The 125834-nt window shown below is 41.4% G+C and overlaps 8 protein-coding genes across 18 annotated transcripts in view; 2 read left to right on the top strand and 6 right to left on the bottom strand.

Moving 5' to 3' along the window:
• Positions 1-11398: 11398 nt before the first annotated feature.
• Positions 11399-22849, bottom strand: rapgefl1 (Rap guanine nucleotide exchange factor (GEF)-like 1). Its single transcript, XM_054759360.1, has 16 exons — positions 22495-22849; positions 22126-22355; positions 17745-17823; positions 17442-17625; positions 17235-17332; positions 17044-17156; positions 16797-16964; positions 16550-16647; positions 16228-16350; positions 15961-16139; positions 13882-13972; positions 13525-13575; positions 13353-13440; positions 13195-13259; positions 13064-13118; positions 11399-12979 (listed from the first exon to the last, which is right to left on the bottom strand). Exons 1-16 carry the CDS (start codon positions 22680-22682, stop codon positions 12855-12857), a joined length of 1935 nt encoding a protein of 644 aa, XP_054615335.1. The 5' UTR covers positions 22683-22849; the 3' UTR covers positions 11399-12854.
• Positions 22850-23435: 586 nt separating this feature from the next.
• casc3 (casc3 exon junction complex subunit) lies at positions 23436-35335 on the bottom strand. Of its 4 annotated transcripts, none has more exons than XM_054759356.1 (12): positions 35042-35333; positions 32534-32558; positions 28857-28912; positions 28599-28790; positions 27153-27301; positions 26866-27060; positions 25313-26127; positions 24932-25102; positions 24668-24766; positions 24403-24569; positions 24106-24304; positions 23436-24036 (listed from the first exon to the last, which is right to left on the bottom strand). In XM_054759356.1, the coding sequence occupies exons 1-11, from the start codon at positions 35225-35227 to the stop codon at positions 24158-24160; spliced, it is 2202 nt and encodes a 733-aa protein (XP_054615331.1). In that variant the 5' UTR covers positions 35228-35333; the 3' UTR covers positions 23436-24036; positions 24106-24157. The 4 variants fall into 4 exon arrangements, with proteins under 4 accessions (XP_054615331.1, XP_054615333.1, XP_054615332.1 ...); XM_054759358.1 differs by having other exon boundaries at positions 26866-27057; XM_054759359.1 differs by having other exon boundaries at positions 23437-24036; positions 26866-27039; positions 35042-35327.
• Positions 35336-43705: 8370 nt separating this feature from the next.
• On the bottom strand, positions 43706-51390 carry LOC129170753 (histone-arginine methyltransferase METTL23-like). 2 transcript variants are annotated; one of them, XM_054758706.1, is made up of 6 exons: positions 51353-51390; positions 51150-51259; positions 48407-48511; positions 47885-48122; positions 45302-45386; positions 43706-44667 (listed from the first exon to the last, which is right to left on the bottom strand). In XM_054758706.1, exons 3-6 carry the CDS (start codon positions 48488-48490, stop codon positions 44499-44501), a joined length of 576 nt encoding a protein of 191 aa, XP_054614681.1. In that variant the 5' UTR covers positions 48491-48511; positions 51150-51259; positions 51353-51390; the 3' UTR covers positions 43706-44498. The 2 variants fall into 2 exon arrangements, with proteins under 2 accessions (XP_054614681.1, XP_054614680.1); XM_054758705.1 differs by lacking the exons at positions 51150-51259; positions 51353-51390 and adding an exon at positions 49811-50694.
• On the top strand, positions 50232-53302 carry jmjd6 (jumonji domain containing 6, arginine demethylase and lysine hydroxylase). The gene is made up of 6 exons (XM_054758700.1): positions 50232-50627; positions 51122-51510; positions 52074-52360; positions 52630-52765; positions 52939-53074; positions 53153-53302. Exons 1-6 carry the CDS (start codon positions 50499-50501, stop codon positions 53282-53284), a joined length of 1209 nt encoding a protein of 402 aa, XP_054614675.1. The 5' UTR covers positions 50232-50498; the 3' UTR covers positions 53285-53302.
• cdc27 (cell division cycle 27) lies at positions 51421-80981 on the bottom strand. 4 transcript variants are annotated; one of them, XR_008566671.1, is made up of 22 exons: positions 80824-80981; positions 79293-79368; positions 79066-79213; positions 78869-78994; positions 78698-78795; positions 77858-78003; positions 76799-77019; positions 76616-76715; positions 76429-76538; positions 76255-76354; positions 75991-76171; positions 73273-73445; positions 73053-73205; positions 72891-72971; positions 72703-72830; positions 72510-72627; positions 67958-68086; positions 67722-67796; positions 67482-67611; positions 56488-56673; positions 52044-56380; positions 51421-51565 (listed from the first exon to the last, which is right to left on the bottom strand). XR_008566671.1 is itself a non-coding variant. In XM_054758697.1 (21 exons), the coding sequence occupies exons 1-21, from the start codon at positions 80848-80850 to the stop codon at positions 56298-56300; spliced, it is 2589 nt and encodes an 862-aa protein (XP_054614672.1). In that variant the 5' UTR covers positions 80851-80981; the 3' UTR covers positions 51424-56297. The 4 variants fall into 4 exon arrangements, 3 of the variants coding, with proteins under 3 accessions (XP_054614672.1, XP_054614673.1, XP_054614674.1); XM_054758697.1 differs by having other exon boundaries at positions 51424-56380; XM_054758698.1 differs by lacking the exons at positions 51421-51565; positions 52044-56380; positions 56488-56673 and adding an exon at positions 61675-61959 and having other exon boundaries at positions 80824-80980.
• On the top strand, positions 53790-63380 carry LOC129170752 (protein TsetseEP-like). 3 transcript variants are annotated; one of them, XM_054758702.1, is made up of 4 exons: positions 53790-53973; positions 55166-55976; positions 57278-57377; positions 60160-63380. In XM_054758702.1, the coding sequence occupies exons 1-4, from the start codon at positions 53800-53802 to the stop codon at positions 60272-60274; spliced, it is 1200 nt and encodes a 399-aa protein (XP_054614677.1). In that variant the 5' UTR covers positions 53790-53799; the 3' UTR covers positions 60275-63380. The 3 variants fall into 3 exon arrangements, with proteins under 3 accessions (XP_054614677.1, XP_054614678.1, XP_054614679.1); XM_054758703.1 differs by having other exon boundaries at positions 53790-53919; positions 60160-63377; XM_054758704.1 differs by lacking the exon at positions 60160-63380 and adding an exon at positions 58417-60149.
• A 3902-nt stretch (positions 80982-84883) lies between the features above and the next one.
• gh1 (growth hormone 1) lies at positions 84884-87719 on the bottom strand. Its single transcript, XM_054759068.1, has 6 exons — positions 87417-87719; positions 86626-86762; positions 86444-86560; positions 85986-86129; positions 85242-85388; positions 84884-85150 (listed from the first exon to the last, which is right to left on the bottom strand). Exons 1-6 carry the CDS (start codon positions 87424-87426, stop codon positions 85088-85090), a joined length of 618 nt encoding a protein of 205 aa, XP_054615043.1. The 5' UTR covers positions 87427-87719; the 3' UTR covers positions 84884-85087.
• Positions 87720-107226: 19507 nt separating this feature from the next.
• The window catches only part of LOC129170794 (sodium channel protein type 4 subunit alpha B-like), a 31779-nt gene continuing 13171 nt past the window's right edge, over positions 107227-125834 (bottom strand). For both annotated transcript variants that reach the window (XM_054758794.1, XM_054758795.1), the window contains exons 16-32: positions 125646-125834; positions 124529-124706; positions 124380-124456; positions 119450-119519; positions 119255-119382; positions 118189-118362; positions 117678-117782; positions 117314-117598; positions 116832-116885; positions 116072-116207; positions 115886-115992; positions 115544-115814; positions 114484-115105; positions 109301-109445; positions 109164-109241; positions 108864-109058; positions 107227-108791 (exon numbers count right to left, since the gene is read on the bottom strand). The exon at positions 125646-125834 is cut by the window's right edge and continues 168 nt beyond it. In XM_054758794.1, coding sequence (XP_054614769.1) covers positions 108879-109058; positions 109164-109241; positions 109301-109445; positions 114484-115105; positions 115544-115814; positions 115886-115992; positions 116072-116207; positions 116832-116885; positions 117314-117598; positions 117678-117782; positions 118189-118362; positions 119255-119382; positions 119450-119519; positions 124380-124456; positions 124529-124706; positions 125646-125834 — 2799 coding nt within the window. In that variant the 3' untranslated portion in view covers positions 107227-108791; positions 108864-108878. The remainder of the gene's footprint in view (positions 108792-108863; positions 109059-109163; positions 109242-109300; positions 109446-114483; positions 115106-115543; positions 115815-115885; positions 115993-116071; positions 116208-116831; positions 116886-117313; positions 117599-117677; positions 117783-118188; positions 118363-119254; positions 119383-119449; positions 119520-124379; positions 124457-124528; positions 124707-125645) is intronic.

Below are 125834 nucleotides of genomic sequence, written 5' to 3'. Positions count from 1 at the left end.
AGACACACACATATGCACTGTAAATACAGCAGTATCTAGATTAATATAATTATTCTTAAAAAGTCAGACAAAAACAAACATGAAAACAAATGCAATATTTCCAATCGGAAATACAGTAATTCTAATTAATTTATTCTAAACACCTGAAAATATATATTTTTAATTACATTTTTATAAAGAGAATAAATAGTTTTACACGCAGAAAACCAATGTGAAATAATTATAAATGAGGACTGCATAGAAGTTATTGTTCATGCGGATTTCCCATACATCCTGGCCAGATGGAATTCCATCATGTTCCCTCACCTTCTTTATCACATTGCTGCCACTCACAATGGTGGGTTATTTAGCAATCAATCAATAAAAATTGCACAGACAGTGAGTCAGCAACATGTATAGCGCTTTGCTTGGGCACCACATTTCATGGGATGATACAGTACTGGACACACAGACTAGTTTGCTACATGAAATATCTTACAAAAACTGAATCACATGAAAACCTTTCTCTAATTGAACTTTTTAAGTTAACTGCCACGACAGTCAAGCAACCGTCAATAAGTTACATATTAAGAAAGGCATGAGTTTGTTTCATATAAAAAAAAACTATCAGACCATCAAAAAAAAACTGTCAGACCGTGACACTAAAGTATCAAAGCCACCTGAATCATGATTTTTTAAATTTTCTTAATTATTGCATCCCAAGCAATATATACAGACCCTTTCCAAAAAATTTGAATGTCATGGAAAAGTTGTCATAATTCCATTTAAAAAGTTAAACTTTCATAGATTATAGATTCAGGGCCCACAATTTAAACGATTTCAAGTGTTTTTTTTATTTTTACGTAATTTGGGCTTCCAGCTCATAAAACCCACGAAAACAGGAATTCAAAAAATTAGAATACTGTGAAGAAATCACCATTTACTTCTCAGTTTTTGCAGGAAAAAAAGAAAGAAATTAGGATCACATCAAATCAATCAAAATATGGTACTTTCAAAACGATATGTCAATCTTCAATACTTGGTTGGGAATCCCTTTGCCTTAATCACTGCCTCGATGCCACGTGGCATTGAAGCAATCAGCCTGTGGCATTGCCTGGGAGTTATGGAAGCCCAGATTTCCTTGATGCTTGCTGTCAGCTCTTCTTTGTTGTTGGGTCTGGTGCCCCTCATTTTCCTCTTGAGAATACCCCATAGATTCTCAATGGGGTTTAGGTCCGGTGAGTTGGCTGGCCAGTCAAGCACTGTGATGGCATGGGCATCAAACCAGGTTTTGGTGCTTCTGGCGGTATGGGCAGGGGCCAGGTCCTGCTAGAAGATGAAATCTGCATCTCCATACAGATCCTCAGCAGAAGGAATCATGAAGTCCTCTAAAACATTCTGGTAGACCTTGGATTTAAGAAAGCACAGTTTACCAACACCTGCACCGGACATTGCACCCCAAATCATGACGGACTGTGGATATTTCACACTGGACCTCAGGCAGCTTGGGTTCTGTTCCTCACCCGTCTTCCTCCAAACCCTTGGACCTTGATTCCCAAATGAAAGGCACACTTTACTTTCATCGGAAAAGAGGACCTTGGACCACTGGCCAACAGTCCAGTCCTCCTTCTCCTTGGCCCAGTGGAGACGCTTCCTACGTTGGCTCAGGTTCAGAAGTGGCTTGACCCGAGGAACCCGACAGTTGTAGCCCATCTCCCGGATGCGTCTGAATGTGGTGGTTTTTGAAGCTGTGACTCCCGCCTCATTCCACTCTTTCTGGATCTCTGCCAGATTCTTGAATCTTCCCTGTTTGATAATCCGTTGAAGCCCACGGTCATCTCTTTTGCTGGTGCATATTCTCCTGCCACATTTTGCCCTTCCTCTAGACTTTCCATTGATATGCTTGGACACAGCACTCTGTGAACAACCAAGCCTCCTTAGCTATGAACTTTTGTTTTTCATGTCTGCAGTCTTCCCCATATTGAACCGAACTGAGACAGTTGAACCAAACTGAAGCAATTTAATGACACCTGGGGAAGCCTGTGCAGGTGATTTGAGTTTAGTAGATGATTAGTGTGTGACACTCAGTTTAAAACATTCATGCCCTGCAAAATTTGGGCTGATTTCTTCACAGTATTCTAATTTTTTGAATTCCTGTTTTCGTGGGTTTAATGAGCTAGAAACTCAAATTATGTAAAAATAAACAAATAAATACCCTGAATCTATAATCTATGAAAGTTTAACTTTTTGAATGGAATTATGGAAATTAAACAACTTTTCCATGACATTCTATTTTTTTGGAAAGGGTCTGTATATAGTAACCTCTTGTTTATGGCAGTTCATTGGATCCAGACCCGACGTGATAAGTGAATTTCTGCCAAGCATGGTTTCTTATTTATAAAAGGAATATTTTTCTAGTTACAACATACAATACCCGTTTACCACCTTCTAAATACATTTTCTAACATTAGAGCCCTTCCAACATGAAGTAACACCACATAGTCTCCGTTACACTCAACACTTTGTGTGTTGTTCATCAGGTGTGACGCTTGTGTGCCTCACCTAACATTACAGTAACACTACTGACACCTGGTGACCAGTGTACAACACTACATATCAAAGTCGTGCATTTTTTTAGTAATAGGTCAGTCAGCCACGAAACAGTATGATTAATATTTTTAAAAACTATAATAGTGAGGTCGCAACAATTGAACCGCGGTGTCATGAGCGACGTCTGTATACTGTAAATACAAAATTTACCATAATGCTGCCTTTCAGTTAAAGTGGGGTGGTTATTTTGCGACACCTACTAACCGCAATAATTCATTGAGTTAGGCTCACAAATTGAATGATACAGAGCACACTGAACAATTTTTGTTATGGGATCAGGGTTTCCGCTACATGTAACTGATAGTGGCGGCCCACCACTACAAAAGAAAAGCTGCCACACAATTTTTTTTTTTTAACTTGAAAACAATGTTAACATATTGTATGAATGTATAAACTGCAAATGCTATATAGATACATACAGTATATAGCTTATTACTTACCCACATATTGACCACTATTATTGTAGTGTGAAAACAATTTCAAATACAAAAATGTTTCACTGCACGTTGTTTTGATAAACATGCACCGGAATCGCCTGTCTGCACTTGCTCATGTCGAGGCACTCGCGTCTTGTGTTGACATTCACTGCGTTCCTTACTATCGTGCAAATAAAAAATAGGCTGTAAAATGTGTAGTCAATTGAAGACGGCTTGTCACATGTGAAGTCCATCTACACCAGTGTGTGTGATTGCTCATGTGACGCTTAAGGCACAATCTGGCAACGAATGAGTCTTACAAGGTGAGTAAGTAGTTGCAGGTGTGCACCGGGGGCTCCGCCTCTGCAGAACAGCAGTGCACTGCAACAAAATGGCAGACAGGCGGCAGCAGAGGGACACTATGTATGTGATACAAATCCAGGCATCAATGCTTGTGTATGTGGTTCACATACACAAGCTATTAAAACAAACCACCCACTTCCTGTATGTGGCCGTTGTGTCCGAGCGCCTTGGTGGCCTTCATGATTGTCACTATAGCAACTTGTAAATACATTTTGCGGGCCTCATCTACAGCACTCTAAGTCTGCTCCATTTCCTACACAGAGGGAAAAAAAAGGAGATGATATTTAAAAAGGTGCACAGTTTACAACAGTGGCTACAGCAGATAGTAACAGGTATAGAGCGTACTCACACTAAGCCACTGGTACCGTGTCAGACTTCAGTGCTCAATAAGGGGAAGACAGAGGTTATCCTGTTTAATTACGCAGTCACCCTTTTGAAATTGGGCCCCCTCAAAAACCATGTAAGTACAACAGTTAAAGTGTGGAATGAAGAAACTGATCTGGTACTACAGGACTGCTTTGGCTGCACAAACTGGGATGTGTTTAGAACTGCAGTGGGGAGGGAAGATTGTACTGTTGATTTGGATGAATATGCTTCTGCTGTTACTGGCTATATTAGCACATGCATAGAGACTGTTACCACCACCAAGTATTACAGAAAATACCCTCATCAAAAACCCTGGATGGTCTGTGATGTAAGGGCTAAGCTACATGCTCGTTCATCTGCATTTGTCATGGGCACAGTTGAGGACTACAAAAACGCCAGATATGACCTGAGGAGAACCATAAGAGAGGCCAAAAGACAGTACAGACAGAAGCTGGAGGGCTACTATTCCACCTCAGACCCTCTGCGCATGTGGGCGGGGCTTCAGCACATCAGAGTATCGACAGAGGAGTAGCATAGCCACATCCAGCCAAACCACACTTCCAGACGAGCTGAAGGAGTTCTACGCCCGCTTTGAAACCCAAACTCCTGATGAGCAGAGAGGGTGGCTGGGCTTGGGGAGCACACAGGACTCACCTCTCATGGTGACATCAGCAGATGTGCGCAGAGAGAATCCGGGCACTTTTCAAAATAAAACATCAAAGAAAAATGAAATTATGGAAATTATTTCTTTCTGTGCGGCCCGGTACCAAATGACCCACGGCGCGGTACCAGGCCGCGGCCCGGAAGTTGCTGCTTTATGCTATGAGATAAAATATAATAGTTTTTAAAATTTACCAGACACATTAGATGAATGTTCACAAAGTATCAGTATCGGATCGGTACCGCCCATACCAGCCGGAATTTTACTCAGTATCGGATAAGAGACAAAATCAGTGGTATGCACATTACTAATAGACGTCTCGAAATGGTGGCGTCCCGCACAACCTAGTGGAGCGCCTCACTTACTTGGCGTTGGGGAATTAACAGTCCTTAGAAAGAACAACAACGAAGTAGCTCCCGCTCTGGAAGCAGTCCTTAGTGAACGTGGTCCGGCTCTACTTCTCCGCAAGAAAAGTCCTGCATTTCGTTTCCAAAGTCCAAGGAAATGTCCAATAAAGCTAAAGTAGCTTCGTCTAGTTAGCTTAGCAAGGTACAGCTGGGAGGCCCCTGGACCGCCGCTGGCAGAAGAGCGCGAAGGTTCGAGGAAGCACTACTTCTAACCTCTGACTCCTGCCCCACAATCAATCACAGCCAATCAACTTTGACATTGTCCTTGACTGACCAGTGAGGAGGAAGTGACAAAATCGATGCATTTACTGACAGTAGTAAATAATCTATTTCAGCGACAATTACAAGATGCAGCACTGTTTTACGATTAGATGACGCAATTAAACACCTCATTGTATAAGACTAGTACTGTGTGTAAAGCCAAAAATGTTTACTTGTAAAACACAAGTAATAAGGGTTAGGTAAGTGTAACAAGAATAGTATTACCGGTAAGACTACAATGCATTGTATTTAATTAAACTCTTGTGTAAGGTATGTATGAAAGTACGGAGCCCCGGAGGGGACATGGAGAAAAAAATTATGATGGGTAAAAAATTTTTTAAAAAGACCGAACTTTTGCGTTCCCTCGCAAAACTTTTGCGAGGGAACGCAAAAGTTTTGCGTTATCTTGCAAAAGTTTTGCGAGGGAACGCAAAACAGTATTGCGTTATCTCGCAAAAGTTTTGCGAGGGAACGCAAAAGTTTTGCGTTATCTCGCAAAAGTTTTGCAAGATAAGGCAAAAGTTCGGTCTTTTTTTTTAATTTTTTACCCATCATATTTTTTTTCTCCATGTCCCCTCCGGGGCTCCGTATGAAAGGGTTATCTGCGGGCACATTAAAGTAACCCGAGGTTACATGACATTTTTTTATGTTATATGGTAAAACAATCAAAAACTACTATTTAAAAAACCAACAACGTTCTACAAAAAATAAAAAATATAACAAAAAAGGCTAGTCTGTGATAAAGTATTTACAGTTGTAAGTTTATGTAAAGATATTTACATATTTACAAGTTTTGAAATCGCTTACACTATTTACAAGAACTTAATTCATGTAAACTAGTTACAAATACCTAAGTTATAAATACATACTTAAGGTTTACAAGTACTGTAAGCTATTTACAAATATTCAGTTAATGTAAAGTCTTGTAATTCATGTGAAGAGTTCATGGAGATTTTTGACTGGAAGTTCATGTAGGCTATTTACGAGACTTAATTGATGTACAATCAAACCTGTGTTAGCGGCCACCTTTATAGAACGGCCACCTGCCTATAGCGGCCACTGACAAATCCCCATTCAGCAAATTTACATGGTATAGACTCTGTGTATAGCAGTCACCTGTCCAACGCGGCCAGCGGCCACCCATTTTGTCTCCCTTGGTCAATATCTGACCGCATATAGCGGCCAAATTACCGACTCAAGTAGAAGCTTCATGCACAAAAAAAGTTTGTTTTTCAATCAATGAAGCCGTCGTGTGTAGACTTTAATTACTGAGTCCTAGCTCAGTCACAATCATTCACAAGATCCACACAAACTGTCAGTTGTTCCACATAAAAAGCAGTCTTCTTTTGAGCTTGCAATTTCCTGGTCAAACATGTAACTTTAAGAGCATTTGCACCAAAACATTACCGCAAAGTAGGCTGGGAACAGGACGTGCTCCCAGCGACGCTACAATAAAAAAAAACATACGCTAGCATGCATGCGGCAGCGGGAGCAAACCTGAGTTCGGTTGTACTTAATTGAAGTATTTTAGAATGTACTCACGTTATTTTTGATCAATCCTCATCCACAAATCCATCAAAGACCCCATCTTCTGTATTCGACAAAAAAAAGCCGTCTTCTTTTCCGTTCGCTACTAGTCTGTTAACTTGTCAGTGTTATTCCGAAGCAAAGAAGGAAACTTCTCCTGTTGCTTCTGCCAACTTTATTTATTGAACGCGGCCACCAGACAGCAGCTCAGAACACACACACATCTCTCAGCATCGTCTCTCCTTCCTGCTTGCCCACAAGGCAAAGGTTAGACAAGCCCCACTACATAGCTGTCCAGGCAATGCCTGTAACAAGTGACACCGTTTATTTCCTGATGTGAGACAATGTGCACAATGTGTGTCAATACTGTAATGCCGCTTGCTGTGGGGAAGGAGAGACTCACGTCGCCGATGCACTTTAATGGCTTTATTAACAGCGGAGAACACTGCAGGACTTTACATCCACGCCAACATAAACACACTTCCCAACTCTCTCGAAAGTCACAGCTAGCACTGAGCCTAGCTCTCCTGCTCGGGACGCCCACCGTCACTTCCCGATGAACTAAAGCTGTAATGACACTCTGCCGTATAAAAAGTAAAATATTAAAAACAAGTGTAAGACATTACTAGCACAGCTTTGTTCTGTGGGTCGTGGATAATAACAAGCCTAGTAGTGTTGTACAACTTTTATCCGCAGTCCCACAGTGCCCTCTACTGGTCAACATTATTCCCCCCCACACTTTTTTTTCCTCTACTGGTCAACATTCAAACTGGACGCCAACCTGTTTATAGAGGCCACCTGTCTATAGCGACCACTTTTGCAGTCTCCCTCTAGTGGCCGCTATAGACAAGTTTGACTATATAGAGATATTCACTTACAAACAAAGATATTACAAACTACATACAGAGCTTCACAAAAAATACAAGTGGTGATTCAAAAGAAAGGAGCGGACAGAGCTGAGAAGACATGGCAGCCAGCAATAATGCCTGGCCTGTGGTCACGTATTGCAAAAGTAAACCAAATGAACATGTTACAAACAGCAAACATGACAAGTGGGGGCTGGGAAGGTTTGCCCCAACCCACCGAAATGGCCAGTGAGTAAGGGGGTACACTCCCTTACTCATTTTGAAGTTCCTAATACTGGGGGGTTTACAAATTATGGTGGTTTTGGGTACCTAACCCTACCTAACTTTAATTTGGAGTCTAGCACATCATGTGAAGCCAGGTGTGGTGACACAATGGAAGCACACAATGTTGCCATCATAAGGTTTATTTTAGCAGCTGCAGGAAACATCATGATGCATTTTTCAAAATAGGAATGTCATCTTAAAGTGCAGAAACATTACAAAGAATAAAGTTTGAAAAATATTGGTGGTTGTCATGATACTTTCAAAAGCGTATAAATTCATGGTTACATTTCTGAGAACAAAGTTACTACAAGTTCACAACTTAAATCACAACTGATCGTATCAAAGTCGCACATCAAATGAATCAAAGAAAAGCATGGACACCTTTTGCTAGCATGCTACCTTGCTACAGCATTGCCAGCTGATGTAGCTTGCTCCTCGTCCCATTGATAAATACCATCGTCATGCTGACGTAGATCTTTAGGCGTCTGCTCCAAACATGGCTCACGTTTTGGCACAATGTAAACAACACACATGAAAAAAAATCTAATCTCTACATGAAACGTAAACATCTTTAAAATAGATTCTCCTTTCATTTTGAACTATTTTATACACTCGCACTATGTACATGTTTCAAGGTCAGCCACTCAGTAGACGACTTTGCGCCCCCGAAACTGACACGCCTGAGTTTTAGAGCGAAGACCAGCTATTCATATCTACTTTGAATGTTTGTGAATTGTCCAGCGGGAGGCGCCAACACCCAGCAAGTTTCCTGAGACGACCCATGATGCTAACACGTCAAAGTCCAGCTTCAAACTCAATTTGGGACTGAAAACAAAAGGAAACCGAAACCCTAACCCTGACCCTGAATCTAGTTTCAATATGACAACGCTAAGTGGTTAACACTGAGCATACAGGAGGCGCTCTTACTCAATAGCAGAGGAAGCCAACAGCCCAGTTTAGAGCTATCAAATATTTTAGTAATCAAGTAATGTACTGATTAATTCCTTTGATTAAAGGAGTGATCAGATAAAACACACTATATGCCCTCAATGTGTATTTTACAGAAAAACATTTAAATAGAGATCCTTCTGCTTGCCATAACCTTTATTCTTTTTTCTTTTAAGTCCAAATCAATTAATGACATACACATTTAAAAAAGGTATTCATTTGAGAAGCGATGTTTAATATTTCGAAAACTCATGACCATTAACATACACGCTATAGATACGCTAACACAGGGGTGTTCAAAGCGTTGTAATGTAATTACAAAGCTGTACTTTTACAAGAATACCGATGTAATATAATGAGGAAAAATAATGTCATTTTAGTAGAATAAGGTTGAGATACTAAAGAAAAGAGACTTTTTTCTTTTATTTTAAAAATGTCATAATATGAGAAACAATGCAACAAATAAAGTTGTAATTTTGGGGGAAATTGGGTTACAAAAAAGTTATAACGTTACAAAAATAGTCAAAATAATATGGGTCTATAGTCATAATTATGAGAAGAAAATTTACAAGAAAGTTGAAATAATTAGAAAAAGTAGTAAAAAAAAAAGTAGTAGAAAAAACAGCAGAAATGAAAGGAGACTGTAATTTTACAAGAATAAAGTAAAACTGGGAAAAAAGTCATTCTAAGAAGAAAAAAAACCCATAACATTCGTATTATGAGGAAAAATAATGTCATTTTAGTAACAGAGTTGAAATAATAAAGAAAAAGACTTAACTCATGTAATACATATTACATCATAAATGATACTATATACTGTATATATATATATAGTATCATTTATGATGTAATACACACACACACACACACACATATATATATACACACACACACACACACACACACACACACATACATAGATACGTCCAGTATATATACATATATATATATATATATATATATATATATATATATATATATATATATATATATAGGTTATTTGTCTATATGTGCCCTGCGATTGGCTGGCGACCAGTCCAGGGTGTACCCCGCCTGTCGCCCGAAGTCAGCTGGGATAGGCTCCAGCATGCCCCCGTGACCCTAATGAGGATGAAGCGGTATAGAAAATGGATGGATGGATGGATATATATATATATACTGCTCAAAAAAATTAGAGGAACACTTCAAAAACACAGATCTAAATTGGAGGAAAAATTATCTTGAATATCTTTCCTGATAATAATTGGGTGATGTATTAGTCACAAAATGATGCCACATAATTTGATAGAAATGAAAATGATCACCCCATAGAGGGGAGAAAATCAAAGAAACCCCAAAAATGAAAGTGAAAAAATGATGTAGCAGACTGGTCCATTTTGCCAAAATGTCATTGTAGCAACTCAAAATGATTCTCAGTAGTTTGTGTGGCCCCCACGTTCTGGTACGCATGCCTGACAACGTCGGGGCATGCTCCTAATGAGACTACGGATGGTGTCCTGGGGGATCTCCTCCCAGATCTGGACCAGGGCATCAATGAGCTCCTGGGCAGTCTGAGGAGCAACTTGGCGGCGTCGGATGGACCTAAACATAATGTCCCAGAGGTGTTCTATTGGGTTTAGATCAGGTGAACGTGGGGGCCAGTCAATGGTATCAATTCCTTCATCCTCCAGGAACTGCCTGCATACACTAGCCACATGAGGTCGAGCATTGTCTTGGACCAGGAGGAACCCAGGTCCCACTGCACCAGCGTAGGTTCTGACAATGGGTCCAAGGATTTCATCCCGATACCTAATAGCAGTCACGGTGCCGTTATCTAACCTGTAGAGGTCTGTGCGTCCTTCCAGGGATATGCCTCCCCAGACCATCACTGACCCACCACCAAACCGGTCATGCTGAATGATGTTGCAGGCAGCATAACGTTCTCCACAGCATCTCCAGACCTTTCACGTCTGTCGCATGTGCTCAGGTTGAATTTGCTCTCATCAGTGATGAGCACAGGGCACCAGTGGTGTAGTTGCCAATTCTGGTGGTCTATGGCAAATGCCAGTCGAGCTCTGCGGTGCTGGGCAGTGAGCACAGGGCCCACTACAGGATGTCGAGCCCTCAGGCCACCCTCATGGAGCCTGTTTCTGATTGTTTGGTCAGAAACATTCACACCAGTGGCCTGCTGGAGGTCATTTTGTAGGGCTCTGGCAGTGCTCATCCTGTTCCTCCTTGCACAAAGGAGCAGATACTACCTATGAGTAACTACCTGTCTCCTGGAATCTCCTCCATGCGTCCAGGTACCGCAGTGATGCCCTGGTCCAGATCTGGGAGGAGATGCCCCAGGACACCATCCGTAGTCTCAACCCTAACCCTATGCCCCAACGTTGTCAGGCATGCGTACAAGCACGTGGGGGCCACACAAACTATTGAGAATCATTTTGAGTTGCCAATGACATTTTAGCAAAATGGACCAGTCTGCTGCATCATTTTTTCACGTTCATTTTTGGGGTGTCTTTGATTTCCCCCCTCTATAGGGTGATCATTTTCATTTCTATCAAATTATGTGGCATCATTTTGTGACTAATACATCACCCACTTACATACACATACTGTATATACATACTGTATATACATACATATATACATAAATGTATATATATGTATATATGTATATATATATATATACACACATATATATATGTATATATATATATATATACACACATATATATATATATATATATATATATATATATATATATATACATACACATATATATACATACATATATACACACACATACATATATATATATATACATACATACATATACTGTATATATGTATATATACATATAATATATATACATATAGTATAACTCTAACCCTTGTAGTAAAAAAAAACAAACAGCAGAAATGGGGAAAAAAAGACAAAACTGAAGTTGATACTAATAATTTTTTCAACTAAGGTGAGATGCAGTTTTTTCTTGGAATTTATCGAACTTCTGAGCATATCTACTGTACATGTGTTGTCTTACAAAATATCAAAGTGGCAAAGTTGCATCCTTTCATTTTTCAATATGCGGCCCTCGCTGGAAAAAGTTTGGACACCCCTGCACTAACATGTTCTCACAAGCTCCCATGTGTTGTGTTTGAGTTATGGGAGTCAAGCATATAAAATGGCGTTAGCTGTCAAAGCAGACTTTTACCTTGTTTCGGGTTGTTTGCTCGGGTGCTTTCTGGTAATGTGCTGCAGTATGGATATAGTACTGTTGTGGAATACTATCTCCGTTTGACATTGCAACACGTCTGTCTTTTTGAGTTTGAAATGATCCCAAGCTCTTGACAGCTTCTGTCGTTTCCTTTGAGCCATCTCTCTCCATCGCCACACAGACCACGGAACCCACGCCACTGCTCTCATGTGAGCTCTACTGGAGAAACAATTTCCATGTTTTTTTAAGTTCCGCACTGTCCGGATTTGATCTTTTTTTTTTTTAATTAGTTACACTCATAAAACAAATCATTGAAGCAACAGAATAGAAATCCAAGCTTTTTCGAATCAAATGAATCAATTTAATCCAGGACTGGTTGCAGCACTAGCGCTGTCAGGTCCCAGCTAGCTGACATCATTTAGTGTTGCAATTAGACAATTTTATGTTGTTTGTCAAAAATATTCCTTTGTCTTTGTTGGCTGAAATGATCCAAAGACAACAACAACGATAACAATAGCAATAGTAGGAATACTAGTCTTAATAATCGTCACACAACAACATGTAAACAAAACCTCGGAGCCCTGAGCGTCGTCAAAGTGCTTTGTTGACGCCAGACGAGCGTTGCCTCCTGTTATTTCCGAGGCTCCGCCCACAGAGTCTCACAGTTCACTTTCCAAGACCGAAATGACTAAACGTTTGGTTCCTTGGTAGAGGCCTTCTCGGCTGTTTGCTCATTCATGAACAGGAAAGACGCGTCCCTGAGGTCAGAGGTCAACCTACTGACGTGACCTTTGAAACGATAAGAAATCATCCATGACAAGGCTCACCTCATCAGCTGGGTGGAGGTCAAACTGCCTACATGTCGTCTGTCAGCAAGAAGGAGACAAGATGGCTGCCGAGCTTCACCTGATTGGCTGCGAGTGAAGAAGCTTTTCACGTGTTGATTGACAAAGAGGGAGGAAGAGCAGGTGGGACACGTCCTGGCATCTCTACGTGTCTCTGGGCTCCAGTTTGCAGGACAGGTCGAAAAGAAGGTTCTGGTTGTCGATCACCTGCAGCTGTCGCACGTACGCTTTGGTCTGCAGGTGGGATGGCGACGTCTCCGTATCCACAGCTACCAGGAGTGTCAGCGTTGTTAGATTCATTAGGATTACAGTGTGTGTTTGTGTGTGTGTGTGTGTGTGTGTGTGTGTGTTACCCAGCTGTCCGCTGCGGTATCTTCGTATGTTTCGCACCATGTCGGCCACTTTGTGCTGAATAAAAGAAAGGACAAAGGTCAGTGGCATAATGTGCCACCAACTGCAAAGCAAACGTTTTTTTTCTTTTTACCATCTTGTCAAAATTGACCAGCTGGCCATGAAAAGATTTACAACTCTCATGAAGAAAAGTCAAATCTGATGGGAAACAAAGAAACAAACAAATGTTGGTACTCGACACCTGAGTGCGCACGTGTGTGTGTGTGTGTGTGTGTGTGTGTGTGTGTATACCTTTAAGCAGCAGAGGAGTAAAGGGGATCAGTGGAGGTCTCAGACTGGTGATCAGGTCTCTGTAGGACTTGTGGTTTCTGGAAGGATCCTGAGGTTTTTCAAAATAAAAGAAAACATCAGACGGGGAAACAAAACAGAAAACTTTTGTTTGAAGGAAGTAAAATAACCTCACAGCAATGCTTTCAAACTGTTGAAACTGTTTCCGGAACTTTCCTGGAAGACCCTGATGTGCGCACGCACATACGTACACACGTACACACACAAAACAACATCAGGTTTGTTAAATTGTACAATAAAATAAATGTTTATTGAATAAATAAATCAACTTGTTCTCATTGGTGTCATGTGACATACATTATGTCATGTGATCAGCAGGTCTTTGTTTTTGCTTGGCTCTGACCTTGCTGTGTAGGCTGCTATGGTAATGGCGTGGACACGCTGGCATCGTGATCACATTTGGATAAGTGTTGGCAGTGTGAACACGACCTAAGAGTGTTGTGTGATCTTGCACGGTGTGATGCAACATTACCTCCCAGGTGAGCCGCAGTCTGCTGAGGGCGGGGTTGTCGAGGCCAAGCAGCACAGCGAGAAAGGACAGAAGGTCCTGCTGTTGTTTACAGCTGAAACACACGTTGATGATGGCTTGATCACATCACATTGATTCTGACAACACGACTGTTGTCACACAGACAACGAGGCTCACATGCACATTTATGAGGCAAGGCAACAAGAAAAATAAAACAACAGCAAAAATACAAAAATCAGCCGTCATTTTACAAGAATAGAGTCAAAAATAAAGTCATAATTATATGAAGAAAATTTAGAAGAAAACATTTTTTTACAAGTCAGCTGAAATTGTTGGACAATTTAAAACTAACAGCAGCAATGGAAAACAAATATGTACTTTTATGAGAATAATTCAAAATATTAAGAGAAAAAAGTCTTATTCAAACAAGAAATTCAAAATTTTACAAGAATATTACAAGGAAATATGTCATTTTACAAGCATAGAGTTGAAATATTAAAAAAAAAGACAAAGAAACAAACGTAATAAAATGAAGCTGTAATTTGGGGAAATTTAGGATGGGGAAAAAGTTACAATATTATGGGAATAAAGACAAAATATTATGGGGAAAATAATTGTAATACAGTGTTCCTCGTTTATCGCGGGGAATAGGTTCCCAAAATAGCCCGTAATAAGTGAAATCCGCCAAGTAGTTTGTTTGTTTGCAATGATTATGATTGTTTTAAGGCTTTAGAACCCCTCACCATGCACTTTCATACACTTTTCTCAGACAGGTATTAACATTTTTTCACATTTCTCTTTTGTTTAAATACTCTCAAAATTCAAATTTCATTGAATTTTAATGCTCAATCTCTTGGACACAAAAAATGATTAAGTGACTCATCGTATTCACTTCTCTGATGTGCCTTGTCCCGGTGCCGTTCGGCTGTAGCGTTTTTTGTATCCTTGTTAAAACATATTGCTCCTGTTGTCCTATTTTACTCCTCGTAGTCTTCCATGAACCGAAGATTCATTTACAACGCTAGCAAACAGTTAACGCAGCAGTGCTGCACAAAGGAGATAGATTGACAATGGTCTACAGCCAATCAGAACGCATAACACAATGGGTGGGTCCTCCCTTAGCCAATCAGGACTGTTGTGGCTCTATATTTAGCCGGCTGACAGGTGGAGGGATCACATCTTTACTCCAGCGGCACATGTCTTCAACTCTCACATCAACACCCTCTACTGGTAGCAGTAGTATATACAATAACAGACAACATGCAACAGAGCACCGATAGATTGCTCTAAGACACCACAAGGACACACAAGACAATGCATGTCCATACGTTGTTAAAAAAATGCAAAATTGCACTTTAAGAAAACGCAAAACAGCAAAAGGCGAGCAGCGATGTAGCGACGGAACACTGTATAACAAAAAGAAAATTAGCAACAAGTTTTTAAGAATAAATTTGAAATATTGGGAAATTTAAAAAATAAATAAATAAAATGACATGTCATTTTATGAGAATAAAGTCAAACTATAAAAAAGTCATTTTCTAACAATAAAAAGTTAATTTTAAGATAATAAACTTGTAATATTATGAGGAAAAATAATGTCATTTTCGTACAACAGGGTTGAAATATTAAAGAAAAAAGATGTTTTTTAAGTCGCAATATGAGAAACTAACAACGTATCAGAGCTGTACTTTTTGGAAAATTAGGTTGGGGAAAAAGTTCTAATATGAGAATAAAGACAAAATATCATGGGAATAAAGTCGCCTATTATGAGAAGAACATTTACGAAAATGATTTATGATGAAAGTTGAAATATTTGTTAAAATATTTTTACGAAGGTTATGTAAGAAAAAAAACATTTGTAAAATTTTTAAAAAAGCAAAAATAGCTATATGACAAAGCTGAGATGAAATCTGGTTAGCATCTCTACATGTGTTGCTTTACTAAATATCCAAGTGGCAAAGTTGCATCCTTTCATTTTTCACTACGTGGCCCTCACCGGAAAACTAACTGCGGTAGAGCATATGCTGCACCAAAGTGCGATGATCTTCCAGCAGATGATGACATTAGGTTTGTGGGACTCACAGCGCTGCAATCTTGATGAATTTGCGGAGCAGTTGAACTCGTTTGGGCAAGGAGTGACACTGAAGGATCTCGGTGGCAACCCAGTGTTGGACCTCACTGCAGCGCTGCAGTACCAGCTCTAGGTTGAGGGGGCGCCAGCGGGACTGCTCTCCATGAAACACGTAACACACAAACTCCACCTACAGCGAGTGCCAACAAGTATTGTTCATTGTGCTAGTCAAGTGGTGTGTGGACCATGCATGTGCACATGTGACTTGTTGCTCTGACCTCGTGCACGCAACTGAAGAGCTCCCAGTCAAATGCCACCAGCTGGTTGGCCACTTCCTCTGCTGACATGTCATGAAGTTTGCTGTCTCCAGGCGTCCAGTGGATCTCCTCAGGAAGAGGAAGCTGATGGAACAGGAAGTGACATCATACACACAAAGCCTGCCACTTTCTGACAACAACCTAGATGTAATGAAGACCCCTAGCCTGCAGGGGTCTCCTTGTTTTTAGATAAATGCTGAGCTTCATGCTAAGAGGTGCCAATAAAGGGCTAAACTGAAAGAAGCAGGAAATTTGCAGTGGCTAAGCAGGACTCACGACTCACCAGTGACTCCAGCTCAGAGGGTTCGCAGGTGAACAGGTGAGTGTTGACACCCAATGTGGTGAAGACGGCCTCGTCACTGGGCCGAAACACCGCCTTTTCTGCACATGCACACGCAAGAACGCTGGTAAGCATAGCGATGTCCGCCAACATCAGATGATATTTAGGAAAAGTGACATAGAACTAGAACAATTAGAAGACGTCACAGTCAAACAAGCCAATGGTGAAATGGCAGCTTGTGTCAGCTGACCTCCGGCTGATGTGACCGCCACCAGGATGAGGTTTCCAGGAAGAAGCGGCTGCTCATCGCTGTACTGCAGCTTTTCTCGGACCAGAGCCAGGATGTCTCCCACACGGCAGGACAGGCGACTGCGGATGGTGACGTAGGAGTGATCAGGAGTGTAGACCCTGCAGAAAACTGGTAACGTAAATGCAGAGCGTTAGCTTAGCATACGACTGTGCTCCGTGAAACAGGTCTGGACATAGAAATGCCGCACTTTCGTCGGAGCCCCTGAACGCCTCCCTGGGCTGCAGACAGGCATCAATTCGTCGAAAGTGTCTGAAGAGAGGTCGCACCTGCTTCCTTCTGCTCTCCTTCTCCTCATCACAACTGACAACACACACACGTGCAAGTTCAGATAAAGGTGTGTGTGTGTGTGTGTGTTTGCGTGTGCGCGCATACACGTACGGGCAGTGTAAAATTTCGGTCCAGCGTTGCAGTTTGACCACATCATCCACCAGCTCAGGATGACGACTCAGCTCCTGAAGTGCACACACGTACAACTCCTCCACACACGCACGCACGCACGCACGCACGCACACACACACACACACACAGAGTAATGATGTGTGTATAGACACCTGTGTGTAGTTGTGTAGTGTGTGTGTGTATCACCCTGGGAAACTTGTCACCCTCCTCCTGCAGGAGTTCTCGGTACATGTCGAGGTATCGAAAGGCTACGCTCAGTACTGCTCGCTTCCTGTGCACGGCATCCAGCACGGCCTCCGCCTCTCCGTCCAGCCCCCCCCCTCCTCCGTCCTCATTTTCACCACTTGGCCCCTTCCCATGCACACAAAATCTGAGAGTGGCGGTCAAAGAAGAAGTTTGCCCTCAGTTTGGTCTGCCAGGCTCGGAGCAAAAACATCACAGGCCACGTGTTTGTGCGCATGCATGTGTGGGCGTGCACGCGGAGGATACTGCTGCAGTAGAACTTGCTGGAAGGTGTCTGCCGTCAGGAAGATGGGATGGGTCAACATGAAGTCATCCAACAACGTCTCTAAAAGACGGACACACACACAGTTTAGAAAAAACATACACACACACATTTCCAAACACATTTTTCTACTTAAGTGTGTCACTGTGTGTGTGTGTGCGTGCGTGCGGCTGTGTAGGTAGGTGTGTGTGTGTGTGTGTGTGTGTGTGTGTGTGTGTGTGTGTGTGAGAGCGAGAGACATAGATCCTAACTGCAGTGGGCGTGCAGTGGGCCTGCCTTGCTGCAGAAGGTTGCCATGGAGACAGCAAGAGGATGCAGTGGGAAGTGAGATAGATTAACAGTGTGCATGAGTGTGTACACGTGTACCAAAGACAACATGGGAGAAGAAGCGTGTGCATTTGGACAAGGAAGTCAAATGTGGAGCCTACCAAGAAGGGGTGGAGCTATGCCAGTCACATGACTGTGATGTTTCCTTCTTTCAGCTAGGGTCAAGTGAGGTCAAAAGGTCAATGTTTGGAGCAACAACCTCGCTCTCTCTCTCACATGTGACATGGTTATATAACATTCTGTATATGTTGATGAGCAATGCACACATCTCAAATAAAATGATAAAAATAACATTAGTGGTAATATTGTTAGTATTACTTAATAGTAGTACCGTTAACCCTCACAACTTTGCGCTTCTCTATTTATATTCTACAACTTAATAACAATAATATTAAGAATAACATTGGTTTTCATAACAAATTGCTAGCTAAACAGTAATCGGTGTCACTTGTCTTCCAGCCTATGTTGCAGTCCATCTGTCAGTTTCAGTGAGTTAATCCATTTTTTTTTACTAGTCCTGTTTGCTGTGTCCATAGAGCTGTGGTAGTGTCAATCACTACTAGTCCAACAAAATGCTTGGTGTGGCCCATTTTCTGTGTTATATTGTACTCATTGCAACGCAATATCAGTGAATGCTATTGTTGTGAATATTTCTCTTTCTTTGCTTTGTTGTGCGCTCATTGCTGTATTTGTTTGACTCTGGTTGCTGGAAAGTGTTCCTGATGTGACGTCACAGCCAAGGGGGTGTTTGACCCCTTACCCTAACCTCATTCCATTCATATTTTATACTTGTTTACTGGTGGATGAAAGCGGTATGACAAAAACATATTATTAAGTGAGTACTTTCTTTTTTTTTATTGTTTTTGGTTTCATGAGATCTTTAAGGCAAATGTATGTATTTTTGCCCTAAATCAGTGCTTCTCAAATAGTGGGGGGGCAGCGTGGTGAACTGTCAGGGAGATGTGAGAGGCAGGGCGTACTCTCAGTGTTACTGCAGACCTGCCAACATGTGCCAATTTATGGTACTCAGCATGCAATTTTGTTGAGTTTTTCTGGTTGCAGTTTCAACTTCAGTCTGTACAGTACAGTTAAATAAATACATACACTGTATTATCAGTTTCTCAATTGTATTTCAAATGGGGGGGCGTGAAAACATTTCTGGGCGTATCTTCTGCGAGTAGTCACCCCTATGTAGTCAATATTCCCAAGTCCAACACCTGACGTCATCTTTCTTCCTACAGCACAGTCAGGTTTTGGAACTCCCTCCAAACAACCAGAGACTCTGAACATCAACATCAACAATATAAATATTGAATGAAATACAAATTGTCTTTTTCTAATGTGGATATTTATGTATTACATTTAAGGGCCACTTTTCATCTATTTGATGGCACCACCAGGCCTAAAATCTGCTCATAAAAAAAAAGTTGAACTTAAAATACAATTATAAGGCATTCAAAGATGTGATGATATGTAGTATTCTACAATAGTCAATTGATGAGACAATAGCCACTGCAACGACAAGGAACTCTCCCAGTGCTAACGTGTGCACATATTATGCCTTTACAACACAGTAACAGCCTGGAGATCGGGAAGACCTGGGTTCGATTCTCCCTTGGGCATTTCTGTGTGGAATTTGCATGTTCTCCCCGTGTGTGTGTGTGTGGGTTTTCTCCGGGTACTCCGGCTTCCTCCCACATTCCAAAAACGTGCAGGTGAGGTTAATTGGTGACTCTAAATTGCCCATAGGTATGAATGTGAGTGTGAATGATTGTTTGTCTATATGTGCCCTGCGATTGGCTGGCGACCAGTCCAGGGTGTACCCCGCCTGTTGCCCGAAGTCAGCTGGGATAGGCTCCAGCATGCCCCCGCGACCCTAATGAGGAGAAGCGGTATAGAAAATGGATGGATGGATGTCTACTACATTTGGTAATAGGAGTGTAAAAGTGACTATAGGGTTCATGTCTAGAGGGCATTATAATAGCCCTCTAAACATGAAATAAGAAATCACTGACACCTCGTGACCAGTAAGTAATAATATTTTTAGTAATAGTAATATTAGTTGTAGTAATAGTATAATAATACTATCATTAGTTATATTGCTACTACTGTGAGTAATATTGCACAGAGTGTATGAATTTCAGTGAGCAGGAAAAGAGTTGTGTATCAGGAGCAAACTGCTGCAGTTGTGTGTTTTTGTTGGTGCCTGTTGACACACACACACACACACACACAGTCCTGTACAAACACGCAGGAACACACTAGAAGAGTAATAAGCAGTCTGAAAGAGGACAGCAGGGATTATGTAACACCACACTCACGCACACGCCTCAACTCGTCTGCCTTTGTACTTCATTAGGGTGACCATATTTTGATTAGCAAAAACCAGGACACTTGGGCCGGCAATGAGATATTAAAATGATACTCAAAGATGCCTATCATTTCAGTACATTTAAAGTATGCCTCCTCTGTATGGATACAAAATTGCTGAATTACAAAGTACTATCCATAACCACACAGAAGCTACTCAAGATGTTTTATTATGGCTAAAACCATATCTCTTTGATAAGGTTAAATGCTGCAAAGTAGCTGCAAAATCTTTGGAATGAAATAATAGAAATAATGTCTCTTTATATTACAAAAAAATAATAATACCCTAACCCTAACCCTAACCCTAACCCTAACCCTTTTCAAGTCTTACTGGACAAATAACTAAAATTATGAAATAATATTAGCTATATGAGCAGTTTAATGGCCCAATGAAAAACAATGAATATTTTCATGACTTTCTTGAAAAAATAAAAATATATATATATATATCAACATATATATATATATATATATATATATATATATACACACACACACACACACACACACACACACACACACACACACACTGCTAGAACAGGATATCTTCTGGGAAAACAGGACGTTTGGTCGCTCTAATTTGATTCATTCTTTTAAAAAATGGAATAGCGTATTTAGTATGTTTAGTCATCAATTATGGAATCACAGGAGTGCCAAAATTAAAAGGCAATACGTGTGGAAATACAAAGAGAATCAATAATAAAAAAATATACAAATGTAGTCATATTTTTTTACTATTTTGTCTTTGTTTTTTCTGTATCGTCTTTGTTTTTTCCAATTTGCCATTGTTTTTCCTGTTTTGTATTTGTCTTTTCCACCTGCGTTTTGTCATTGTATTTTGTCATTGCATTTGGTAATATCATGCAAATGCAGAAGAATGTGGGCGGGTCATTCTGCCAGGATGATGACTACTCCATACGTGATTACACATTTCTGCTTGCAGTGGCTATGTAGTTAAGGAAACTCGAGAGCCCGGAAATAATGTCACGGACAGAAAGTAGACGCAAATACATGTTTATCAAAAGTAAACGGGGAAATTTAAATATAGTAGATGTGGACGAATTGAGAAGAGGTGTTCAAGAAGAATTATGAGCAATTGCTCGGTTGGTGGAAAATGTCATGGAAAGTTTTGAATAAAAAAAGTCTTTAAAGGCTATATCTGCGTTGATGAATGCAGATATGGATGAAGTTGTGTGGCTCAATCTTTCAGAGGTAAATGCTTTATTTGATCTTATTTAAATTTCCCCCGTTTACGTTTGAATCACCCGCCCACAGCCTTTGCTGTCCGCATTTGCATGGTATTATCAAATGCAATGAAAAAATGCAATGACAAAACGCAAGTGGAAAAGACAAATACAAAACAGGAAAAACAACGGCAAATTGGAAAAAAAAACAAAGACAATACAGAAAAAACAAAAACAATATAGTAAAAAATATGACTACATTTGTATATATTTTTTTTAATTATTGATTCTCTTTGTAGTTCCACATTTGTATATTTTTGTATTATTGATTCTCTTTGTATTTCCGCACGTATTCCCTTTTAATTTTGGCACTCCTGTGATTCCATAATCAATGTGATTTGTTTAGTAACAGTAGAAATTCTCCATTAACACGAACGCTAACTAGCGTTAGCATTGGTGCTAACTGCTCGGTCACATGACTTACCCGTGCAGTGTCCGTAGCGTCTTCCGGTCACGCTGTCCAGCAGGGCTAGGGTGAGATTTTCGGGCGTGTCTGCGTGAAGCGTGACCCCGCCCCCGATGACGTCGGCGACCAGGCTGGCCTCGGAACTCTGCTCGTCGCTGGACAGAGACGGACTGCGGACGTCTCCGCAAGCCGAGCCGTTGACCGGAGCGGCAGCGGAGGGCCAGGGGGGAGGGTCTTCACTGTCGGGACTGCAGAAGTCAAAGGGCAAAGGTCAGACGAGACGTTGACGTGAAAATCATTAACGAGGCTACAGGCTGCTTGTGACGTCATCGTACTCTGTGTGTTGCGTAACGACGGCAGCGCACCCGCGGCCCTCCGCCCTCCTACCTGAACACCTCCCGGGCTTGCCCCCCCTCTGGAGACGGCTCCCTGAAGAACGGAACCACCCGTGACAGACTGGCCCTTCGCCGCGATGCCGCGCTCCCCCCGCTGGCCTTGTCCAATCCACCGGCGCGGCTCAGCGCACTGGTCTGCTTCTTAAGGAACTTCTCCAGCGGTTTCATCCCCGCCGGCATGGTGGGGGGTGCGGATCGGAAGGGGGCAGCTGGTCTACATCACACCGACTCGTCAGATCTGCGGAACCGTCGACGAGACGCCTGGCGCGTGCACCTCGTCGACGCTTGTAGTCAGTCGGATGCCGCAGCCTCCCCCCGCACCCCCTCCCCTCTGCCAAATGAGCGTACAACTCCAGCCCCGCCCCCACCTGATCTGCTGCAGTTGCGCGTGCCCGACTCGCAAGCCGTGCGCGCCGGAAAAAACGTCAGTGATTTCAAGCGCCGCACTTCACGCGTTGAATGTTACGTAAGGCGGGACTGGCGCTCACAGATACAAAACAGGAAGTGACATTGTTATTGCTCGACGTTTTGATATTCCTTTTGTGGTGAGCTGCTAGTTGTACAATTGGCTGGAATGATAGAGACCCTATTGTAATACCGCATCATCACCATGGCCACTAGCGGGAGTAGGAGAGGCTACCGCTCACCTTGTTTTCTGTTTTTATTTTTGAAAACAATCGTCATGACGCCTCCTAAGTTTTACCCAAAACTTCAAAATAGGCACCTTCCTTAGAAAACAGGCACTAAACGACGAAACCACTTAAAAAGGTCGTCACCTGTGGAATGCTGACCAGACATGTTTATGGATAGTGGGGACAGGTCTCTGCCCCTGTGTAGACAAACTGAAGCATTTGATCACAATTATAAAACATGTCATGCCTGCTGACGATGAGAAGCACTCTTTACTGGCGATGTACGACAGAACAAAATGGAGCAACAGGACACACACAAAGGTCAAAAAGGAAATTTTATTGCCGAGATCATCACTTGTCAGTTTGAACAGAAAACACAACAAACAAAAAATCCAGGACATTTCAAAAAGGAAAATACAAAAGAAAAGCAGGACAATTTCTCTAAAATAAATCTTTCCAGGTCATTGTAAAATAATGCATATTAGAATGTATCTATGCACACTGTTAATTCTCTCATTAACACAAATCTTATGCAACTACGTTTCCCATCATGCCGTATGTCTTCAACTGCAACTGAGATTCCACAAACTATCGAAGTCAAACTATATTCCATCTTCATTTTTTGTTTTAAATATCACGAGTGGAAGGAGCTTACGAAAATCAGGTGTGTTTCTTGCCATATGGTGTCATGCGACTTCACAGGAACATGACAAGTCTGGGAACGGTTGACAACGCAAAGATTAGATTTTTTCCAAACATTCACGTGTTGCTGAACATCTACTGTGGTCAACGCCAACATGGTGACAAGACAAAGTCTGAATCCAGCAGAGGTGCTGAGGGTTACGGGACTTGCTCCTCCATGTTTGCCTGTGGTTCTGCGTTGTCTCCACGCTGTCTCCTGACTAACGCCAACAACAGACTCTAAGCACGTTGCCAATCGCTCAGCAGAACAAGACAGACTGAAGACTCACCTGTGGTCCTCTGCCCCAGTGTCACTGAGTCAGGGAGGAGGGAGGGGCAGGGTCACTCTGAGGCAAAGGGCACTTCTGGAGGGGGGGGCTTGACAGTAACAGGTTGGGACGTGCGGCGGGGGGGGGAAGGTTTAGGCTGAGCCTGCTGCTGCACTGTGTCATAATATGTCACGCCTCCATAGGTCACCTGGGATTGACCCTAAAGAAAGCAGGAAGTAGTGCTGTGGTGACACGGAATTTCATGACGACAAGTTGCAATGTACACATCTTCATTTCTTTGATGTCAACCTCGTGTACCTGAGGGTTAGGGTACATGGCAGGATAAGGGAAAGTCATGACCCCTGGTGGAGGATAGAAAGGTGGTGGCAGCAGTTGCTGTGGTTGCCCTGGCGACAGAGATACTGGTGGGCCTCCGTAGAGGGTAGGGTTGGTGATGGGGCCTCCTGATTGGTGGGGATGCAGACCTGAAAAAGTCAAGCACCCCAAAAAACATTTAAAAAAAATTGCATTTTGTCATGTTAGATGTGGCATGGTTTCAATGTGTTGAAAAAACAACACTGACCAGGGTGGGGGATGTGCATCTCTGGCTGGACCAGCATGCCTTGGGGTGGGATGGGTGTGGAGCCATCGCCATGGGTATAAATTGGTCCTTGATATGACACTGAAAGATAGAAAGGCAATCAATTATACTGATCAATAAGTAACCAAACAACATTGTTGCAGTAGTATATACTGTAGTATAAAGCAATACCAGTAAAGCTGCAACGTACTGTGTGTCCTCACACAGTAACCTATTTAGTCAGTAACTGAATAGTCAACATCTTACTGGGTTCATAGTAGTGTCCCTCCATCACGCCCACATGCATGGGCGCCGGCTCAGCCACGCCTCTTTGTCGCTGGGAGGAGTAGCGTTTGGCCCGGTTGGAACTGACAGCGATCTCATCCAACCTGGAGAACTGATGAGGCCCCCCGGGGACGTGCATGCTGCTGGTCAAGCCTGTGGATAGGAACAAGCCAAAATGTTCACATGTAGTACACAATACAGTTTGTATTCAACTTTAAATGCTGAAGACAATATTTCTTTATGTTAATCATTTGGGATAAGGTTAAATTCAAATTGGGCTGTACTATGTTACCAAAATACATGTTAACTTTTTGTTTGATTAACCCCCCCCCCCCCCCCCCCAAAAAAAAAAAAAAAACGTACCTCTCATCTCAGAGCGGACGTATGTCGTCGGGTTGTGGTTCCAGTTGTGGCCTGACACCAGACTGAGTCGAGCCACGTCCTGGTCCAGTTCTGCCATGCCTCCCGCCCCCACCTGGCTCTTCCCCATCACCCTGCCACCCCCGGTTGCTGCCACCTCCTCCATGGAAGGCTGTTTGCTGCCGAGCTCAGCTGGCCGAGAGCGAGTCCTGCGGGCTAGGGAGTACGACTTTCGCTCAACGGGTCGTTCGGTGGGAGACGATGCTTCCCGAGGGGCCGCTGATGTTTGGGAATTGTCGGCGGAGGACGATCCAAATGCAGAGCTGTCGTCACCCTCTCGTTGTTCCAGCGACTGTCGTCTCGGCAATGTGGTCATATACCCGCTGGACTGTGATGATGAAAATGTTACAGTGCTTAAGGTTGGGTTCTCTTCAACAACACCTTTGCTGACTGGGAGGTCTCCCACAACTATGGAGGCAGCGCTCCTTCCTCCACCACGGCCTCCCTTGCAGGGCACACCCTTCTCTGCTGCAAGCTCTGATGGGGGTTTAGGAACAGCTCGTTCTCTGGGGTGATTCTGAGGCGCATTTATTTCACTACCCGCACACTGGGGATGTGACACGTGGTGTGTGAGACTCTGATGAGGGAGTCTGCTGCGGGAGACGTTGCTGCTACGCTGGCCAGATGGAAGTCGGAGTGAAGAGGTAGAGGGAGGACCCCCTCGGGCAGGACCTCCTCCTCGACTGCTCTGCCAGGAGCGGACTGCTCGCTCTCCCCCCTCCCGCCATCGTTTGTCTCTGTTGGGGGACACAGAGGACCTGCAGAGACAAACAGTAAAAAGTAAATCAATAATTTTGGAGTATCGGTGATGGGCCTTGTCTGCTACACAGGTAAACACTCGGAGCACGTCCATGTGGACAGTCAGAGAAAAAGAGCAAATGATCGCAGTTTGTCATTGATTTCAGGCCAAGATAAGTCATGATGGGGTCACAAACAAATCCTTCAATACAACAAACCTCATTTTCCATTTAAGAAACCACCACACTATATGACATGCGGCATTTCAAGCTAGCAATGCCAGCTAAAGGTAGCAGCAGCAAAGAGCCAGGCAGCGGGTGTTTCACTCTAGTCTGTTACTTGCATCACCACAAAGCTATACATACATTATTAAAGTGATATGCAGTGATCTTGTTTTGACCTGACAAATATTAACCAAGTGTGATCAAACGTAGAATTACTACAGCTTCTGCTTGGACAATTTACACCGCCGCAGCTGTTTGAAAACTCAGGTAGGATTGCAAGGTTTATAGTGTGCATTAAGCAGTTCATGAGCGGTTCCAATCCTGCCTTGTGCACTGCCACTTCCATATTACGTGTATTATCATTCACAGGAGCTATGCCATATCTCACGATCCGATTGACTTGTGGATGCCCTGTTCTCACGAGATATCTTTTCTCTAAATTCTTGAAATATGGTCACGCTTTAATCTCGTGTCACCCCTAATTACTACTACTAATAACTCTAATTTGGAATGATAGCATAAGAAACCACTCACCGAGGTCGCCTCTGTCTGAATGCGCGCTCTCCGGCGCTGCACCCGTTGCGGATATCGTAACCGTAGATGGCGATGAGCTCCTCACGGCTTTTAGGCGCTTGCTCCTCCTCCCTGAACTTGTCATGCTCCCAGCGCCCTTCATCCTTCCAGAGCTTCCTGTTTCTGCCTTTGGGCCTGGCGCAAGACAAGACGCTGCTGAAGGTCAAAGAGGCAAGCTAGCCATGTGCCAAAACAATGAGACATGAATCAAAACTAAGATGGAAAAGAGTAATGTAATTTCTGTGGACCTCTCCTCCTCCTGGGTGTGGCCTCTGACATCATGCTCAAAGAACAGACCCTTTCGAGGGATGTATGCTGGGTTTTTGCGATCTTCATCGTCATCCAGCTGCTGACCAGACTTTCCTCCTGCTTTGGTCTCGGGATCAACAGTGGACTCCTGCAGACCAGTTGGAGGGCTAACATCACAAACATCTACAAATTTAAACGACCAAAAACCCTTTCATGAAACCTTGCGTGTTAGCTCAAGTCTAAACGAATGACTGGACTCATCTTAAGAGCTCTGAATTGTTCCCACTATCAGGCTTAAAAGTGACAAAAATCCGCAGTACATTCATAGAAACGTGTGTTAAATAAAAAAAAAAATCTAAACTTTATTCTTTGAACATTGCAAAGACACAATATTGTAGGTACCCCTATTAACTGCCTTCAAATTTTAATTTAATTTAATATTTTCATTTAGGTACTTTGTGGTGTTGTACTGTACAATGATAGGAACTTTCATTGTGCAAATTGTTTTTAATAATGATTGACTAGGGATGTAACGCTACATGTATTCATAATTGCATTTTTAGATACACAACATTTGGCTCAGTACAGAGTAGGGCTGGGCGATTCATTGGAAAATAACTGAAACCGACATTTAGAGCTTCTAATCCACGTAAAAAACTGCTGTGTCGATTATTTGTTTTTAGTTGTAGTTACACAACAGGCAGCCAGCGGACGCAAAGCGTCAAGACTGCCAGCAGTGGCCGTGACGAATCCAGGTGAGGGTCTCACTGCCTGGCTCTTCCTCTTCGTGACCCTTGCCTCCATCAAACCCCAAATCAAGTGTCCCCTTAAACCCCACACCCTGCCCCCATGGTCAATCACAAAACGTTGGTCTTGACACTCACCATCCATGATGTGTTACTAAGCCCTCTTTAGCTTTGTCTTTCTCGCCCTCCCCTGTGGTTGGTGCTCCCTACTTCCGGAGGTGCAGCTGGCAGGAGGCACCATTGCAACATTACATTTCTCTGCTTGTTATTGGCGGTAGTGTGAGTCTGGTGAGGCCGGTGCTGGAAGTGGATTATTACCGTTGTTGCCGCCATCATGAGACTATTGCCTTTACGGCTGTTTTTGTGTCCATCGTCCTTTCATCACTCCCCTTGTCGCTAAACCCCTGTCCCATTTTTTCCCTCTCTTTCTCTCTGCCCTCTATCGCTCTCAACCCACACGGCAACCCCACAGAGCCTGGCATCTGTTTGAAGAGTTTGAAGAGTCTTCCCCAGAAGAAGTTTCTCTTTGTCTCCGTCGCCAAGTGCCTGCTCATGTGGGGTTCAGCAGGTTCTCTTTAAAGTATAAGAAGCGTGCTTCTCGACCTGTTCCATGCGTAACATGCCTTGAGATAACTTCTGCTGTGAATTGGCGCAATATAAATAAAATTGATTTGAAAAGTTTATCCTGACATGCCTCACCTGACCGTCACCGCTCTGCCGCTCTCCTGCAGAGTTTCCCTTTTCATCCGCCGTGTTCTCCTCTTTACTCTGCTCTTCCCCATCATCCTCACCTACTGCTGGTTTGGTGGCAGCGGGAAGTTTGGAGTCGCTGGCTGCTGCCGGAGAGTCTTGATCACTGTACCGATCTGCATCATCCTCTTCCTCCGCTCCCTGAAGGAAGAGGAAGTTAAACCAAACACCTTTGAGGAGAACACGTCAGCAAAAAGGCACATTTACCTCTGAGTGGGAGGCGATTTCTTCTGGATCTGCGCTGTCGTAGTCTGAGAGGACGGCTGTATGCGTGCACACGTAACACACGCACGCACACAGTCAACTGTCAGTACGTTTCCATGCACTACAACACTTGTAATTATCGAAATTGTGCAGCTTCTCCCTTATTCACACCTCCATGTCAAGTCCCAATTTACATTCACGCTGTCTAATTCGATTGATGTCCAAACAGTGTGTGCCTCTGAGGTAGAGGATGCTACTTGCTAATAGCTGTCACTCGCAGAAGCCATCAGATTTAATGCATAATGTAACTTTGCACAGGTCTTTGTTGTTGGTGATGTTATAAATGTCTTCAAATGACATCTGCTTTGTTTTTGTGGGGGTGGGGGGCCTCCATTGTGGTGAATTGCTTTGACTACAGACCTGATCAAAATCTTAAGACCATTTGAATATTTGCTAGAATTAGCATTTTGCACATTTGGATCTTAATGAGGTTTTAAGTAGAGCTACAATATGCAAAAACAAGTAGGAGGAGTGAGACAAAAAGCACTTTGAAAAAGTAATTTATTGAAAACAACAATTAAACTGAAATAGGCTGTTTATCAGCTGATCAAAAGTTTAAGACCATCGCTAAAAAAAAACACAAAACACAAAACTCTCCACCACAGGAGCTCCACCTTTCTTGTTAATCACTTCCAAAATAGCTTTGGGCATGCTTGATGTCAGTGTTTCCAGGAGGCTAGTGGGAACATTGCTCCAAGTGTTGAAGATGGCTTCACCAAGGCCATCAACTGTCTGGAACTGATGGCTATTTTTATAAACTTCCCTTGCCATCCATCTCCAAATGTTCTCTATGGGAGTTAAATGAGGGGAACATGCAGGATGGTCCAAAAGAGTGATGTGATTCTCCCTGAAGAAGTCCTTGGTCAAGCGAGCATTGTGAACTGCAGCGTTGTCCTGTTGAAGAACCCAGCTGTTACCACACAGGCGAGGGCCCTCAGTCATGAGGGATGCCCGCCCCAACATCTGCATCCGTTTGACGACCCCGCACCACCTGAAGCTCCGGTGTTCCACTGAATGAAAAAGCACCCCAGATCATGATGGACCCCCCCTCCACTGTGCCTGGTAGAAAACATCTCAGGTGGGATCTCCTTGTCGTGCCAGTAACGTTGGAAGCCATCTGGACCGTCAAGGTTACATTTTTTCCTCATCAGAGAATAAAACTTTTTTCCACCTTTCAATGTCCCATGTTTGATGCTCCCTGGCAAAGTCTAAACGGGCACTTTTGTGGCCTTGAAGGAGACGAGGTCTTTGAATTCCTTTTTTGTTTTTTAAAGCCTTTTCCCGCAGATGGCGTCTGATGGTTATTGCGCTGCAGTGGGCACCAGTGAGGGCCTTCATGTGGGTGGAAGACCGCCCTGTGTCTTGATGGACAGCCGATCGGATCCACCGGCTCAGCGCAGGTGTGATTTTTTTGGGTCTACCACTTGACTTTTTTGTTCCATAATGCTCAGGATCTTTCAAAAAATGTAGAATGACTAATTTCCTGCTCCCAACCTCAGCAGCCATGGCACGCTGCGAGAGGCCTTGCTTATGCAGCTCCACACTCCCACCACGTTGAAAAAGAGAAAGCTTCCTGGCTTCACCATCAGGAGGGCATGACAGTGGGAATGCCTGACACTAAACAAACATTTTGAGCAGATTTTGGCTTTTATAGCCCGTGGTCTTAAACTTTTGATCAGCTGATAAACAACCTATTCCAGTTTTTTGTTTTGTTTTGTTTTTAAAATACATGTTCCAAATGTTTTTTGTCTCACTCCTCCTACTTGTTTTTGCATATTGTAGCTCTACTTAAAACCTCATTAAGATCCAAATGTGCAAAATGCTAATTCTAGCAATTTTTCAACTGGTCTAAAGATTTTCATCAGGAGTATATTTAAACACAATCTTACTAATATGTAGTGAATTGTTTTTGACTGGTTGATTACATGTCATTGATGTTGTCTAAGTTGCTGGAAATGGACATACCATTCTTACTTTAGTAATTAAAAAAAATTAAATATGTTGGTTGTGAATGTTTTTTTATGTTATCTACTCAGGCTGGGTAATATATTGATATTTCTTTTAAGCACGATATCAAAAACAAGCATATTGTTCATGTCGATACATACTGGATTTGTGCTGTAACTCTCGACGTTGAGGTCTCACTCATCACTCTGCACTGTGCACTGTGTGTCAGCTCCTGTGTGACAACGTCTGCAGTGGCGGAACGGGTCAGAAAAAGAAAAAGCAGTGGCTCGGTAATTTGGAGGTATTAGGAAAAAGTGACTGTCATGTGCGGACGCACTACAAATCTTTTTCACCACCTTAAAATTTGCAAAAGTTCCAGTACGAGTGTGTGAAGCTGCGCGCCTCATGGCTCATGAAAGGAAAAGTGAAAAGTGGTGTGCTATTACAAAAGCGGGGGCCTATCACACTGCTAAAGTTATGGTCCCCGTTGCAATGCTGGAAAAAAAAATGACTGAAAAAGCTGCTTTTTGAAAACAGTAGACTCGCGATGCCCAGCCAGCTTCAGAGTTGCAATTATTTCACACAAGCTTTACCACAAATGTACAAGTCAGACAGACAATTGCTAAGCCTGATGCACTTGACAGGTTGGTGTCCCTGGCACAAAATCTTTAAAGGAATCATGACATGCTTATGTCTTTTCAAAATGTTGACCTAAAATTAAATAACATTGTTCAAAGTAAAGTATTTTTGAGTTGCTGCTGACATTTAAACGTTTCCTCTTAAACGGGGCATGTTATTTCATATTTTATTCTTTTGGTATTAGCTGAGGATTTCAGCATAGGTAAAGGTTTGTTATAAAGAACATAGAAGATTATACTTTACTTTTTCTACATTTATTTCAAAAAGAGAATGGACTTTTATTTTAGCAGCTATTTTTCTGTAAGATTTTTTCAAAATTAAATCCAATTTGCACACATATTTGGCTTTGACTTTTTGTACGTCAATATTCAATGTAAATATAATAATAATAACAATAATAATAATAATAATAATAAACCTTTTGGTCCATATCGCCTAGCGCTTTTAGCTACCACTGTTCTTGTGTACTTGTCACTGACTAACAAAATACACACGTATGATTTTCAGTCAATTTGAACTCAGTTGTAAATAAAATTATGTTTTGGTGTTAAAATATAATTTGGGGTGGGAAGAGTTCAGGCGTCATGTCATTTATTAAAGTGTCTTGACAGGTAGGTTTTTACTATAGCCATTATATACTTTAAAAATATTGACTTATTTCAGCTTCTGTATATTTGATTTGTCTTCTTGTCGACGTAAACTTCCCCCTCCCTCTGGCTTCGTCTTCTTCGCTTGTGAATTTAAAGCTGTTCAGAGCAGTACCGTCACACATCACGGACTGCAGCATGGGTGGAAAGCTTGTGCCAATGACAGCTCCATCACAGCGTTTGCATGCAAGAGGAAATGAGTTTCCAATCACATACGGTAATCAAGGCGTGTTAAAATCAAACAGGACCTACTTCAAGTGTTTACATGCCTTTGAAAAAGCTGATTTTAAGCGAACTCATGCAATAATTTGTTTTTTAGTGCATGTAAATGTACTGAGTGATACGTTGAAAGTTGAGCACATAGGACATCACAAATGTGATCCCTACCTTCTCCTGCTCCATCTTCACTCTCCTGCAGAGCAAAAAAAAAAAAAAGTCAATGTAATTTAATTTCAAGACTCACTTTCAGCCGAGGTGAAAATCATGCAACATAATGACGAGAGATTGACTAATTTGACTTTATTAAACACCCTGGCTGGCATGTCATTAGCACATGTCTTGTCATGTTGTTAATATGCTGCGCGAGTACCACTGTGCTCTTAATGTATTTTTATCACACAATGTCTTTGTTGGCAGCCTTGTTGGCTTCCTATTTCCACGTGTTAGCAACAATTAGCTTGGAAATAGGAAGCGGAAGCCAGTTCCGTCGCCCGCCTATGTCATCGTCAGTGGCTTACTGTTGTTCTTTGCTAACTAACAGTTACGCCACAGGTCTCTGCTTTTCTTTGACCATAACTGCACAATAACCCACAATGGCCGCATTTTGATAAAGAAGGTGAGATACGCTTTTGAATGCAAAAAAGAACTCTTAGCAAAACAAATCTGGTGTCTGTGTGGATCTTGCTGCCACATTGCCGTCTTTGTCAACACCAAGGTGAAAACAAGCTTAAAGTGCTCATGACACCAAAAAAAACAAAATGAATGTAGCAGGGTTTCCGCTACACGTAATCGATCGTGGCGTACAGCCACGGCAAAATAAAAGGAATATACTGTATTGTATGAATTGATGTACAGGTATATGCTATATAGATACATATGCCCCTTATTTACACACGTTGACCAATTGGTTTGAACATTTTTTTTAAAAATATCCTAAAAATGTTTCACTATGCTTAATTTTGATAATCATGCACCAGAATTGAATATTCTGTTAAAATAATGTTCAATAATAGAACATCTTAATGTTTGTCAAATAGCTTCAGTAAAACAATAAATGTACACAAACATACAATAATGATCTTTTTTTATGTATTTATATTTAATGTGAAGCCTGTTGTTTCAATAAATGGAGTAATGAATGGATTAGGCCATGGATGGACCACATGAATATGATGCAAAGACCTACACTTAGTGGTTGGGTCCGCAACATACAAGAAAAGAGGAAAAAATGGCATTCACCGTTTTCCAAAGACAAACTGACATGTGTGAATATCTTGTTTTGGCTAAAACACAAAGATAAGAAAATTCCAAAATATTCATATTTGAGAGGCTGAAACCAAAAGGATATTTATATATTTAAATAATACAAAAAAAATCCATGACCAAAATAGCTGTTGATTAATCGGTTAACCATCAATTAATCAATTAATTGTTGAAGATCAAAATTCCATGCTACAAAATAAATCAAAACTGTGTATTATTGTTACTGATATCAGATATCGATACTGGCCGATACTCAAGGCTGCAATGTCGGTATCGGATTAGAAGTAAAAAAAAAAAAAAAAAAAGTTCTATCAGGACAACTCATTGCAGATTTCCTTTTTCTGAGGTGCAGTATCAAAACAATCGTCTTTGAAGTTTGTCAAAATAGCGAAGCATCTGACAAAGCGAATGGCGTCTTTTGGAAATGTGAACAAGCTTACTTCGTCTCCTCGAGCGTTCCAGCAAAAGCCTTCCACACAACGAGCAGGCATAATATAATCAAACAGAGAAATTCACTTTAAATATATATTTATCCCTTTCATTCCTCATTCCTTTGCATTTCACTTCAAAGTGCTTCTGCATCCAAAACTATAAATATAAAACTATATAAACATGTTTTGGGTTAATTTTGGCTTTCTGAAACAAATTAATTGCATGGACGGTTAGGTTAAAGTGTGTTTTGGTTAGAGTCGAACCTTCTGGAACGGACTGATGACGCTAAACAAGGGTCTACTGTACACAGACTGAAAGTTAGCTGCCAAGGGCCTATCCACATTGGAACCTTTCAGGTCAAAACAGTAAAGTATTTGAGCGTTTCAACCTTTCATTCACACGGCAACGGCGTGTGTGCCCTGAAACGGTATTTTATGAAAATCAGAAGAGCTCTATGTGGAGAGGCCCTATGTTTACTCTGAAACTAGGCGATGTAGGTGTGTTTAATAACAGTCATGTCCTGGATCACAACATCATGAACTAAATAGTTGGTTTTGGTGCTCCATTTCTTGTTTCTGTCCGTTGCAGACCAAATCAATTAAGACAATTCACTAGAAATCCAGAGCAGAAGTAACATGAAATTAGAAGGACCAGGGACGGGTCCAAACTGTAATATTGTCGAATCCGACCACACAGAACATGACTTGCATTCCTAAATAAAGTTAAACATTTTAATTGTTTTTGTCGCATTTGAGAGCTTTTCCTTAATGTGGCTCATTTTACATGACGTATTGACATACAAAAATGAACCCGCCTATTGCTACTACCCGATTAGCGTGCACTTGTGTTGCTTTTGCAGGTAATACGTGGAAGCAGCTCATGAAATCAAAAGTAACATTCACAAATCTTGACGGAGACATCTGGCGCAGAGAAGCAGCCAGGCGGGCGAGCTGAGGTTAGCTTCAAGCTAACAGTACTCACACACTCGGACTCCACTTCGTTCTTCGCTTCGATACGGTTCGAAACGGTCTCCGTCGGTTCGGGCTCTCTCCCACGGCTCTTGGTAGTCTGGGACCCAGACCCCTGGCTGTCAGAACCGGAACCGGACTCGTCGTCGTCCTCACTGTCCTGGGACGCGCGCCGCCTTCTTCTCCGCCGGTCCGCCATCTTAGCACAGGAATGATGCTGGAAGAGCGAAATGCATTCTGGGTGGAATATTTCTTCTTCGTTCTTTCTTCTTCTTCTTCTTCTTTTAGTTTAATGGCGGGTTGCAACCATGACTTGAAAAGGTGCATACCGCCACCTACTGTACCGGAGTATGTAACATGGGCCATATACAGTATCTTACTTTATGCTATCTTAGATAGTGAGGAGACTACTTATACTACTACGAATAATAATCCTAATAATAATACTTATACTAAAATATTCTAATACTTATCTATATTCTATTATATAATCCTGTGTCCTTCAAATATTCTATCACTGCCCTCTGTATATCTCTTACCCCCTCCCCACCTGTTCCTAAGATACCCTCAATGCTCCATTCCCTTCCTATCTTCTTAATTCTTTTCCTTAACGTTACACGTTCTTCCCTATATCTCTTGCAGTGTAGTAATATGTGTTCTACGTTCTCTATACTTTTGCATTCCATACATACTTTTGATTTACATTTCCCTATCAAAAACATCTTGTCATTTAACCCGGTGTGATTGAGCCTCATCCTAGTTAACACTATTTCCTCTTTTCTGTTTTTTCTCTTCACCCCTTGTGCACTGATAGATTTTTGTACTTTATAATACTTTCTCCCGCTACTACCCTCATCCCACCTATTTTGCCATTTCTCCATCATTTGTTTTTTGATTATTGCCTTTACTTCGCCTTTACCAGCAGGTATATCTATAACTTAATTCCTTCTAATTCCCATTTTAGCCATTTTATCTGCCACCTCATTCCCCTCCACCCCTACATGTGCAGGCACCCAGCAAAATCTTATGTCTATTTTTAACATGTGTAGTTGGAATAAGTTTTGATGTATTTCTAATAATAAATCCTCTCGACTTGATTCCATATTTTTAATACTATATAATGCTGCCAGAGAGTCCACACAACATACCACTCTATCTGGTTTTATTTCCTCTATCCATTGCAAGCCTATAATAATTGCCATCATTTCTGCTGTATAAACCGAGAGCTGGTCAGGTAATCTTTTAATGATGCTATAATTCATTGTTGGTACATAGATTCCAATCCCCACCTTCCCTTCTTCGCTTTTTGATCCATCTGTATACATACTGTATCTAAGTAACCATAATATTTCTTTTTAATATATTGACTTGCCTTATGTCCTTTTTCATTATCTTTCCATTTATTTTTTAACTCTGTTATATGTATATCTACTTCAGGTTTAGGAAATAGCCAGATAGGAATATTGCTTATGGGTGTAGAATTATTAATATGTATATTTATCTATTTTATCTTTAATTACCCACCCAAAGCTATTACTTTTAGCTGTATTATACTCCCAACATTCCTCTATCACATTCTTGGCCAGATGTCCATGCCTACATCCTTTAAGTCTACTCCAGTATGTTAACATAAGTTGCTCTCTTCTCAGGTCATACGGTACTTCTCCTAACTCAACCTGCATTGCTTTAATTGGTGTTGATGTGATTGCACCTGTACATATCCTAAATGCTTTGTGAATATTTCTTTCTATTTTCATTAAATGTGTTTTAGCTGCAGCTCCATATACAAAACTTCCATAATCTATATTTGCTCTCATCAAAGCTCTATATATATATATATTAGTGACTGTTTATCTGCTCCCCACTCCTTACCTGTAACAGCTCTCATTAAGTTTATTATCCTCTTACATTTATCTTCTACCTTTTCCACATGGGTCGTCCATGTGCCTTTCTGATCTAGCCACATACCAAGATATTTAAAATGATCTACTTTTATCATGTTTTGTCCATATAGCATCAGGTTCTGATTTTTTATGCCTTTTTTCCTGGTAATCGTCATGTAACATGTTTTATTGGGTGATAGCTTAAATCCCCAGTCATATGACCATTGTTCTATCTTCTTTATTGCTTCCTTCATTTTACTTGTCACATTTATAGAATCTCGTCCCCTTGCCCAAATCACTCCATCATCTGCATATAGGGCCGACCCAATCCTTCTATCCAGATTCATGAATATATCATTTATCATTATGTTAAACAAAACTGGACTAATTACACTCCCCTGTGGTATACCATTTGCTATACTGTATTCTTCTGACATCTCTGATCCTATTTTAACTTTGAATTTTCTGTCCGATATGAAATCAAGGACCCAGTTATAGAACCTACCTCTAATTCCCATCCTATTCATCTTAATCAATAAACCCTCCCGCCACATGGAATCATAAGCCTTTTCAATATCAAAGAATACAATATTCATCAACTCTTTCATTTTAAAGGTTTTCTCTATTTCATTACTTACTCTAACTACAGCATCCATTGTTGATCGTCCTTTTCTAAACCCACACTGATAAGTTGTAAGTAACTCTCGACTTTCAAGGAAGTAGTTAAGTCTTCTGACTAGAACTTTCTCCATCCATTTGCATAGATGTGATTTTAGAGCAATAGGTCGATAATTCACAGGGTGTTTTGGATCCTTACCGGGTTTATTAAATGGTAAAATTAATGCACTTTTCCATTGCTTTGGTATTTTCCCTTCTTCCCATATTTTGTTAAATAAATATAATATTTTTCCCAACATATTTTCTGGTAGGTTCTGGAACATAATATAACTCAACTGGTCTTCTCCTGTTGCAGTATCTTTACTTTTATTTAATACCATTAGCAGTTCATTGATATTAATTTCAACATCCATCACACTCTCCTCACTATCCTGTTTTAGTAACACATCCCTATTCTTTTTTATCATCCTCTCCTTCCCTCGTCTATGATTTTCATCCAGATGGTCTCCACTGTGCACCCCTGCAAACTTTTTCCCCAGCACATTTGCTTTTTCTTTATCAGTCACATACATTGTTCCATTATCTTCTAATATAGGTATTTTAGTAAACACGTTTTTCCCACTCATCTTCTTTAACATTGACCATACATCTCCTATCTTAATTTCCCTTCCTATGGCAGAGCAATAATCCCTCCATGCTTTTTGTTTACTGTTTTTAATTACTCTTCGGGCTATAGCTTTTTTCCTCTGATAATTTAGTACATTTTCTTGGCTGAGGTTCTTCCTTAACCTTCTTAATGCGCAATTTCTTTCTTTTACAGCTATTGTGCACTTTTCATTCCACCATGGAACCATTTTCCTTTCCCCTCCAATTGACTTACACGGTATACTTTTCATTGCTGCCTCTATTATCTTATTTGTGATCTTAACTGTGCATTCCTCTATGCCACCTTCCATTGATATTGAATTTGCTGCTTTGCTACATTCCTCCCTGAATTTTCCCCAATCCGCTTTTGAAAAGCACCACTTTTTATGTCTGGGTCTTTCTTTGATATCTACTTCTGCGTTTATTGTACAACTTATCGGAAAATGATCACTTCCTATACTTGTGGTTTCATTTACATACCATTCACAGGCACTTGCCAAGCTATGTGAGACCAGAGTTAAGTCAATGCATGACATTGTATTTGACCGTATATCTATTCTTGTTCCATTTCCCTTGTTTAAGCATACTAACTGTCTGATATCCATGAGTTCTTCTACTACTATTCCATTGTGATCTGTTTGCTTACTTCCCCATAAACTATTATGTGCATTAAAGTCCCCACACCAGATCTCTCTACCACCATGCCTCCTTATTATCTTCTCCATTGTTTCAACATCTAGTAGTTTACAGGGGTTATATATATTAATAATGATTATATTTGTATTTGCTTGATGTATTTCAACAATCACACATTCTATTTCATTTGCTGTTGTTATTCTATTATATATTATTCCATCCCTCACAAATGTTGCACACCCTCCCCCTTGGTTTTCTTTTCGATCGAATCACACTGATTCATAGCCATTCAACACATATTCCAGCTGTGGTCTAAGCCACGTTTCTTGCACACATATAATATCAGGTCTTTTCCTACTTTCTGTTATATATTTCTTAAGTTCTTGTCCATTTGCTATTAAACTTCTTGCATTCCATTGGGAGTACCATTGTGATTTTAATTACCGTTCTGAGGTCCTGCATCATTATGTATAGTCAACATACTACGTATTTCTTCTGCTTTCACGTCTTTGATGTTTAAATATTGTTCTGCCGCTTCCACAACCGTTTTGATCCTGTCACTTTTCCTTTCCTGCCTCGTGGCCACATTGATGACTTTACATATAAAAGCTACAAAGTTCTTTTTATTTACTACTAATGTGTCTTCTTCAATTGCACACTTATGATTACATTTCTGTTGGGGAGCATTCCATTCTGATTGAGATCTTCTATGGTCTGTTCTCTGAGGAAGTCCTACTACTTGTCCTGTCTGGTCTATATGAGTTTCCTGATTCTCTACTGGTTTATTTTGCTTAATTACACACATACCTATATTCTTTACTGCTTCAGCATATGATACCTTATTTTCTCTTTTGTATTTTTGCACTTCTTTGGCATGTCTTTGCACTTCACAGCCGCCATATGCGGCACTATGTTCTCCTCCACAATTGCAACATCTTAGTTTAGCATCGCTAGCACACTTCCCATAGTCATGTTCTCCACCACACTTTGCACACCTTTGCCTCCACTGACATTGCTGTGCCGTGTGTCCCATTCTCTGACATTTGTAACATCTTAGTGGTTGAGGAATGTACTCCCTCACCCTAAAATTCATACATCCTATACGTATGTCTGTCGGTATTGTCTTTTCAAATACAAGTAATACAGACAAACTGTCACTTTTTACTCCTCCTCTGCTGGTTTGGAGTCGTCTAGCTTCTGTTATTTTGCCACCTCTTATTTCTCTCTTCACCTCATTCATGGACATTTCCATCGGTACGTTTGATATAACTCCTCTTATTGCTGCTGCCTCTCCTGGTATGTGTACTTTTATTTCTCCTCCATCAAGGTACTTCAATCTCATAATGTTTTCTTGCTGTCTTTTATTTGCTGTCGAAATTAGTATTCTTCTGTTATTGAGCATTTTGGCGTATTTAACTTTCCCTATTTCTTTTTCAATTGCTTTAGTCGGATGAACTGGGTGAAAATGTCCTTTATCTTTGCTCATTGTAATAATAACTTTGTATTCTTCATCTGACTCTTCTTTGCCATTTGTTTTAGCTCGTATTTTTTTCTTTGTTTGTCTTCCATCATGTTCTTTTCCGCTGCTTGCTTCTGACCATGACTGTTTCCTTGCTATTTTAACCTGTGTGTACTCCATCTCCTCTGCCCCTTCGTCGCTAACATCATCTGAGCTACAGCCCATTGTTACACTCACGGTACAGTTTGGTTGCACTCGCACTTCAGCTCCCTCCGCTCCACCGCCACCAGCTCTTCGTATCTCTTTTGGTTTGTTGCAGGTCGTGGCGCACCGGTCTCGTCGTACCGGGCCCATATTGGCCGTCGGCCGAGACCTATGCAGTCCACTTCCCACAACCCACCTCCAGTCCAGATATCAAATCTCTCAACTGTACATTCAATACTTATTGTATTCCTTATCTCACACTTTTCACGCTTCAATTTTGGCGCCTCGAGCATTCGACAGTCACTTCCGCCCTGCAGAGTGTCTGAGTTAGGTTGCTGCTTAAGAACTTCGTTCTTTCCATTGCTGTTGGCCATTTTAATTGTTCTTTTGCGCCCCCCAGCTGGAGTTCCCAGCGGTCCACATACGAGAACCCTAATGTAGGTGCAGCAGTGGTTTCCAAACTTCTCAGTCACGTACCCCTTCAGATATCTGACTGGAAGTATGCATACCCTACTCCTGCACACTTAAAAAACGTAAACCACACAATGAGACATCTTTCATATATTATTAAATATATTGTGACGTCATATAAAAAAAATTATGTCATTTTTCAGCTTCACACATAGGCTACTAATGTAAAAGGGAGAGTGTTTTAGAGGGGTCAGATATCTCCTGGCAGGTTTGTTTTCTGTTTGGTGGATTTGTTTAGAGCAAGTGGTGACAAGCTGTGGTAAGATGTGGTGTACTGATCTTTATGCTCTTTTGCTGTGTTTTGGCTTGCAACAACATGGAAATAATCAGTACAATGCAACTTGTTAAACTTAAGTGTAATCATCATAATTATGAAAACAAAGGCTCGTGAGGATTTATAGCATGAGATTATGCACCAAGCAAAAATGCACAGCAGCAAAGAGCTAGCATTATTAAAGCTCGCCTCTGTGCATTTACACACAGCATTACCGTTTGCAACAACGACAAGGTGAAAGGAAGAAGAGAAAACACACGTCGAGGCGGCATGGCTCAGGTGGTAGAGGGGTTGTCTCCCAACCTGAAGGTTGCGGGTTTGAGTGCCTTGGAGGTGGAAAAGCGCTATACAAGACCATTTACGTCTGTCGGAAAAAGTCTCAATCTGCATCACACAAGGTGTGTTCAAGGACGGAACAACATGACCAAAAGGCCTGAAGAAAGTCCTTGGGCATCTCTGTAAGGAGTTTACATGTTTTCCCCGGGTGCTCCGGTTTCTTACCACATTCCAAAAACATGCATGAAGGTACCTTTAATTGGCTATATGTGCCCTGCCGTTGGCTGGTGACCAGTCCAGGGTGGACCCTGCCTCTCACCCAAAGTCAGCTGGGATAGGCTCCAGCATACACCCGCGACCCTAACGAGGATAAGCGGCATAGAAAACAACTGGATACATTTATTGAGAAAAAATATTGACATATTACAATATATAAAGCATCTAAAACAAGTACTAACAAAACAGGAACATCAGCCACTAATTCTGCAATTCAACTTTGCTTTAAATACAAATAATGAAGTGATAACTTAATGGTATTTACAGGAGAATTAAGAGCAACTTCTTTTGCAGTAAATTGCATCAAAGAAAACCAAAAAAAACAGGAGTATGTTCAGGCTCTGGTACTGCAAACATTTCTATTCAGAAACATGACAGAATCTGACATTTGACATAGTTCCATCTTTAGATGCATCCATCCATCCATTTTCTATACCGCTTCTCTTCTTTAGGGTCACGGGGGCATGCTGGAGCCTATCCCAGCTGACTTTGAGCGACAGGTGGGGTACACCCTGGACTGGTCGCCAGCCAATCGCAGGGCACATATAGACGAACAACCATTCACACTCACATTCATACCTATGGACAATTTAGAGTCACCAGTTAACCTAACATGCATGTTTTTGGAATGTGGGAGGAAACCTGAGTACCCGGAGAAAACCCACGAACACACAGGGAGAACATGCAAACTCCACACAGAAAAGGGAGAATCAAACCCTGATCTTCCCGATCTCCAGACTGTTACTGTGTTGGCCAACATGCTAACCACTAGTCCACCGTGTGGCCTCTTTAGATGCAATAAAGTAAAATTTATTTGGCTGGGTACCAGTTCATTTGGAAATTTTAGGAAACTGTTGGAGAAATGTACATATATGTTTTCATATATTTGTTTTAAATAATGTATCTTCCTTTTTCTGAACCAAAACTCATGGGGCTGTAGAGAAGAAGATGGAGGAACTCCTCTTGACCGCATGAGCGCTCAGATGATTCTGTTCCTTCCTTAGTCGTGTTACTTGTTATCTTTTCGATGCACTCATCCACAGACACTCTTTGTAGATAAAGAAGAACAAACAGGAATTGCTAAACAACAGATGCTTGGAATGGTCTGGTGTAACTGTTGGATTTATGATGTGCTTTCATCTTATCCACCGGACCTTTTGACTCTACTGTTTCTGAGCCCGCTGCATGTTTACAGATTCACACTTTTGATTGTTTGTTTATGTGAATACACACACGCACACAGTTAGATAGAGAATGTGCTGACACGTTGCAGCTGTTGTGCTTCCCTCTCCCCTTAGAGCTGCAACGTGTTCTGTGTAACTAGGGAATCCCCAACAGAATAAAAGGGAGAACGCAGACTTTACTTAGAACGGATTGAGGTTGTAAACTGAGCACATCTCTGTCTGTTCTCCTCGCGAGTAAAAGCAATCTTGTCTTCTTTCTCAATGTGTTTTGAATGTTTTAGGTTGCTTGAACCTGACAGAATATGCAACAATAAAACAGAAATAAATATGGAAATATATTATAGCAAAGCAAAAGTTGAATACTTTAGATAGTATTATGAAGTCCAGAAAAGTGCAGGAGTAATGAAGGAAAGTAGTAAAAATAGAAAAGAGAAAGATGGCATTTCTCAATGTTTACCTAAATGAATAAGGAAACATACAATAAGAATATGTGATCATTACAAAGTGACTATCACAAACCGGTGTGGTGCCAGCAACTCTGGGCCCCATGGCAACAAAAAAAGCACATTGGGCGCTTTTGGGGGGCGGGGTTTGTTTTGTTTGATTCTCCTAATTTAGTCATTTCTCTTGCAAGGTTAATTGGTTCCAGTTTTGAACATTAGAGCCCCCTCCTCATGAAATAACACCCCTATAGTGGCCTTTAGACTTGTATTAGCCAATATAGTAGAGGTAAGAAAAAATAAGCCATAAATACGGTCATTTGGCCACTTTTATTTTTCAAAATGTTTAAAAAATTAAAAAAAAACATGCTCAGTATTCAACTATGAAACAACACGATTAAGTCATATTTTGAAAAACCAATAAGAGTGAACCTGCAAAATTCGAACTGCGATGGACTGTATTGCAACTTACAAAAATAATGTCTTTTATCTTTAATATTTCAACTTCTGCTACTAAAATGACATTTTTCCTCATATTACATTCTTGTAAAAGTACAACTTTTTTCTCTTCCAATTTAGTTTTTGTTCTAGTAAAATTAGTCAATTACTGATTTTTCCGTTCTTGCCGTTTTTTTTTTTTTACGTTTTGTTTTATTTTTAGAATGTGCCGCAGACCAATTTTAAAAAGGCCACACAAAGGCCCCCAGGCTGTATTTTGGACACCCCTGCTTTAGCATGTGTCCACACCGCAGTCGATCAATGCACACCACCAAAAGCTGCATATCAACAAAGGAGCAGAAAAACACTTTCATTTGCCAGAATCCAAACTGCTGGATTTTGACGGCTTTGGGAATCTGCTGAGTCAGGACAACTTCCAAACTATTTTTAACAATACAAACAAAAAACAATAGTTTTCCCTTTCCGCCCGCTGATATTGAAGGTTGTGTCCTTGTACATTTCTGATGACGATCTCGTGATACATTTCCATTGTGAATATCTTCATTTCCCACTTCCAACAAAAACACAGAGAAAAGTGTCAGTTGAAAACTTTGTCGAAGGTGCGCCAGCAGCATCCATGCGTGGAACAAGGTAAGCTGCCATGTTTCACGTGTCCTCATCTGTTCTGAGCATCATCATCATCATCTGAATGTTGTGGCTGCCTGGAAGACTGGATCCCGCCAGCTCAGATTTGTTGGCATCAAATGATTCCAAATCAATGTTGACACATGTCATCTTCCACTTGCGCAGCAACGCTTCAATGGTCCAATCGGCGCTGAAAGACACGCACACGAATAGCGTCTAGAAACAACCGCACCAAGCTTTGCAACTTTGTTCGCTCCAATCTCTTGTATTTAAAGGCACCGTACTGGCAGCTTCCTAGGCACGCACCTGGTGGTGGCATAGCACGTAAATAGCACAGACAAGAACGTGAGATGCATTCCCGGACATCGGGTCATTAGATTTTTTTTTTTTTTTTTGCTTCAACTTTATTGTAAACTTCAGCAGCAGGTACAATCATCATTACACATACCAGTCTGGTGTTGGTATCTGTCTGTAGTTTACCCAACTCCAAACATACCAATATCTATTCTTCATAATGAGCCACCAACATGCACTATTTTGCCGCATGATAATCGAGACATATTTTTAGCAATAATTTATCAAAAAGCAAATTCTACGAAAACCAGGGTGTACGAAAGCCAAGGTTCCACTGTACAGTGAATTCCTGAAGACTTCAGCAAATCAGCATTCAATCATTGATTCATTTTCTTGTCCTCACTAAGGTCACGGCTATGCTGGAGCCTCAGCATTTCACAGGATTCAGCATTTATTCACGGATTGGGTCGAAACAGCAACGACACAGGCTGCAGACGTTACGCAGCAATGAAAAAGCGACAAAGACATACCTTCGTTCTTGATATGTTGTCCAAAACTGAGCACTGGGGTTCTTTCGTAAAAGAAAAGCAACCGTGACCAGGATGTCTTCAAAATCTGTAACGAGTCAGAATGATGACAGAATGACAACTGGACTTGAAAAGGCAAAGTTCAGATGTTTGCTGCCCAACAACTAGTAACTTCCTTTGTGTAGCCTATGCCAGCGAACTTGTAATTTCAACTGCTGTCAGGTGGACTCATCCTGGACTGACACATCAACACCAATGAACATTCATCTTTCAGCCTGTTTTCAGGATCTTTACCCTGAAAAATCTTTACCCTGGAGCCAGTAATAGTAGGCTTGTCACTATAACAAATTTTGCTGGAGCATAACTGTTGGTAAACAATATTATTGACTGCAAAGATAATGTATTGTCATCCAACCTGCTTGGTAGGGAGAGAGGAGGAAAACACGAACTCATGCACATGTCAACATATTGAGGACAGCAAAATGATGGGGTTTGTTTTTATTGATCGTGCAATTAATTATGGTGACAGGCATAGTCATAGTAATAATAACTAGAAAATTCCTGTGGAAATTTTGATGGGCATGCCATCCGTGCTGTGAACCTCTAGCCCGGTGTCTGCAGACATGCTGTGTCCCGCCGGCGAGCAAAGACATGTAGACATGATTAAACAAGCAAAAATGCTAACTGTAAGCATGCTAGCGCCTAGCAAGATAGCACTTGGTACCGAAAGTGCCAAGACTGTACTTTACTGTCCCTACATCATGCCATGCCTGTATTAGCCTTCAGACATGAGTAAATTAGCTAAAATGCTAACATGCTAACAGTTAGCTCACTAGCACCAAGCAAGATAGCATGAAGTACTGCAAGTGCCAAGGCACCCCTGCAGTGTCTCTACATGATGGGTGTGTTTTTGCAATTAGCCATGCAGTACTGAACCAAGGCAGGCAGCCAGTAATGTGCATATTGATACTCAAATATCAATACCTCTGATACCACAGTTTAAGATTCAAGATTTTTATTGTCATGCACAGTAAAACAGGTAGTTCTGCTATGCAATGAAATTCTTGTTCTGTTCATTCTCCCAGAAAAAGAAAGAAAGAAAAACACAAGAAAATGAATAAGAACATCAGAAACATAAATACCAATAAATTAAGCAACAACAATTTAAATGGATTCTTAAAATATTGAAATTTTGATACTCCAGTCATGGCGCACTTCATTTGATGACATTACTAAAATCTACGAGACACATGAGATGTATTTGCACAAAGTATCGTCATCGGATCCCCATCGCCGATACCAGCCTGCATTTGGCTTGGTATGCGATGGCATGGGAAAGGAAACCTGTGGGGTCGCACGTCACTGCAGACAGTACTTTTATTTATTGGGAGAATACCAACAACAGTTCAATGCTAAGATGCTAATAGCTAATAATAGTCACAGGTGTGACAATTATTGCGTTTAGAGTATGACAGGGAGGGGATGAGAAAAGGAGCATTTTCCAGTTGGGAGGGGCAGAGAAAAAGCCTGAACTCAACTCAACTCAACTGTACCAGGTGTCGGCCATTTTGACAGTGATTCGGCACATTCAGTGAAAATAATGAAAACACTTCATGTCGAACAAAAGCTTTTTATGGCCAAACGATTGGAGATATTGACACTCATCACCGTGAGCGCCCTGAGGACACTTTTACATTAGCGTCAATGGGAGAATTTTCAGACTTTTGTCGCTTCAAGCGGCGATAGAAGGCAATCCGCACACATCTCAGCCATAAAAGTGACATTTTTGGAAGCAGGACGAAAACGTCTAAGTTTTCAGCAAAACACATTAAGCTAGCTTGAACGGTGTGGCCAGGAGGAGGAGTTGTTTGCAAAAAAAAAAAAAAGGTTATCTTTTTGGCTTCCTCCACTCTGAGCTAGAGTGAGAGAAAAGGTGGATTTTGGCTGTGCGCTCACATTCTTCTGATGACGTTAGAGCCATAACAACATCTGACGAAAAAAACGTTTAGCCACAGAGAAAGTCAAGAAGTGTGTCTAAAAAAAATGATACATTAAGTGTGTTTCTACGTGACCGTATGCCTGAGCTACAAGACTTTGAAAAAGTAGGCAAATCCTTCCATTTCTGCTGTTTCTCCTGGTCTGCCGCCGTTTCTAAAAATAGATTGGGGCGTACCTAATGTCAAGGCCATTATTTCGCCATGGTTAAACAAATTGTCCAAAAAAAAAAAAAAGTCCCGAATCCAGCGGTGTAACTTGTTTGCCTTTTTTGCCGCATTAATCGCACAAAAACAGGAAGAATAAGATATAATTATAAATACAGATATAAATACATCAGGATGAATATTAATATGGGCTGCTTTGCTGCAGGTCATTACAGGCATGCCCATAATAATAGCTGATGCTGCCTAGCAAATGTTGGTTGGAATCTGGGCTTCACCTCTCTGTGTGGAGACTGCATGTTTGCATGTGCCCCCACCCAGTCCAGGGTGTACCCCACTTCGTGCCCTAAGGCAGCTGGGATAGGCTCCCGCTTACCTGTCATTCTGAACAGGTAAAAAGCATTAATGAAAGAATGAACGTTTTTACCCTCAGGCTCGTAGAAAAGATCTGATCCCAAGATGACTTGGAGCGGTGGAAGCAGGACCAGGTCTGCTGAGATTTCCCCCCAGGTGAGAGGCAGCGTGACCACGTCATGCAGGCCGTTGGCTTCACAGCTGCGTTTGCAGTTGTGTTGACAGAGCGGCGTGTTGGCATTGTCAGAAAGGATGACCTTTGCACCACACTTGGCCGCTACTACACCTGGAAGGCTGACACCTGCACCCAGCTGCAAAAGCAATCACGAAAACATTATTGGTAAATGGTCTTTCACTTGTATAGCGCTTTTCCACCTCCAAGGCACTCAAAGCGGTTTGACACTGTTGGCACATTTACCTACTGATGACGCAGCATCAGGAGCAACTGGGGGTTCAGTATCTTGCACAAGGACACTTCAACATGATCACAGGGGATTGAACCCGCAACCTTCGACCACTCTATCACCTGAGCCATGCCGCCCTCATTAAACATTATTCACACCTGTACATGTGTCACACATCATGCCCATCTCACCTCCAGCACCGCTATGTCCTTCAAGTCCAGTCTTTTGGTCCACACGTACTGAGCCAACACTACCGCACTGGGCCACACATACATGCCGTACTGTGCATCCAGGACCTGTGGACCAGATTTTCGAGAACAGGAATTAATGCACATGTTCAACGGGTCCACAAGTAACTTTCCATTACATGGGTGACATAGGGGAAAGCAGTCTCAGTAGGGAAGCCCAAACTTCCCTGTCTTCAGCCACCTCTTACAGTTCTGCCAGGGATGGGGGATGCTGAGGTGTTCCCAGGCCAGCTGCAAAATATAATCCCTCCATTGTGTCCCAGGCCTGCCACAGGGCCGCCTCCGGTCTGGGCATGCCCGGAACACCGCACCATTGAGGTGTCCAGGAGACATCAGGGGCCTCATTTATCAATGGTGCTTACGCACAGACGTGTGGGTAGGAACATTGCCATGCAAAGTATGGCATTTATCAACTTGTACTTGGGCATAGGAACATGGGTCAATTTAATGACATATTAAAACCTGTTGGCAGAACAGTGAAACTAGTGAAAGTCTGCCACATCATCTTGCTAGCACAAGTAGGAACGTGTCTAGAAAAACAACAACTTGTCAAAACTATGTAGGCAGTTTTAACTATGTTTCTTGCATTAAAAGTCACTGTCTGGATATAAAATGAGGTTGGCGCAACAGCCTCAGTCGTTTGAAGAGATACACTGTTGGTTGTTGTTACATGATATGCAGGAAACTGCTGGCAACTTGCACTTGACTTTCAGGAGTCATTTGTAACCTTTCCAAAATACTTCCACACGTGGGATATTTTTTTAGCAGCCGTTATGAGCCAGTAAGTCCATTGATGTTGACATCTTCCTAGCATTCAAAGCTAAAGCTCACTCCGCTTTTTTGTATTGTGCCACTGAAGCATATGTTTCTGTTAAACATACACTTCATTTCCAATTCTTTCTGAACACAAAATAGGCTATTTCTGTATCAAAATGGGCCATTTAGAACAAAAATAAAGACACTGTTGGTAAAAATGTATGGTCAGCAGGGGCCACGGACACCCTCCATGAAGTCAGAATGGTACAATCTTCATCACATTTTATTTGCTTGAAATTAATCGAATTCGGGTCCTCCGAATCGAATCGTCGAATAGGGGACTATTCTAAAGACACCCCAATTATAGATGCTCGTCAGTGTTTGGGCCCACACCAGTACAGATAACATCGATTAGAACCCACAGCCGTCTCACAGTGCGAATCACTGTGCTGCTGAGTTTTTTCAGCTGCAAATATTCAGATTGCGACAACCATAAGTAAATATTCGGTCACGTTTTAAATGCATTGTGTAATAGCAGGACCTCCGTCTGCACATCAGGTTTAGTTAAGAATCCAAGGCTTTTGGTCATACCTCCGGTATCGACACACTGAGGCACTCCTGCGTGCTGTTCCTGGTTTCTTCAAACGTAAAAGTCCTGTGAACGATTCTAGGAGGTTCAGGCCGGATGTGGTTTATGTCGCACATCTCATTTTAAAATATGTAACTGTCGTAAGTCCGGTATTCAAAATAAAAAATATAACACGGTTACACCACAATAACCAAACCACTTAACTGTTAGTTTGGTCTTCTATGGAGAAGTGTATATTCTGTTCGCAATAAAGTCCATTTGGACGTGTTCCCAATATTACGATTAGCGCATGCTCAGAGAAAAAAACGGTATGAGCCAACCATATTGTAGGACGTACCTGGCGGGAAGGCTAAGTCTTCACATTAACCAATCGGGAGATGTTGTTTGACTACTGTCCTGGCCAATGAGTTTTCAATAACCGCTGTAGGGGTGTGACGATGCGTGACAACCAGTTGCAAAAGCCTTGTGTCACCTGCTGCTAACTAGCTTCTTTTTCAGCACAAGTGGGTGCCAGGACGCATACAAACGTCTCTTACATTTCATAACAGTTGATATACAGCCATGTTCGCCACGCTTCGATGCTTTGGCAAGTAATGAGTTAGCCGCCCATCAGTACTGGGGAGGAGCGCATGTGAGGACATAACGTTAGCTCATATTTAGTTTTTATTAGTTGCAAAGCCGAGGAAAGGAATGAACCACAAGAGTAAGAAGAGGATTAAAGAGGCCAAAAGGAGCGCCAGACCAGAGTTAAAGGACTCATTAGACTGGATTAAGCACGGTTACCATGACACCTTCGACTTGTCACACAACACCGTGAAGGTAACTGTCAATGTAGCACGTTAGGCTAAGCTAACGTTAGCTAGCCGCGGCTAACTTGTCTCCCAACAAGGGAAAGGGCACTGGAACGCCGCTCAAAGTCGGAATTCCTACTTGAGAAGCACACGTGTGACGTCACACACGAATGGCGGCGCTCATCGTAAATACAACGTCAATCAGAAGCTATAAACTACATGTATTCATTGGTTCGACGAAATCTTAACATGCCAATCTGAAGATGAAACACTATCATTATTGTATGTGTGTATGGAATTCAATATTCAATTATGGAGGTGGTCCAAGAAGTTTGTGGAATATTGACTACATCCCGGCAGTCTGTAATGCAGCATTGCAACACATGCTTCCAGAATCATCTCCTCGTATTGATTTGGACATTTATTTGTAAAGATGTACAGTAAAACGTTAAATACACGTTGAAGGTAAGAAACGCTTGTATTTTCAAGAAATAAATCTGAAATGATTTGATGTCACTACAGGACAATGTTGAACGAGTGGATGCCTTACGTCTGAGCCCTGAAGACTTCATCCAGCACTTCGAGAAGCCCTACAAGCCTGTGGTTCTGCTCCGCTGTCAGGAATCTTGGCCCGCACGGGAAAAATGGACTCTGGAGCGTCTAAAACGCAAGTATCGCAACCAAAAGTTCAAATGCGGTGAGGATAACGATGGCTACTCTGTGAAGATGAAGATGAAATACTACGTGGAGTACCTGGAAAGCACTCGAGACGACAGCCCGCTTTACATCTTCGACAGTAGCTACGGCGAGCATGCCAAACGCAGGAAGCTGCTTCAGGACTACCAGGTGCCCGTCTTCTTCACTGATGACCTCTTCCAGTTTGCAGGAGAAAAGCGCCGCCCGCCGTACAGGCAAGTGTCCGATTATTATTATTATTATACTTTATTGAGGCTTCTTCTCCAGAGACTAATAAGAAAAAGGCAACAAGAACAATTGTAGATTTAGAAAAATCATTACATCTGCATCCATTATATGTAGGAGGTGGTGAAATATGTATAAAAATACTAACTATGGCACATGTGTCAAAGTCGTGCCCTGGAGGGCCAAAACTCTGCAGGTTTTCTCTCCAACCAGTTTCTTCAGCAGGTGATTTAATTGATGAGCTCCTTCCCTCAAACTGAAGGTGTTGATCATTAAAATCACCTGCTTTAGTGACTGGCTGGAAAGAAAACCTGCAGTGTCTCGGCCCTCCATGGCACGAGTTTGACACCCCTGAACTATAGAGATAAGCTTGACCTAATTAAAGTTGCAAGCAGCATGTTAAGACCCCTAAAAATGTCAGAACAATAACGTAGCAATTCCAATAGGGAGGTTGCAGCGCTGTCGCTTGCTGCTTAGGCCCCAATAACAGACAAATGGATTACCACAAAAGTTGTCTGCTTACACTCAGCTTTGTTTTTTTTTTTGCCCTCAGGTGGTTCGTGATGGGCCCTGCCCGCTCTGGCACGGGCATCCATATTGATCCACTGGGAACCAGCGCCTGGAATGCTTTGATCCAGGGTCATAAGCGGTGGTGCCTGTTCCCCACCAACACGCCCCGAGAGCTTATCAAGGTGACCCGAGAAGATGGTGGCAATCAGCAGGACGAGGCGATCACCTGGTTCAATGTGGTTTACCCACGCACGCAGCAGCCCAGCTGGCCTCCAGAGTTTAGACCGCTGGAGATCCTGCAGAGACCTGGAGAGACGGTCTTTGTGCCTGGTCAGTGGGAAGGAAGTATCTACTTATTTGAATAAGGGACAATCAGTTGTTTGCCTCAGCACATGGTATACACATGAGGTTTATATAAAGTCACGGACTGTGACTAGGACTCACAAAGCGGCCAAAGCCGGATTAAAGCGTCATCTGCAGGATTTAGACTTGACATCCTACTTTGTTCCATCTTCACCTTCCGCTTTTCAGGCATTACAGAAATTAGGCTAGGCTAGCTGCATTCACTCAGGAGGAACCTTTCTGCTTGCTTTTTGCAGGTGGATGGTGGCACGTTGTGCTCAATCTGGACACGGCCATCGCTGTCACACAGAACTTTGCCAGCACCACCAACTTTCCCATTGTCTGGCACAAAACCGTTCGAGGTCGGCCCAAATTGTCCAGGAAGTGGTACCGGTAAGAATTGTACTGCATTTTTTCCTCAAAAGTTGCAGATTTCATTATTCACACTTCCCTGAGCTCCAAATAAGTCCAGATCAGCCTTTTGAGTCCAAACATTTTTCTGATCCAATACTACTATGACAGCACCTCTAGATCATACTTGATGAAAGAACATTTGTGTGTTTGAGGATTCTGAAACAGGAGCGGCCCGATCTGGCAACTCTAGCCGACCGAGTTGACCTGCAGGAGTCGACTGGCATCGCATCAGACAGCTCCAGTGACTCGTCGTCATCCTCATCCAGCTCGTCCGACTCAGACTCAGATGTATGTGCTTGCGCTCTTTGTGTTGAAGCTCGCTCGTCGTTGCATGGGCTAATGTGTCGGCACTCGTGTTCCCCGCAGGAGGACTTGTGCTCCGAGGGTGATGGCGTGTCCCACCGCAGGAAGAAGAGACGCATGTGCAACATGGCGGCCAACGGGAACACACAAAGTCAGGACGACTGTGTCAGCAAGGAGAGGAGCTCGTCACGGTGAAGACCCCCACACCAAAGTGGCTATGTTGGAGGCAGAGACTACAAAAGAGATGATTTTAAACAGCACGGGACAACAGACATGGAGGATGTTATTCCCGGTCTATTACAAGCATACTTCTTGAAATTCAATTTTTGCCAATCCAAGCACAAAATGTTCACACAGTTTTGATTTCATCTTTGAGTTGTGAGAAAAGTAGCAGAATTTCCTGCAAGCCTTCTAATTCATCCATGCTTTTTTAAACAGTGAGATGTCTTTTTTTTTTTTTAAGCTGTTCCTTCACCAACCACCCGGTGCCTTCTCAAAGATCACAGGAACGTCATTTGTGTTGCTCAATAAAATGTTTTGTAGGATTCAATTGAGAATCTTGGACACATTTCAATAGCAAGGGAGGCAGGAGCCTGTGGGCCCTTATTTTGAAAGTTGATGGGAAGTGTGTCAAGTGGTGTTTGGGACGCACTTGCCTTGGGATTATAAAAGGGCGAGCTCTTCTCGTGATCGCAGTGTGGTCATCGATCATGGAGCTGGAGCCGAGCGTCGTCCTCTTCACCCTACTTGCCCTCCTTTTGGCTGCTGTCGTCCTGCGCAGGAAGGCCGGCACTGCCGCCACCTCTTCCACTGGAAGCCAGACACCCAAAGTAGGCTACACAGACGACGTGTCTCCCTCCAAACTTTGTGCAACTGAGCCTCAGGTTGACTTTTTTCCTTCTGATATCTTAACTCGTTTACAGATCTAATGTTAAGATTAACGGTGATTAAATATAAAATAAGTCTTATTGTTGATGAAAAGTCCGTAATGTAGCGAATGAGTGGTTGTTCATGAATATATAATGATCATCTATTTTCGTGACTGAAGACCGTTAGAATAATCTACAAAGCTCTTTAAATGCATTCTGTGTTAATTGTATTAAGTATCATCCATTTAATTGGCATTAGAGGACAGAATCACACATGAAATTGCACAGTAGGACAGGATGACATCTCCCACAGCGCATGTTCTGTGTGACGTCACCAAGTGGCACATGTGGGCTTGTATAAATAAGTGATAGGCAGTGAAATTGGTCACCTTGCAGATAAACTGATGATTAAGAACATTTGTTGTCTTCTATGAACATGGCGTGAAAACATCACACAGCAACTAGATTTGTGCACGTCCTTGAGAAGTTCTAGAGAACTGGCTTTTGCTCCAGATGTCCAGAATTACACAAAAACGCCTGTCATCACACATGCGCTCTCAGCTAACGCCATTTGACCAGAGATCGCCTAAACCTCGACTCTTCAGCGTCTGATTACATTTCATCTCCAACAATGTGACCTTTCAAGTCCATGAATGTGCAGCGACTCGCAGCTGTATTTGGTGCCAACACATAGATCTGGAGCCCGGTGTTCACTGTGGTGTGTCCATTTTCAGCAGGTTACAGTTTTCCTAATACAGGGGCCATGTGTCGTGTCAGCAACAGGCGGTGGCGGCTTGTCAATGAGGAGCTGAAAGTGACAAGGTCGCCGCTTCCCCACCCCTCACAGCCACTCAGAGTTTGGAAGTCAACTGTCCTGTAAGCAGGACCAAAAGGCTAGAATTCACATAACTTAAAGGGATAGTGGGGATTTATTGACTGACATCCCCATCAGCAGTGTGGTACCCCCACTTGGTCCCGTGAGTCCAGTTCTGGTCGGAACACATATGTAAACAAGATAGCTGCGACATTGCAGCGGATGAAGATGCGGAGCCTTGCAGCCATCATCACAACAAAGGACAGGCAACAGTGTGCAGATATACAACAAAAGAAAACTAATGCCAAGCAATTTGTGAGACCTGAAAAAGCCTTTCACGTAAAAACAAGAAGTAGACAAGCCTAACTACATTTTTACATTTTGTATTCCTAGGCACTCCCAGAACCACTATCAACACTAGTTTCACAACCTGTCAAGGAAGAGCAGTCTCTGACAAGTACTCTCTTTCAATCAACCAAAGATTCAGAACCTGCCTCAGTGCCGGACCGTCTTTTAGAATCAACGAGACCTGTAGCTTCACAAATATTGCCAGACATGGTCAGTGAATTAGTCTCTGTTCAAGAAACGGCTTTGGATCCAGAGCCAGTCTTTTCAAGAGTTTCAGTTCCAGAAATGGTCCCTCAGCCAGGGGTCATCGCAAAACCAGCAGGTGCTTTAGAACCTGTACTTGAAGCACTTTCAGAACTAGAACCCGTTTCAGAAACTGCCCCTCAGCCAGAACCTGTACCTGAAGCAGTTGTAGCACTGGAACCAGTTCCAAAGATTGTTCCTCAGCTAGAAACTGCTGCACACACATTTTGTATTCAAGAACAAGTGTCCAAATCAACATCAGAACTTGTACTGAAACAGTTCTCAGAGGCCCAGGCATCTTCAGATCCAGAAACCTCCTCTAAACCAGAACCTGAAATGGTTTGTGGTTTAATACCGGGTTCCGAACCAGTATCAGTATCGCAGGTAATTCAGGAAGACGACCCATCCTCAAATCCAGTTTCAGAACCAGAACCTGCTGTCCAGTCTGAATTAGAACCTGAAAAAGTCTTAAAAGTTGTGGCTGAGTGGGTTTCAGGACCCGTAGATGTATCTGAACTGGTCTCGACATCCCCAAAAGAGAACCCCTCAACTATTGGACCTGAGGCAGCAGCCAAGCCTGAACCAGAGCCAGAACCAGAACCAGAGATTAAAGGTAAGCCTGTTCACCCACTGGCTAAGATAACCAGATCGCAGTTCCTACTTTAAAGACATTTTTGTTTTTACACAAAAGATTTGTGTGGTTCTGATGGCCGCCTTGTTTCTGTGAGAGCGCCATATTTAGTCACATGACTTCTTGTTTCACTACACGTAATTCAGACCAGGAATTAATCTGACAACTCCCTTCATAACATGGATGCGCAGTTCAAACATGCTGTATTTAGTTAGCGTGTTTGTGTGGCGGAGCCGCCATATGCTTAAGACAGATGATGCTTAATCGGAACAGCACTTGAACTCGGCTTTGTGTCCTCCCCAGCTACTCAGCAGCTGTTCTGTGTGTGTCACCGCCAACCGTGTGTGTCTGTGTCAAACCATTCAAAGTTTGACAATCATTTGAGCCTGAAACATCAACATTTTGGAAAAGATCACAATGAAACAATGAATATGTTGTAAAACATCAGCACAGGGCTGCACGGTGGTCTAGTGGTTAGCACGTTGGCCAATACCGGAACAGCCTGGAGATCGGGAAGATCTGGGTTCGATTCTCCCCTGGGCATTTCTGTGTGGAGTTTGCATGTTCTCCCCGTGTGCGCGTGGGTTTTCTCCGGGTACTCCTGCGATTGGCTGGCGACCAGTCCAGGGTGTACCCCGCCTGTTGCCCGAAGTCAGCTGGGATGCATGCCCCCGCGACCCTAATGAGGATGAAGCGGTATAGAAAATGGATGGATGGATGGACGTCAGCACAATGAAACACCAACATGTCGCAACATTGTCACAATGAAACATAAAACATCGTGACGATGAAACGTTAACGTATCGTAAAAGAGCTTCACAATGAAACCCCAACACGTAAAACATCGTCACGGTGAAACATGTCATAAAACATCGTGTTGTAAAACATCGGAACAATGAAATGTTGTAAAAGCTAATCAAAATGAAACGCCAACATGTCGTAAAAGATCACGACGAAATGTTAAAGGGATAGTTGGCATTTCTTGACATGAAGTTATATATGACATCCCCATCAGCAGTGTAGTACATAAACAGTGACTTACCCCCCCACTGCCACTTGGTCCCAGTTCTGGTCAAATTTTGGTGATGAGGGAAGTAGTTCCGGTTAGTTTGAGGGTCATTTAAGTAAAGACTTTGGCTTCTCAAAACAAAATGCGTTCAAAAGAGTAATACATTTGCATTACAAAACTGTCGTAAAAGATCGTCAAAAAATGAAACGTCATTGTGTTGTAAAAGATGGTCACAAAGAAAGGTCATACCAGGTCGTACTTGATTGTGTTTCAGAAGTGGCAGCGTCCCAAGAAAAACTGAGGTTTTCCCCCGGAAAGAAACAAAACAAGTTTGAGACGCTGATGACGAAGGAGGAGATGGAGGAGGAGCAGAGGTCAGTATAAACAAACGATGCCGACACGCTTCTTCCACACGTGAAACGCACACGGAGCAAGACTCAAGACAAATTAATTGAACTGACCGTTCCAGTCCTGTTGGTGGCAGTATTTTGCATTCCAAAAAGATAACGGGGTCCACTTGGCAGAGGGTACACATTCTTTCACAATCCTAAATAAAAAATATTCACTTGTTAAGAAATGAGGAACTGTCACAATCACTACAAAGAAGACATGGGGGTGGAGCCTATCCCAAGTGACTGATCAGTTCCGATCCACATTAAGTCCAATTGTGCAAATAACGTCCCCCTTGATTCCACCGGTAAACAACAAAAATGAGCTAGCTACAAAAGACATGCAGTGCGCAGTAAGAAAACCATGGTTGTACAGTAGCTCACCCAAACAAGGAAGTGAAACTTCTTACCACAATGCCATGAATCTACCGCTCTTAAAGGCACAACACACATTTTCTACACCCACACGTCAAATCCAACAACCTGCACATCAATTCTCTCCTACATCAAATTTATGACCAAATGAATATACAATAACCAAATAGTCAAAAATGTTTGTGACTATAACAAATGAAGATTTGCAAATGATGCAATAACTACAAACTATGGCAGTTTGGCATCTTTGTGGTTGTTTATTTACTGTTGAAATACAGTAAACACTTGCAGTAAATTTGATGTACTTGTACTTGGTAAAACTACAAACTACGTCACAATGAGCTCCATTTTCTGTTGTATGGTTATGGTCACACCTTCCCTCTTCTGTGGTGGCATCACCAAAAGCCAAAGAAACAGATGTTGAGTTCAGGCTTTAGTTGCTTAGTTTTGTTTGACTTTGGAGGCATATTTTTCATCTTTTGACCTAGGAGCGTGGTTTTGTAAAAATCAAGGTGATTTAACAGCGAGGAAACAGCTTCATTTTCCCTCAACTGGATGGGGTTTTTTGCATGACATCGCAAAGTTCAATTTGCCACATACTTTTTTTTGGGGGGGGGGGGCAATATTCACATTGTCTTTTTTCTTTCAGCTAATCTGTGACAAGATAAACCAACATTGAAGCCGAGTCTACAAAAGAACGTGATGCTTTTTTAAATGTTCCTTTCAAACCGCAACTGAAGGCCCTCAAGCTTCTCGTTAGGCCCGCATGACAAATCCAAGTAGGAAGTCGAAGGCTTACAGTCAATAAAGTTTCCATGTGGTCCTCTGAAGAGTCCTTCAAAAGTCCATAAAAAGTTGAAACTTGTCTTGACACCGACTCGGTTTGTTTACTTTGTCTCTTCTGGATCCTGACTAATTTTTGCATGTGGAGGTTGTGTTCACATTTTGGTCCGGTTAAATCAAACTCTAGTTGGTTTTTCCTGCTAGTTCGGTCTGTTTGGGCAAGAGTGGTGGTGGTCCACCAAACCCAGAAACAGACCAAACAGGGATCCATCTCTCAGGCAGGGTCTGAGTAGCAATTACTACTACTAAGTTAACTCTACACACCTGCCTTCTTACAAAACAAGTGCCGCAAAGTATGCTGGGAAGCTGAAAGCACTCCCAGCGACAGGAGTGATGTCATCTCCCAGCATGCCTTGTGGCATCTTTTTATGAATAGTTGCTGAAGCTACATGTTTGGAATGAACGTAATTGTTTATCCTTGACTGTATGTGTGATGGCTATTGTTTTATTTCCTTTATGACGTTGTGTTATGTTGACATTTCTCGTGCACTGACAAGCTGCACCAGCTGGCATTCCTTACACCAGTCCTGAGTGAGCTACAAGCGTACAGCAGTGAAGCATCTGTGGATCTTTTCATCATTATACTTCACTGATCCAAGTGATGCTTTTTAGGTCTTCATATGTTTTGGATGCGTGAGTTTCATCAGACAATGTACACGTCACACATGTCGTCCAATCAAGGTGTGACTTTATGCATATGCTTAAGTGACAGCATTTCCTGGTGCACAAGCCAAACCGTACTCAAGCGCACACCAACTATTTTCCACAACCGAGCACAGATTAACAGCACGGTTTTTATGTAAGACTGCTGATCAACTCAAACAAGAAGAGAGAACAGTTGCATCGCAAAAACATCATCAGAAAGCAACAAAAGGAAATTCTAAAGTAAACTGGTCTTCGGAGATGTCATATGGCTCATTGAACCTGTGAATATTATGTACCAATCATCCAGGTCATTGAACTCATCACAACTGGACTCTTCAGGTTGTCAGATGTTTAGCCTCTCATCTGAGCAGCCTTCATCAGGTCATGCTCAAAGACTGGGTGGGACACACCAGTCAGACTAGATAGGACATCTATAGTCTAGTTGATGCTCAAAGAGTGGGTGGGACACACCAGTCAGACTAGATAGGACATCTCTAGTCTAGTTCATGCTCAAAAACTGGGTGGGACACACCAGTCAGATTAGGTAGGACATCTCCAGTCTAGTTCATGCTCAAAGACTAGGTGGGACACACCAGTCAGATTAGATAGGACATCTCCAGTCTAGTTCATGCTCAAAGACTAGGTGGGACACACCAGTCAAGACTAGATAGGACAGCTCATCTGAGAACTTGGTGGCAGATCCAGTGTATTTGTATCAGGTCCAGGCAGGAATGGTTTTGCTCTTCAGTGTGTCAAATGACTGTCGTTAGGCCTCTGCCCGCCAATGACGTGTTTTGGATGGTATCACCGTTGTTAGCATCCCATTCAAGGATGGCTCATTGAAGATGTTGATGGTAGCAACCAGACTGGTTAATAAAGTCCATCCATCATGTTGTCCTCCCAGGGTGCAACAGGAACAGTTGGCGGCCATCTTCCTTCTCCTGAGGGAGAACCAGGAGGCGCTGGGGGAGGTTACGGAGGGCGACATGGAGGAGCAGCTGAAGCTGTACTCGCTGTGAGATACATCACCACGGCTACTTGCTAACAACAGGATGTACTTCTGGTTGGGCAGTCAAGTGGCAGCTTGATTGGATGTAACTTGGAAGTGGCAAGCTACTTGAAGGTTGCAGGTTTTACCCCCCGAATGCCCTCTCCAGTTTATTCTCTGCTTGTAGGGAAATGAAAGTACTCATATAGAAATGTATCTTTGTTAGCACACGGTAGAATGACAGACGACAGAGTGCTTTTCTTCCTACTAAAGTCTTTGGAGAAAATCATTTCTTTCACCTGACAAAATATTTTGGTGGAATCAACTTATCAGAAGGATGGAGAAACAAAAGCTGAAAAAAGATGCCAAACTAACGGAAACTTTTGTTGGTCTTTGCGCACGCCAAAATCCAATCAGGCCTTTTTGGTTTTCAACTTTTTCCAATCATGTTTTACAAAAAGCATCTCCACAAAAAAAAAAAAAAAAGACTCCACTCACTCAAACTCGACCCTTGAAAAGTTAAAATCATTACAATTTCTCAAGTACTTTGGACATGACTTTTCCATTGGCACAACACTTTGAAACCCTGACCTTTCCTTCATACATGCCATGAAAGCACTGGTCCTAAACCACACCTACCTGACCAATCGTATCACTGAGCATCGACCAGACCAACTGCAGAGCCATCCTCACTGACTACAACCACCGCCAACACAACCTCAAGCAGAAGGCAGAATTTTGTTTGAAAAGGTTCACTGCTGCTTTTTAACCTGATTTCCATTTTATTATTTGTTGATTTGATATGATGGGCTGTGTTTTTGGTTTACAGCAATAAGTTGATTGTTCAGTGGCACCTCGGTTAGCCTATTTTTTAGTTAACGTTGCAAATTGACACCAAAATCTTGCCCTGGTTTGCGTACATTCTCCAGTTAGTGTAGAATATAGCGAGCGTGTTGTCGTGTTACTAATACACTCCAACAGCGTTCTTATTGTACGTTTATCACAAAGCATCCTTGTTAGCATCCTACTAGCTAGCAAACAAAATGGCAACTGGAAGCTGAAGGTATGTCGCACGTCTATGATGTCATCAGCAGTTGACTCAAAAGTAACAGATCTTGATTTTATAGTTGTAATCAACACTCCACATTTCTTATGTTAAAAATAATACAATTGGGTTTTTTGGCTTTCTGGATGGGATTTGTTGGATTTACATGATTTCTTATGGAAAAAAGGGATTGGGTTTGCGTCAGACCTTCTGGAAGGAATGAATGATGCTAGCCAAGGTTCCACTTCACATGATAACACTCCATTTGTACCCACAAGAACTTCACCTGGAAGAACTCCATTTCTAAGCATCTGCAGAAGAGAAAAACATGATTGTGATATTTTAGCACTAAGAAGTTGAAAAAGGAATGGGAGACCAGCATATGGTGGATAGTACGTGGTATGTTTATTGATTTATTCCGTAATTCTGATAAAAAGAACATAAAAAATCTTGTCATGTCAGAGATTGTGCTCAATGACAACAGGAGGGGGCGGAGCTGAAAAGCAGCATAGTCTGTTTCAAGCATCACAACACAAGAAGGGTTCACATGAGAATGGCAGACTCCTGCAGGGGGTGTGGTTAAAGAACGTCACTTTCAGCAGTATGAAGCTGCGTGTCGTCAGCGTCCGTCATAACACTGCTGTCCTGACTGTCGTCCACCTCCACGGCTGCTGCAAGACAACAGCAACCGGCGGCCCCCACGTCAGTCATGTGACAAGGTTATATCAGTCATGTCATAGCCCCAATGTTGCGCTAACTTACACTTGTCCCTTGTTTATAGCAGTTAATTGGTGAAAAGTGAAAGTAGGATTCAATGTTAATAAATAGAATATTTTCACACACTACCTGTTTATGACTTTGTAAATACATTTCCTTTTTTACCATTATTAAAGCCCTGTAGATATCAAGTAACACTCCTATTCTTCTTAGTGTATGCCACATCGCTAATGTGCAGGCTACAGTTTCAACACAGGGACATCAGACATGGCGACAGCTTTAAGCATAGCATGCTAGCGAGCTAACTAGTTAGCCTCTAATTTATTTATTCAACGCTTATTAAAAGGTTTCAAATAGAGTGGGGAAGTAGGATAAAGGAACAAGCTAAAAACCTACTTTTTTTTACTATCATGTAAAACATGCCATGGATGACCACATGCAGTGTTAAGCTAATGTCAAAGTTTTGTGTCATTACTGATGCCTAGTGACCAGAATAGTACATATAACTTGGATTTCTTATTAACAATTTATTGAGAGAGATGTCATCACACTAAACATGTCAAAACGGCAGTCCTCTCTTACGGAGCGTGAATGGAAGCTAGCGGGATTAGCTTAGTTCAGTGCTGTGTCAGTGTGTTATGTTTTACCGCTTTAACGTAAGCTAGCGTTCTTTATTCTTTCACCCAGCTTGTCCGTCAAGACACATTCTCAACACAAACAAAACACTCCCGGCTTTGAAAATTAGAACACTTTTGCCGCATCTTGTCTAATTGTGTAACCAAAATAAGGGCGTCATAAAAATATTTTATATTAACTAGATGATGCAATGTCAGTAGACATTGCGTGTGAATGCTGAAAAGCTGAAGCAAAACTGAAATGCTTTGAAAAGGTATGAAAATCTAAATACAGAATGAATAGGCTGGACTGAAATGCAGTGGAAATATGCGAAAACAGAGAATGAAAGTCAGAGTAGAAGACACCTGAACCACTGTGTGCATACAATGCTACGCATGTCTAACCAGTCTTACACTGACAACTAACTCTTCATTTCTGGTGAATACATTGTCTGTACACACTCATCAAAAACTGTTTATTATTAATTTCGGTAAATAAATGTATTGCAACTGATGTGTAACGGATGAGGGGTAGAATTAAATAAGCTTTGCTTCTTCCTATTCTGTTTTGGACATGCGGAATTATGAATTGTGTTATGTGATGAGCTCCAGTGTAATCGGAGTGCACATTCCAGATGAATGAAACCATTATCATTACCAGAGAAGTTTGGAAGCTGAGGTCAACACGACCTGACCTGGCGATCTCTGGGTTACAAATTAAGCACGATACCAACTGACACATGCAAGTAGTAGTAGTAGTAGTAGTAGTGGTAGTGGTAGTGGTAGTGGTAGTGGTAGTGGTGTGCACCAAATAATTATTTTCATTGCGCCTCATTTTTTTTTTGTCTAACTCCACCTTGCGAATGAATGGGCATTTAAATAGCCCATTTATTTTCAATGGGCAAATTTTCATAGAAAATATGAAATTACACTAATTGTTGCAATATTTAGAAAATTTGGTTGGAATCTCCGTTGGGCATTTCTGTGTGGAGTTTGCATGTTCTCCTCATGTGTGTGGGGGGGTTTTCTCCGGGTACTCCGGTTTCCTCCCACATTCCAAAAACATGCAGGTTAGGTTAATTGGCGACTCTAAATTGTCCATAGGTATGAATGTGAGTGTGAATGATTGGTTGTCTATATGTGCCCTGCCATTGGCTGGCCACCAGTCCAGGGTGTACCCCGCCTCTCGCCCGAAGTCAGCTGGGATAGGCTCCAGCATACCCACGACCCTAGTGAGGATAAGCGGCATAGAAAATGGATGGATGGATGAATTAGTAGCAACGTTGTCCCAAGTGAGCTGAAGCAAAACTGAAATGCTTTGTGCAAAAAGTTGGTACACTGTGCGGATACAGGCACGGGTACAACAATGTACTATCACTGTTAATCACGTGTGGCTTGACGTTAGATGGTTACAATCACAAATCAAAGTTAGCCAACAGAATTTACTGTCTTCTCAGTTTCACCATCGTCCCTAATTAGTGGACAGGTTGCAGTGACGGGAGGACTTCCGTCTGTAATATAATTCTATACAACATGTAGAACATATACAGGGCATTTGAACCAGCTGCCTTTGGGTTGCAAACCACATGCTCTTGCCACCCAAGCCATGTCAGTGCTGTAGAACCAGCAGAAGGATTCAGTCAGAAGTTTCAAATGATGTTCACCAGCAGAGCACGTCATTTTCAATGGGAACATTTTCACAGAAAATAGGAAATTCCACTAAATGTGGGAATATTTGGAAAAGTCTTATCCCAAGTGAGCTGAACATTTTGATGTTTGATTTGTTTGAATTGGTTAAGAAATGGAGAAGTAGTTAGCGGGCAGAAAATGAGGTGGAATAAGAAGTAGAAAGAAGAAGCGGGAGAATAAATGGATGGTGTGAATGCTGCTCATATAACATGATTGGGATCTTCCAATGAAGCACAGCATTCCAGTTGGTTGCAGATTTAGTAGCAATGACATCCCATTAGAAAAGTTAGCCAGGCTACATCCACTTCCCACTGACGAGCCAAAATTAGCCAACGTAAGGATTAATTTTATTCTCATGTATTGGTATTGCTCTAAAACAGGCATCAAATGGTACAAAATGTTGTACTGTGGTACTATTGGCCTAAAAAGGTCAGATTTTCAGTGCTCTCAGCAACTTTGCAGTTTTGCAACGTTCTCCATTCATGTTCTGCTGGTTGTTGAATAATTAAGTTAATAAATAGGACATAAAAATGTTATTTGTCATAATACATAAATAAACAAATACAATTAAATAAATAATACATAATTAATAATAAATAAAAATAATAGCATAAAAATAATAAACTTTGCATATGCAGCAGCAGCCCACCCTCCCATGCAGCCCACCACCACAGCTTCAAAAAAATCCTGCTATTTACTGATTGATATGTTTTCTTCCATCACTGCTCATCAATATCCTGTATTTGTCAATTGTGTGTCTACTTCCTTCCTTACTACTTATTTCTCCTTAACATCTTTACTTTTTCTAACTTCGTATTTGAGTAATTGTGTTCTATTATACTCTTTTTATCTAATTTGCTTAACCTTTGCACTTGCTAACTTTAACACTCATATTTATGAATTATTAGTCGCTTATTAGTCAGGATGTCACCACACACGACATTGGGTCTACAAGAACAAGACGAGACTTTTACATTACTTTGAAGAAAAGTATCATGAAAAAAGACAATATATTGCAATATGCTCATTTTTATGCAATTTGGTTTTCTGCACTCTTGTGTGTATGCTAGTGGCCCCACCTCCACCCACTGAGACAAAGAGACTGTATGACTGACACACCGAGACAAAGCGACTGTGTGACTGACAAAGGGCTCACTCCATTCATGCCGTTGTTCTATGGAACAAACACACCAAGGTGCTGAAAGCAATGTACAGAGTGAACCCTCTTCCTGCCTGTTTGGAGGATTGCACTTGGCAACATATTAATTATCATTCATTTTCATTCATTGTGTGATTATTTGTGATCATCTCAGACATGTTTTTAGAAAACCTTTTCATTTGGCAACATCTTATGACAGCCCTACTTACTTATTTTCCTTCATTCATCCACTGTATCTATCCATCCATCCATCCATCCACTGTATCCATCCATCCACTGTATCTAACATCCATCCATCCACTGTATCTATCCATCCATCCATCCACTGTATCTATCTATCCATCCATCCACTGTATCTATCCATCCATCCATCCACTGTATCTATCCATCCATCCATCCATTGTATCCATCCACTGTATCTATCTAACCATCCATCCATCGTATCCATCCATCCATCTATCTATCTAACCATCCATCCATCCACTGTATCTATCTATCCATCCATCCATCCACTGTATCTATCTATCCATCCATCCACTGTATCTACCCATCCATCCATCCACTGTATCTACCCATCCATCCATCCACTGTATCTACCCATCCATCCATCCACTGTATCTATCCATCCATCCATCCACTGTATCTATCCATCCATCCATCCATCGTATCTATCTATCCATCCATCCATCGTATCTATACATCCATCCACTGTATCTATCCATCCATCCATCCATCCATCCACTGTATCTATCTAACCATCCATCCATCCACTGTATCTATCCATTCATCCATCCACTGTATCCATCCATCCCTCCACTGTATCTATCCATCCATCCATCCACTGTATCTATCTATCTATCCATTGCTACATATTTTCTATGCTTTAGTCTCCAATTAGAAAAGTTCAACACGACATGAACAAACTTTGAATGCTAAAATGGAAGCACAGCAAATGATCAGGGATTCAAAGCATCACAAGTCAACTCTTCAGGTTGTCTTAGAAAACGTTTGGGCTGCCATCCCTTCATGCTCATAATCCTCCTCTACACGATAAATGCATTACATCCTGCACCACTAGAGCTGTCCTGTCTAGTCCGACTGGTGTGTGTCCTACCTAGTTTTTGAGTATAAACTAGACTAGAGCTGTCCTGTCTAGTCCGACTGGTGTGTGTCCTACCTAGTTTTTGAGTATAACCTAGACTAGAGCTGTCCTGTCTAGTCCGACTGGTGTGTGTTCTACCTAGTCTTTGAGCATAACCTAGACTAGAGCTGTCCTGTCTTGTCCGACTGGTGTGTGTCCTACCTAGTCTTTGAGTATAACCTAGACTAGAGCTGTCCTGTCTAGTCCGACTGGTGTGTGTCCTAGTTTTTGAGTATAACCTAGACTAGAGCTGTCCTGTCTAGTCCGACTGGTGTGTGTCCTACCTAGTCTTTGAGTATAACCTAGACTAGAGCTGTCCTGTCTAGTCCGACTGGTGTGTGTCCTACCTAGTCTTTGAGCATGACCTAGACTAGAGTTGTCCTGTCTAGTCCGACTGGTGCATGCCCCACCAAGTCTTTGAGCATGACCTAGACTAGTGCTGTCCTATCTAGTCCGACTGGTGTGTGTCCTACCTAGTCTTTGAGCATGACCTAGACTAGTGCTGTCCTATCTAGTCCGACTGGTGTGTGTCCTACCTAGTCTTTGAGCATGAACTGATGAAGGCTGCTCAGATGAGAGGCCAAACATCTTCTAAGAGTGCATTTGTGAAATGACTTGTCTTTCTCACTCCCAAGAAGGTCCACACTTGTTCCGGTTTGTTTATGACATCATTGGTCTATGATCATTGATCAACTGGACATGATGTGGGATTTCATGGAAGACATATCAAAGATAATTATGGGCTTGTAACATTTACAGTGATGTCATCGCCCTGACGTAGCAATGATGTGACAACTTTAATATCACACCGATGTCACAGCCCCAATGTCACATTGACTTTGCGCGCGTGTGTGTGTGTGTGTGTGTGAGTACCTTCGTCTTCTGGCAAGTATCTTTTATCAATGGCTTCTTTGATCTGGTTATTTGCTCCTTTAGGATCCAGATCCATCGCCCAGCTGAAGTTCATGAGCGCCAAGTGAGTCTGACCCAGCTTCTTGTACACCTGACAAACACACACACACACACACACACACAATGCAGAGAAAAAAGCTTCCACAGGACGTTTACTGCGCTACAAGTAAGAAGTCCATCATGCCAGAGGACGTTTATTACCTTTCCGATGAGAAAATAAACCAGAGACTCTTTGGGAACAATCTGCTTCAACTCCTCCAGCTCCTGAAGAGCCGCCTGCAGGCACAACCAAAGACAAGTTTGGTTAGCCGAGCTTTGTGTTCCTCAATCTACTTCTCGCCTCAGTTTCAACTTCTGCTGCTTGTGCTGGATTATGTTCCATCAAAGTCTTTGTTTTTATTGACTACAATATTCAGCAGCACGTCCAATGTGCTTACCTTGTACTTGTCATTGGCAAAGAGGATGGAGGCTCGGTGGAACTTGCAGAGAGGATTTTTGGGGTCGATTCCAATGGCTTTGTTTAGGGTCTCTAAAGCCGCATCAGACTTCTTCAACGCATGCTGCACCTGCACGCCATCGATGTATTTTATTTTTACATTAGGATTATCCTCATTTGTTGAGTACTCAAACACAATATGATGCATTTCATCACAATCATATGTACCAATACAACGTGCAGACAGCACTTTAACATTCATTATTATCTTGCTGATTACGTAAGGTCATATCAGGAACACGCACACAGTGTTGGACAAATCGCTTTGAAAAAGTAATCTGTTATAGATACTTTCCACAAAAGTAATTGAATTATCAACAGAATGACTCCTTCATAAATGGAACCTCGGTTGGCATCTGCCCAGGTTAGCATGTTTTTCCTTTAAGGTCAAAAAGTCACACCACAGTTTTGCATGCATTCTCTGGTTAGCAAATATGGTGTGCGTCTTGTTATGAATACACTCCATGAGTCCAGCTCTATTTTTTTAACCACAAAATGTCCTTCCTTGTTAGCATCCTATTAGCTAGCTAAACAAAATGGCAACTAGAACCAGAAGTTACAGTGCCCGTCATCAGTGGTTGACTCTCAAAAACACAAACACGTTTTTATAGTTTTCCAATTATAGATTTACATTGTAAAGGCATGTAAAAGAGGAACAAAAGTGCCAAATGAACATTGAAGGTTACTTTTCACTTCATTGAAGACATGATTGTTCCCAAGGACACCACGTGGCAGCGATATCAAGACGGAGACCACTTTCCTGTTTTCACTCGTCAACAATCACGTCTTCAATGAAGGAAAAATAACCTTCAAAGTTCATTTATCCCTTTCATTCATCATTCACATGCATTACAAATCATGAATCTAGAATTGTAAAACTATATATAAAAAAAAAATTCTGGAGAGAATGAATTGGATTTACAGTCGTCACCTCACTACATCTCCGTTCAAACAACGCTCCTTTTCTCTGTCGCCTTTTTCAAAAATGCATTCATGAATAAATGATTGCTGTTTTGTGGTTGCCTATCCTACAATGTAGAAAGACAAGCCATGTGTAGTATTCTGGGCACGACTTGATGAGACATTACCTGTATTAAGTCAGCCATGGATGCAGTATCACACATGACTAAAGTTATCCTCCCATTCAGTGTGGAAGTGGTATGTTTTTGGCTTCTTTCTTTGTCCGTCTTGCCCACTCAGTTTCAAACCTATTCTTAAGTTTAGAAAAAAATCAATTGGAGGCTAACCAGTTAGCTTGGCTGTATAGCGGCTGTCTCTTGTGTCACTTCAGAAATCCTGTATCCTGCGCATAAGCAGTGCGCAATGCAGTATAAACAGAGCTGGCAGTATTGTTGGGGTGTACGTGTACGTATGGCAGATTGATAGACCGGCTGTCCTGTACATCAATCACTGACAAACATCATAGTCAGGATGGATGATTACGTTACATTCCAGGTACTACAACAACAAGGAACTTTGCAAACGCCAACATTGAGTTATGATTGCTTATCATGTCTACTATATTAGGTAATATAGGGGTGTGTGTTTCATGTCTACAGGGCTCTAATAATGTTAATAACCATATTTGGAAGGTCATAAACACTTTTACTACTGTATGCTCCAACTACAAAAATATTCAATTTTTTATTATTGAATCCTACTTTGCAGAAATTCACCTACGGCGGTCGTGGCTGGAGCCAATTAACTGCAATAAACAAGGGACGCCTACAATATTTCTGACGGGAAAATATGATTCGGTTAACATCTGTTTCGGTGAGAGTCAGATCTTCTGGAACGAATTAATGACACTAACCAAGGTTCCACTTTGAAAGTAATTATTGTGGAGACACACCATTTTTTCACACTGATACCGATAACCTCTTGCCTCTCAGGACGAATACCGATACAGATAATGTTTTATATCTATTATTTTTTACCTTTAGATGGAACTGTAATTTGGGCACACCTGGACGTAAGGACTCAAACAAAGTTGGATGAGACAAAGTGTACCTGTAGATTTGTCCTAATCAAACATCATGACATCATTACTATCAAGAAAACAAAAAATAGCGGCGGCTCAGAAGTACAAAGCATGGCTTGGAGTGGTTAACTAGCGATGTTAAAGCGCCATCGTTTCCATGATGAAATCACAGATGGTTTTAGCGCTTCTTTGTACTTGACAATACAACAGGAACGAGAGCCAGTGTAGAACATTCGTGCCACTGGCTCCCTTTGAAAAGGTGAAGAAATTCCACTCCACATACGCCATGTTTGCTTAAATCACAGGCAGGAGAAAAGGAGCGCTTGATGTGCTCATAAGCGGCTAATCTCGCCTCATGCCAGCGTTGTTTTCATTGGTTATCTGAGGTATTTTTCCAATGTTAGCGGCTTTATCGGTATGATGTCAACTCATATCGGCCCGATAAGTCATACACCCCTAAATTAGGGTGTTGCTTTTTTGGAACCCTTCAAATATCGGGCGTGTGCTGTTGAGCGCTTACCATATCAGGGCACAATGGAACCACTTGCTTGTGTTTTATGGTGATGTTTAGAGTTCTGATGTCCGTGAATGCACCTGGCGTGTGATTGGTGGAGAATGAGGAAACGTGTGGGTGTGGGGAGGACGCACAGCTGATGTGCAAGTTAGAGGTTTTGGAACACAGCACTGCTGTTGATGTGTTTGGGTCAGAATACAGTTAGTAAAGACCATCGACTCCGTAACTCTCCGGGGCGCAACAATAATAACCTTCCGGTAACAACAACATAACTTTTGAAATAGTCATGAATTCCATTACCCATTGCTATAACACATTCCTTTCATTCATTCATTCACTATGCCACTTGTCCTCATTAGGGTCGTGGGGGTATGCTGGAGCCTATCCCAGCTGACTCTGGGCGAGAGGCGGGGTAAAGCCTGGACTGGTGGCCAGGCAATGGCAGGGCACATATAGACAACACTCCCATTCATACCTATGGACCACTTAGTGTCGCCAATCAACCTAACATGTATGTTTTTGGAATGTGGGAGGAAACTGGAGTAGCTGCAGAAAAACCATGCACACACGGGGAGAACATACACAGAGATGCCCAACAAAGATTCCAACACAGATCTTCCACATCTCCTGACTGCGTGGCCAACATGCTAACCACTAGACCACCGTGCGTGAGCGTGACGGCTGCGTGGTGTCGACCAAACCATTCATTCTGATGTTTGCACCACTGGAAAATAATAATGGCATATTCCTTTAAGCACAGGTACTCCAGCACTGCACTTATGTATGCACTAGGTGTGGGCCGGTTACCCATTTCAAGGTAGACCATGCTATGAAAAAGTCAAAGTTTCAAAACCACTAAAATTTTCCATCATACTTTTCCTGTCCACTATGTGGAAATATGGTCACGTGTTATTCCTCGGAGTTGGAACTGGGCTTCAACGTGTTGAAACCACGGGCCTGGGCTGTGCTGCCAAAAGTCAGACAACTTAACTGTCACGGCACAGATACTCTCCTCATCAAAATGTTAAGAGCAGTTGGATCTTAAGGAGGTTCTAAGTAGACCTTCAAAATGCAAAAAGAAGAAATGTGAGGGAGACAAAAAAGCAATTTATTGCAAAGAAGCATTCGAATGAAATAGGCTGTTTAAGAGCACAGTCTTTAAAAGGCAAAATCTTGGCAAAAATGTGGACTTTACACATCCTGAGGCTCGTGGAACAAAAAAGTCAAGTGGTGGACTTAAAAAATGAGCCGGAGGATCCCATTAGCTGTGCCTCAAGACACGGGACCACCCTCGGCCCACATGAAGGTTGTTACTGGTGCCGAGTGCAGTCCAATGACCATCCGACGCCATGTGCCAGAGAAGATCTTCGAAGGCCTGGTCTCCCTTCAAGGTTTGGAATTTGCAGGAGAGCACCAAATATGGGAAAGGTGGAAGAAAGTTTTCTTCTTTGGGGATGGATTTACAAACGTGGACATGATTTCCTGACAGTGAAGCCGTCTTCACCACCTGGAGCAACATTCCCACTAAGCCTACTGGAAACACTGGCATCAAACATGCCCAAAGCCATTTTTCACGTCATTAACAAGAATGGCACAGCTACTCATTACTCACACGTTTACTTACTCCTATTTTAGGAGGGATAGGTTTTTTTTTTTTAGCTATGGTGTTAAACTGTTGATCAGCTGATGAACAGCCTAGTTCACCTTAATGCTCCTTTGCAATAAATTGCTTTTTTGTCCCACTCCCATTTCTTCCTTTTTGCATTTTGAATGTCTATTCTTGCAGTTTTTCAACTGCTTTTAACATTTGGACGAGGAGTGTAACAGTGATGTCAGTAATAATTGAGTCCTAATAATTGAAACTGGTCAGCCTTAAATGCTTCTTGTACTTCTTGTTTTGATGGAGCAACCAACATACTTCCGTGATGAAATTGTGTATCTGTTAAGTTGACAGGTGTGTTGTTTATTGATGGTGTGTGTGACAAAGTGCTAACATACCACTCCAACGTGGCACAGCAGCACAGAGCTCTGAGGGTTAATGCTCAGAGCCTTCCTGAAGTGGATTTCTGCCAAGTTGAACTTCTCCTGTTTGAAGTAGATCATCCCCAGACCATACCTGCACAAACAGACACCTCATGCCTGAAAACCACTTCAACATTCTAGAAGTTCATACATGTGCGGGTGAACGTACCATGCATTGTAGTGTCTGTTGCTGACTCTGATGGCATTGCGAAAACAAGCGAGCGCTCTCTCCAACTCCTCCGTCATCACGAATTCATGACCCAGTAGAGTGTAGGCATAAGCGAAGCCCGGGTCCACCTAAACAAGTCAGCACATGAGCAGCAGAGTGTTTCCACACTAACTGTGAGAACAACTCACCTGAATGGCTCTCTGAAAGAATTTAATAGCAATGTCATGCTCCCTCTGCAGGCTGAAACAGTTTCCTGCAACACACCAGGCCTGGATGGACACACATCACATTGGATCAGGGCTGGATCAGTGGCCAGTTGTACAGAAGAATGGGACCAGAGTTTCTCCAACCTCAGGGCAGTTTTTGTCCATGTCCGTCAGGTCTTTGGACAAGGCAGATAGAGCAACATCCTTTTGCAGGTGCCACAGGGTGGTGGAATAGATCTCCATGCCCTCCGCTCTGTACGACTCAATCCTGCGAACCTCACCAAACAGACGCTCTGCCTACAGAAACACGCTTGTGTAAAGCATGTCTGCCCAGCTGGATGCTCTCTCTCTGCGGGTTTCTTACCTGCGTGTACTCGGCTAGTTCGAAGTAAGCCGTGCCGATGTGGGTGAGCACCCAGCCAGTATTATAGTGCTGCGGCGGGAGGGAGGTCAGGATGTGAATGGCTTCTCGACAGTTGTACGAGCACAGAGCCTGGTAACCACGCCCAAGTTCCCGAAGCAACACCATCACGCTTTCTGGAGACACAGGAAGTGGACTGGTCTGAACACACTTAACAACACAGCAGAACCATCCTCTATAGCAATGACTCATCTGGTGGGTCATGGACCCTTTTCAGTGGGTCTTAATCTGGTGCTTTTTTTTTAAAGGGGATTTTCTTTTTGTGCATCTGTTAAGAACGCCTGTAGGTAGCAACAACACTCTGTAGGGCAATTTAAAACCCACTGACCATCCATCCCCAAGACCAACAATGTTAGCTTGTAAAATGTTGAATGTGTCAGCACTCTCTTGTTGAACCTTAGAAGGTGCTTATTATATATCAGCTGTTGAAAACTGAGTTACTATAAATTCATGGACATTTGCATCAATCTAGCGTACTTGCTTAAAAGCATTTTGTTTATGTTGAATATCGTGGAGGACCGCACGGTGGCCTAGTGTTTAGCAAGAGATCTGGGTTTGAATCCCTGTTGGAACATCCATTGTAGCGTTTGCATACGTGCGTGGGTTTTGGTACTCAGGCCTCTTCCACATGCCAAAAACTTGCATGTTAGGTTCATTTGAGACTGTAAATTGTGCATGGGTGTGAATATGAGTGTGAATTGTTGTCTATACAGCATGTGGTCTGCCATTGGCTGGCCATTAGTCCAGGGTGTACCCAGCCCCTCGCTGGAAGTCAGCTGAGATAGGCTCCAACTTACCAGTGACCTTGAAGAAGACAAGCGGCATAGAAAATGGACGGATGGGTCACAGAAAAATGATTTTCTATTTTATGTGAGTTAGAATTAACATGCTTTACTTCTGTATGTTCAGTTTTACAGTGTATCCAAGTAAATGAAGTCTTGAGTTTGCGGATAAAAATGTATTGTTGCAGAAATGTTCATTAAACTTGTTTTGCGGGTACACTGTTATTTTGCACTGCATCAAATTTAAACTGTACTGTCTTTTCATGAAATATCAGTTGTAGCTTTAAGTATGTCATATTATATGACAATGAGTAGTCCCTTATTTATCACAGTTAATTGGTTCCAGACCCGACCGTGATAACAATCATTTATGAATTTTCGCCAAGTAAAATATTTTGGTATTTAGAGCACAGAAAATCTGTTTACCACCTTCCAAATGCGCTTTTTAACAGTTTTTGAGCCCTGTAGACATAAAATAACACCCCACAAGTCAGCTTTACACTCCTATTACCCAATATAGTAGGCGTCTGTGTAGGCTCTCAGTCGTACAGGAGTTGTCCATCGAGGAAAAGGCTTCTTGAGACGTCATCTGTACTTCTGTGAAGAAGGTGTCGGACGTTTCGCTCCTCATCCAAAGAGCTTCGTCAGCGAACGCTGACCAGCGAACGCTGACGAAGCTCTTTGGATGAGGAGCGAAACGTCCGACACCTTCTTCACAGAAGTACAGATGACGTCTCAAGAAGCCTTTTCCCCAATATAGTAGGCATAATAAGAGAAAATAATATATTTAAGACACAAATAAGACTTATGCGGACAGTGGCGGCCAGGAAGTGACGTCAGCCGTTCAGAGTTGAGTTTTAGCTTGGCGTGGGTTACGGTTGCAACAGTAGCCCATGTTAGGGATTATTGTGTCTGTTGTGAAATCATTCAAACCTGCAATCAAAGCCTCTTGTTACCTGGCCATTAAGTCTGGTGCTTGTGTGTTTCACTCAACATTACAGTAACATTAGTGACCCCTAGTGACCAGTGTAGAATACTACATATCACAGCACCTTTGAATGCATATTCTCAATGCCTTGTATTTGTATTCTACTTCATTTAGCCATTTTATGCTTGAAAAAAAAAAAAAAAAAAACATTTCTGCTGAAATATGCATATTTTTAGGCCACATTCAACCGCAAAACAGCAAAATGTACTCAAATATACACTGGTAAAAAAAAATAACGGGAACACTCAATTCACACTCAGTCAAAACTGCTGCGTCGTTATTCAAACTGTCCACTTTGGAAGCAACACAGATTGACAATCAATTTCACAATCTGTTGAGCAAATGGAAGAGACAACAGGTGGGGTGTTTTTCCACTTTAATTTTGAGTAAGACTCCAAATCCCGACCTGCATGGGTTAATAAATGTGATTTCAGTTGATATTTTTTGTGTGAATTTGTTGTCAGCACATTCAACTATGTAAAGACCAAAATATTTAATAAGAATATTTCATTAATTTAAACCTAGGATGTGATATTTTAGTGTTCCCTTTATTTTTTTGAGCAGTGTATATTTTTGAAAATCCATGATAGAGTGAAGCTGCAGAATTCCAAGTGTGAAGTGGCGAGGAATAACTTTGAGAAATTTGAGTTGAAAGACTTCCGCAGTTTGGGTCACGGCTTGGTACCAGTTGAGAACCACTGCTCTAAAATCCACCTACATTTTTTTAGAACTATTTGGTTCTAAAAGGACACACACTGGACTGGTTTGGTCCAGATATGCCTACGGCCAAACAGAAAGACCAGACGAGAGACACAGAAGTGTGCTGTGTTCCCACCCTTGAATGCTGCCATCTGACAGGGGCAGGGCCAACATGTCTCCATCAGTACTTACCTGCTGCAGCTCTCTGGTACTGTGGGATCTTTGTGTCAGCTAGACTCAGACTTGGGTCCAGTCTAAGGATGTCAAGGCTCTCATTCAGGTTGCCACTATTCGAGGTCTTTGTGGATTTACATTTGGTTTTCCTGTTGGGGATCTTTGTGGGGAACTTCATCTTTAACTTCTTACTATTCTCCTGCAGTGACAAAGATGGTTGCCAAGCTGGAGGACTGACCAGGTCTTCAAGGACAGCATTTGTGGTAGCAACATGTGTGGTACCTTGGCAGTCGAGCTGGCACTCGTAAACAGTCTGGAGCTTCTTCTGGGCTGAACGTTTGGAGGACCAGACATACTGGGACTGAGCACCTGAGGTGAACCACTGCGGAACAAACAGGAAGAAGACAACATCAGAGACCCGCGTAGGCAGGTAAGAGGAAAAAGCATATGGGTTACCTGGTGTGAGGAGCAGATGTCTGTGATGGGTTAAATGGTATGGGGAGAACATCCCGACTATTCCCACTTTGACTGAAGACGGACTTTGGCTGACTGATCCTGGACACTGCCTGAGAGTCAACAAAAAGAGACATCAGCCATAAGAATCTGCTGGACACCCCCGCCTATATGAACCTTTTTTTACAACCTTTTTGCTGGGAGCGGTTGATTGCGTTTCCATGCTAGATGAATAATTCTGGAGATATGAGGGGTCTCCGGGGCTGGGCTCCAGCGGCAAGATGCCAAAACTAAACACACATGCGCACACACGCACACAGCATGAAGGAAAGGAGAATGTACACAGTCATCACTCGGTCTGAACCCAACTCACCTCGGCGTGAGCGGACTGAGAGCAGCAGGTCCTCCCAGTAAACTCCGCCCAGTTTTGGGCTTGTTCTGTTTAGCCAATAAGGAGCCGGCTGATGCTAAGGAAACTGTATTCCCCAATAAGGACCCAGTCTCCGGGGAGATGAGGGAGGAGTCGATGTAGGAAAGCGACAAATCAGAGGTCTGCTTCCCATTTGATGATTCTAAATTCAAACGATTTAACTCCTGCAGAAGAAAGACGTACAGCAGCAATAAGATGAATACATTCAAATATTTGTCCCAAACCTGCTCTTAAAAACACTTTCAACTTGAATTGAATTCAATAAGGATGCATGATAAATATGAGGAATTATGATGTCATGCTGATAAATCCAATTACATAAAAAACAGCTCTGATAACCAATCAATTTCTCCAATGAGGCGAGATTACCCGTATTGTGATGGAGGCTAGGCTGAGCAAATCAAGCGCTCCTTTTCTCGAGCCTGTGACATGTTTACTCATTTGTAAACAAAGATGGTGTCGCTCGAGTGGGATTTGTTGACCATTTCAGAGGAAGACATGTCACATGCTAGTGGCATCAAATGTTGCAAACATTCCATGATGAGGGAAAAAAACAAACACAAATCCTCAACACATCAAACCTTATCAGCCACCTGAAACGCCAGCATCGCTACGACGCCCAGGGCTTATCACCACAGCATTTGACATGTGCAAGAAAGTTTGCCAGAGACAACCCAAAGGTTAAAGTGATGTGTAATTTGGATGACCAGCCCTTTATCATCACTGAAGATACTAGCTAAGAAACTCCTTGGAGCCACGGTTTGTACGTCTGAGCTGCCACCGTTAGTTTTACGTTTTCTTAAACATAGTGGTCATTATATTTGGTTTGTCAAATCCAAGTTTGTTTGAGTCCAAGTTAGACATGAAAAGTTCATCTTGAGAAGCACGAAGTCATTGGTATCGTCTTGAAAAAAAAAAAAATATATATATTGTGCATCCCTAATGCTTATAACGGTAAACATGCACATAACAGCACGACATGAAATGTGTAGAGTTGTGTACCAGCGTGTGCTGTGGCGTCTCCATGAAGGCGGTCTCCATGCGATGGGAGGAATTCTGTGCGGGGCTTACAGAAGGGGGGGGCGGGACTATGGAAGAGTGCTGCAAAGACGACAGCCTGAAGACCTGATCTGGATCTGGTTTCTCACCTGAAACAGCAAACGGTGATGAAAGTCATGTGTCAGACCCTGTCCACACGTACTGGGTTTGTTTTGGGATTTTTTGGGCTGGTTGAAAAAAAAAAAAAAAAAAAAAAAAAAAAAAAAAAAACTTGTCCATGCAGTGTTGCATCAGTAAAGAGTCACATCCACACGAGAACGGATCACTGAGTGAAAACAATACGTTACATAAAGCACACCTACATGTTGTGCTGTAAACACACACACACACACGCACACACACAGAAGAAACAACGCATGCGCATCTTCTGCTACACACTAACGAAGACAACAAGAAGATGATGGCAAACGTGCCAAAAACCCGATTCTCTTGTCTGGACTGACCGTGAAGTGGAATTACTTCTGTAAGTCACTTTGGAGGAAAAGACAAAAAAATAGCAGGAGAATGTCGACTGTGTGTCATGCGGGGTCTTCTCTTCTTCTTCTTCTACGCTTGTGACAGCGACGGGTCGGCCAGGAAGTAGTGTTTTACTTGTTGACACGGCAACAACAAAGTGGCATTGTCCGATTTTCCCACTCTGGAAGCTGTTTTCAAAAGTACCGTTTCAGGGCATCCGGAATGCTGTTGGTGTGCAGATGAAAGGCTGAAACCATTCAATACTTGACTGTTTCCACCTCAGGACGTTCTCGTGTGGACAACTCGTGTGGGCTAAAGAGGCGTTACCTAGCAGACAGAGGTTCTGGAACGGCGACCACAGGAACGGATTGAGTGACAAACTTTTCTGGAAGCATTCGGCCCCCTTAGCGGCACGATCCGTCTTGCTGTTCCGGTACAAAATAAAACAGACAAGTGATTCACTCAAACATTGACAAGGTCGCCTGAATGTCATCTCACCAGTAAATGTGCCCGAGCAATGACAGCGTCAAGGAAGCCGAGTCTCCAAACTCTGCGATGATGTCATCTTGACTCTTCTGTTTGTTCAGCACTCCACCAATCAAAACCTGCTCGCCTTCTGCCAACCTGACACACAAAGATGGCGTCACGCCTCAGTTGCCCTTTGATTGGTGCCGTGGCAGACTTTGCACTCATACTTGCTGAGCTCCACGCAGCACTTGGCCAACAGAAATCGAACCTGCGGCGTGGATGAACTATGAGCCTTCAGCAGCCGATACGCCTTGTAAGCTTTCCCAGATCGATAGTAACATGTCGCCAAAAGGTACAGAGCCTCCTCCGACCTCACTGACACGCACACGCACACAAGGTTATACAGATGCAAAGTGTCTCTCACACACGCACGCACACAGAGGGGAAGGGATACCTTCAGCGTAGAGTCTCTCAGCAAGGAAGACAGCATCCAGGTAAGCGTAGTGATTCAGTGCTTGCCACACTGCAGCCTGGACGGACAAAGAGCTTGGCTGTCAATCACACCTGTTATGTTATCAAAAGCCAGTTGTTCTTCACGAGAGTGGAGTGGAGTAGCTGTAGCTTCAATAGAGTAACTGTGCACGTGACGTTGCACCACCTGTCTGTCTTTTACAAATGTAAAAAGACACAAAACACAATTCTGTTCATTCATTGCAGTCATTCATTTGGTAATGACTCCAGAGTCCAAGGTTGAATTGCTGCTGCAGACCAAAATATAAAGGTTGAGAAAGCAAAAAATGGAATTAGTTGAGGTGGAATGCAATTAGTTTTAAAACATCATCTTTTCAATTTCATTGAAGAAAAGAAGAACTGTCTTAAGTGGTAATGAGTGCAACAATAATATGCTTGTCATTTAGGACAGTAGAATAACAATGGACATTATTAGCAGTCGAAAGTCACTACTAACATCAATGTGAATTTCTCGTGGAGATGAATAAAGTATTTATCATGTCTTCATTAATAATGAATGACTGTCAACATAAAGTAAGTGTACATGGACTATTTAGGGAAGGTGACTGACATAAGTCATGCATCCATCAAGATATGATTGCCTTAAGCTACAATTTCACGGTCAACTCTCAACCGCACGACAGATATTTTCAAAATAGTAAAGCAGTAATTACTTTCCCTGGTAACTACATTTATGAAGGATGAATTCTGTTATCCTGGGAAGGTAACTAGTAGCTATAATGACTTGTATTAACATAATTGGCCCAACGCTGCTTCTAATAATCAGAAGTTAAGCAGCTGATAGCAACAGCACTGCTAGCTGCAAAGGCTAACTAACTAGCAAGACGACGTTAGCGAGTAGCTCGCCTCCACTAACGTCTCTTGAGCTGAGCCACACAATCCACTGACTGAGTGCAATCAAATAAATACCATCGATATTTAATGAAAAAGATTTCAGGTGACATTTCAGCCAGCTGTAGGCTTTTCAACGCGTTTGCTGCGACAACAAGGCTTAGCATGGCAGCGTTAGCAGAGCCTGAAAGAAGACTAAAAACAAAAATATCAGCATTCAATGCAACTTCTTTCTTCAACAGCTTCCGCATTTACAAGTCATTTGTTTCACTAAGAATGGAAACTTCTTGCTCGGTCAAATGTCTGCTGTTCTCTTTAATAACACGGTTTCTCGTTGGATTCTTTCAACGGCAAGGAATAAACCTCTTTTTTAGTGCAACGTTTGACACCTCAGTGAGTCGATGGCATCTGTCAAGGGTAAACAATGACATGATTCAGTGGGATAGAGACACCAGTGAACGGCTCCGTGCTGCCGGTGGCGGGATGGAAGGCCCGTGTGACCGAAGAACACTGCTCGTTGGACGGACTGGAGCAGCAGATGAGGCCGGGAGGTGGAAGGCCAGCAGGCCTTGACCAAGTGTTCTCTTTCCAATCATGACAACGAAGCCAAACGTTTTATTTACCTGGACCGGTTCCTGCAGCACCGTCATTCCGCCCGCAGAAACCGTCTAGTTCGCCCTCTTTTCTCTTTTCTTTCTTCACCTCAATCTCCAGCACGATTTGAACATTCCGACCGTTAGCGGCCGAATGCATCCGAAGAATGCCGAGTATTGATGGGTCGTTGGTGAACGATCAAGTTCTTTGAGATGAACGACCCGGCTTTTTCCCCAGTCCAATTTTTCCTTCAAAGCCCTACGGCACATGTGTCAAACTCGTGACCTGGAGGGCCGAGACGCTGCAGGTTTTCTCTCCAACCAGTTTCTTCAGCAGGTGATTTAATTGATGAGCTCCTTCCCTCAAACTGAAGGTGTTGATCATTAAAATCACCTGCTTTAGTGACTGGCTGGAAATAAAACCTGCAGTGTCACGGCCCTCCATGGCACCAGTTTGACACCCCTGCCCTACGGGATTGGTTAAAATATGTGAAAGACGTTGCTACATAATTTGAGACGGCACGCTGGAAAGGTGGGAAAAATGAGCAGCATTAGCTGTTTTACTCTAAACATACATTTACTCACAATCAGATTGAACATTTTTGTCTCATTGAGGTGGGTTTTTGTTTTTGTATTTCTATTTATTTTTTGTAGCAATCTGTTCCACATTGAACATATAAATAATAAGCATTTAATATAATTCATTTTACACGTATTTTGGTAATAAAATTAAGCAACAAAAAAGCCACTTGGAAGTCAAAAGAGTCAGCTCTCTTTACGGAGCCGAGCCAAATAAACCTGCTCTCTTAAAAAAGCTGAAATTCCCATCACTAATGGCGAGTGGCCCACAGCCTGAAGTGAGCAAGAGACATGAGAAGGAAAAGAAAAGATTGTCGCCCTCTAAGGGCCGCTGAGAGAATAACATCCAAAATATTAATCAACAAAACATGAATGTGTTATGTTTTGTGTTGTCTGCCATGTCATTGCAGTGCACCTCTGCACTGCAGAAGGCGGAGTTTCCCAACACACTTGTGGCTAATTTTTTTTTGTGTGTGGCTTTGCCTTATTTCTGGTTGGACTCTTGCATTGCATACATTCTTTGTTTGTACTTTTTACATCCTTTGAGGACATTTTGTTAAAATAAATGCGTCTTTGGCTCCAGAACCGGTTCACGCTGTTCCTGCAAAATGTTGTGATATTTGACAAAGATGGATTTGTCCACGTAGCAGCAGCTACAGTGTTTTGGAAACTGAGAAATACCATCCATCCATCCACCCGCCCACCCATCCACGCATGCATCCAACCATCCATCCATCCACGCATGCATCCACCCATCCATCCACGCATACATCCACCCATTCATTCACGCATGCATCCACCCACCCATCCATCCACGCATGCATCCACCCATCCATCCATCCATCCATCCACACATGCATCCACCCATCCATCCACACATGCATCCACCCATCCATCCATCCACGCATGCATCCACCCATCCATCCATCCACCCATTCATCCACACATGCATCCACCCATCCATCCATCCACGCATGCATCCACCCATCCAATCCACGCATGCATCCATCCACCCACCCACCCAGGAAAGGAGGCTCCTAATTTCTCCACCTTGCACAATGGATAAAATACTCCAAAACCAGATTATGTTGTCATTTCTTCAAACAAAGTGATGTTTTGGGGGCTGGGTGAGGGTTAGGGTTGTTTGCACATGCGTCATACAAATTGTGTTGCCTGCCACGTGACTGCTGTAAAATAGGACGAGTGGCTGTAGACGCGTCTTACTTATGCGCAGCACGGATCATATTTATGACCGGTACGGCCCATGTAGTGAGTGTCGCTAGGAGTTCTTCCTGCTTCCCAGCATGCTTTGCTGGACTGCTTTGTCGATAGTTGTAAATATGTTATTGTATGTAGTATTAGTAGTTGCCCCACAATGTGTGTGTTGGTGTTAAGTTAGCTGCTTACTGCTTTGTTTTTGCCGACACCATGGCCATTGGTTATTGTCCTTTTGTAATAACCCCCTTTCATTCCTCATTGCAAGTTCCGTCCTAACAATTTCCTGCCAAATAAAGAGCAACAATGTCTCTTTGCTGATACAACATCGCCACAATATATTCAACTAAGTTGTTCAGCATTCTGGTTTGAAAATAAATTAATGGTTTAAAAAACAAATGTCTTTTTTTTTTTAATAAAACTTTATTACAATGAATCCATCATGAATTACCACTCATCATCCCATCCTTCAACATTGCCTTTTTTCCCCCTTTCCTTTTTCTTTCCTTCTTCCACTCAAAAAAAGACAAAGAAAAAAAATCCAAAATATAATCAATCAACCATCAATACAAATAACAAACAGAAATAAAAATGTTTACAAAATAAATACATAAAAATAAATAAAACCAAAACATCAACAACATCTATCATATACAATACAATTCCATATTGACATCCATATTTGCTTTACAGAAATCTTCTGGGTATAACTTATTGAACATGGACATCTTATCTCGAAGAGTAAAAGTTAATTTCTCCAACCTATATCACAAATCAGAAAAGTTAACTTCCAACAAGAGTGGTTGGCGTACTCTAAGCCGCCTAGAGAAAAAAGATGAACAAATGAAACTGGCACACACCTGTGGTTCCCGATGCCCTCCCTGTTTAGTGCTAAACGATGGGAGTGTTTCACTGTCCAAAGTCCACTCCTCTCCTCTCGTCCGGTCGCTGAAATGTTTTATTTCTCCAATCCCAAATATCTTCAGGTTACGGGGATTGGGCCTTTATATTCTTCTTCTTTAACAGCCTCATTACCTCCTGTACACGCTTCCTTCTTTTCAAAGTGTCATCTTGATTGAAGTACACCACTCGTCCCTCGTACAGTACGTGGCTTTCTGTTTCCATGCTTGTTTCCTGCCCGTCTTGAGGCAGGTTTGCGGGGAGCCCTTTCAATATCGGGGTCATTTTATACAGGTGCTGATGAAACCGTTCACGAATCTCCTCCTGAATAGCATGGATACTCCGGATCATCACGCTTAGCTGCCAGCATCGCCTCTCGCTAGAGTACAAATGTGACCGCCTTGTGAATCTAAACGGCCGTCTCTTTGCCTTAACGGATATCTTCATGTAATGAATTTACGAGGGCACCGTGCGCGATGTTGTTCACAAGCTGTTCACGTGCTTTCACAGGAAACGGAAGTCGGAAACATCTCAACCAATGTCATTTATGCGTTGGATTCACTGTTTATCTTCAAGCAAACATTTCAAATAAGTCAACAAAATTCCTTCCTGTGATAATGACTCCTCTTTCACTTGGAAAGCTCTTTTCATGTACATCTATACACTTTTCATGTACATTTATACACCATTCATGTGCATCTATACACCATTTATGTCCATTATTACACCATTTGTGTCCATTAATACACCATTCATGTACATCTATACACTTTTCATGTACTGTATTTATACACCATTCATGTGCATCTATACACCATTTGTGTACATTAATACACCATTCATGTGCATCTATACACTTTTCATGTATTTATACACCATTCATGTACATCAATTCACTTTTCATGTACATTTATACACCATTCATGTATTTATACACCATTCATGTGCATCTATACACCATTTTTTTACATTAATACACCATTCATGTGCATCTATACACTTCATGTATTTATACACCATTCATGTGCATGTATACACCATTTGTGTACATTAATACACCATTCATGTGCATCTATACACTTTTCATGTATTTATACACCATTCATGTACATCAATTCACTTTTCATGTACATTTATACACCATTCATGTATTTATACACCATTCATGTGCATCTATACACCATTTGTGTACATTAATACACCATTCATGTGCATCTATACACCATTCGTGTACATCGATCTATACACCAACTATTTACATTTGTACACCAGTGGGAGTGACAGTGGATACAAGCTGTGTAAAGTGGGGCACGGGTGCCTGCATGGAGGGAGCTATTTTAGCTTTTCTCTTTCTCTATGTGACATAAATCCCACAACGCACAGCTGAACACAGAGCAAAGAATTTTATTTGGTTGGCTGACAACTTGACAGTTTTCATCATGCTGGCTTCAGAAAAATAAAATGGTCCATGTGTGACACTGAAGAGCAAAGGCTAGTACTGGTGCTAACAACATGCTAATGATAACTTAAGAAATGCAGGCTACAGGGTAGGCTAGTACTGGTGCTAACAACATGCTAATGCTAACTTGAGAAGTGAAGGCTAAAGGGTACAGTTGGCCTCTGGCGAGAGTCGACATTTAGCCACCGTCAGGTAAGTCTCCACCTGCAGATACGTATACATACATCAATATATACGTGCATAGTACTTCATCAGTGCCAGCTTGGAGGCTCAAATGGTTCTACTAGACACCTACCTTGTGCATGTCCTTCTTGAAGCACGCCAGTAGTTCATACATTCGTCTCAATGACTCATCATCTCCCACACTTTGGTAATAGTTCCCATATGGCGCCAGTTGGAGGGTGGAGCTGTCAGCTAACATCTCAGCTCCATCCTGATTGGCCTGAAGGAATAGGTGATTACTCATTCAGGAAAGTCTCAACAGTTTTCTGAGCCCAAGATCCCTGGTCTTGGCCAAAAGGTGCTAACATTTGCAAACATTTGCTTGTCTCCCTGTCATGGGAGAGCGATGGTGGTTGAGGAGAGAGGGTAGCGTGGTCGTGACTGGAGCTGGTCCATGTGATGTTGGCCGGAGTCAAAATCCGGTGAATAAAGCTGATTGTGATTCTGATGTGTTATAAGAGTCAGCCTTGCCGCTACAGGAGGATTATTTTGGAGGTGCATGTCACGTAATGCTTGCTGCTTGTGGGGCAAGCTGATGTGGTATGCTGGTGTGGGACAGGGCTCAGATCTGGGGCTGGCGGGGTGCATGCCTGGGGGTGAGTTGTACGGACATGTTGGGGGGGTCAAATATGTGTCTGTTGGTCACTGATGCGATAATGCATTTATTCCAAAATATTGTTGGTCCCAAAGATTTACTGGTCGATCGCAATCAACGAGTTGGCAACCCGTACTCTAATTGGATCTAACACCAACTTCAGACTGACTGGGCCTTATTGCTGGTGTGCGTGTGCGCGAGTGTGTGTGTGTGTGTTTTCACCCTGATCAGTAGGAGGATTCCCATCTTGAGTTCTGAAAGTTTTGAAGATATCTGGTTTCTTGGCGCAGAACCACCAGAGAGGGAACGGCTGGGAAATTCCCACGATTCCACCAATCGATAGGAGATGGACAGCAGCTTCAATACCTGGACCACATCAGATCAATAGGATTCATCATGCTTCACCTGTTCAGCTTTGTGCATTTCTGAAAATTGTGATTTCAAAGCAACAGGATTTTGTTTTGTGAAAAGTTATCATCTGATTTAAGAATTGCAGTTGAAGATAGAATGTTGGTTGTTTCAAGCTAATCATGGTGTTTCTTGCCACATGGCTTCCCAAACCTTCTAACTAATAAATCCATGCAGTGGGAATGCCTGCTTTGGCACATTTCCATGCTTTCAGAGTGCAATAGAGGAGAGGGTGGCAGGACAAAAATTGTGTGGAAGGGTTGCCTAATGACCGAGCTTCGTTGGGTTTCATGCTTGTCGATGGGACTGATGATGTAATCCGAGTTGCAGAAATCCTGTAGGAAAATTTTATTGAGTTGACGTTGTTCCTCCATCTGCAGAGAACTCTCCTGTGAAATACAAACAATATTAAAAAGCCAAGATTGATTTAGATAAATGGATCGATAACACTCACAAAGTCTGAGAAGAGTCTCTGGGCCAGCAGGTGGAGATGCTGCACTCGGCTCACAGCGATGGAGAAGAGACGCTGGCTGTCTGCAATTGGCTGAGAGGAGACGCTGCCCAGAGACGCCAAAGCCAGGAAAAGAATAACTGCAAAAGAAAAAAAGCTCATTCCACTGGATGGAAAGGATGGAAGCATGTTCAGAAAGGTGAGAAAGAAGGTGAGAAACACTTGAGTTCCATCGCACCAATGTTTAGTTTCCAATGTTTTCTGCATGTCAAACTATAATGACTGTCTATCAAATGTCTCTTTGAATCAGATTGACATGATTTCCTTGTTTCAATAATTATTTTCTGAACCTTTTGGAACAATACGTCTATATCTCACTTTTTTATCACACATCAACAAGTCTCATGTGCGTGCAGTCCCATTCCAACATGATTTTACTGATCGTAGCCATCTTCTTCATCCGCACGACGGGTAACTGACTTTCTAACCCTGGACTGTCAATCAAACAAGCATTCACACTCACAGCCAGCAATGAATGAATGAAGATGAATGACATCGCAAAGGAGATTCGAACCCACGATCTCCAGACTGGGGGGCTAAAATGGAATTGATTCTATTGTCTAAAATGAGTTCCATGTAAATCCACATTCTATTGGAGCGAAGAGGACAAGTGCAGAATAACTCACATGACTGATGAACGGTAACAAAATCCAAACTGACGTGAAGAATGTGGACGTCATGAAACAGAGTTGAAAGTTAGAATTCCATAAAAAAGAAGAGAGAAACCATCCTACCTGTGTCCATGGCTGACGTGGAGGTCCTTGTGTTTCAGCATGTTGCAATGTCTGTTTTTTATAGTCGTCAAACGCTGATTAAATGTATGAAGCAGAAACATGAACCTGACACGTCCACCACAGCATTCAGGCTTTCACCTTTGTTACGCTACTATTTGACATCACACGCTCTTTTTTACAAGAGGAACCTTGGCACTCTTGGCACTCTTGGCACTATTCACAAAGATGACCGGAAAGAAATTTGTTTGATTTGTTGGGAGAAAAGGTGTTGTCAAGTGTTTTGGGAATGACATCACAAAGGAAAGTGAATAATTCAGTGTTTTGGGACACCGACACGAATGCATGTTAATTGGTCACAAATGGAAACAGCCCTCAACAAACAGCTTGTTGACCACATGCTAGTAAGGCAACACGCTTCTACAGTGGACGTTACGCAACCACAAGGTTGCAGGTTCCATCACTGCTTGCTCAGAGTTCTGCCAAAACTTCCTTGCTCTACATAGTGAAGCCAGTCATTCCTGACACTGTCATGACACTTTAACAACACTACAACCACACTTAATGACATTTCAGCAACACTACAACAACACTTAATGACACTTCAACAACACTACAACCATACTTTAACACTGTAATGGCACTTTAACAACACCACAACCACACTTAATGACACTTCAACAACACTACAACTATACTTAATTACACTTAACACTACAACCACACTTTAACACTGTAATGGCACTTTAACAACACTACAACCACACTTAATGACACTTTTTTCAATCAACCTTATTTATGCCTCAAGTCGGTGCAAGTTCAGACTAACACTTGGTGACGCCTTCTGACGCTTCACTCTCTCATTGGCTAATAGACTCTTTAAGGCTAGTCCTCCTTCTCCTTCCTGCCTCCACTTGCATGCTCCTGATGAAGACATCTCGTGAACGGTAAGATTGTTTTTGTTTTTCAGTTTTACTCATTTACAGTAATCTTATTTATTACCTTATTTTATATTGGAATGTTACTGTACTATGTTTGTGCTAAAGTTTTCATATATTTTCCCACCATATTTGGTGGACTTTGAATATTTTGAAGGCCCAAAGGGGTGAGTTTGGGAAGATCTTGGAACGGATTAGGCTATTTACATGTATTTTATGCTTCGTATAACGTAAAAACCCTATAACATAAAGGTTCTCAGAACGGATTATTTACGTTGTAGGGGCGTCTACTGTACAACCACACTTAATGACACTTAGCACTAACAACCACACTTTAACACTGCAATGACACTTTAACAACACTAAGACACTTTAACACTGTAATGACACTAGAACCACACTTTAAACCTCTAATAACACTTTAACAACACTATGATGACACTTTACCAACACTAAGACACTTTAACACTGTAATGACACAAACAACACCTTAACACTCTAACGACACTTTACCAATACTGTAAAGACACTTTAACTAGAACAACATTTTAACAACACCAGAACGATATTTTAACAACACTGTAATGACACAAACAACACCTTAACACTCTAACGACAGTTTACCAACACTGTAAAGACACTTTAACTAGAACAACATTTTAACAACACCAGAACGATATTTTAACAACACTGTAATGACACAAACAACACCTTAACACTCTAACGACAGTTTACCAACACTGTAAAGACACTTTAACTAGAACAACATTTTAACAACACCAGAACGATATTTTAACAACACTGTAACAACACTAACAAAACTACAACCACACTTTAAGACTGTCATGACACTTTAACAACACTAGGACACTAACACTGTAATGACACTAGAACGATACTTTAAAACTGTAATAACACTTTAACAACACTGTCACGACACTTTAACAACACTAATCACACTGTTAGAGATGATGGTATTAAACAATAGATACTTTGTACAGACAGGTTGCTTGACCTTATCTGCCAGCTTGTTTGACTTATAAGATGCACACACACACACACGCACACACACACTAGACAGGCCATCACCAAATGGTGGACATCGGTCAAGATAAGGTTCCAGTGATGTCATCTGTGGACCCGTGACCAATGAAAGTGAACGGGAACAAGTAGCATATATCCATGCTCATGGACCAATCACAGGGACAGTTTGTGGGCGTAATTACTTCAGTTATTACATGACAGCAAATGTGGTGACATCAATCCAAATGAGCCAATGAAATTGTTTACTTGCTGAGAAGTGAATGAGAACCATGGCTTGCTGAAAAGTAAGAAAATCTGAAAACAGCACACACTTCAAGGTGAATGATGGACCAATATAAAAATATACCAATATACCAATACACCAATATATGAATATACCAATATACCAATACACCAATATATGAATATACCAATATACCAATACACCAATGTATCAATATACCAATATATCAATACACCAATGTATCACTATACCAATATATCAATACACCAATATATCAATATACCAATATACCAATACACCAATATATGAATATACCAATATACCAATACACCAATATATCAATATACCAACATATCAATACATCAATATACAAATATACCAATATACCAATACACCAATGTATCAATATACCAATATATCAATACACCAATATACAAATATACCAATATACCAATACACCAATCTATCAATATACCAATATACCAATACACCTATATATATATATACCAATATACCAATACACCAATATATCAATATACCAACAAATCAATACACCAATACACCAATATATCAATATACCAATATACGAATACGCCAAAATATCAATATACAAATATACCAATATATCAATATACCAATATACCAATACAAAACTACACCAATACACCAATATATCAATATACAAATATACCAATATATCAATATACCAATACACCAATATATCAATATACCAATACACCAATGTATCAATATACCAATATATCAATACACCAATATACAAATATACCAATATACCAATACACCAATATATCAATATACCAACATATCAATTACCAATACACCAATATATCAATATACCAATATACCAATACACCAATATATCAATATACCAATATAGCAATACACCAATGTATCAATAAACCAATATATCAATACACCAATATATCAATATACTAATACACCAATATATCAATAGACCAATACATCAATACACCAATATATCAATATACCAATACACCAATGTATCAATATACCAATATATCAATACACCAATATATCAATACACCAATATATCAATACACCAATATACAAATATACCAATATATCAATATACCAATACAGCAATATATCAATATACCAATACACCAATATATCAATATACCAATACACCAATGTGTCAATATACCAATATATCAATACACCAATATACAAATACACCAATACATCAATACACCAATATATCAATACACCAATACACCAATATACCAATACATCAATACACCAATATACCAATACACCAATATATCAATATATCAATACACCGATATACAAATATACCAATATACCAATATACCAATATACCAATACACCAATATATCAATATACTAATACACCAATATATCAATATACCAATATACCAATACACCAATATATCAATATACCAATATAGCAATACACCAATGTATCAATAAACCAATATATCAATACACCAATAGACCAATACATCAATACACCAATATATCAATAGACCAATACATCAATACACCAATATATCAATATACCAATACACCAATGTATCAATATACCAATATATCAATACACCAATATATCAATACACCAATATATCAATACACCAATATACAAATATACCAATATATCAATATACCAATACAGCAATATATCAATATACCAATACACCAATATATCAATATACCAATACACCAATGTGTCAATATACCAATATATCAATACACCAATATACAAATACACCAATACATCAATACACCAATATATCAATACACCAATACACCAATATACCAATACATCAATACACCAATATACCAATACACCAATATATCAATATATCAATACACCGATATACAAATATACCAATATACCAATATACCAATATACCAATACACCAATATATCAATATACTAATACACCAATATATCAATATACCAATATACCAATACACCAATATATCAATATACCAACATATCAATACACCAATACACCAATATATCAATATACCAATATACGAATACGCCAAAATATCAATATACAAATATACCAATATATCAATATACCAATATACCAATACAAAACTACACCAATATACCAATACACCAATATATCAATATACAAATATACCAATATATCAATATACCAATACACCAATACACCAATATACCAATACACCAATACACCAATGTACCAATATATCAATACACCAATATACAATTATACCAATATACCAATACACCAATATATCAATATACCAACATATCAATTAACAATACACCAATATATCAATATACCAATATACGAATACACCAATATATCAATATACCAATATAGCAATACACCAATGTATCAATAAACCAATATATCAATACACCAATAGACTAATACATCAATACACCAATATATCAATATACCAATACATCAATACACCAATATATCAATATACCAATACACCAATGTATCAATATACCAATATATCAATACACCAATATACAAATACACCAATATATCAATACACCAATATATCAATACACCAATATACAAATATACCAATATATCTGTTACGTGCAGTCAGGTAGAGATCCCAATATGCAGAGCCAGACACAATCCAGGTAAAAATAATATCTTTAATCTTGTTGAACAGGAACCAAGTAACAAACAAATAGCAAAAACTTCTGAGTCCAAACTGAGGTAGAACGGTGCAACTAAGGTAGTAAAACAAAAAGGCACCGTGGAAAAAGGAAACAACTCACTGATGAGCAGACGGCGTCACAGGAGGCAAGGAGCACGTGGAACAGACTTTGAAAGGACACAGCAATCTTAAGGCAAAGAGCACAGGAGCAAACAAACCAGTAGTACAATCCCACGTCCTCCTCCTGCAGCCATGTGGCTTAAGAGCCCTTGATGACCAAGTGGCTACAGGTGTGCCTCGTGGCGCCGCCCACTCAAGGAGTGAAGGGATCTACAGAGAAGCACACAGGTCAAAAGGTGACAACACCAAAATGAAACAAACCTAACAGTACCCCCCCCTCAACGGACGCCTCCTGGCGGCCTACCAGGCTTGTCAGGGAACCGTTTGTGAAAGTCAGAAATTAGAGAGGGGTCAAGAATAAGTTTACCGCCAATCCATGAACGTTCCTCCGGACCGTATCCCTCCCACTCTACAAGGTATTGGAAACCCCTACCCCTTCTCCGAGAGTTAAGGATCTTGTTAACGGAATAAGCGGGATGGCCGTCGACCAACCTAGGAGGAGGAGGTGACCTGACTGGAGGGCTGAGAGGACTAGTAGAGACTGGCTTGAGACGGGAGACATTGAAAACAGGATGGATATTAAGAGATGTAGGGAGCTGGAGCTTGACTGCGTTAGGGTTGATGACTCGTTCCACCGTGAATGGGCCGATGTATCTCGGGGCCAGTTTCTTGGAAGTATCTGCCAGAGGGATGTCCTTAGATGACAACCAGACCTTCTCACCGGGTCTATAACTTGGAGCTGGGTTGCGGTGGCGATTCGCGACACGTTGGTTCCGCTCTGAAGTGCGTCTTAGGGCTGCTCTGGTGTTGCGCCAGGCACGGCGGACACGGCGTAGGTGCTGGAGCACAGAGGGAACGGCCACATTAGATTCCAGGGATGGAAAAGCTGGGGGCTGGTAGCCGTACACAGAATAGAATGGGGAAACACCTGTAGCAGAACTGACCAAGGAATTGTGAGCATATTCCACCCAGGGAAGATGTTTAGCCCATGAAGCAGGTTGTTGGTGGCAGATGCAGCGCAGTACTGTCTCCAGGTCTTGATTGGTTCTCTCTGTCTGTCCATTTGATTGCGGATGATAGCCCGAAGACATGCTAGTGGTTGCCCCTAGGGCTTCACAAAAACACTTCCACACGGCAGAGGTAAACTGAGGCCCCCTGTCGGAAACAATGTCCAAAGGTATGCCATGGGGGCGGAAAACATGGAGGATTAGAAGTTTGGCCGTGTCCAATGCAGATGGGAGTTTGGGGAGGGGAACGAAATGGGCCATCTTGGAGAAACGGTCAGCTATAGTAAAAATCACAGAGTTGTTGTCAGAGGGAGGCAGTCCACAAACAAAATCTACTGAAATGTGTGACCAAGGGCGGAGGGGTAATGGGAGTGGGCGGAGAAGTCCAGCCGGAGCCTGGTGGGAAGCCTTGCTGCGTGCACACACTGGGCAGGCCGCCACAAACTGCTTGGTGTCCGCTCGACAGGATGGCCACCAAAAACGTTGACCAAGCAGGAACAGGGTGCGGTGGAAGCCTGGATGGCAAGCAATCCTGGAACTGTGTGCCCAGGTCAGGACCTCGGAGCGCAGTGTAGGGGTGACGTATAGCAGGCCAGGTGGACACTTCGCTGGGGGGGTAATGTCCTTGAGGGCATCTGTCACTCGGCTCTCAACCTCCCATTGGAGAGCGCCCAGGATCCGGGTCTGTGGAAGGATGGGTTCAGCCTCGGGGACCTCTGAAGAAGGGGAAAAGAGTCTGGAGAGGGCATCCGGTTTACTGTTACGAGAGCCAGGGCGGTATGTAATGGTGAAATTGAACCTAGCTAGAAATAGGGACCACCGTGCCTGGCGAGGGTTAAGTCGTCGTGCGGAGCGGAGGTAAGCTAGGTTTTTGTGGTCAGTAAATACAATGAAAGGGTGGGTGGAGCCCTCCAACCAATGTCTCCACTCCTGTAAGGCTAAGACGACGGCCAACAGTTCCCTATTGCCTATGTCATAATTACTTTCGGCAGGTGAGAGACGGCGTGAAAAGAAGGCACAGGGGCGGAGTTTACGGTCAGTGGAAGAACGTTGTGAGAGCACGGCCCCGACCCCGGAATCTGAGGCATCAACTTCCACAATAAACTGGCGAGAGGGGTCAGGATGGGTGAGGACGTTGGAACTTATAAACAAGGATTTAAGCTTTTTAAATGCCGCGTCTGCCTCTGGGGTCCAGACAAATGAGACTTTAACGGATGTAAGCTTAGTGAGAGGTTCTGCGACTCGACTAAAGTTGCGAATAAATCTACGGTAAAAATTGGCGAAGCCCAGGAACCTCTGCAGCTGCTTCCTTGTTATAGGAGTGGGCCAATCGACCACGGCTTGTATCTTAGCCGGATCAGCCTTGAGTCGCCCTTTCTCCACAATGAACCCCAGGAAAGACGTCGACTCGGAGTGAAAATCACACTTCTCCGCCTTCACAAATAACCGGTTTTCCAGGAGTCGCTGAAGTACTAGCCTAACGTGATGTATGTGTTCATGAAGGGAAGGGGAAAAAATCAGGATGTCGTCCAAGTACACGAATACAAAGCGACCTAGCATGTCACGTAGCACATCATTGATCAGATTCTGAAACACTCCGGGGGCGTTAGTGAGGCCAAACGGCATAACTAGGTACTCAAAATGCCCCATAGGGGTGTTGAATGCCGTTTTCCACTCGTCCCCCTCTCTAATTCTGACTAAGTGGTACGCGTTCCGAAGGTCCAATTTAGAAAAAATGACAGAGGAGTGAAGTGAGGAGAACGCGGAGTCGATAAGAGGAAGTGGGTATTTATTCTTGATGGTTATGTCATTTAGCGCCCGATAATCAATGCATGGTCTTAATGAACCATCCTTTTTGTCCACAAAGAAAAACCCGGCACCTAGAGGTGAGGAGGAAGGGCGAATGTGTCCGGCTGCAAGGGAGGTGGAGATGTAATTTTCAAGGGCTGCGCGTTCAGGATTGGAGATGTTAAACAGTCGGGAGGTGGGTAACTTAGCTCCTGGTAGGAGGTCAACGGCACAGTCATAAGGTCGATGGGGTGGGAGCTCCATAGCCCTGTCCTTACTGAATACCTCCTTGAGGTCATGATATTCTTTTGGTACTTGAGAAAGGTCAATCTGTTCAGTGGGTGAAAAGTGAGCAAAGGGTGCATGAACGGACGCGGAACGGAGGCAGTGGGAATGGCAGTACTGGCTCCAATTGGTAATAGCAAGTCTAGACCAATCAATACAAGGGTTGTGAATCTTGAGCCAAGTGAGGCCTAGGACTAGAGGTGCCGAACGAGAAGGTACTACAAAGAATCTCAGCTTCTCAAAATGATTACCGGATACTCTTAGGGTAAGTGTCTCGGTTTGGTGAGTAACGTGAGCCAAAACGCGCCCGTCGAGCGAACGAACCACTTTGGCCTCCTTAAGACAGAACACAGGGATGTTATGCAGGTTAACAAAGTTGTAATCCAAAAAACAGTCATCTGCCCCAGAGTCAACAAGTGCACAGATATTAAGGCAGTTCTCTTCCCAGGCGAGTGTACCTTTCAGTTGAAGGCGCCCTGGCGACGCCTCGACGGTAGACTGGCCCACGGTGAATGCTCCTCCAGTGGAGGTCGGACGTCCTGCAGGTCGAGCAGGACACTTGGAGATGACATGATCAGCACGGCCGCAGTATAGACAGAGATGCAGGCGCAGCCGGCGTGTCCGCTCGGCCGGAGTAAGACGACCACCTCCAAGTTGCATGGGTTCCTCACTGGGTGCTGGACCAAGGACTGCTGTGCTGGGAACCACATCTGGAGGGGATGGTTGCAGGATGGAGGTGGAAGAAGAAGACTGGGTGCACGTAGGGTTTCGTTGCTCTGCCTTGCGCTCATTGATGCGGTCGTCCAGCTTAATGGCGAGGGAAATGAGTTGCTCCAGTGACTCAGTCTCATCTCTCGTTACGAGCTCATCCTTTATATTAGAGTTCAAGCTGGCTAGAAAAATATCACAGAGGGCTGTAGTGTTCCAGCCACTCTCCGCTGCGAGAATGCGAAAGTTTATTGAGTGGTCTGCCACGGAAGCCTTGTGTTGGCGTAGAGCCATCAGACGGCTGGCTGCCTGGCGCCTTCTTAAGGGGTGGTCAAACACCTTGCGGAACTCAGAAATGAAGCCAGATAAAGAGTCCCGTAGCTCCGGACGATTCTCTAATATAGCCAGTGCCCACTCAGCAGCTCTCTCCGACAGGAGACTGGCCATAAAGGCTACTCTTGCTCGGCAGGTGGGGTAGGTGATGGGTTGCTGGTCAAATACCAGTTGGCATTGGTGTATGAATTGTTTGCATTTTCCACGGTCGCCAGCGTACCTTGAAGGGTGAGGAATTACTGGTTCCTTTAATCCACTGGCAGAGGAATGAGGAACAGATGGCAGCAGCTGGGGAGGAGTGACTATGCCATCAGCTGGAGCCGACAAGGTGGAGCTCGTTCCCTCGCTGACGAGCCGGTCCAAGTTGCTGGAGATGGACTGGAGAAGCGTGGACATATCCCTGATAGCCAAATGATGTTCGCTAATCAAACCTCCATGTGCCCTGAGTGCAGCATGCACCGGGTCAGACTCTGCGGGATCTGTTTGCATGGTGGGATTGTTCTGTTACGTGCAGTCAGGTAGAGATCCCAATATGCAGAGCCAGACACAATCCAGGTAAAAATAATATCTTTAATCTTGTTGAACAGGAACCAAGTAACAAACAAATAGCAAAAACTTCTGAGTCCAAACTGAGGTAGAACGGTGCAACTAAGGTAGTAAAACAAAAAGGCACCGTGGAAAAAGGAAACAACTCACTGATGAGCAGACGGCGTCACAGGAGGCAAGGAGCACGTGGAACAGACTTTGAAAGGACACAGCAATCTTAAGGCAAAGAGCACAGGAGCAAACAAACCAGTAGTACAATCCCACGTCCTCCTCCTGCAGCCATGTGGCTTAAGAGCCCTTGATGACCAAGTGGCTACAGGTGTGCCTCGTGGCGCCGCCCACTCAAGGAGTGAAGGGATCTACAGAGAAGCACACAGGTCAAAAGGTGACAACACCAAAATGAAACAAACCTAACAATATCAATATACCAATATACCAATACAGCAATATATCAATATACCAATACACCAATATATCAATATACCAATACACCAATGTGTCAATATACCAATATATCAATACACCAATATACAAATACACCAATACATCAATACACCAATATATCAATACACCAATACACCAATATACCAATACATCAATACACCAATATACCAATACACCAATATATCAATATATCAATACACCAATATACAAATATACCAATACACCAATGTATCAATATACCAATATATCAATACACCAATATACAATTATACCAATACACCAATATATCAATATACCAACATATCAATTACCAATACACCAATATATCAATATACCAATATACGAATACACCAATATATCAATATACCAATATAGCAATACACCAATGTATCAATAAACCAATATATCAATATACCAATAGACCAATACATCAATACACCAATATATCAATATACCAATACATCAATACACCAATATATCAATATACCAATACACCAATGTATCAATATACAAATATATCAATACACCAATATACAAATACACCAATATATCAATACACCAATATATCAATACACCAATATACAAATATACCAATATATCAATATACCAATATACCAATACAGCAATATATCAATATACCAATACACCAATATATCAATATACCAATACACCAATGTGTCAATATACCAATATATCAATACACCAATATACAAATACACCAATACATCAATACACCAATATATCAATACACCAATACACCAATATACCAATACATCAATACACCAATATACCAATACACCAATATATCAATATATCAATACACCAATATACAAATATACCAATATACCAATATATCAATATACCAATATACCAATACACCAATATATCAATATACCAATACACCAATATATCAATATACCAATATACCAATACACCAATATACAAATATACCAAAATATCAATATACCAATATACCAACATACATATATACCAATATATCAATATACCAATTACCAATACACCAATATACAAATATACCAATACACCAACATATCAATATATCAATACACCAATATATCAATATACCAATATATCAATATACCAATATACCAGTATACAAATATACAAATACACCAATATATCAATATACCAATATATCAATATACCAATATACCAGTATACAAATATACAAATACACCAATATATCAATATACCAATATATCAATATACAAATATACAAATACATCAATATATCAATATACCAATACACCAATATATCAATACACCAGTATATCAATATACCAATACATCAATATATCAATATACCAATATACAAATATACAAATACACCAATATATCAATATACTAATACACCAATATACCAATACACCAATATACAAATATACCAATATACCAATACACCAATATAACAATATACCAACATATCAATACACCAATATACCAATACACCAATATATCAATATACCAATATGTCAATATACCAATACACCAATATACCAATACACCAATACACCAATATATCAATATACCAATATATCAATACACCAATATACAAATATACCAATATACCAATACACCAATATACCAATACACCAATATACAAATATACCAATGTACCAATACACCAATATAACAATATACCAACATATCAATACACCAATATACCAATATATCAATATACCAATATGTCAATATACCAATACACCAATGTATCAATAAACCAATATATCAATACACCAATATACCAATACATCAATACACCAATATATCAATATACCAATACACCAATATACCAATATATCAATATACCAATATACCAATATATCAATATACCAATATACAAATATACAAATACACCAATATATCAATATACCAATACACCAATATACCAATACACCAATCTATCAATATACCAATATATCAATATACCAATACACCGATGTATCAATAAACCAATATATCAATAAACCATTATACCAATACATCAATACACCAATATACCAATATATCAATACGCCAATATACAAATATACCAATACACCAATATATCAATATACCAATATATCAACATACCAATATATCAATATACCAATACACCAACATATCAATATACCAATATATCAATACACCAATATAACAATATACCAATATATCAATATACCAATATACCAATATACAAATATACAAATACACCAATATATCAATATACCAATATACCAATATATCAATATACCAATACACCAATATATTAATATACCAATATACCAATATATCAATATACCAATACATAAATATATCAAGATATCAATATACAAATATACAAATACACCAACATATCAATATACTAATACACCAATATATCAATATACAAATATACAAATATATCAATATGTCAATATACCAATACACCGATATATCAATATACCAATATACCAATACACCAATACACCAATACACCAATATATCAATATGCAAATATACCAATATATCAATATACAAATATACCAATATATCAATATACCAATACACCAATATCTCAATATACCAATATATCAATACACCAATATACAAATATACCAATATACCAATACACCAATACACCAATATATCAATATACCAATATACCAATACACCAATATACCAATACACCAATATAACAATATACCAACATATGAATACACCAATATACCAATACACCAATATATCAATATACCAATATATCAATATACCAATACACCAATGTATCAATAAACCAATATATCAATACACCAATATACCAATACATCAATACACCAATACACCAATATACCAATATATCAATATACCAATACACCAATGTATCAATATACCAATATATCAATACACCAATGAGGCTCCGTCACTGTGTGTCTGACATGGTACTCTGCAGCACAGGTGCCCCTCAGGGTACGGTGCTCTCCCCTTTCCTCTTCACCCTCTACACCTCGGACTTCACACACAACTCCACTCAGTGTCACATCCAGAAGTTCTCCGACGACACAGCCATCGTTGGTTGTGTTTCAGAGGGGAATGATCTGGAATACAGGACGGTCATCAGGGACTTTTGTCAGCTGGAGTGAGCTTAACCAGCTGCAACTCAACACCAGCAAGACAAAGGAGATGATCATTAACTTCCAGAGGAAAACATCTCACTTCACACCGGTGAACATCCAGGGAGCGGACATAGAGATGGTAGACAGCTACAAATTCCTGGGTGTTCACCTTAACAACAAGCTGGACTGGTCCGTCAACACCCACGCCCTCTACAAGAAGGGCCAGAGTCGCCTCCACCTGCTGAGGAGACTGAGGTCCTTTGGTGTGTGCAGGACTCTTTTACGGACCTTTTATGACTCCATGGTGGCCTCAGCCATCTTCTATGCTGTGGGCTGCTGGAGAGGGGGCAGCACGGAAAGGGACAGGAGCAGGATCAATAGGCTGATCAGGAGAGCGAGCTCTGTCCTGGACGGTCCTCTGGACTCCGTGGAGGAAGTGGGGGAGAAAAGGATGTTGGCTAAGCTGACATCCATCATGGACAACACCTCTCACCCGCTACATGACACTGTTGTTTCCCTGGGCAGCTCCTTCAGCAGCAGACTGTTACACCCACGGTGTAAGAAGGAGAGGTTCCGCAGGTCCTTCATACCGACCGCTGTCAGGTTCTACAACACCTGCACCACCTGAACCATGTTGTAGTCAATATGCATTCTCTACACTGTACTCTTTACTTGCGTATCTTGCTTGCTGCTGTAACAAGTGAATTTCCTCGCTGTGGGATAAATAAAGTACAAATACAATACAATACAATATCAATATACCAATACACCAATATATCAATATACAAATATACCAATATATCAATATACCAATACACCAATATATCAATTTACCAATATACCAATACACCAATATATCAATACACCAATATACCAATACATCAATACACCAATATACCAATATATCAATACACCAATATACAAATATACCAATATATCAATACACCAATATACAAATATACCAATAAATCAATATACCAATATACCAATACAGCAATATATCAATATATCAATACACCAATATACCAATACACCAATATAGCAATATACCAATAAATCAATATACCAATATACCAATACAGCAATATATCAATATATCAATACATCAATATACCAATACACCAATATAGCAATATAGCAATATATCAATATACCAATATACAAATATACAAATACACCAATATATCAACATACCAATAAACCAATATATCAATATACAAATATACAATACACCAATATATCAATATACCAATACACCAATATATCAAGACACCAATATATCAATATACCAATATACCAATATACCAATATACAAATATACAAATACACCAATATATCAATATACCAATACAATATAGACAAACAACCATTCACACTCACTGTCATAGCTATGGACAATTTAGAGTCGCCAATTAACCTCACCTGCATGTTTTTGGAATGTGGGAGGAAGCCGGAGTGCCCGGAGAAAACCCACGCGCACACGGGGAGAACATGCAAACTCCACAGAAATGCCCAGGGGAGAATCAAACCCAGGTCTTCCCAATCTTCAGGCTGTTCCTGTATTGGCCAATGGTGCTAACCACTAGACCACCGTGCAGCCCACACCAATATGTCAAGACACCAATATATCAATATACCAATATACCAATATATCAGTACACCAATATACCAATACACCAATATATAAATATACCAATATATCAATATATAAATATACCAATATCTCTCTCTCTCTCATTCTCTCTCTCTTTAAGTGTCATGCCAGTTCCTGGCTTCGACGACACATTGAATGTATATGGTGCTGATGTAATTGATGATTTCTTGCAGGGTTCCAGATTTCTTTCATTGTTCGTGCCTCTTTCAGTTGTTGTAAAAACAGGATCCTTTGTCCTCCTCTAGCTTTTTTCCCAGGAATCCTGCTATCTTCCCTTTTCGGATGACGTGTCCAACAAAACTGAGCTGCTGGCATTGGATGATGTCGAGAAGTTGTCGTTTTTGGTCCATTCATTGCAACACTGCCTCCTTTGTCTCGTGTGCCGTACACGGAATATATATACAGACCCTTTCCAAAAAATTAGAATGTCATGGAAAAGTTGTTTAATTTCCATAATTCCATTCAAAAAGTTAAACTTTCATAGATTATAGATTCAGGGCCCACAATTTAAACGATTTATTTGTTTATTTTTATGTAATTTGGGCTTCCAGCTCATAAAACCCACGAAAACAGGAATTCAAAAAATTAGAATACTGTGAAGAAATCACCATTTACTTCTCAGTTTTTGCAGGAAAAAAAGAAATAAGTTAGGATCACATCAATCAATCAAAATATGGTACTTTCAAAACGATATGTCAATCTTCAATACTTGGTTGGGAATCCCTTTGCCTTAATCACTGCCTCGATGCCACGTGGCATTGAAGCAATCAGCCTGTGGCATTGCCTGGGAGTTATGGAAGCCCAGATTTCCTTGATGCTTGCTGTCAGCTCTTCTTTGTTGTTGGGTCTGGTGCCCCTCATTTTCCTCTTGAGAATACCCCATAGATTCTCAATGGGGTTTAGGTCCGGTGAGTTGGCTGGCCAGTCAAGCACTGTGATGGCATGGACATCAAACCAGGTTTTGGTGCTTCTGGCGGTATGGGCAGGGGCCAGGTCCTGCTGGAAGATGAAATCTGCATCTCCATACAGATCCTCAGCAGAAGGAATCATGAAGTCCTCTAAAACATTCTGGTAGACTGTTGCGGTGACCTTGGATTTAAGAAAGCAGAGTTTACCAACACCTGCACCGGACATTGCACCCCAAATCATGACGGACTGTAGATATTTCACACTGGACCTCAGGCAGCTTGGGTTCTGTTCCTCACCCGTCTTCCTCCAAACCCTTGGACCTTGATTCCCAAATGAAAGGCACACTTTACTTTCATGGGAAAAGAGGACCTTGGACCACTGGCCAACAGTCCAGTCCTTCTTCTCCTTGGCCCAGTGGAGACGCTTCCTACGTTGGCTCAAGTTCAGGTTCAGAAGCGGCTTGACCCGAGGAACCCGACAGTTGTAGCCCATCTCCCGGATGCGTCTGAATGCCTCGTTCCACTCTTTCTGGATCTCTGCCAGATTCTTGAATCTTCCCTGTTTGATAATCCGCTGAAGCCCACGGTCATCTCTTTTGCTGGTGCATCTTCTCCTGCCACATTTTGCCCTTCCTCTAGACTTTCCATTGATATGCTTGGACACAGCACTCTGTGAACAACCAAGCCTCCTTAGCTATGAACTTTTGTGGCTTACCCATCCTATGGAGGGTATCAATGATGGTCTTCTGGCCAGTTGTCATGTCTGCAGTCTTCCCCATATTTAACCGAAATGAGACAATTGAACCAAACTGAAGCAATTTAATGACACCTGGGGAAGCCTGTGCAGGTGATTTGACTTTAGTAGATGATTAGTGTGTGACACTCAGTTTAAAACATTCATGCCCTGCAAAATTTGGGCTGATTTCTTCACAGTATTCTAATTTTTTGAATTCCTGTTTTCGTGGGTTTAATGAGCTGGAAGCCCAAATTATGTAAAAATAAACAAATAAATACTTGAAATCATTTCAATTGTGGGCCCTGAATCTATAATCTATGAAAGTTTAACTTTTTGAATGGAATTATGAAAATTAAACAACTTTTCCATGACATTCTAATTTTTTGGAAAGGGTCTATATATATATATATATATATACATATACAGGGGCCGCACGGTGGTCTAGTGGTTAGCACCTTGGCCAATACAGGAACAGCCTGGAGATCGGGAAGACCTGGATTCGATTCTCCCCTGGGCATTTCTGTGTGGAGTTTGCATGTTCTCCCCGTGTGCGCGTGGGTTTTCTCCGGGTACTCCGGCTTCCTCCCACATTCCCAAAAAACATGCAGGTGAGGTTAATTGGCGACTCTAAATTGTCCATAGGTATGAATGTGAGTGTGAATGGTTGTTTGTCTATATGTGCCCTGCGATTGGCTGGCGACCAGTCCAGGGTGTACCCCGCCTGTCGCCCGAAGTCAGCTGGGATAGGCTCCAGCATGCCCCCGCGACCCTAATGAGGATGAAGCGGTATAGAAAATGGATGGATGGATGGATATATATACAGTCAAACCTGTCTTAGCGGCCACCTTTATAGAACGGCCACCTGCCTATGGCAGCCACTGAAAAATCCCCTGCAGCAAATGTACATGTTATAGACCCTGTGTATAGCAGTCACTTGTCCAACGCAGCCAGCAGCCACCCATTTTGTCTCCCTTGGTCAATATCTGACTGCATATAGCAGCCAAATTACCAACTAAAGTAGAAGCTTCATGCACGAAAAAGTTTTGTTTTTCAATCAATGAAGGCGTTGTGTGTAGACTTTAATTACTGAGTCCTAGCTCAGTCACAATCATTCACAAGATCCACACAAACTGTCAGTTGTTCCACATAAAAAAACATGTAACTTTAAGAGCATTTGTACCAAAACATTACCGCAAAGTAGGCTGGGAACAGGACGTGCTCCCAGCGACGCTACAATAAAAAAAAAACATATGCTAGCATGCATGCGGCAGCGGGAGCAAAACTGAGTTCGGTTGTACTTAATTGAAGTATTTTAGAATGTACTCACGTTATTTTTGATCAATCCTCATCCACAAATCCATCAAAGTCCTCATCTTCTGTATTCGACACAAAAAAGCCGTCTTCTATTCCGTTCGCTATACACAGGGTCTATAACATGTAAATTTGCTGCGGGGGATTTTTCAGTGGCTGCTTTAGGCAGGTGGCCGTTCTATAAAGGTGGCCACTAAGACAGGATTGACTGTATCAATATACCAATATACAAATATAACAAAAAATACCAATATACCAATATACAAATATAACAAAATATACCAGTATGCCAAGATACAAATATGCCAATATACAAATGTAACAAAATATACAAATATACAAATATACCAATATACAAATATAACAAAATATACCCTTAGCAGCTCCTTCAGCAGCAGACTGTTACACCCACGGTGTAAGAAGGAGAGGTTCCGCAGGTCCTTCATACCGACCGCTGTCAGGCTCTACAACACCTGTACCACCTGAACCATGTTGTAGTGCTTTACTTTACTGTTCTCTTTACTTGTCTTGCTTGCTTGCTGCTGTAACAAGTAAATTTCCCCGCTGTGGGATCAATAAAGTACATACAATACAACAAAATATACCAATATGCCAATATACAAATATACAAATTTAACAAAATATACAAATATACCAACATACAATTATACAAATATAACAAAATATACCAATATACCAATATACAAATATAACAAAATATACAAATATACCAATAAACAAATATTACAAAATATACCAATATACAAATATACCAATATACAAATATGACAAAATATACCAATATGCTAACACATAAATATACCAATATAAAAATATAACAAAATATACAAATATACCAATATACAAATATACAAATATAACAAAATATACCAATATGCCAATATACAAATATACAAATATAACAAAATATACCAATATACAAATATACCAATATACAAATATAACAAAATATACAAATATACCAATATACAAATCTAACAAAATATACCAATATGCAAATATAACAAAATATACAAATATACCAATATACAATATAATATACGGAACATATGACAAGAATACTAACAAAAAAATACAAAAGGCTAACCAAAAGTGCAAGGCAACAAAATGAGCTGCTGGAGAAAGCCATGCAGAACAAGTTAGTCACACAGCAGAGCAGCAACACACTAGATACATGGATGGATGGATGGATGGATGGATGGATGGACGGACGAACGGACGGACGAACGAACGGACAGATAGATAAATTGATGTCAAACATTACAACATTGTAACAACATTGTAATGAGTGTGACACTGTAACATTTCAATGATACACTGACGACTCTGCAGTGACACTGTAATGACATGCTAATGATACTAACGATATCTGTGTGGCCTTGTCAAGGTCAGTGTGGGACGTGAGTCAAACAGTCAACCTGTGTTACAAAAAGGGCACCTTTAGCTGTTTTGTTTAGTGGACATTGTGTGTTGTGATAAGCTAAAGGATGGAAGGGAAGTATTTGTGGTCCATGGCATCAATGACAGGTTTTCAGGTCTCTGAGCTCCTGATTGGTGATGACGATCCAAAGCGTTCTTTGGATATTTTGCGTTGTCAAAGAGCTGCTGAATGTTGATGCTGGTGACCGAGCTGAGTTTCCACACAGGAAGTATCCCAATCCAGCTGCTTGTTTGGACTTGTGGACTAATCGCTGTGACCTTCACGTACTTTCAATATTCACAGCCGCGTGACAGGCGATGCCAAAGCTTTCATGTTAACCAGCAGTGTCCTCATTTTGTCTCCGTGGTGATGAGGAGCTGTGATGCGGCCATGATGTAGCCTTGATTTTCCATCACTTTGTTCCCTCCTTCATGAAGATGCATGAAGCAGGTGTGGAGAACATGTTGAAGAACCCTAAAGAAGCTAGCAGCAGACGAAGAGAAGTGGACCTAATGAGGGATTGATTTAACGTTTATGACATGATGATTCTTCTCCTACCACGATGAAATGTCAATCACAGGACAAACAATCACTGACATCAAGATGCTTCTTTTATTCATGACACTTGTATACTCCACATACTGTATGGTAGGTCATGTTATACCATCATTTCAATAATCATACTGATAATGATTATATCAATAATCATTATTAGTCTTATTAGTATATATATATATATATATATATGTGTGTTATATGTGTTAAATGATTGTAGTACTAGTACTGTATACATGTTGGTATATGTGTTCCATGTGTTAGAGCAGTGGTCCCCAAACCCCGGGCCATGGGTCATTTGGTACCAGACCGCAGAGAAAGAAAAAATAATTTTCATTATTTCATTTTTTTTTAAATGTTTTATTTTGAAAAGTGGCCGGAGTCTCTCTGTTACATCCGTCTCACTTGACGCATGTCCCTTGTGGGTGTGCTAACTTTATCTCATGCCGCACAGATAGACTACTACTGTATTTGTACCATCTTTCTTTCACCTCATATTTGGTGTCAAATGCTGATACTATGTGGGAATGCATGAAGGTAAGTTTTGATGACTTGCTAATGCTAAGGTGCTAATGTGCACGTTTGTCTCAAGTTAATTCATGCTAGCACACTGCCTTTTACCACACGTCAAACAGCCATGTCATCATCTCTCTGGAAAAACTTGGCTGGAACTTGAACAGGTGGATGGTGGGTCGCCATTCATTTTGTGCTTTTAATTTGATGTTATTCATGTCTTAGTTTTACACAATACATAATAAATAAGATAAATTAGATTGCTATAATGTACGAACCTTTCACGCTTTGCAGTGACACCACTCTGGTGCTGCAGGTAAGCTACTTATTGGTCTCTGTTTGTTTTGGGTTTGGTTTCTCAGGTGTTTCTCATTGTAGGGCCACCTTGATGGGTGAAGCTACCGAACGAGCCACAGGTGTTCCTCATCAGAGCTGCCTCTTTATATTCACACCTGTGGCAGCAGGAAGGCGTTGTTTGATTGACCTTCATGGACTCACGCCACAAGCCATCGTCATCTTTCCAGACGCATTCTTGCTGCCTGTCTTCATCCTTAACTTACACGGTAGATATATACTGTCTTGTTTTATTGCCTTCCTGCCAGCTTGGTAGCTTCTGCCAGTTAGCCCTCCCGTTTGGAGTTTGGTAGTCTTTATGTTCGGTTCCCTTCCTTCGTGGTGCTATTTTGTTACTGTTTGCCCTGCACCATAGATTTTTGTTGTTAGCCCTTTTTTCTTCTTTCTTGCTGCCTTTTTGGGTCCAACCAAGTTCACGGCGTGACACGAACCCTCCCCCTCCCCCTCCGGTCTGCGGGAGATTTGTGGTAACACAAGCCAGTCCGTGGGTCAAAAAAGATTGGGGACCACTGTAATAGAGGATGATTGTAAATAATACAAATCATTATAATAATTATTCTGATATTAGTATATATGTTATGTGTTAGATGGTGATTGTCCGTAATATTGGAGTGAAATGGAGTTCATCAAATAGTTGATAGAAAAAAGCTTCCATAAATTCCATCTTCTGCGCTCCTGATGATGATTAGGAGGACAGTGCCTCCATTGGACCTCCAACGCTGCAATCAGACAGGAAGTTCCGTGTCAGTGAACTGTAAACTGGATGTGCACGGGACTAAGCAGATGCTAACCTGATCGTCTGCTTTTCATCTCCGTGCAGCTGATGGAAGACCATCCGCTTCATCTGCCATCTTCTCTCTGGGAGTGGCGGCCATTTTGAGTGCGCTGTGCGATACGTGTTTCCTGTAGGCTCTCTGGATGACGCTCGCAGCGACGTCTTCCTGTTTCCTTGTCAGAGTGCTGCTGACCCGTTCGTCAGGTCCCGGCTACAGATGCCACATTATGAAGGGTCATGAGGTCAAATGTCAAAGTACCCCTAAAGACAACAGTATGTCACTCAAACAACACAAGATGGTAGAGTTGACCTTGACCTTTGATCCAAAGTGGGCCATCAACTTTCCCTCCATGGTAGCTTTTAGATTGTCCATCTCTGATGGCTCTTCCAGCACCTGCACACACGTGGGATTTAGAAGAGCGGCGTGTAAAAGCAATCATAACATGTGACCACCTGGGCAGCGAGGGCCTGAAGGACGTCCGCACAGTGAATCGTGTCCCCAGGAAGCAGAGGCAGGTCCATGCTGACAAGTTTGATGCTGTTTGGTTTGGGAATCCTCAGCGGTTCTTGCAGAGCATCACAGAAATCTGACAGTTTGCTGCGAAGAACAAGAGCCAATAAGAAGCTGGTGTCATTGCTAAAGGGCACATGGATGAACGTGACATCACGCCAGGCACATCTTTTCAAAAGAACAAAACATGTATTTTTTTTACAGGAGATTACAAATAAATTAGGCGTGTCCGAGAATATCAGCCGACTGATGATATCGGCTGATATTGGCATAAGAATGAGATATATCGGTATCTGTTTTTCAAGCTCAGTAAGTCTGTGGCATGTAATTATTTCCAAGTTTTGCTTTTGGATTGTAAATATGCAATTTTTTTATCTTCAATAATAACATTTATCTAACATCATCCAATATCATCTATCATCATCCAGTATCATCGAACATCATCCAATATCATCTTTTATCAAATATTATCTAACATCATCCCATCTAACATCCAATATCATCTATTATCCAATATCATCTATCACCATCCAATATCATCTATCATCATCTCATCTAACATCCAATATCATCTATCACCATCGAATATCATCTATCACCATCCAAAAAAAAAGCAATCTGACATCATCCAATATCATCTATCATCATCCAATATCATCTATCATCTAATATCATCTAATATCATCCAATATCATTTATCACCATACAATATCATCTAATATCATCTATCACCATCCTATATCATCTATCACCATCCAAAAAAAAGCAATCTGACATCATCCAATATCATCTATCATCATCCAATATAATCTAAAATCATCTAATATCATCTATCACCATCCAATATCATCTATCATCATCCAATATCATCTATCATCATCTAATATCATCTAATATCATCCAATATCATTTATCACCATACAGTATCATCTAATATCATCTATCACCATCCTATATCATCTATCATCATCCAATATCATCTATCATCTAACATCATTGATCATCATCGAATATCATCTGACATCATCCAATATCATCTATCATCATCCAATATAATCTAATATCATCTAATATCATCTATCATCATCCAATATCATCTATCACCATCCAACATCATCTAACATCATCTATCACCATCCAATATAATCTATCATCATCCAATATCATCTATCATCATCTAATATCATCCAATATCATTTATCACCATACAATATCATCTAATATCATCTATCACCATCCTATATCATCATCCAATATCATCTAACATCATCGATCATCATCGAATATCATCTGACATCATCCAATATCATCTATCATCATCCAATATCATCTATCATCATCCAATATAATCTAATATCATCTAATATCATCTATCACCATCCAATGTCATCTAACATCATCTATCACCATCCAATATCATCTAATATCATCTATCACCATCCAATATCATCTATCATCATCCAATATCATCTATCATCATCCAATATCATCTATTATCATCTAACATCATCGATCATCATCCAATATCATCTGACATCATCCAATATCATCTGACATCATCCAATATTATCTATGAACATCCAATATAATCTAATATCATCTAACATCATCTATCACCATCCAATGTCATCTACCATCGTCCGATATCATCTAATATCATCTATCACCATCCAATATCATCTATCATCATCTAACATCATCCAATATAATTTATCATCATCTATCATCATCCAATATCATCTATCATCATCTATCACCATCCAAAAAAAAAGAAATCTGACATCATCCAATATCATCTATCACCATCCAATATCATCTATCACCATCCAATATCATCTATCATCATCCAATATAATCTAATATCATCTATCACCATCCAATATCATCTAACATCATCTATCACCATCCAATATCATCTAATATCATCTATCATCATCCAATATAATCTAAAATCATCTAATATCATCTATCACCATCCAATATCATCTATCATCATCCAATATCATCTATCATCATCCAATATAATCTAATATCATCTATCACCATCCAATATCATCTAACATCATCTATCACCATCCAATATCATCTAATATCATCTATCATCATCCAATATAATCTAAAATCATCTAATATCATCTATCACCATCCAATATCATCTATCATCATCCAATATAATCTAATATCATCTAACATCATCTATCACCATCCAATAACATCTAATATCATCTATCATCATCCAATATAGTCTAATATCATCTAATATCATCTATCACCATCCAATATAATCTAATATCATCTAATATCATCTATCACCATCCAATATCATCTAACATCATCTATCACCATCCAATATAATCTAATATCATCTATCATCATCCAATATAGTCTAATATCATCTAATATCATCTATCACCATCCAATATCATCTAATATCATCTAATATCATCTATCACCATCCAATATCATCTAACATCATCTATCACCATCCAATATCATCTAATATCATCTATCACCATCCAATATCATCTAATATCATCTATCAACATCCAATATTATTTATCATCATCCAATATCATCTATCATCATCTAACATCATCTATCATCATCCAATATCATCTAACACCATCCAATATCATCTATCATCATCCAATATCATCTAACACATCCAATATCATCTATCATCATCTAATATCATCTATCATCATCCAATATCAGCTATCACCATCCAATATCATCTAATATCATCGATCACCATCCAATATCATCTATCATCATGCAATATCATCTATCATCATCTAATATCATCTATCATCATCCAATATCATCTATCACCATCCAATATCATCTAATATCATCTAACACCATCCAATATCATCTATCATCATCCAATATCATCTAACACCATCCAATATCATCTATCATCATCCAATATCATCTATTATCATCTAATATCATCTATCATCATCCAATATCATCTAACACATCCAATATCATCTATCATCATCCAATATCATCTATCATCATCTAATATCATCTATCACCATCCAATATCAGCTATCACCATCCAATATCATCTAACATCATCCAATATAATCTAAAATCATCTAATATCATCTATCACCATCCAATATCATCTATCATCTAATATAATCTAATATCATCTCATATCATCTATCACCATCCAATATCATCTATCACCATCCAATATCATCTAATATCATCTATCACCATCCAATAACATCTAATATCATCTATCATCATCCAATATAGTCTAATATCATCTAATACAATCTATCACCATTCAATATCATCTAACATCATCTATCATCATCCAATATCATCTAATATCATCTATCACCATCCAATATCATCTAATATCATCTATCATCATCCAATATAATCTAATATCATCTAATATCATCTATCACCATCCAATATCATCTAACATCATCCAATATAATCTAATATCATCTATCACCATCCAATATCATCTAATATCATCTATCACCATCCAATATCATCTATCATCATCCAATATAATCTAATAACATCTAATATCATCTATCACCATCCAATATCATCTAACATCATCTATCACCATCCAATATCATCTAATATCATCTATCACCATCCAATATTATCTATCATCATCCAATATCATCTATTATCATCTAATATCATCTATCATCATCCAATATCATCTATCACCATCCAATATCATCTAACATCATCTAACATCATCTATCATCATCCAATATCATCTGACATCATCCAATATCATCTATCATCATCCAATATCATCTATCATCATCCAATATCATCTAACATCATCTATCACCATCCAATATCATCTAATATCATCTATCACCATCCAATATCATCTATCATCATCCAATATAATCTAATAACATCTAATATCATCTATCACCATCCAATATCATCTAACATCATCTATCACCATCCAATATCATCTAATATCATCTATCACCATCCAATATTATCTATCATCATCTAACATCATCTATCATCATCTAATATCATCTAATATCATCTAACACCATCCAATATCATCTATCATCATCCAATATCATCTATCATCATCTAATATCATCTATCACCATCCAATATCATCTATCACCATCCAATATCATCTAATATCATCGATCACCATCCAATATCATCTACCATCATCCAATATCATCTATCATCATCTAACATCATCGATATCATCCAATATCATCTGACATCATCCAATATCATCTATCATCATCCAATATCATCTATCATCATCCAATATCATCTAACATCATCTAATATCATCTATGAACATCCAATATAATCTAATATCATCTAACATCATCGATCACCATCCAATGTCATCTATCATCATCCAATATCATCTAATATCATCTATCATCATCCAATATCATCTAACATCATCTGACATCATCCAATATCATCTAACGTCATCTACCATCGTCCGATATCATCTAATATCATCTATCACCATCCAATATCATCTAATATCATCTGACATCATCCAATATCATCCAATATCATCTAACATCATCTATCATCATCCAATATCATCTAACATCATCTAATATCATCTAACATCATCTATCATCATCCAATATCATCTAATGTCATCTAACATAATCTATCACCATCCAATATCATCTAACATCATCTAATATCATCTATTATCATCTATCACCATCCAATATCATCTAACATCATCTGACATCATCTAACATCATCTAACATCACACCTGACTGGTGACTCACACGCAGCACAAAAAAACTACCCATGGATAGACAGTCTGATCCTATTAACATATCAGACTTTCTTCTGGTATGGATGTTTGTGCCACATAGAAATATGCATCTTTCCAAATGCTATTGTTGCTGTTGATAGTACATTAGTCTAGATGAGTGAATTTCTCTTGCAGATGAATAAAGTATCTATCTAGGTGGTGTCGGTCTGTAAACCAGCTGAGAAAGGAATGAAAAAGTGATACAGGTTTGTCTTTCAGATGGAAGGTTAGAGGAGCAGACGTTGTTTACTTGTACTGTGTTTGTAAAAAGGTTGGATTCAGGTTCAGGTGGGATTGATGAGACGGACCTGTAGTGGATACACTGTGAGGCTTCTGGGTCAAACCTCTCCCAGGTTTCATAGAACATCTCAAGGTCCATCTTGCAGGCCTCAAGAGCGCTCTGCTCAGCAGCTATGTTGAAGTTTTCCATGATGATGATGATGCACATGTGGATCATCACCAGGAAAGTCAGGCTGATGTAGAAGCTGAAGAAGATCATGCCCGCCACGGGGCTACCGCAGTCGCCTGTCACGGGCGTTCCAGGGTTTTCAGCCAGCGGGTCGCAGTCTGGGGGTGTGTTCATGATGGGAGCGAGGAGACCGTCCCATCCGGCTAATGTAGTGATGGTGAACATGCAGATCATGCTGTTCCCAAAGGTTTCAAAGTTAAACGTGTCAGTCATCATGGCTCCTTTTCTCACGTAAGCAAAGCTGTTCATGCCCAAGATGGCGAATACGAACATGAAGAGCATAAGGAGGAGCGCCATGTTAAAAAGTGCAGGAAGCGACATCATGGAGGCAAAAAGCAGTCTGTGGATGCCACGGGCTCCACGGATTAGACGAGGGATTCGGCCAATACGAATCAAGCGAAGCACCCTGAAGAGTCCGGGTGAGACAAAATACTTTTCGACAAGGTCTGCCAGGAAGGCACCTGAAGGACAAAATAGGAGGATTACATTAGCTTCCTGTTCCACATGAAACATGTTACACACACATCGCACATGTAACACAGCCACCTGGGCCATTACGCAATATATGCACAGGCTGAGGCACCGTGGCCTCCAGGGGGCACCAACAAAAAAATTCACCTTCACGTGTTAAAGGGTCAAAATGGCTGCCCATTGGTCACTCTCTGGGAGGGGAGGGCACTGATGTAAGAATAATCGTTTTGCTAATATTCTGGTGATCGACCGGCAAAGTCCCAAAGATGGCTCAGTAGCTCGCAACTGACGGGTTGGTGACCCCCGCTATATAATAATCATAATCATAATAACATTGCTGTGGAAACAATAGTTCAGATAGTTCCAGATTCCAATAACCATTGAAGTCTGTAGAACAATCACAATCCTAAACACATCTGCTGACTCACCCAGGATGGACAGGACGAGAATGACAAAGTCGAAGATGTTCCATCCAGATAGAAAGTAGTGCTGGCGCAGTGCCACCACCTTCACGACAAACTCAACTGTGAAGAACACCAAGCAGGCAAAGTAGACCCAGTAGACAACAACTTCCTTTTCCATGCTCTGGTTGTCTGTCTCCACCATCAAGGCCACCACTTGGAGGCAAATGACCACCATGACCAAGATTTCAAAGGTAGGTGAGGTCACCAGGTCAAAGATCAGGGCCTGAAGTTTGTTCTGGTGGAAGACACCACGACATCAACACAACATCAGCTCCTTCAAACACACCAGCGAGGACACAGACGTACCTTTGGGCGGGGAACAGGCCTCTCGGTTCTCCTGTGGGTTCCTGCCTTCATGGCCTCGTAGTATTTGGTCTGCTCCTGTGTCAGGAAAACCCCTGATCCTCCCAACTAAACACGATGACAATGTTTCCTTTCAAATGGCTGCTCAACTTCTTTGTGTGTGTATAGCATGTGTGTGTAAACCTATCTTGTCTTTGTGCTGTTTGAGGTGCTCAATGATGGCGCCAACCAGGAAGTTTAAAGTCAAGAAGGATCCAAAGATGATGAAGAAGACAAAGTAGAGGGACATGTACACACTCATCTCATACTCTGGCTGCGACTCAATCTGTACACACACACGCACGCATGGTATGTAGTGGTATACGTGTACAGTATAGCAGTATAGCTCCTGGTATTTAGTGGTATACGTGTACAGTATAGCTCCTGGTATGTAGTGGTATACGTGTACAGTATAGCGGTATAGCTCCTGGTATTTAGTGGTATACGTGTACAGTATAGCTCCTGGTATGTAGTGGTATACGTGTACAGTATAGCGGTATAGCTCCTGGTATTTAGTGGTATACATGTACAGTATAGCTCCTGGTATGTAGTGGTATACGTGTACAGTATAGCGGTATAGCTCCTGGTATTTAGTGATATCATGTACAGTATAGCTCCTGGTATGTAGTGGTATACGTGTACAGTATAGCGGTATAGCTCCTGGTATTTAGTGGTATACGTGTACAGTATAGCTCCTGGTATGTAGTGGTATACGTGTACAGTATAGCGGTATAGCTCCTGGTATTTAGTGGTATACGTGTACAGTATAGCTCCTGGTATGTAGTGGTATACGTGTACAGTATAGCTCCTGGTATGTAGGGGTATACGTGTACAGTATAGCTCCTGGTATGTAGTGGTATACGTGTACAGTATAGCTCCTGGTATGTAGTGGTATACGTGTGTAACTGACCCGTGTGGTGTCCATGGCTGCGTACATCAAGTCCAGCCATCCTTTAATTGTTGCCTGACACACAAAAAAATGACATAAGAAAAAACAAGTACTCTACTCCGTACACAATACTTCTTACATACACTACTTGTTGTTGAAAGTACAGGATGTGTACTATTCATGTAAAAAACCATGGGTGTCAAACTTGTTCATTGAGGGCCACACCAGCTATGGCTGCCCTCAGAGGGCCGCTTGTAACAGTGAATATACTTGATATTAGCATAAATGTATAATTGCCTCATGATTTGATGACATGACTGCCCGTGTGTTTGATCATGATACCTTTTTATGAACAAATTGATGGATAAGTTTCTATGAAATCATAAGTCAGAGTGACAAGCAGACACTCAAGTATTTGATGTTGATAGCAAAGTAGCTTGTTGCACGATCAGATATTATTATTATTATTCTATAGTATAGAGTGTAGTGGACATGGGACTGACCACTTGCAGGAGCGCGAGATAGGCCATCAGCACGTTGTCAAAGTTGACTTTGTGATTGATCCAGCGGACTTCAGTGAAGTTTTCTTGGACCAGCATGAGACACTCGCTCTTGTTATTGACTTGTGAGCTGTGAAACACCTCATTACTTGTGGCGTTGAAGCAGTAATGAAACTTTCCGGCAAACAAATTCACTCCTACGATGGCAAAGACCAAGCACAAAGTCAGACAAGCGAGCAACACATCCAAGCAGGATGGGATGGCCCCAAACAGAGTTTTCAGCGCCACCTGAGGACAAGAAGACAGCACGGACAGCGGTGGACAGGTTAGCGTGTCCAACTAGTGTGCTCATTCAGGTGTCGCTTACCTTCATGCCTTCAAAGCGACACAAAACCCTCAGAGGTCTCAGACACTTGATAGCTCCTAGGGGTGAAAAGCCCAGGGCGTTGGCAGTCAGGAGCCCCGGGAACGTCTAGAGGACACGAGCATTTATTCACACCTTCACCTCGTCTTCAGGTGTTTGGCTCCATGAATGAACATCAACATTGCTTTTTAGCCTCGTGAAGCAACGTGATGACGCTTTTCAGCATGGATGGTGGAGCCTCAGCATCAAACATTTACTCTTTACTCTCCAGCTGTACTATGTATACTATACATACGGTACTGCAGTATCTTTATTCCAGTTGTACTATGTATACTATACATATGATCAGGAAAATATACTGCAGTATCTCAGAGCTTGGAGCTCTCTGACTGCTCCTAGGATGGACCAACTAGCCCCCCCACACTGTTGGAGAATACTCGCTACTTGGTCATCACCACAGTTTATTATAGAAAATGAAGTACGTGTTAGTACATAGAAATATCAGTATGCTTACGCCAACAACAAGGAAATCCAGCCAGCACCAGGGATTGGTGAAGAACTTTCGAAATCCATCAGCAAACCATCTCAGAAGGAGCTCCACCACAAACACAAAGATGAACACGCGCTCTGCGTACTCCAGAATGGTCTTTATCAGCAATCGCTTCTCCAAGTAGATGTCTTCAAATACCTGCACATGCCACATGTTCTGAGTTCATTCCAGAAGGTCAGATGAAAACCAAAAGGTATTTTTTCCATGATTAAATGATGAAAATCCAATCCACACGCCCAAAAATATGACGATACAATTAGGTGTGTCAAATGATGACATGTTTTTTTATCAGATTAAACAGAAGAAAACAATGTGAAATAATCCATCCATCCATCGTCTTCTGCCTATCTGGGTCTGGGTCTCCAGGGCAGCAGTCTCAGTCGGGAGGTCCAGACCTCCCGGTCCCCAGCCACCTCTTCCATTCCACCAGGAGGACACCGAGGTGTTCCCAGGCCAGATGTGAGACATAATCCCTTCAATCTGCCCCGGAGTCCCCTCCTGGCTTGGCATGCCTGGAACACCTCACCAGGGAGGTGTCCATCCAGACTAGACGCTCGTGCCACCTCAACTGGCTCCTCTCCATGTGAAGGAGCAGCAGCTCTACTCTGAGCCCCTCACCCTGACTATCTCTTAGGGTGGCTTCAGTCGCTTGTATCTGCGATCTCATTCTTTCGGTCATGACCCAAAGCTCCTGACCACAGGTGAGGGTGGGAACGTAGCTTGACTTTCTTCTGGCTCAGCTCCCTCTTCACCACAACAATCCGCTACAGTGAGCGCATTACTGCAGACGCTGCGTCAATCCACCATGCAACTTTCTTTGGCCCAATGGCAGGTTATTTAGCAGCACTCAATAAAAACAGTGAGTGAGCACCGCCAAGGTGCTTGGTTTGGACACTAGATTTGGTAGAATGATACAGTCCAGGTCCAACGACTAGTTTGTTACGTGCAATGTTGTACAGAAACCAAAACACAGAATCCTATGAAATAGAAAACAACCCAGGTTTGAAAAGTTGAAGTATGAAATATTTACCAGAGCTCCACTGCTCAGCAGGATCATGAACGTGACGAAGCCTTCAAAATATTTATTTTCTAGCAGGCACGCACACGCTCGTCTCACATTCAAGCAGATTCTTCTTCCACCCTGAGAAGTCTTCATATCTGAAACACACACGGCCTGTCGTCACATCTTTCCTTCCAACTCTTCTTAGCGTGTTCATATAAGCACCTGAGCACTCGGCAGCATCGTCATCATCAACCTGGACGTCAGCTTGTTTCTGCTGTGACGACTCCTCACGCTGTGAAAGTAGCAGAGAAGATTTGTCTGTCTTTGCAAGTTTCTTCTATTTCTTAAGAGCAAAAAAAGTCCACCTCTTCGTTTTCTTCCACTTGTTCTCCATCAAATGTTTGGGAATCGCACTTGGCAAACACAACCAAACCTTTCATACCCTATTTTCCACACGACCAGTCACACTTTTATTCATAGGTTGGCTGGTCCTGCAACTTGTAGTCAGGTGGGACTTATTTTTTGATTAAATATTTCTATGACTTTATATGAATTTTTTTTAAATGACAATTCATGCTGACGGACATGAACCAAAACTAACGCTCAAAAACTGCAAGAGGATGCTCTACTCTTGGATGGGTGACCAAGGAAAAAGAATTCGACAATGGTTTCGGTCATTGTGGAATGAGATCGGAAGCTTGGTGAACTTACCCATCAGTAACTTGCTTGTTGGACTCACTGGCTTGTTTATTATATGATGTATATGATGTAGATGGATACATTATGTTGTGTTTATTATATCATGTAGATGAATACATTATGTTTATTATATCATGTAGATGAGTAAGTGTTAATAAAGTGGATTTTTATTATATTATGTTGATTATGTTGTTAATACTACAATAAAATGCAGTTGAGGCGTTATTAATAAGTTACATTAAGAAGTGTTAATACTTACTCAGCCTGATGGTGTGTATTGTGTATTGCTGTAGACACATAGACACACACACGCACATGCACACACATATATATGTGTATATATATATATACATACATATACACACATATATATACTGCTCAAAAAAATTTGAGGAACACTTGGAAAACACATCAGATCTAAACTGGGGGAAAAATGATGTTGAATATGTTTCCTGATAATAAGTGGGTGATGTATTAGTAACAAAATGATGCCACATCATTTGATAGAAATGAAAATGATCACCCTATGGGGGGGGAAATCAAAGACACCCCAAAAATGAAAGTAAAAAAATGATGCAGCACACTGGTCCATTTTGCTAAAATGTCATTGTAGCAACTCAAAATGATTCTCAGTAGTTTGTGTGGCCCCCACGTGCTTGTACGCATGCCTGACAACGTGGGGGCATGCTCCTAATGAGACTACGGATGGTGTCCTGGGGGATCTCCTCCCAGATCTGGACCAGGGCATCCATGAGGTCCTGGACAGTCTGAGGAGCAACCTGGCGGCGCCGGATGGACCTAAACATAATGTCCCAGAGGTGTTCTATTGGGTTTAGGTCAGGTGAACGTGGGGGCCAGTCCATGGTATCAATTCCTTCATCCTCCAGGAACTACCTGCATACACTAGCCACATGAGGTCGGGCATTGTCGTGGACCAGGAGGAACCCAGGTCCCACCGCACCAGCGTAGGTTCTGACAATGGGTCCAAGGATTTCATCCCGATACTAATAGCAGTCAGGGTGCCGTTATCTAACCTGTAGAGGTCTGTGCATCCTTCCAGGGATATGCCTCCCCAGACCATCACTGACCCACCACCAAAGCGGTCATGCTGAATGATGTTGCAGGCAGCATAACGTTCTCCACGGCATCTCCAGACCCTTTCACGTCTGTCGCATGTGCTCAGGTTGAACTTGCTCTGCTGGAGGTCATTTTGTAGGGCTCTGGCAGTGCTCATCCTGTTCCTCCTTGCACAAAGGAGCAGATACCGATCCTGCTGAGGGTTGAAGGACCTCCTACGGTCCTGTCCAGCTCTCCTGGAGTAACTATCTGTCTCCTGGAATGTCCTCCATGCATCCAGGTACCGCAGTGATGCCCTGGTCCAGATCTGGGAGGAGATCCCCCAGGACACCATCCGTAGTCTCATTAGGAGCATGCCCCGACGTTGTCAGGCATGTGTACAAGCACGTGGGGGCCACACAAACTACTGGGAATCATTTTGAGTTGCTACAATGACATTTTAGCTAAATGGACCAGTGTGCTGCATCATTTTTTCACTTTCATTTTTGGGGTGTCTTTGATTTCCCCCCTCTATAAGGTGATCATTTTCATTTCTATCAAATGATGTGGCATCATTTTGTTACTAATACATCACCCACTTATTATCAGGAAACATATTCAACGTCATTTTTCCCCAGTTTAGATCTGATGTGTTTTCGAAGTGTTCCTCTAATTTTTTCGAGCAGTGTATATACAGTAGTACCTCGCATAACGTAAACCTCCTTTTACGTAAATTCCACTGAACGTAAAGAATTTATGTAAAGTTTTTGCATCGTATTACGTAAGACATTCCATATAACGTAAACCGTCAAGTCTGTGCAAGTTCAGAAATTCGATTTGAATAGCTCACGCGACAGAGAGAGGGAAACATTTTCCATGACTAACAGAGTACACTTGGTGACGCCTTCTGACGCTTCACACTCTCATTGGCTGATTATCGGGGCACCGCCTACGCTCTCATCTCATTGGCTGACTTATCCAGCGCATCCGTGAGTTTGTGTGAGAGACAAGCTTCTCCCTTCCTCATCGTAGTCGCTCTTAAACTAGTTTGCACGCATTGAAATCTCTTCTTAATTTTTTTACTTTTCTTTGTGTTAACTTACCGTAAAATTACAGTAATCATGGGCCCTAAACCAAGTGTAAGTGATAAGAAAAAAAGGGAAAAGTGGCCGATATCTCATCTCATTGGCTGATTGTAGGGGCACCGCCCACGCTCTCATCTCATTGGCTGATTATAGGGGCACCGCCTACGCTCTCATCTCATTGGCTGACTTATCCAGCGTGTCCGTGAGTTTGTGTGAGAGACAAGCTTCTCCCTTCCTCATCGTAGTCGCCCTTAAACTAGTTGATTGTTTTTGTTTTTCAGTTTTATTCATTTACAGTACTCTTATTTATTACCTTATTTTATATTGGAATGTTACTCTACAATGTTTATGCTAATGTTTTCTTATATTTTCCCACCATATTTGGTGGACTTTGAATATTTTGAAGGGCCAAAGGTGGTGAGTTTGGGAAGATCTTGGAACGAATTAGGCTATTTACATGTATTTTACGCTTCGTATTACGTAAAAACCCTATAACATAAAGGTTCTCAGTTACACACACATACATACACACACACACACTTCTGATCAAAATCTTAAGACCAGTTGAAAAATTGCTAGAATTAGCATTTTGCACATTTGGATCTTAATGAGGTTTTAAGTAGAGCTACAATATGCAAAAACAAGAAGGGGACAAAAAGCTTTGAAAAAGTAATTTATTGAAAACAACAATTCAACTGAAATAGGCTGTTTATCAGCTGATCAAAAGTTTAAGACCATCGCTAAAAAAAACACAAAACTCTCCAAACCAGAACCACAAATGTCAGTAATGTACTCAGTAATGAGGAGCTCCACCGTTCTTGTTAATCACTTCCAAAATAGCTTTGGGCATGCTTGATGTCAGTGTTTCCAGGAGGCTAGTGGGAACATTGCTCCAAGTGTTGAAGATGGCTTCACCAAGGCCATCAACTGTCTGGAACTGATGGCCATTTTTATAAACTTGCCCTTGCCATCCATCTCCAAATGTTCTCTATGGGAGTTAAATGAGGGGAACATGTAGGATGGTCCAAAAGAGTGATGTTATTCTCCCTGAAGAAGTCCTTGGTCAAGCGAGCATTGTGAACTGCAGCGTTGTCCTGTTGAAGAACCCAGCTGTTACCACACAGGCGAGGGCCCTCAGTCATGAAAGACGCCCGCCCCAACATCTGCATCCGTTTGACGACCCCGCACCACCTGAAGCTCCGGTGTTCCACTGAATGAAAAAGCACCCCAAATCATGATGGACCCCCCTCTACTGTGCCTGGTAGAAAACATCTCAGGTGGGATCTCCTTGTCGTGCCAGTAACGTTGGAAGCCATCTGGACCGTCAAGGTTACATTTTTTCTCATCAGAGAATAAAACTTTTTTCCACCTTTCAATGTCCCATGTTTGATGCTCCCTGGCAAAGTCTAAACGGGCACTTTTGTGGCCTTGAAGGAGACGAGGTCTTTGAATTCCTTTTTTGTTTTTTAAAGCCTTTTCCCGCAGATGGCGTCTGATGGTTATTGCGCTGCAGTGGGCACCAGTGAGGGCCTTCATGTGGGTGGAAGACCGCCCTGTGTCTTGATGGACAGCCGATCGGATCCACCGGCTCAGCGCAGGTGTGATTTTTTTGGGTTTACCACTTGACTTTTTTGTTCCATAATGCTCAGGATCTTTCCAAAAATGTAGAATGACTGATTTCCTGCTCCCAACCTCAGCAGCCATGGCACGCTGCGAGAGGCCTTGCTTATGCAGCTCCACAATCCCACCACGTTGAAAAAGAGAAAGCTTCCTGGCTTTACCATCAGGAGGGCATGACAGTGGGAATGCCTGACACTAAACGAACATTTGGAGCAGATTTTGGCTTTTATAGCCCGTGGTCTTAAACTTTTGATCAGCTGATAAACAACCTATTTCAGTTTTTTTTTTGTTTTTAAATTACATGTTCCAAATGTTTTTTGTCTCACTCCTCCTACTTGTTTTTGCATATTGTAGCTCTACTTAAAACCTCATTAAGATCCAAATGTGCAAAATGCTAATTCTAGCAATTTTTGCCTACCACAGCCGACTTCGGGCGACAGGCAGGGTACACCCTGGACTGGTGGCCAGCCAATGGCAGGGCACATATAGACAAACAATTATTCACACATTCACACCTATGGACAATTTAGAGTCTCAAATGAACCTAACACGTATGTCTTTTGGAATGTGGGAGGAAACCGGAGTACCCAGAGAAAACCCAAAATATCTTGCCTTTACTTGTCTTGAATTGTGTGAAATAAAAGTGTCAATAAACACCAGTTGTAGTTGATAAAACAGCTGAGAGACTTGACCTGCGATGGTGGTTCTTCTGGGCTTCCAAAGGTCAGCGCTAAAAACTCCTTGTGGGCGGCGTCATCGTTGCTAAATTCTAAAGATGATAAAGACATTCTGTTATTTGATGAGCTGACGAGGGGGAAGGAAATGTGGGGTTGGGTTGTACCAGGAGGATTTCGACAAAGATGCTTTTTTTTTCCCAACCACGGGTGTCTTAGGAGCCAGGACTTTGTCAAGATGACAGCCTTGGTAATCCGGTGGATGGCAATGTACAGATTGGGTTCTCCTTCCTGGTGACCTCTATTGGATGATCTTATCAAAAAGGCCAGGAAGAGATTTAAGACCTGCATGGAGTTCAGAAAGCAAGAATTATCAAGCAAATCCTGAAGTCATCCAGCAGTCAAGGACGTGCCCTCCAAAAATATTGGGTCAGTGAGGTCAGTGTTTTTCTTTCTGCTGTAGACTGAAAACATTTGGCTTTGACATGAAAAGATGAGCATGAGAGCAGGAAGCAACATTCCAGCTTTTATTTGCATCCAAGGGAATGAGAAGCATTGCTCAAGGGCATTACAAGCATTTGAAATGTCCTGCACTGGTGTACTAAGTCACAGACATGGAACATGGAGAGCAGGGAAAACATCAGCAGAAACATTGTGAGAACTGTTAGTGGCTTCATCAACAAAAGTACAATCACACCCCAGAAGATGCAAAGCACTTCTTAGCAAGAAGATCTTATTGATATATTTACTGTATATCACTGATTGATGGAATAAGTCACGTAGTATTTATTGATTGATGGAATAAGTCATGTAATATTTATTGATTGATGGAATAAGTCACGTAGTATTTATTGATTGACGGAATAAGTCATGTCATATTTAAGTCATGTAATACGACACACCTCAGCAACAAAACACACGTGTCAATCACGTTGAAATACTTTTGCTCACATGAAAAATGGGTGGGTTGGAAGAAAAGGCGCTATGTTGTACGTCGGGCATTGGATTCAGATGTAAATACCTGGAAATAAAAACTGAAATGTTCTCATATCCATCTTTTCATGTCAAATATTTTCAGTCTACAGCAAAAAGAAAAGAATTGGCCTCACTGTCCCAATAGTTTTGGAGGACACGGTACGGTGCAGTACGGTATGGTACAGAGTGGGGTGGGGTGAGGCAAGGCAGGGCGGGGCGGGGCAGGGCGAGACGAGACGAGATAAGTCAAGGTAAGGTAAGGTAAGGTAAAGTAAAGTAAGGTAAGGTAAAGTCTCTGTGACAACTCACCAGCAGTTTTCCAACTACCAACAAGATCATGTAGATGATCAGGCAGCGGGTCTGACCCGCCACATCCATGCAATCCCACAACGTCTCGATCCACTCTCCACAAATGACTCTGAAGACCAGGAGGAAGGCGTGGAAGAAATCGCTCATGTGCCAGCGAGGAAGCGTGCAGTCCATTGAAATGCGGCACAC

The sequence above is a fragment of the Dunckerocampus dactyliophorus genome, chromosome 18 (assembly GCF_027744805.1).
Source record: "Dunckerocampus dactyliophorus isolate RoL2022-P2 chromosome 18, RoL_Ddac_1.1, whole genome shotgun sequence".
NCBI lineage: Eukaryota > Metazoa > Chordata > Actinopteri > Syngnathiformes > Syngnathidae > Dunckerocampus > Dunckerocampus dactyliophorus.
The sequence above is the reverse complement of the archived record's forward strand: the minus strand, read 5'-3'. Positions and strand labels throughout refer to the sequence as shown.

Excerpts from the sequence above, each read along its gene's own strand:
- rapgefl1 (XM_054759360.1), bottom strand. The coding sequence starts at position 22,682 with ATGCCGGCGGGGATGAAACCGCTGGAGAAGTTCCTTAAGAAGCAGACC. Across the intron at positions 22,356-22,494 it reads CAAGCCCGGGAGGTGTTCAG|TCCCGACAGTGAAGACCCTC; the intron begins GTAGGAGGGCGG and ends TGACTTCTGCAG. Across the intron at positions 17,824-22,125 it reads ACGCTACGGACACTGCACGG|AGACGTTGTTGGATGACTTC; the intron begins GTAAGTCATGTG and ends TCCGTCTTTTAG.
- casc3 (XM_054759357.1), bottom strand. The coding sequence starts at position 35,227 with ATGGCGGACCGGCGGAGAAGAAGGCGGCGCGCGTCCCAGGACAGTGAG. Across the intron at positions 28,913-32,533 it reads TGAAGATGGAGCAGGAGAAG|CCGTCCTCTCAGACTACGAC; the intron begins GTAGGGATCACA and ends GCACGCATACAG. Across the intron at positions 26,128-26,865 it reads TTCAGACAGAGGCGACCTCG|GTCCTCTGTGTCCCCCAACA; the intron begins GTGAGTGGTTTC and ends TTGTCTCTGCAG.
- LOC129170753 (XM_054758705.1), bottom strand. The coding sequence starts at position 49,924 with ATGTGCGACATAAACCACATCCGGCCTGAACCTCCTAGAATCGTTCAC. Across the intron at positions 48,123-48,406 it reads AGGACATAGCGGTGCTGGAG|CTGGGTGCAGGTGTCAGCCT; the intron begins GTGAGATGGGCA and ends TTGCTTTTGCAG. Across the intron at positions 44,668-45,301 it reads ACAACATATCAAGAACGAAG|CGCCGATTGGACCATTGAAG; the intron begins GTATGTCTTTGT and ends CGTGTCTTTCAG.
- jmjd6 (XM_054758700.1), top strand. The coding sequence starts at position 50,499 with ATGAACCACAAGAGTAAGAAGAGGATTAAAGAGGCCAAAAGGAGCGCC. Across the intron at positions 51,511-52,073 it reads AAGCGCCGCCCGCCGTACAG|GTGGTTCGTGATGGGCCCTG; the intron begins GCAAGTGTCCGA and ends TTTTGCCCTCAG. Across the intron at positions 52,361-52,629 it reads AGAGACGGTCTTTGTGCCTG|GTGGATGGTGGCACGTTGTG; the intron begins GTCAGTGGGAAG and ends TGCTTTTTGCAG.
- LOC129170752 (XM_054758702.1), top strand. The coding sequence starts at position 53,800 with ATGGAGCTGGAGCCGAGCGTCGTCCTCTTCACCCTACTTGCCCTCCTT. Across the intron at positions 55,977-57,277 it reads ACCAGAACCAGAGATTAAAG|AAGTGGCAGCGTCCCAAGAA; the intron begins GTAAGCCTGTTC and ends ATTGTGTTTCAG. Across the intron at positions 57,378-60,159 it reads GAGATGGAGGAGGAGCAGAG|GGTGCAACAGGAACAGTTGG; the intron begins GTCAGTATAAAC and ends TTGTCCTCCCAG.
- cdc27 (XM_054758697.1), bottom strand. The coding sequence starts at position 80,850 with ATGACGGTGCTGCAGGAACCGGTCCAG. Across the intron at positions 78,004-78,697 it reads CCAGAACCTCTGTCTGCTAG|GTGAGAAACCAGATCCAGAT; the intron begins GTAACGCCTCTT and ends TTGCTGTTTCAG. Across the intron at positions 72,831-72,890 it reads TCTTTCAGAGAGCCATTCAG|GTGGACCCGGGCTTCGCTTA; the intron begins GTGAGTTGTTCT and ends TGACTTGTTTAG.
- gh1 (XM_054759068.1), bottom strand. Across the intron at positions 86,561-86,625 it reads AGAGACTCTTCTCAGACTTT|GAGAGTTCTCTGCAGATGGA; the intron begins GTGAGTGTTATC and ends TGTATTTCACAG. Across the intron at positions 85,389-85,985 it reads GAATCCTCCTACTGATCAGG|GCCAATCAGGATGGAGCTGA; the intron begins GTGAAAACACAC and ends CTATTCCTTCAG.